A 142,610-nucleotide genomic window follows, 5' to 3' on the forward strand; every position below is an offset into this window, starting at 1 on the left:
GAAAACTCTTCCCTTTTACTTGAAGTCTTATTAAGACCTTTTCCACTGCTGTCACACACCACGGAACAAAGAGCAGCTCAGGACATTCCTGGAACTTACTCAATTTTTATAATTATTTTTACACTCTAATCATCTTCACAGTTTCAATCCACAAAACCTGGATTAAGCCCACTGGCTCATTTTCACAATACAAGCCTGATTATCTTTGGCATTCATGTCTGTGCTCCATTCCCCTGACAGAAAACACCTTCTTCAAAGCTATTTGCAAAATTATGACAGATCCAAATTTCACAATAGGGACGTGTCCCTGTCAATCCCTTATGGCAGAGCTAAGAAGAGCAGGTCTACTTCATTCTCTCTGCCCTTATCATATCCTCAGTCATGAGAGTCATCTCCACTTTCTTTTCCAACACTGCCATGCACTGCACTTCTCCTGGGTTTTATTTTCTCCTAAGTTTCCTATTTTTACATTTCTACTGTTGCTTTCCTCACTAAGCCTCTGCCCACTGTCAGCAGCTCCTGTTAGAGGATGACGAGCTCAAGCAATTTCATCCCTGCTCCTCTCATTGCAACACAGAACTGCAGTGTTTTTGTGCCATCCCAACTTTCCCCTCTCCCAACAGGAAGATGAGCCCCTCTCCATTCCCCATGACCCAACTATGCAGAGGAAATAATCTCCATTAATTAAATATATTATACAGTATGACCACAAAATGACTACTCAGAGCTGATTGAGGAATTTCTTCCTACCAAAACTCTTGCTTTGGTGTAACTAACACTGTACCACACAAGCTAGTTCATGCAGAGACATTACATGAATTGAGCAAATATTCTAGCCACTCCTGAGTAACAATGGATACAAACAGGTCATGGATACTGCTCCAGGTCTTTCTGTCCTTTTAGTAAGTCACCTGAAGCCACTTCCGTGCCCTCTGTTTAAAAAAACCTGTATTATTTCTAATTGCCAAACAAGCATCATTATCACATGTTCATATAAATGCCTTCCTATTTTACCATGGTGCAATGAGTGAGCTGCCCAGGGAGCAGGTGAGGTGCCACTACCACAGGTACTCACCTGTTGTATTTTTCTGCTCTCTCACTGCTGCCCACATGGATTGGCAGCAGTGGGGACCTCTTCCATTCCCTGCAAAGCATTTGAAGGCACAAATCGGTGTCAGCTGCTCTCAGAAATCTGGAGCAGGGTTCATATTGAGCCCCCAAAATATGCTCCAGCCACAGGCAGAGTCGTGCCTGTCTGTAATGGTTGGAGTCTCCAGCTGAAAGCCACCCACGAGTGGCTGCAGCTGCCACTTCTGAAGGTCCACTTCTATCACAGCTGGAATGACCTTGAATTTTGTTAGCACATCACTGATTCAGCTCCTGTCGTATTTTCAGTGTTCTGATGTCTCATACCAAATTTACTCAGCACACTCCACACCAGCAGCTGCCTTCCTGACAGGCCCTGTGTTCTCCTCCACGGGGCACTTGCCCCGACCGCACAACCCCATAGCTCTGAGCTCTGCTCCACTCCCACCACCACGCTGCAGAAGCCTTGAGTACTGCTCTGCTGCAGACTACAGAGCAGCTCACTGTTCTTCGTCCTCAGCCTTCCCTCAGCCCTCTCCTCGCGTCCCCAAAGCCCAGGCCAGGCTGGCACACCATCCCATGGCCACGGCCTGGGCTAGCGCTCCGTGCTAGCCACAAATCTTCCAGGGAAGCTGGGCTGGTGGTGCCCTGGAGGGTGCTGCTACCTCCCTGCTAGAGCTGGAGGCAGAAAAGATCATTTATTCCTCGTGAGGGCAAGCAAGAGGGTCAGCTTCTGAAAGGAAGAGTGAGGCTCAGGGAATTCATCTCACAGACACCGTAAACTGCACTGTGGCTCCGAGTGTGAACAATGGAGGAAGACCTGGTCCCTCTGATTTGACTGGTAAAATGTGATTTATTTACTAGAGATAGCAGTTTTAACATTAATACTCTGAGGGATTTCAACTCACTTTATGTTACTTTATGTATGTTACATCTTATGGATACAAGCAGCTCCTTGGATTAAATTATACTGATCATCATCAGTCTCAGTGAGATGAGTTTCATTGACATGAAACAGGTTAGTGAGAACTTCTTAATTTTTCACTTCTGGCACCACAAACAGCTCTTTGCAAACTAAATTAACCACCAATTCTGAGCCCTATAAAGGGCTTCAAAGCCACCTCACTTTCTGCTATGAAATTCAGAAAGGTCATAGATCTGTTGTATTCAGCCTTTAGAACAAGTGCTACAGGGATAACTGGGTTATTTGTGATGATCAGAATGATCCAATAGCCCCTGCTGGCTTATTTACTGTGAATCTATAAACTCACCCAAGAGTGAGACAGACTGCTCCTAATGGAGATGTCATCAAGCAGATCAAAGAAGTCAGCACTTAAAATGTATAAATGCCAGAATGCACTGGAGCGATGCTGGACTTGTATTGAAAATTTTATTTTTAGTCTTTAATTTATTCATTTAAAGTAGCAATCCTTATGAGCACAATTAGCATGGAAAAGAAAACAAGAGAGCTTTCTATCCCCCTCTAAATTTTATTGGAATTGCCTGCAGATTTGCCACCAGCAGAGACCCTACTTTGTTGGCCCAGCTGTTAAAGAAAATATAGACTGAAGCAGGCATTAAACTTTATGCTGCATAGTCAACTTTAGTAAAATCAATGGGATTAGCTAGACTGTGCAATATTAAAGAGCTTTGTAGGTCAGCGAAGAAATGGGATCAGACATTGCCTTTTCCCTGAAAAAGCACAGTAACTACCAGGGCTTATGTGATATGTGTGGGAATAGGGCAATACAGGCCAAATTCTTATCCCAGCAATAACCCTCTGGAAGCCACAGGGAAGCTGCCAAAACCAAGCAAACATTCAGCTGAAGGGCCAAAAAGCTACCAAGACCCTCTAGAACAGGGGGGCTGTTTGGAGAAAAGATGCACAGACGCAGGTCCCTTTGGGCCAAGGAAAAGTAGGCAGAGCACTATAACAACCTTCTCCAGGCTGCACAGAGTCTGAACTGCCCCAACTCCACTCCAGACCCTTCCCACAGACCCCAAAGCTATGCAAAGAGTTTGGCTAAACAGGACTAAACTGGACTCTGGTCCTGGAGATTTATTTTACTGCATTTTCTCCCTTTCTATTTAGCTTCTCTTCCTATGATTCTACAGAAATACTCAGAGACCGTGTTTCTTTAGTTGTTGCTGTTCCGTTACAAAAATGCTGCATTAAAACTTATTTTCTATTGACAAAAGCCATTGTAGAGAAAGATGGTCAATATTTGCATTCTTTAGGAGAGATACTGCAGGCATTCACTATGTAGAACAGGGACTAAATGCCTAGGAAAAAAAAAAAACAAGCTGCAGGAGGATGCAGATGGTTGATACAGGAAGTCAGTTTAAGGTCACAGCTGAATTTATGGTCACAGCTGAAGTTAAAAAAAGGAGAAAGGAAAACTACAAACTAAAACTAAAATAGACTACACTGTTTCAATAAAGCAAGAGCCCATATTTTTACACTAATATTTCGTTGTAATCTAGATCTTCAGTCAGAAACTATGCTGGACTGGTGGAAATTGTGAAATTGCAACTGAGTCCAGATTTCCATGATGTTTGCTTCCCAGAAATTCATGAGCTTCTGGACTTACTATGATCTATTTTTCATTATGAGCAAATTCCCTTTTTTTTGAAATTCAGTAGTAGGCTGAACACAAAGGTGGTTCTCTGCTACTGGTATTTTACTGTATCTTGCATCTCATCTATCAAGAGAATAGTTTGTACCATTAATGATATGTGATCTCCTAGTGAGCAAAGGTATTTTGTGCTTTTTTTCTAAATATTCAACAAAAAAAATCATATGCAAGGATATGTTTCTGCATTTACACACTTGTTGATCACACAAGGTTCGCAAAAAAATCATACATGCAACTCCACTCAAAAGAACAACCCTAATTTCATCACTTTTTATGTCTAATTATATATTGTCATCACCAAAGTGGAATGAGCTGAAGAAAATCCACAGCAATCTCAGAAGAGCACACTCAGTTCTGAGCATCATAAATACTCGCACACATCCTTCCCTTGCCCTTTCTCTTTTTAAGTTCATGTGTATCAGCAACAAGTCTTATCTGTGGATTTTACAGGCTCTTCTTTGCATTACAAAGTCAGAAGTCCAGGTAGTTTCAATCATTTCTGGTTTTCTTAGGGAAAAAAAAAAAGGCAATTTGTTTACTTTCCAAGCAATTGCATAATGCCATAAACTAAAATGCACAAGCCTTTTTCTCTGAACAAAGAAGGTGCTGGATTGCTTTGCTGCTCTTCAGAACAGTCAATTCTCCACTCAAATGATGGAGAAGAATATTTTGTCTCAGGAATCTGTCACAAGGAACAAGCATGGTTGGTTCTCTGTAACTTCTAGAGTCCCCCCAAAGGTCAGCTGGAATGATCTTCCAATATCCCTAAGCGAGGGCTCTGGTCATTTTTTACACAGCTGAGCTGTAGGACCTGCCTGCTTCTTTCTCTTGATATTACAATTTTCACTGCCTCGGGAGATAGAGAGCTGGAAATAGAGCACTGCAAGTCAGAAATCGTTCCCTGGGCTTTGAATCTGTCTCTTGAGCCTCAGCATGTGCAACTAAAGGAGAACCAGCCTAAAAAAACCTCCAGCTATTAATGAAAACTATTTGAAGCAAACCCTCAAATACTCAGAGGGCCTTAGAAAGAATTGACACCAAGAATTATTCTCAGCAGCTAAGCAGTTCCTCTGATCTCCGTTATAAACTGAAAAAGAGCAGCAGGATTTATATAACAATAGGTAATTAAAAAGTGGAATAGAAGATATTGAATTTTTCACTAATGTTAGTTCTTACAGTGTTGTTTGAATTCTGCAGTCAAATACATGAGTTCTCTGAGCCTGACAGAGATAAAGCACAAATAACTGAATCTAATACTGGCTTCTAAGCCTTTTCCCTGAGCAATAAATGCACTAATTGCAGAAAGCAGGAGCTAGCTTTCCTTTTGTACTCTACATGTTGTCACACACGGATGGAAATAATTAGCATTTATCAGAAGGGTTTTGGCTCAAAAAAGTTCAGTGAAAGTATTTTGGAGACATATCAATAAACATTTCATTGTCTGGTCTATCTATGCCAGTGAGACATTCTCATTGCTCTGGCCCTAAGACTAAAATCTTGGATGTACGTGAATGAGTTCCCATCCAAACCTGCTCTCAGCAGACAGTAGAACAGAGGTGTGTGCGTTGTAGCCCATTCCCAAACCAGCTTCATGAGCCCAGCTGGGTATCTCTGCAGCCTTCTAATTGAAACACCAAGGTCTCAATTCCAGAGATGACACCCCAGTACAGCTCCAGTTGTGGGAGCATAAAAATGGAGTTCAAATCTTCCCATACAGAAGAAAATGAAACGTCAAAACCACAAAAAACTTTTCTGAAACCAGGCTTCTGTTGTGCAGCCAGCCTCTATTGTGACACATTATGAAGCAAATTATCTTTTTACTGAACCAGACGGGAAGAATAAAAAATCTATAAGTAATTTAAAATCTGCCTGCTACGCACAATATCTAAAATGTTTTCCAAATGCATAGTGGCAGAACAGTTCTCCTCAACAGGGGATTTGCTCAGTTGCCCTCCAGATCATCATTGATACTCCTTTAACTATTATTCAGTCTCTAAAAAAGTTCATTAATTTTCTTGCAGAAAGTTTCTTACCAAGGTCCCGAGGAAAAAATAAAAAGGATTTGAAAGTAAGTTACATGAAAGGACATGACATCTCCCAGCCTCAACAAAACTAGAGAACCTATAGGAAAGTTATTATTCCTTCTCTTTTTTCCCCCTTCCTTTCTTTTTTCACATGAGTAAATTCTTAGCGTTAACCTCTGACAGCCTAGGATTGCTATTATGCTAAACATTACCGCCGGAGAAATGAGGAATGGAAGTCTGGTCTGCACTCATGATAAGAAAGGGTTCCCAGGTAAAAGAAGGTTGCAATGGTTTGCAATTGCACCGTCCTTTGGTCACACAGACCCCCAGCTCCTGCCCCACAGAGCAGAGCTCAGGAACATGCACTGAGATTTCTAATTCACTCCGAGGACTCTCTGTAATTACTAAGGCCTCTACACCAGGGAGAAAGGGAAGTATTAACCCTGCTTTAACCCCTTTAATGAAAACCTGTAAAGAAATAAATCTTTGCACTCAGCAGTTCAGACACAGCTGCATCTGTGCAAGTCCGTGCCACGGCCTTTCAAGCAGCCTGAGGACTTCCCTGGGCAGCAGCATCTGCACAGACCCACCAGAGTGCCACAAACACAGCAGCAGCAGCCTGCATCACAGTAAAGATGTGTGTTGGTCCACTAGGACGGGAGTGAGAGACTGGCAAAGTAGAAGTGAACCTCGAGAGTGTGAATGACCTTCTGGACTGAGCTCCCAGAAACCATTTGTCCCAAAAGCACTCCTTAAAATGTTGCAGAAGTGAAGGATAGTAAATCCAAAGCCATTGCACACAGAACTCTTCCTCCTCAGCATGAGGTTTGGTCATCCTCCTGAGACTAATGGTGCTTATGCCTTGGGGCTAACCTGAGCTTCTCCCTGACCCTGTTCCAGCACCAAACAGGAGTAAGAATGGTGTTCTGAAAACCCTGAGAAACATTAGCACGTGAGACTCATAAAAGTGACTCACACAAAGTAGAAACCAGAGCGTTGCAGCACTGCCAACAACTTGTGTCTTCACATGCAAGCTTCCAGACTAAAGCTAAATTCTGCCAGGATCACAAACTATCACATCTATTCCTGTCAGTCATTTCTTTGCTTTCCAGAAGCATCTCTTAGCAGTGAGGACTGAAATGACTGAATCTTTCCACCTTCCTCTTTTTTTTTAGAAAGGGTAGTTTCTTTCTGGTTCCTAAAAATCACAGACTTCAGTTCCATCAAGTCTGACCATCACAGGGATCTCTAGATAAGCTGCTTTGAAATCTGAGTCAAAGGAAAGGCAGGATATGGTGGTGATTTTTTTCCTCAGCCAAAGATACTCAGGCTGACAGGCATCTCACGCTTTCCATTTAGTATTTTTTATTCTGTACGAAAAACATAAAAATCTGTGGGTGTATGTATATTTTTATCGCACCAGCACCACACAAAACAGAAAGCAAGAAGTGGCACACATAGAAATTGCAGTAGGGGAGAGCAGAGACAGATGAAAAAATAGATTTGCAGGACCTAGATACTTTATGGGTGTATGGAATAGGACACCAGAAGTACTACTGACTGTCACTACAAGTGTTGCTGCTTTTAATTAATTAAGAATAACAGGCTAAGCCAGTCTGAAAGCAAAAGAGTGACCGTAGCAATTCATACACTTATGCAACAAGTCTTTTTTCACCATCAGGAAAGGTTCAGTTTGGAAATATGACCATTCAGTATATCCCATTAAAAAAAACCCTGACCAAACTGCCAGAACTCCAAACATGGTCCCTGGATATGCATAAATTCTGTCTCTAGTGAGTACATAGGGACCAGAGTGCTACATGTTCATAGTGGCAATTTATCCCGGATTTGGTGATATCTGTGGCTTACTCAGGCTTGGAGTTACAAGAGCACTATAAAACACCAAGAAATACAGGGCAAGCAGCATGCTCAGATCACATCCAACATGCACAGAGTAAATCCAGTGCACAATAGATGTGTGTGCTTCTTTTCAGGAAATCTTGGACAGAACTCTGGTAGCTGTTTTTATGTATACATGTTTTTATGTATAATATATAATGATTTTCATAATGAACCAGAAGTGTCCCTCTAAACTCAATAATGCTATTTGCTAAAATGGATTCCCCATCAAAGTACTGCAGAGCAATCTGAGTTGCAGAGAGCAATAAATCTCTGCTGTCCTGCACGCAGCGGGGAGGTGCAGCCACACCTCTCGGAGGGAGCACTGTGATACTGGGCGCTGCTCCCCGTGGTGATGTGTCCCCATGAAAAGGGTGGCACTTGCTGTGCATCTTAATGTGCTGCTCTAGATCAGCCTATTCCCAATTCCTTCCCCAAAGCAGTTCACTGAAGCACGACCACAGGCTCCAGCTTGCTTCTCCTCTCAGATATGCTCACCCTCTGCTCTACCTCCTCCACTCTGCCTTCTGTTCTGTTAGGTTTATTTTCATCGCATTTACAGAAGATTCGTGCTGAGCAAGAAAAATGATAGTTCCTTTTCTAAAAATCTTTTGATGTTTCCCAAAATAACGGCATCTACCAGACCTGTGAATCCGACCAAAATACCCTTTCACTAGCATTCAAAGGCAGAGAAGATAAACAGCACTATATATGAAATCAGAGTATGTTCCCCAGTGCAGAAAGTCCTTTCCAACAGATCTTTTCCTTGTATTTTACTGCTCAGATCAACATAGATACACACTGTCCACTTTTTTATCTCCTGGGAAGAGGACCGTTTACTTGAAGCTGCACTCAAATGAATCACATTTCCACTTGTAAAAAATTAAAGCAGCAAATTAACCCTCAGATGAGAGATACATCACAGTGCAGAATATTAGATTAACTTAACTTAAGGCAATCCATCAACTAAGAAAGGAAGAAAGCCTCATCCATTTATTCTAGATAATTTCTTTTGCTGAGAGGAAGATTTTTCATTGGTATCTGACGAGAAAATAGTTTCTTGCTGCCTATCAGTCCTGGGATGTGCCTAGAAGAGAAGGCATAAATGCAGCTCAGCTCCTCCCCAAGGTGGAGGCCCAGCTTCATCCCAGAAAAGCCTGAGACCCGAGCACATTGTCCCTCTCAGCAGCGCTGGCCAGTTTATGCTTCACCAGAGCTGAGCTTATTCCTCACATGCGGAGCTGGGACACCGCTGGCTCCTCTCACTGCCTCTGCCACTGATCCTCTACCAGGTTACTGATGAGATATCTTGTGATTTTTCCAGTTTGGTGTAAACTTTTCCAGTGCAAAAATTGCTCCCTGTGCATTTGTACAGCCCCCAGCACAATCAGCAGCTGATGCTGGTAAGAATCTTGTGCAGCGTTTCTTATAACAGATTTGCAGGATTATGTGCAAACAGAAAGAGCACTTTAGCTTGACAGTGCTGCTATCAATAAATTTGGATTCCCAAACCATCTTATTTTGTCGCAATCTTTGAAACTGATTCTTTTGCATATAAAATCACAGCTCATTTGGCAGAGGATTTCCATACCTGGCTGCTTGTCAGTGCTTTGTGCAGTGTTATGAACCTCTGTTCCCCATTAGTATTCACTGCAGCAAGATGACGAATGACACTGAAGATGTGTTTATCTGATGTGATTTCTTACTTGCCTTTACCCATTTACTATATGCCTCATTTTGTTTCCTTTGTTATCTTCAGTCTTTTACCAAGGAAAACTGTTAATTTTTTTTTCATGATTACCATTTTCTACATATCCATGAGGCTGATCCAGCTTCTTTGAAAAAATTCCTATTGACTTCAGAACACACTGGAGCTGACTGGCCCCTCTGGAGGACAAATGTGTCTGGCCTGCCTAAAGCTGCATGGGTATCTCTGCAGAGATAATCACTGCCCCACCTAGTCCTCTCAGGTTTTTGTCTCTTTTGGGGCTTCACTCTTCACCAGCTCTGCCAATGCAACTCTAACATTTACCCCCCTTGCTTGCATTTCAGAGATATCCCGACCTCTGGCCGTGCTGACAGCATGTGGCAATCCTGCCTAAGCCTCAATCTGCACTCTGACCTCAATAAACAGCCGTACCTTTGACACCCAAAAGCCAACAAGAACCAGCTCATCTTGTCAATCTCTGAAGCAGCAGGAAGGTCTCATCGTTTTGTGACACTCAGCTTAATCCATGACTGATCTTGAACCCTTTTAAGCAGTCAAGCATACGTGCTCTACTTCTCCACCATCCGTAAAAAGCTTTTTTTTTCCCTATGTGACAATGCGAACATAACCCAACACACACAAGAATTTTCCCCATTTCAGGATGTAAGGTAGCAATCATTACCTTAGGACTGTTATTTTCCTATTCGTATGCAACTTTGCAGGACATGTCATTTCAATTGGAAAACACAAATAATGCCAGCAAGAATTCAGCTCATCCTCCCTCTCCATAAGCCGAGCCGAAGGAACTGGCTTTTTAATTATCGAGCAAGAGAGTCAGTAAAACATCTCCACCTCCTTTACAGGATCCTCAGGCTCCAAACTCATTATCAGATTGCTTTTTAAGAGTCAGCAAATTAAACTCCCTCCAGCACTATGATCACCACAGTGATTATAATTCCATGGTGCAGCCAAGTTTTAGGACGCTTCAGACTTGGGGCCACTGTTACAACCACAGACTGCAACACACAGCCCCCACCCAGCAGCACCACACTGGGAAGCTCAATCTGCTTACTGGAACAATCTTTAAATAGTATTAACTGGCAGACAGCATTTCCTCTAGCTCAGGCTGCAGCAACACTAGGGGGTTGTAATGCATCCTGAATAGAACACAGCACATGCTTCATAAGCTGTCCTATAACTAGATCTTATTTATTAGGGATTCAACTCTTCCGCCCCCCAATAAAGTGGGCTTAGAAAGGCAACAGAAAAGAAAGAAAAGAAAAAAAAATTAAAAAACACCAAACAAACAAACAAACAAAAAAACCCCTGTACATTATTTTCAAACTATTGCTTCAAAACCAGCAAATTTTTGATAACGATTTTTTTTTTGAAAAGCCATGCTTTTTTTTGATAACCATTACAAAATAATGATTGAGAATATTTCAGAAAACATTCTACTTGATCAAAAACAGTAAGACAGAGATGGCACCTTCAGGGCTCTAAAGTTTCCTTTACAGAAAGAAAAATTACCCTCTTTTATATTTTAGCCACAGACTTGAAAGATGAGTGTGAAGGGCTTGGACCATTTCTCAAGCCCTTAGCACCTGCCAGGTGAGGTCCAGGTAAGGATAAAATTTGTCTAGACTTTAAAATCAGCTTCCAGGAGCACTCTTAAATCTGGCTGTACGTAGATGCCAATCAGAATCCAGTCTCTCTTGGAACCCTTATTAAATTCAATAATCACTCGTCTGAATGACAGCAGAGGGAAATTCACTAAAAACTGTTTTGAAGATCTGAAAGGCTCTCTCCCAGTGTGACAATCACTATGTTTCCATTTCTGTTAATGGCATCTAAGAACTGGAAACAAAAGTAGTGGTGGAGGATTAAGTAATTACGGAGTATTAGATGTATTTGAAGAGCAGGGTCACAGAAAAAGGCAGGAGGAGGAATGAGTGAGCATGCTGTGGGCTGCTCATCAGCTTGAAAGCTGTAAAATATTCCCCCTTATTCACAGCGTGGTAGCTGTAAAGGACACAGACTCACAGTACAGATCAGCTGTTCTTTATTGTCCCCATTCTGGAGAGCTACAGCTTTTATGGGTAAGTAAAGCTCTTGTTAACTATAGATAGATACAAGCTCTAGTCTGTGATTAATTTTCTCTCATCTAGAAATTGCAGATGTATGTGAAAGAAATGGAAAACTAATTTAGGATCATTTAAATACACAAGTGTAGTTCTATGATAAATGCAACACTATAGGTAGGTGACCTAAAATTCTTGTGTGTTCTATTTCAAACAATACTTAATGCTTAGAGTCACATGAAAATTAAGGCTGGTTGAAAGAAAACTAGCAAATTATGAGAATGGCAGTGAAAAGGGAACTTAAAGCACTGGAAAATGATGAGCTCTTATGAAATTTAGGTATTTGAAAGAGAACCGAAATTCATTCCTCTCTATTGGCAGTACAACATGCATCAAAGCAAATGTGCTCACGTGTGCCTCTGCATACATACTGCACTTTGCCAAGCACTGCTGGGAGGACTGGAGCTGCATTCAGGTGGTCCAGCCTTTGAACATGCTTCTTTATGACCCAACCCTCAGCATAGGATACAAGCCCTTAGCTACGACCTTTCCAGGAGAAAGGAATGCTTTTCATACTGGATTTATATATATATTTTAGCATTGAGACTTTAATTTCCATTATTCTCCAGATCATTCCAAGGTATTGGTTACTGGATCAAAGGGTTCAGCCTTCCGCCTTCATTCACATGATGGCAACTCACGTCACAGCCGGACCTCGTGACATAAGCAGAACTAATCTTAGTAATACTCAGTATGTTTAAGGGTGAAATAATCTCTCTTTAAGAGCAGTATGACACCTGAGTTGCCATTTAGAGTAATTACCTTCCTAGTCAATTAAATGATTATTCAAGTAAAGTTAAACATCTCAGTAGTTTTGGGACACTGATAAAAAAAGCAGGTCAAAATTGAACTTAAAAGCACTTTAAACAGTCAGAGGGATGGGCACAAAACATAAGTGGACTAAACCAGTATTAGACAGGTATTGCTTCTGGCTAAACTCCTATTCATACAGGTCATTTCTGTAGGACTGACTTTCTATTGCAATTCAGGTGGAGACAGCTGAGCTTGGTGCATTGTTTCCTCTACTCCTACATCATTTATGTGTACCTGTCCTACTTTCTGAATGTTCTGCTCAGAAGGTTTATCCTTTTGATATATTTGCCACTCATGGCTCCAAGTTTTTATTCCCACTTTTGTTCCTGTTCTTTCCAGCCTTCTTTTGCTCATGCAGCGCTGTTTCTGCTGCCCAAGTACAAAACTCTGGGTAGGATAATAAGAAATTACAAGCAGAAACCCACACACTCCTCATTACAGGTTTGTCAAACTTATCTTAAAAAACAAAACAAAACAAACCACATTCATTCATGTAAAATCATATAACAATTGAGGCAATTTTTAGATGTAGGCCATGTTACTTTCCTTACAACTAAAAATACTAAAGCCAGCCTGGACAGTATTAAAAACTCCTTGTGTGTGCAGTTTTCAGCATTCCCCAGCACCTTGCCATTTGCTTCAACAGCATTATAAACCCAAAACACATCAATACCACAGGGAAATCCCACAGCCGCTGCTTTTAATTCAAGTTGTTTTTCCTTCTAGATTTTCAAGCATTGTATCAGATGCACTTAAATAAATCAGAGTCAACAAATGTTATTGCTGTCCAGAACCTAATAAAAATTCAGCCACTCTGACTCTGTCGAACCAGAAATAGACTGCACCAAAGTCAATAAAGCCATCCTGACCTGTACAGGCTGCAGGAGGGGAGACAGGCTCCCAAAAGCACTTTTGAGCCAACTCCTCAAAGGCTCTCAGCCTCATTTCTGAGGTGCTTTGTGAAACAAAGCCTTTGCAATTGAGGAAGGAGGAGGCTGTGTCTGAAGGGTCATACCCCGAGTGTTTCCATCTTCTCTGTTTCTTAGGACTTGTTTGTATCGCAGGGTCACCGACAATCTGAAAAAGAAACCAAAAAGATAAAACAATCCCCCTCTTCTTGCTCTGTTGCAATCCAAGTAACTTTTAGTGTCCATTCGCCTAAACCTTTCATTCTTGTGCTTTGGGTTCCCTCCATATGCATTAAAAATATAAATTAAGTAAATAAAATACAGTGCTGCTTAGAAAGAGCTAAGTTATCTTTTCACTATTCTAATATCAAAATCCAGTTTCCAGGGGGAGCTACAATGGAAGTACAATTTAAATTAAATCTACAGGGAAAAGGTACTTCATTCAGGGCCCAGTCCAGGGAAGGACAGTGACAGGATATTGTTATTTATAAACTGGAATGGGGACCTTGCTATGGTCCCTTTGTAGTCAAGAGTACAAAACTATGTCCTGTCCAGTCTAAAAACATTTGGGAATAAAAGCAGCACAGCTTTACTGAAAGATCTGTAGAAACTCCTTCAAAAACACCAGTTGCAGACAGGAAAAAAAAATACTCATTTAAAAGAAATTAGCCTATGTTACAGATTAGAGAATATTTTAAGACTATAAGAAATATCAGAAGTATTTGGAATCAGGGCTGTTCAATGCAAATGTTGAAATATCTAGCATTCCAAAACTATTTTTTCCACATAGTTTTATCATTCCTTAACATATTTGTGCCAAAAAAAGTAGAACAATAGGAAGAAATCTGGTCGCAAAATAATTCAGCCAAGACAAGCTCAGCACAGCAAAAGAATCTCATGACTTGCTCAGAGACAGTCCCTCCCTCCTTTTATTAAATGTTTTTCTGAAAAGCCCCTCCCACACACTTTAATAATTTTGATATTAATAAAATTATTTCGATGATTCCTAACGATTGCAAGCATTTCTTCCCCACAAATAAAAGTGAGAGGAACCTGCCAAGATTTTTGAACCTGATAGTTCTAGGTAACGTCAAAAAAGCTTGCACAGCATTATGTAAGCACAAATTTGTCCAGGAAAAATCTTATTGCAAGCTTCAATGCCCAGACAACACCAACCCACTTGTGCAGCAGAGCTCAAACCTACACACAGCACAGGTAACCAGGTCAACATAATTAAGTTTAAAAAAAAAAAAAAAAAAAAAAAAAAAATTTTATTTAAAACAAGAAATTACCCAGCAAAAAACCAGCGGATTTTCAAAATTGTTAAGACACCTGTATCCACCTGCATACAATTAAACTCTGATCCTTCTCATTCTGCTGGGAACAAGCATAAAAGTAGCACTTTATAGATAGTGATAAAGTGCTGCAGCAGTAAGCAGATTCTGCTGAGCAGCTCGTGCTTGGAGCAGAGCTCTGAATTGCAGGTCACATCTTACAGCAGCGTGTCACTTGCATTAAGCACCAACAGAGCTTATAAGATCTTAGCTTTTAAAATGTGTCAGAGTTGAGAACAATCTTGTCTTACAGTACAAAATCTCTTATACTGCATAAAAATAGCCACACACACCCACTAAGCAAAAAAAAAAAAAAATTCCTGGCACATCCATTATGCAACCAACTTCAATACTGTCTTCAAAGTATGATCTTCACATCTCTCTCATTATAAAATAGGCCAAACACATGTTAGGATCAAAACCATAATACTCAGCACTACAAAATTTCAGACAGTGGCACAAAAAAAAATTTACATTTAATTTAAGTTAACAGAATTTAAGCAAATTCCCACTACAGTCCACTTTATTCTGGAGATCTCTGAGATTAATAAGGTGCCTTCTTGCCTTGGGAAGGCTGACCTGGAACAGAGACTGGACAGAGCTAGAGAATAAAGGAGATATTTATTAAAAGGCCTTTAAGGGTGCACCTTGGGCAGAACAAGAGCCTGACACGGGCTACACCCAAGGGGGACTGAAAATGGTCACAAAATGGACAGCTGGTCACGAGGTCTCACACTTTTATAAGTTTTGGTCCATTTGCATTTGGGGTTTAATTGTCCAATTACAGCTTCAGATTATGAAGTCCCATCCTTCTTGTTTTCTCTCTTTGGTCCACTGGTGTTTGTGCTTTTGGGCCTGAAAACTTGCAACCATTGTCCTTGGTCCTCAGCAGGAAAAGGATTTGTTTTGTCTCCCTACTCTGTGAAGGGAGCTGACTGGCACTTCATGTGAGGCTCAGAACCACAGCCCTGGGCAGCACAGAACCTGAAAAACATGAAAGCTCAAACTTAAGGCATGAGCCTCACTCCAGAGCTGATGCATACCTTTACCTTCAACAGCGCAGGAACAAAATCCTCCTCTTTTCCAGATCTTGAGCGGAGTCAGGTCAGCAGTTAGCAAGAACAAGACTGGTGCCGATGGAGAGCAAGTGGCAGACAAACTAAACTTCTTTGGCATGGTCCCAGAGAAGCAAAAGAGGAATGAATGCCTTTTCCAGGCCGACAATGTATCGTCATACTGTGGTTCTTCAAACAACGTTTGTCACACAGAAGCAGAGCAGGCAGATATACAGGCCCGTGAGCTTACTTGCATAGAAGCAATCATTAGTGAAACACTAGAGGTTCAGGAATTTTAATCTGGACAGTGGGACCTTTGTGCTGTGCCTGTTGAGGTGGAGTCAAGGCACAAAAGGCCCACAATTACAGTGGCTTTGTTGTTTGCCATCTCTCCACGGAGCTCTCCTGCCCCTGGGCTCCCTCCTCGCTGTGCCAGCCGTGCCCAGCATCCATCCACTCTCCCAACACATTGCTTAGCAGGGAGAACCAAGGGCTGGGATCGTGCTCCCAGATCAGGAAAAAGGCTTCTCTCTTTCACAACCTTTCTTTTGCTTGGCTAAAAAACCCCTTGTAGGAGTTGTCAGCCAAAGGAAATTCGTGTTTGCTATTGAGTCTATGTGTTTTTTTTCTCTCCATTGACAGCTCTTCAAGCTAAATTTAGGGAGCCAGGAAGATCAGGCTGAATGCTGTTTGGTTGAGACCATGGCCTACTTCCCATACACACATGATAACCATAAGGAAGGGTCCCCTTAATTCACTTTCTGCTGCAAAACTTAAGATGTATATTAACTGCATGATCAAAGGTATCTTTAGTGACCAACATCACTCAACAAATGCAGAAAACTAGATCTCCAGTGAGCAAGACAGAAATTCCATTCATTTCCACAAATGAAGCCAATTTACCCCCAGCTGCCACAATTTGTCTGATTGCTTATCTGCTCACATGTAGCTTTGCTGCACTGACAATTTACTCCTCTTCCACAACACATGATGAAATCAACACCTCCTGGAACCAGACAACTGTGAAAGAAGTTGAACTTTGATTTAAACCATCAAGCTTCCTGATCCCTTGTTTATATAAAAAAACCCCACACCTGAAAATGTTACCCAAACACCGATTGTGCTGATGGTGCTTTACTCACTGCTTTTAAGCACAGCACATTTGTGGCTGTTCCTGCAAGCATGACTTGCAGCCTTTGGATCTAGAATTCCCTGACCTTGCATAATGAATTGGAGCATCTGGGAGCTCAGGCTCAGCATTAGCCTATGAAGCTGGTTTATGTGCAACAGACCTATTCCCTAAGCACTAAGTCAGTTAAGTTATCAGGCATGTAAAAAGGCAGCTTCTAGTACACAAGTTTACAAAATTTTGATACCTTTACACTAAAGTGAATTTTATCCCTGTTCTCCATCCCTCAGTTAAAGGAGCAAGTTTAACAGAACACAATTAAGCAGCTTTTCATGCACTTCAGCACATCTGTTCCTGCTGACTGCACTTGGCTGGCTTTATTTTGGCTTATCTCACTGACCTGTTTTAGGTTATCATATTTTTCCTCTTATCTGTTTTCAGTCAGGGTTCTGCAGCCATTTTTCATGTTGACTCCATAGGGCATAAGATCAGGCACAAGATCTGCTGCCTACCCACAGCTTTCCTCACACACACTTCTTCCTGTACTCCCTCCTTGGTGGAATTCAATTATCCCAGAATAAAGCCAAAAATTATAAAAATATAGAGTTGCTTTTCCCCTCCCAAACAATCTCCATTTCACAACTAGTTGCCATTTTTTCCCACCATAACAACGTATCAATTTGGGTTACCACAAGAACATCAGTATCTCCTTTTACCAGGGCCTCTTCTGAGCCTACGTTTCTCTACTAGTTTTCTGAAAACTTCTGTCTCCCTCAGTTTCTTTTTCTACTTTTCTCCGAAGTGATTTCGTTACCTCATTTAAAAAAAAAAAAAAAAAAAGCCATTCATGACAGCAACATCAAAGAGAGCATTTGTGGCTGTCCTACCTGATTTGTCACAATTAAGAGAATTTTAGACATGGATTATAGAAAGGTTTTTAATAAATCCTTGTGATTAATAGATAACATTAATCTAAGTACTAGCCAGTCAGGATTAAATTCCTGTCTTCATCAGCCCTTCCACCTGTGGCTCAAGTTCAACAGGGAAAATCTCCTTTAAAACCTGCTGCTTTCTCATGTTCTTTGAACACGAAAACGTTCAAAGGTCCATCCTACAAGATCATAGGCACTGAATACTCTATGGAGCCCAGGATGGGCCAATGCAGTCCAGAAAGGCTGAAAAGGCAATGAGCAAAGGCTGGATTTTGGGGACAACACAGTGGGCTTTCCTCTGTTTTCCAGTTCTAGGCGAGAGGTATTTTTAGAGCACACTTATGTATTTGGCCTTTAACATTGAGAAGAATTACCCCTAGTGTAAACCAGGAAAAAAGAATATTAGGGAAAATATGAGCCTTTTCAGATTCTAAAAGTGGGTGGAAAGAGATATTTCAATTGCCAGATAATGCCAGCACTCCAACCTTCCAGGAAAAACTATATTCATACATTCCTATTCCTTTCCTCCTTGAAGACAGTTGCTGAAGAATGCAGAGGAACAAGAGTTAAAAATTAGCCAGGTCAGGAGTTGTTCATAATTATATCCCTTTCATCCTCAGGATATCAGTTTTAAATTCTCTCCCTGGGTCCTTTTTAATCTCGTGATTTTTCTCCTACGTCTCATCACCCTTGAGTGCAGTGAAAAAGACACAAAATGTATCTTTTAACACGGCTGTAAGTGGCTTTCCATAGAGACATAGATAATAGCTTATCTGATTTACAGGACAATTTTCTTGCCGTGGGTTTGAAAGTCTGAAGAGATGGAGGATCTGTTCCTCCAATACTTTACTTCATGCACCAAGATAAGATAGTTCTATTGGAAAGAATATAAGTCAGCCCAGTCCCAAAACAGCACGGCTTTCTAGAGATGAAATACAATAATTCACCGCTAGAGAAATGTTTAAAAAAAATCTTTCCTTGAATTGAATTGCACCTTTCTCCTCCCTTCCCTGGTAACAAAATCAAAAGCAGCAGCTTTTGCTACCCTTGGTTACAGCAAAATGCTATAATCACGTAGCTGCACCACTCACAGGCAGCAGGAACGTATTTCACCTTACAGGCTTTATTTGCTCTTAACACATACACACTTGCCAGCCCTCCTGGACTTCTCCATCTCCAATTTACACCTTTATGTTTCATATGAAACAAATTTAATATCACATTCCCAGACAAGGAGACCTGGAGCTTTATTTCGACTACTATTCGATCACGCTTCTACTCAGCATACAGGTGCATTTATTACCATCGGTTTATTTAGGACATGCCTCAACAAACCAGGAATTACTTTATCTATTTTAGGCAGGAGCATTAAAAAAATACTGTGAGAAAATGGAGACTTACAGCTACACGATTTTGCAGGCTGCCACACGAACATGAATGCAGGTTAACTTTACTTTTTGCTTTGTTTTTATTACATTGCTAGACACACCCAGCAGTTATTTTGCAGTATTATGAGCTGAAATTTTAGCTTCTTCAGGCTACAGCTTATGCTTTTCAGCTACTCTTGACCTGCAAAACTCTAGGAGTTTCTCAACCCTAATCCTCAGCTGTTACACAGGATATATCAAAATAGAGACTTGTGTTTCCTGTCCTGGTGATACAATGCATTTACAGAAAGCTACAGTCAAGAGAAGGCCAGATGAAAATTTCAACAACAGAAAACAAGAACGAGTTATTTTCTCTCTCAATCCAAAGTTACTTCGTGGCACTTTTCTCTAGTCCATGTTCTGCAAGCTAAATTACAAACAAATTCAACATAAATACTTTAATGAATTTAAAAGCAATTGAACAAAATGAAACTCCCACCAAAGAAAATCCCTGTGGAGTTGATTACTAGGAGTTAAGAAAGCATACCTGGGAAAGGACATTTGGTGTCTTCTTTTACAGATTCTTTAATCATCTATTACCAGAGGCATTAGACAAAGCTAAATAGACCTCTATTGTGAATAACTACCACATCTTTATACTCTGGAAAAACACATCACCTTGTTTTTCTGCTTTGAATAATCACGATGATAATAATCCACGGAAGAACCTTCTAAAGTATATTAAAGTTAAGTGACAGAAGAATAAGTTCAGTGTGTGAAATTACTGAAAGAATTTGTGTAAAACACAAGGCATTTGACTGGATTAAGTTGTTTCAAGCCCTCAAATTGGTTAGCGCAGACCTCACACTGCTCAGGACCCAAACAACAATAAGTAATACCAAGAGTAGCATTTGTATTGAAGGATAGAGCCTATACTTCCTCTAGGGGAAAAAAAAAAAAAAAAGAGAGAGAGAGAGAGAAAATCATTTCTACACGTGTGAGGGGCTATCAAAACGAAAAAAAAAATAATCTGAAGCCATTGCTGTTTTCGAAGGGGCAAAATCAGTAGCTGAAAGAGGGAGATGTGTGGGATTCTCTCACTCCCTGAGGACTTGTAGGTCAAAACTCACACTGAGAATTGACACAGCAGCGCTTCAAGGGATCCAAGGAGCTCACTCCTCACGGCTCTTTCCCCACTGCAGGAGCCAGATGAAATTGCCGCGCTACGGCACGCTTTCTGCACCTCTGTCTCTGCTCTCAGTAGGAGGATCAAAAACCAACTCCCACTCCAAAGTCTGGTCCCTACGCCTCTTAATCAGGATTTCGTGTACAGATTAATGTGTGAATTAATAATCTATGCCTTCAGCTCAGGAAAGAAGCCTTTTGTACCTCAGTCTCAGGCGATTTCTAAACTCGGGCCCTGCAGGCAATGAGTGCCCGCTTCCCTCCCTTCTACGGTGAGCTACTAAAGCTGACGAGCGATATTCTAGCAAAAATGCCGATTCAAGAGAACAAGTGGTACTCCTTTGGAACGTGTTTATTCTGCTCAAAGCCTCCTGAGAGGCCAGGCAGGCACTCCCTGCTGTCTGACCAGCTGGCTGCCCCCTTCCAGCCCCGCAAAGAGCCACTTCTGCACAAAACCTGGAACAAATCCTCCTGGTGCGCCTCTGCTTCCACAGTGTCAACAATCTACTCCAGCACACAGAATGAAACAATGTCAACACCCCGGGATTTTCCACAAAAGAGAAATAAATGCCCTTTTCTGGACAGTTTTAGTCGCAATCTGTGCGTGTTCTACTGCTTTTTCACATAAATGTCTTAACAGTGTCTGCTTCACTGCCCCTGCAGAAGCATGGACTCAAACACAAGGAGTATTGAGGAATCAGTCCCAAACTGGTTAAATTAATCAAGTTTTTATGAATAACAAGCATGATAAAATTCAGAATCCCTGAGAAAAGGGTTCAGTATTTGAACACTTAGAGTTAAATGCTGCTTTTCTGTGAGGCTTTTATAAGTAACTCTTCTGTCAGCTACTGTTCACACTACTTATTTCAAAATACTACAGACTGAAACCAGAGGGGTGTTTTGCAAGGACTTTTGTCTGCCATCATGCACATGGTGTTATTCTGCTCATCTATTCCCTGGAGAAATGACAAAGCATCTGGATTTCTAGCTACCACTGCACCGACCCAAGGAGTGACCAGTATACACCGTCCCCTGTTACTTGTAAAACAACTCCTCCATCTTCAGAAACCCAGCTATCTTTCCATAGCTTTATAGATGCTAATTAGAAATGTATTTACAAACATCACTATTGCTCTAATTAGGGAACACAGTACTAGAAATCAAATGCCAACACCTTTTGGGTCTTGATAAGATGAAAGCAGGGTTCAGTAGATAATTCAGTCTCACAGGCTCCTAATTTATTTCATGTTGCTCAATCAGCAGTTGCAGCCTTCTGCCCACTCCCACCAGACCTTTGTTTAAGATCAAACCTGATTCAGCTTCAGGTTGCTCACATGGTTCGTTTATTTTCTTGGTTTTGTGTAAAAAAAGCTGTATCCTACTGTACTTCATTTACACAAAATGATTTATTCAGCAAATTTTGACAGGACAACTGGACCTGATGAATCCAGCCATTTTTCTAGAGATGGCAGCTTCCTCAAAGCACAAAAGCAAAACTGTTTTTAAATAACTGCTTTTAGTATTTTAAGCGAAATAATTTTTCTTCTCAATAGGCAGTAACAGCTTTTAATTATTTTCTATTTCAACTCCCTTTACTTCATCCCCTTTTCAAAACACTTCAGAACACTTCTGTTCCTCAGAGATAAATTCCTATATGCACTAAATTAATGCAATTTCATTAAAAAAATCATCTCACATTAATTAATGGATACATTAGGGACAGAGAATATAGCGAGTTCACCAAACAAAAATAAGTGATCAGTTATTAATCCTCATCAAATAATTTGAGGCACAACTCATGAGTCAGCATTTTCAGTGTAACCATTTGTAAAGCAGAAATGCTATTTTTCTACAGTTTTGGTAACATCCTACATTATATCCTACTAAACATTAACTATTTCAGACATCACTTTTCCAGCGGTATTTCTTACATTAATTGCAGCCATTTTAAGGCTTTTTGTTTTCAGAAAGTAGATGGAGGAATAGTCACATTGAAAGGACAGAAGATGTTGAACAAATCAATAAAATAAATGGTAACCAACTGTCAGAATTGGGTGCTATACTACAAAGTTTATAAGAGATTAAAAGATGATTCAGGAAATCGTTAACTGTGACACCCAGAATATCACTGAGATCAACAACAGCATGAATAAAGTTGGAAGCAGTAAGAGTGGGATGAGTTTACAAAAAGAGTTGCAAGGAATGTGGGAAATTAAAGTGCAGAAGTCTGATCTCTGCACAGGTAAACTGTAGGATTATAGCGAAGCACAGGGATACTACACACAGACACGATGAAAAAGGATAGTCTGCCTTGTGTGGAGGTAAGTAATGCTCAGCTTGTCTCTAAACATATTTTTAAGGAGCTGGTAAGAAGGTCAATAAAGGAAATACTGTTAATGCATTTCAATTGCTACAAACCTTTCAATAACCTTTATTACAAGTTATCTTGGCATGTGAGACATGAATAAAGTGATCTGATGAAGAGATGAATAAAGGCTGCTTTTACAAAAGGAAGCCAAAGTTATTAGAGGTTACCTTTGCTGGGACCTGTGTAATTCAATATATTCATAAATGACCTAGAAATAGCAGAACAGTAAGGAGGTTCTTTTATTTTTTGGAATACTCAAAATTGGCTGTGGAGAACTGCAGGAAAATTGTATCACCCTCTGTGACCTGGGGAAAAGAGGCACATCAAGCTCGGTGTCTGCAAATGCAAAACAACCTACATGGGGAAAAGATGGCCAAATTATAAATGATGCAGGGGTCTAACTCCCCCTGCCCAGAAGAAATAGTTTTGCTTAACTGCACAAAAGCCATTCTCAAATAAAGATAAAGAATTAACAGAGTACAAAACAAAGCATGACAATCTCTCTCTGAATCCCAGTCCACCTGAGCCTTGAGAACACTTTCAAATTCTAGATCCTCACCAAGAATAAAAGTGAGCTGGAAAAATACTCTGTAAATACTAAGCAAATCGGCAGAGGAATTACAAAGAGGGGCTTTAATAAAAATCCATCTGATTATCACAGACATGGAAGAGCAAATAGTGAAGGATAATTCCTTTCTTACTACAGCAACTCAAAGGCCATCAACTTTGATCTTTTTGGTAAAATATTTTAAAGCAAAGGGAAGTATCTTCCTCTTACAACAGTAAAACTGTGGAACTTAATGTCACTGTGTGATGTGTAGATAAAAATTTTGAATTAACTTATACAGGTAAAAAAAAAAATTGAATAAAAGTTGATCAACATGCATTAGATATATATTGATGTAAATACTAGGTATGTTTCTAAAGGCCAGAGTTGCCAGGAAAAGAGGGAGAAGTATTTTACCTCACCTGTTTCTTGCATTCTTTCAGGGCCTGCTACTGGCCCCTGCCACAGTAGATACTCAGCTGAGCTGCAAGCACTGTCTTTATGATGAACAGGCATTTAGAAATGACAGGCTTGACTTGGGTCCACTCTCCTCCCCACCTCAAACTCTGCCACAGTAATTTTATGTTAATCTCTGGTTCCAGATAGAATTTATCCCTGCATGTTTATGCCTGCACAAGAGCTAGGTGCTGTCTGAGAAGTGACCAAGCCTTTGACCTCATGCTCTTGAAATAAATGAGTATGTTTAAATATTGACCCTTCAGGAAATTATTTTATATTAAGACATTAGCACTGAAAATAACTAGTACAAGAAACACAATGTTTTCCATGCTGGCTCACCAAAGTTTTCTATCCCATTGTGTTTAGAAACCCTGAGTAAGCACCTGGAATACCTCGAGCTTTGTGGAGATGACACAGAAGCTGAAGATCAGATCCTTGAAAGTTTGAATGGGATTCTCCTGGCTATTACTGAAGATAGTTAAGTATCACTCTGGATCACCAATTAACCATTTGCACAATTCAAAAGAACTTACGGCAGGTTTTGTTTATTGTGATAATCTGTATTTCAAGAAAGGATTGCTGCTGGAACCATAGCTGGATGTGTTGCTTTCTCTTCTCTCTGTATAAAACTCACAAAATTACCTGTGACCTGTGATTAAGTTACTGGTCACTAAAATACCAAAAGCTCCAGAGAAATTACAGGTTTAATATTCTATTTACTACTATCTTCTAGGATTAATTTAGGGTGACCCTATCAGGTCAGGCATTTTAAAAGGAGTTCCTAGTCTACTTATACAAAAGTCCCTAAAGCCTTTGCACATTCTCCTAATAGCACATAAACCTGCATTTATTTGAGTCTCCTGGCAGACGGTGATTTACTACCTTCAGAACAGCTGGCCATACTTTTGATGAAAAAAGGCTAAGGGAATTGTCTGTTCTAATTGCTAGTCTAATAAAAGATGCTGTGCCTACCTACAGAATTAATTGCTAGGCCATACCTCAGGAATAGCATCTTAATCCCTGACTTCCCAAGCCTTATGCAGGCATCCTTTTATAGTCAGGGAAAGATGAAACTGTTTTCCTCTTTGCTTTGCCTCCCCTGCTTCAATTCAGCCCAAAGCAGAGTAATCAGCTGGAACCACACTGGCTGCGATTCAAGCAGATGACTGTGCCCACGTGTTCACACTCAGACAGCCTTTAAGAACCTTGCTAAATCAGAAGCTTGGATCCCACAGATACCCACCCAGAACTGCAGGAAACAAAGGAGTGTGTGAGTAAACCAGCTGCAAACCTACTGCAGGTATTGCTAACACTCTTATCATCGCAGAGCAGAGATCCTTCCGCCTGCTCAGAGGGAGTGGGATCTTCCCAACTTTGGCAAAAATCCTGAAGGGCAATCCACCATGCGCAGTGAAAGCAGCCCACGTGCTCTCAGAGATAGCCAAAAATGGTAAGTTGTGCTCAAATATTACTACAAGGCATCTTACAGCACATTAGCTTCACGTTTTCGCTCTTGAATTTTGTTTCACAGCTACCAGCTATTGCTATTGCAGTTGTTTTATTCCTAATTGGCAAAGCCTGGCATTCCCTCTCTCTTATCTATGCAGAGGAAATGAAGAAACCCTGTATTGAAGCAGGTTTGGTTCTAACACTGATACCTTTGCTGGAGAGCACAGACCAAGAAATGCTGCTTCATGCTGGGAGGGCCATTGGCCGTATCTGCTACGATAATCGTAAGTATCCGCTGAAGAGGATCTGCTTTTCCCTGGCTCTAAGGCATTATTTTAAAAGGCATTGTAACCTGTAACTCATAATAACTTCAGGAGAGCTGAGCACACCGTGCACTTCAGTCTCCAGTTAGGTATGCAAGTCACAGAGCTCACAGACACAGGGCTGGATGCACCCCCCAAGCAGTGCCTGAACTCTGGGCTCCTTGACATTCTTGACTCAAGGTGGCACATCTCTGTCAGAACTGCTTTGAAATAACAAGAGGAGCAGAGCCTCACACATATCTTAACCAACTTTGCAGACTTGCCTTGGGTCCAAATCCAAAATGGCTTGGACTTCTTCTGAAGTAATAAGAACATCTATAAAGCAAGGCACTTGTTTAAAATGTGTGCTAGAAAAAAAAAAAAAAAAATATATATATATTTTAAAAAATACTGAGATATTTATCTATGCAAGGAAGAATCTTCTCTGAGGGCACCACTGCTTGCATGCAGGAGACTTTTGTGCTCCAGTTTGCCTGGACACCAACCTGCTTGCTGGTGTCACAAGTTAAACAATTTTCATTTACTTACCCAAAACAGTTCAAGGGTTTTTTATATCTTTAACTCCCAGACTGACCAAAATACTTACAGTATACTGAAAGTAATATGGAAGTTTTCACCCACTATCTCCTTCAGCCTATCTTCTCTAATCCTTCTAGCGTGGATCTGCACAACTTTACTTACCAAGTGGTGTGTTTGCCTCCTTCCCCGTTCTTATGAAATCCAAGCACAGGAAGTACCTGGAATAGACTCCACTAAGCTCCCTGTGAGTGATGTGTCCTCGCCAGGGAATGACACAGTGGTTTAAAAAGCTTTTCCCTACAATTGCCTTCCTGGCTCGTGCAACTGCTGCACACAGCACTGCTGCAGCACATGGCCACCCTGCACATCTGCTTCCCTCCTGGCAGAGCACAGGCACAGCACAGATTTGCCAAGACGACTGTGACATGCTTTAGTAAATCCTATTACTAACACAGCAATAAATACATCAAAGAGAAGAAAAATTAACTTCACCAATTCCCTGTCTGAGTTCTAATTTCCTGTGCTACAATAGCACCAGAGCCTCCTTGTGTCTGCCCTGCACTCTGTCACCCAAGCAGCAGCCCAGCTCCCAGCAAGACGCTGCTGCAAAAGCAGTGCCATCGTGCTGTTAAGCAGCCATCACTGTCCAACTCTGTATCTTAGAGTTATCAGCATCCTCAAAACCATTCCAGATATTCAGCTTTCATTCACTACAAAATAAACTACAAAAAGAAAGTAAACAGCTATCCAGGTTTTCTTTTAGCAAGCACATGTGGATGGAGACAGGGGCTTAACACCTTAAGTCAAAGTCAGACCAGGAGGTTTAGCAAAAATCTGTTCGAAACTTGCATTTCCTCCACTCACGTATTAGCCTGAAGCCACCACACAAAAGCTTTACAAATTCTAACAGTGTGAGAAAGAACCAGACCCCCTTGCTGCTGAGCAGCTCAGTTGGACCCTTGGCACTGAAGTGATCAGTTCCTGATTCCATCACCTTTAACACCTGTGCTTTGCTGACCAGGCAGCCTTCAGGAAGAGCTGGTGAAGGTTGGAGTAATCCCATCACTGGTCCAGATATTAACTGACTATGCAGAGAGTGAACCACTTGTCCACGTTGCTCTATTGGCCTTGTACAATCTGGCAGACCTTGGTAAGTAAGGTCGTCTTTTAAAGTTTTTTAAAGTTTTGACATCTTAGAGCAAAATATCATCTCCACACTGTCACTGCCTTTCCATTCCCACAGGTCTGTGGGCTTTGGTTGTTTTCTCCTTTGTTTTTGAGACAGGGTAGGGGTGGTGTTTGGGCTTTGTTTTCAAAACTACTGATACCTAATCAGGAACTGGCCACAGTATCTGGATTGGAGAAATAACTACTCTTTTATGGAGTACCAGCAATTACTTATACTACATTAAAACAATTAAGTTTTAACAGCCAGCTTTTGACTCCAAGTGAAGAGATGGCATAACTTCATATGATAAACTGACAGTTTCAACTACTTCTATGAGGTCTACAGAAATGACAGAAAAACAATTGAAGAACTTTGGGGGAGATGGGATAGAGTACTGCTGTCTCAGTGCTGTCCAGAATGAGTCTGGAAACAGAAGAGTCCACAAGAACTTTGTTCTTGTAGAAAAAGCCTTCAAAAACACTGTCTAATCACTTCATAGGGAGGTATCTTTAAACATTTAATCAAAATTTTAAAATTGAAAATCCTGACTTTATCACATACACAGATTCAGCCAAGGAAGCTCTAAGCAAGACAAAAGTTGCTGAACAGCTGGTGAAACAACTGAGGAGAGCAGAGAGCCATGAGAGGTTAGAAATTGTCTTTGAGGTCCTGCAAGCACTTGCAGAAAATGGTAAGGCTCCTTTTGGTCTGGGTGGAACAAGGGGAGGCTGGGTATTGTACTGGCTTGAGCTCTGGGTTCCAAGTTTGCCATGGGATCCTGTTAACACAACCAGCAACCTTTTCAGGAGAAATAAGGCCCAAGAACATGCAAGATCCTGGCCCAAACAGCACCTGAACAGGTGAGACAAGAAAGGAGGGAGAGAGTACGATTCCACTGCATTTCAATAGATCCAAAAAACAGCAGATTCAAACTTACTCTCCATGGTGGGTAAGAGGAAAGCAGCAACACAGATCCTTTTTTAAATTTTAAATTAAACTGGGTACAAGTTCAATTCCTGTTTGGGTTGTTTACTTAAGAGTTGGACTTGCTGCTCCCTGTGGATCCCTTGCAGCTCAGAATATTCTGTGAATCTGTGAAGATCCATACTCTAAGCGGCAGTGCAACAAGTGCTGACACTGCTCCACTAAAAATACCTAGATATCTGACACAGATTTTAAAGACATGAAAGCTCATTACTGGAAACACAAGAAAAGTCAAAGAGCAATGCAGAAAGCTTTGCTCATTCTGCCTTAGTGTCATTCTAGCTGCAGAAAGCTGTGACAAACAGCCAAAAACAGTGACTGCACCTGAGAAACAACTGGTTAAAGTTCAAGGATTTAGCTTTCTAGTTTGAAATGCTTCCACAAAGAGCCAAGAAGCTTTTAATGTGCTTTTACTGTGATCTCTACAGATGCTCTCAAAGTGCAGTTGGTGGATGCAGGTGTGCCAGAGGTGCTGTCTGAGATCCTGCTGAGGCTCCACGGCAGTTCACAAGCTGAGGATATGTGCATTGTGAAGGCTGCATCGGATCTCATTGTGTCTCTGCTTCTTGGAGGTAAAAAAGGGAATATTACAGGCCAGGTACATAAAGAATCAACATCCAGAAATCATCATCTCTGTTGATTTCTTTTCATTAACAGGGACCCATGCACAAACTCTATTCATCATTGCAGGAATTCTTCTCAGGCACGGCACTCTTCATTTCTACAGCCCAGTGCTTGTGCCTAACAGCAACTTAGTTTATATTACTGCTGTGCTTTATGGTGGGTAATACAGATTAAAGAATAAAACATCAAGAACTGGCCATGATTAGAAACTTCCGTATTTTTAAGTAACAGATGCTAGTGACACTAAAAATTTGGGGGGCATAATCGTGAAGAAAGGGGTCATCAGGCATGCAAGCTTTTGCCCTTTTCTTTTTCCCAAGCCACACTTTATTAGAGGGGAGAATCTGGAAATACTTAATGGCAAATGTATCTGTTAGAAAAAAAAAAAAATAATAAAACAAAACAAGACAAACAAAAGAACACCCCCCCCACACACACACAAAAAAAAAAAACAAAAAAAAAACACAACACCACCAGAAAAATCCCCAAACAAACAAAAAACCCTGCAGAGTTACTGCTGGTTTAAGTTTTAAATCACTTTTAGGAAGGGAGGGTTACTCAGACACAGGGGAGGGGGGAAGAAATCTCAGGATAAGCCATTTTATATTTCAATTCCTATTATAGAAAGCAATGAGCCCTTATACTCTTCAGAGAGGCAGAGAGATTCTTATGAGCAGACTCCTGGAAAGAGTGCTGCGCTCGATCAATCAGCCCAAGATCCCCACCACACTGCCTGTCCTTTCTCACTGAGAGCCACTGAGCTGGCTTCAAACTCAAGTAACAAAATTGCTCAACTTTCTGCATTAATAGGTGCTTAATTATTAGAAAAGATTCCCTCACATCTCTCTGAATGTTGTTTTTTTTTAAAGCAAGCCACCTTCCACATGTCTCTTCACCACCTCATAACCTTTCCAGACTCCCTTTCTTCCTTGCCTTGTATCTTGTTCTGAATCAGCCATTGTCCATCGTGGCTCTACAAAGGGCACAGAAGTGCCCCCGCTGCCTTTAACTGGCATTTCATCTAACTCAGCTGAATGGTTTGCTTTGTCACTCGCCCCTCTCCCCCCATCTTCCCCACAACAGCATCAGATCTTTCATGTGCAAGTGAATAATCCCTCTCACGCCTCAGTGTGTGCCACTGATGTATGCACAGCTTTTAATCTGAGAGAAAAAATATCCCACGGAAATCTGTTCTCAGCATCAAATGACTTCTAGGCAGTGAAAAGATGACAGACAGCTTTTGCAGCTATGAAAAGTATGAGCCATTAAATTGAATGTTCTGCTCTAGCCAAGAAAAACTCCATAGGAGAGAAAAGCAATTTGGAGTTCTGTGACAATCAAAGCAAGGCAACCACTAATGGGCTCTGCATATTTGCACTTTACTATATGAGAGAAAAAAAAATGCTCTGATATTCTTCAGTTTGAGAGGTAGGGGGAGGAGAGGAATTAAGTTCAATTAAGGTTAGTCTATATGAAGATCAAAATATTTTCCCTGTAGAATTTTATCAGACCAAAAGAGGCGACCTATTTCTATGGAACCTGTTCCTAAAGAGGACTGGGCAATTTTCTTCATATACTGATCTCCAAAGATTCAGACAAGGCAAGAGAACACCTGAAGAATGACAAGCAAAACCATCAGCTTTAGAGAATGTATGCATAAAATGGTATCAAAAGATTTTTGTGCGAGTAGAATTCCAATTTATTTCATAGACTGACAGTTCTCTCAGGAAAATATCCAATTACATTTTACAAGCATTTGACAAATTCTTATCTAACATATGTAAGAATAGAGGGGGAAAACAGGCTACTAAGTGAAACGTTAAGAGATGAAAAGAATCATAGGCACTCGTTCAGAGTAAGACAACACATTCAAAAGACAACAGGAGTGTCTATGACTTTGAGGTGGAAATAACATCCAAACCAGCAAAAGCCCTTTTCACATGTTATACACACAAAAATTAGAAGTTTGTGCACCTCAGTCTGTAAATTCTGTTAGAACCATGAGAAGTACTAAAGCTACTTTTGGCCATGTATTTGCATGAGGTGTGTATAGTTCCATGGACAACCCTTTATTCCAGGTGAGTATGTCTCTCTATTTAGTTTATTCATTTATGTTTTGCCTTTTTTAACAAAGAGCTTTCACAAGATAAGAGCACAGGAATAAGGAGATGTTCACGTGTGTCAGGCGTATACTTTTCCCGAGGTAAAATAAACTGCATAAAGCAAAACAAAAAATTATTTTTCCAAATGGCATCTTCAAACACTTCCTTCAGGAAGGATGCCCCCTGTAGTACAGAGGCTTTCTTTTTGCTCTTTGGCAGAACTTTCTCATTTCCTATCAAGGTGAGCTAAGCAGCTTCTGAAAACAAAGCTGCCACCTGTACAGAGCAATTTCTCAAAGACAGGAGGAGAGATCCAGAAAGGCAAAATACTGCAGAGCATTGCTGGGCAGAGTAGTAGTTTTTCAGAATGTATAAATTTTCTCTTTCACTGGGATTTAATAAACCAGATCTCTCCAGGTCAACTCATATTATCCCAGCTTCATGTGGGTGGAACAAAAATAGCCCCAAATGCTTCCACAAAGAGCCAAGAAGCTTTTAATGTGTTTTTACTGTGATCTCTACAGATGCTCTCTCTCATTTCAGGAAGTGAGTTTTTCAAAAGAGGTAAGAAAAACCTAGCTCTGATTCTTTCAGGGAGTAGTTAATGACAATTTATTTCATAGAAAATAAAGAATAACAGCAGTACAGAAGTAGTAATCAGATTTACCACTGATGAGCAGTATCTCTGGTTTCACAATAGTGTCTTCATTATATCAATAGATTAGTGTCAATTGATCACTATACCAATTGATTAGTGTCTTCACTAATCAATAGAGTAACAAAATTAAAGGAGTTTAAAAACTATCCTGGTGAGAAATTAAAAATGCCCTCTATTCTACTACATGTATAGTGGAAAAACAGCAGCACTGAGGGGGAAAAAAGGGACTGGAGAAGCTATGGTTTTGCATTTGACAGTGGTGGTCCCTTGAAAGCTCTCTTGAGCTAAGCTCCATAGGAATCTGTCTCAGCATTTGTTTACAGGTAGCTGATGCTCACTTCTCTCTAAAGAGCTGAAGGCTGCAAAAAACGATGCAAAAGCTACAGTCTCGATCTTAGCAAGACATGAAAATAGTCAAGGCAAAGACTCCCTGAATTCTGCATTTGCAGAATTGGTTTCTATCATTGCGTTTCTCACCTCTCTCTCCAGATGGCAACTGCCTGCGGATGTTCCAGCTGGGGGTCATCCACCAGCTCCTGGATCTCCTGGAGAAGCGCGTGCGGAGCGGGGACGCGTCCGTTCAACAGGCTGCTCTCAGTGCGCTGCAGAGCCTCGCTGTCCCAGGTACACAGCCAGCACAGCTGCCACTGCAGCTCGGCCCAAGACACCAACACAGCCCCTTGTGCTTGGAGGGGCAACTGACCCTGCCCCCCTCCCCTGCAGGAACAGATATTTGAATAACTCATCGGGACTGCCTCATCTACATAAAGAGCTTCAATGTAATAAACTGTAATCTCATTACAAGCTGCTGAAATACTTTTGTATTAACAGCACACAGCAGCTCAAAACAAAAGGATCGGAACGGGGTTCATAGCCTACAATACAGAGTATGGGGTGGAGACACCCGGCAGGGATGTCAAACTTCCTCTTCTGTAAAGCTAATATTCATTTCTACTACACAGAACCAATAAATCTTAAGTGTTCTTTGAAGCTGCACTTTAAAAAGCTCAACAATTATAGAATATCAATATAGAGCATTATCATTATCTGCTCAAGTCTATTACAAACCATTTTAGATGTTTCCAAGTGTGTGGGCCCTTAAAATGCTATACCTACAATATACTTTTCCTTATCAATTCATAAAAATATCTGTAATATCTGTTAGATATTCTAGCAATACAAATTCTATAACTTTCAACAATATAATCTGCTACCTGAAAAAGAAAAATAAGACACTGAGTGGAAATCCATAACCATGAATTAAATATGGGTCAACACTTGGAAACAGACACAGAAGAACTCTTCAGTTCAAGTATTGATCTTAAAAGAGAACAGATGCTTAGAAAACATTGAAAAAGTCATTCTGTAGTAGTAAAAGGAGTCAGTCTGTGCCACTGAAAAACAAGGACATTAAGAGCAAGTTACTTAATAGGGTGTGCTTCTCAATTTGCCCAATAAAAGGATGAAGGGATATAACAGTTATCTCTCTCATTTCACTGTACAATCTTCCTCACCACTCCCCCAAAAATATATGCAGAAGACAGGAAAATAATTGCTCTGGAGGAAGCAGCTTTTGGTAGTTAAGCAGTATTAAGAGTCCTTCCAGACGAGCTTCTGATTATTACAAGGGATTTCCTGCACCAACCACTGGAGCTAAGATACAGAAATGAGGAGAGGGAAGCACAGAAACAAAGGGATGAACAACAGGGGGATCAGTGAGCTCAAATACAAAAAAGAAAATTCATTTTCAAGAAATATGGCTGAGTAAATCACTTCTGCCCCCCCAGTTCAGTTAAGATGAGCTAGCACAGAACGAGCTTCCTCTTGTGACTGGGCAAGTGAATGGATGATCTGTGACAACCAGAAAAAGGAAAAGAAGCAACAACACTGAGTTTTATGTACTTTGTTCTAGGCAGATCTGAGATCAGAAGAACCAAAACTACCCAAGAGCAGGTCCTATGAAAGTTTTAGCCTGAAAGAGAATTCTAAATAATCAGTTAGTCCTGACTTAATTTCTGAGCTTTCTAACAAGGGGGCTTCTCACTAGAAGCCTAGCACAGCACACAATTCACAACAGTTAGGTCACATCTACATTTTCAGGTGCTTGTGCCATTACTGAGCCTCACATCAAGACCTCTTTTCCATTCTCTAGTTGTCAGCAAGGTTCAGATGCTGGAGGAAGGTGTCGCAGAGCGCATCGAGGCGCTTCTAAGGTCCGAGAGTCCTCCTGTGCAGTTTAAACTCCTCGGAACACTACGGATGTTAGCAGATGGACAAGGTAAGCACCAGCTGAGAGCTCCCCTCCTCCCTCAGCCTGCAGAGCAACGGCTGTGCACGACTAAGGGCTGCCTGTCCTGCTAACCCAATTCCACTCCATCTGGAGAGCTTCCAGCAGAGATCCTTGCCAGAGGCTGCACGCTTTCCAGACCGCCCCAGTCAGCCTCTGAGGTAGTCGAGAAACAAACCACACAGAACGAATCTGCAGCAGTCGGTGAGAGTGGGCAAAGGCATAGAAAGATGTTTTTCACCAGAGATACAGCATGAGCATGATGAAAAGAGACATGTTTTAGTGTCAAATCACAGGACAGCAAATCAATAAAGAGCTAGAGAAAAGGAATAAAGGGATCTGGGGTGGAGCAAGGCAGGAGAAATTAATTTCTACCAGTCTTTCTTTACACATTGCTATATTTATCTTGCTCATGTGGCTCAAATGTTGAATTTATTTTGCATGTTAACATATTGGATTACTTACTTGCGCTTCATTCAGTTTAACACGGGGGGGGGGGGGGGTATGCAAAAGCAACAATAATCTTTCTGTGCACATTGTTGCATTTTGAGAAACATGCACAATGTTAGAATTACATTAAGCTATACTTCAATGTCTTCATTTATCCTTGGCTTACTTAGCTCTCACCAGACCACGACACAAAATCAAGCATTGTGTGGTTTGGTACTGTCTTTCACATTCCAGGCCAGCTGCTCTAGAGCACCAATCAGCAGTGACTCCTTGACATGCAGGAATAACCTAAGTTAAAACCAGAATAACTAGGATCATTTTGTGATGGGAAGTGGTAACTGACATAGGACAATTACAGACATCATTTCATTAGTTACATGGGAAAGGATCAAACCTCACTCTGCAACATTCCATGAGCACTCCATTGCACTACTGCAGAGACCACTTAATATGAGAACTATGTGCATCTTTTATAAAATTAGCTTGCATGATAGAAAATGTAGATCTAGTCCTTATATTAATTTGCACTACTTCCAGTCCAGCTTTCACCTACATTTCCATGGTAGGAAATGAACATTGCAAGATACATAGAAACATAGCACCTTCTTGTTCTGAGGCTTTGAAGAAGTCATTGTAAGGTCATTTCTCCAAAGTTATATCTCAATTGTGACACAGCATTTAACATTTAAAACTGAGACATCACAGTAACATATATCTACATTATCAAACGCTAGATTATCTTATTTTATTTACCAGCTGTAATACAAAGTTGGAATTTGGCACAAGGTACAACTTCCGAATCTGAAGTAGCATAATCATCAAAATGCAAAGTAGAATAAAATCTTTAGGAGACTCAATGTTTATCCATTCCCACCTATGAACAAACAATTCTCCCACTTTTAATTACCTTCTATTCTGTTTACCCATGAGCTAACATTGCCCTTAATTAACTCAGCCAGAAAGTCTTATGAGCACACTTCTACTGAGAAGTCCACACTAAATTAGTTAATTGCCTTATCTAGTATAAATTCATTACTCTGACTATCAGCAGGCAAGCTGAGGCTGACAGACTAGAAGAGGCAGGCTTCTTTCCTAACCACAGAAAACTGCAGGAAGATCTGTCAGCTTCATTACTCTAAGGAGATGTTAACTCCCAGTTCTTCCACCATTTGGCTACAGAGGAGCAAAATAATTGGTGTACTTCAGTAACCAAAGGACTTTCAGCACAACTGAAAATTCAAACTTACGAATTTATAAAATTGAATAAATTGTAAGTTAAAAGGTCTTCCTGTTAAGAATAACTAACTGGGTTTTATCTCAAAGAGCTCTACTGCCTGTCAAACTGTTGCCTTTACAACAAAGCTCTTAAACTGGCTCCATCCTTCAGCCTCTTACTTCAACCTTCTGTACTAAACTGGATTACTGTGATCTCTGCAGATTAACGAGGGACATCTGACTAGAAACAAATCTTGTGTTACAGGAGATAATGTGCAGGTAGCTGTGCAATGCCCAGTAACTTTTATCTCAAAACAAAGGACATCAGCTAGGCCATAAGGTCCCAAATTCTTTTTGACTTGTGGATTTTTCCTTAGCATACTGGACAAATTAAAAAGCAAAAGCAAGTGTGTGTACTTCCCCATCTGCCTCCCCCAAAACAGACAGCTGACTTACAGCTTCTGGAAAATATCCAGAGCAGTCATATGGTTTATTGACACTGACCTGGTACCTGCTCCATCTGATTCTTCCAGAATCTCAAAAGAAATGCAACACACAGAGAATGGGACAAATAAAGGAACAGGAGCTGGGTGATGCCTCTATCAAACCTATCCCTTCTCTCACAGATGTTAACAGAATTGGAGTTCCACTTCCTAGGAAAAGTTATCTAGTGAGGTTTATTCAAATGTCAACCACAGACACTAATATTTCTAGCACGTCTGGAGAGAAGGGTTCCTAAAACACAGGGGAATGCAAATTAAAAGGCCCTTGCAGACTAAGGGGAATTTCTGAAATGCCTTATACTTGGTTTAACACACATTCTTAAAAGTCAGGTCATCCAATTACTGACATGCTGCCATTCTGTACTAAGACTTGGCTGCCCACACTACCACCAGTAATGAATTATCACCAAAACAGCACAGACAGCCCCCAAGAGCCCACGATCACACTTGTGCAGGGCTCAAAGTGCAAGCGCTAAAAGCCAAGTGGGAAAGGGACGGGCCTCCCCAAGTATTGCAACAGACTATTTGTTTTCAAAGACAGAAAGCTGCTTATTTTAAGCCCTACTGTAGCAACCCCTTTAAAAGGATAGGTCTATTGAAGCAGCTTATTTTGTCCTTCCCCTGCATGATTCCTTTGGTAAAGTTTACTTTGATAAATACCTCCAAGTTCTTTTAAAAGCCCAGTGCTTCAATTAGAGTTCTTGAAGACTGCTGAGTGCAGGTTCACGGCCCCAGTCACCTCTGCATTCACATTCCTGTGACAGACAGACTGTCTGACTCTGAATCCTCTCGGTGATGTTTTTCTCCCCAGCTGATGCAGCTGAACTCCTGGGCCAGGACGCCCTGCTGCTCAACAGGCTGGTGCAGTGGTGCAGCGCCAGCGACCCCAGCGGCATCTGCGGAGAGGCAAACCGCCTCCTGGCATCCATCCTGCACCACAACAGATCCCAGGTACAGAGAGCCACTGCCCTGATACACTGCTACTGCACCCTCCTCAAGTATTTCTAAAGCTTGTAGGCAGAGCTAGGGGTCAAACAGCACATACAGCTTCACAATGAACAGCATGAAGGCTCACACTGAAAACCTCTCCGGTCTGCCTCGATACCAGCAAGGGGAAACCTGTCCATTCCATGAGCACAGACACCTCACAGAAACCAGCACCACAGTCACTTACTGTCACTTGTCAACACTGACCCTGCCTGAATAAGGCTTGCCAAATGGTAAGCAGGTGAAGTTTTTCTATGGCAATAAATACGTTTCAAAATTCAAATTAAAACGGTAAAAAAAAAAAAAAAACAAACCCAGAGCTGTCCTAAATGTCAGTCCTCTGGAAGCTCCAAAGAGCCCACTTACCCCTGATGGAAGAATCTGGCATATCTTTACGTACTGGCATTTTGGAACAGGCTTCTGGTTTTTGTAAATTGTGCTATCACACACAGGCATCCCAGCCATGCCTTACTGTGAGGTGGTGACCAACATAGCACATACTCTCTGCACAGGCTTTGAGAAAGCAAAACTAACCCTTGCTAGTTTGATGGCTTGAAATGAAAGAGTGGAAGAAGGACAAATTGAAACAAGACAAAATATATTTTTATCTTACAGATATGCATCTATAGTTAATTCTAAGTATTGATATTCCAGGTATATTAGACCCAAGCAGACACGTATGATCAGTGCCAAAAGCAACGTTAGCTCTAGTCTCTGAATATTGTCAGTTTGCACTGCAGCAAATAATTTCCCTCTATTCAGAAGCTGCAGGGTGCAATCTCATTTCCCTCTTCATTGTACCGTATTCCTGCGTCAGAGTTCCATCTGCTTTACCTTTGCTTTCGCAGGAAGTGGTCAAAGCCGTCCAGGCAGCACAAGGAGTGAAGCATCTGGTTTCCATGACGACAAGTGAACATGCTGCCATGCAGAACGAGGCACTGACAGCCCTGGCAATAGCATCTGCCATCGATTTAGGTATGTTCCTCCTAAAAGCATTTATCTGTGCAAGATCCTCAATGATGAAGAAACATTGGTCGTGCTGTTAATTCTAGGTAACATACACAAAAGCACGCTTCTTCTCTAGATTTAGCTCCTTGGCATGAAAAAAAAGGTTGTCACCATTCAGATCATAAAATCAATAGGCTTTGGGAATGGCCTGACTTTTTTATTATTATTATTTAGGATAGAGTCAAATTATCATGCTGTGTGAACAAGCACTATCTAGTAGCATAATAAGATGCTAGAAACCTACACACACAAAAGAAGAGGGCAAACGAAGGTAGTGGAGATAAAAATATGAAAAAGGCTAAATGAAGGACAAATTATATACTCAAACGGTCACTGAGGACTACAAATAACAGACATCAAGAAAGAATAATGCAGAAGTACAAATATAAAGACATTATAGAAACTGCAAATGAAGCAAGTGAGAAAACTGTAAAGGTCCAAACTACTTTTCCTGAGCTAATATGCAGAGTTAACTACAAATTTTTTTCAGATTTTTCCTGTATAACTTGAAAATAAATCTCAATTTATTACAAAAAAAGAGACACCACAGAAATCTACATACATCAAAAGGTAGATTGAAAAGGAAAATAAACTTGAAATTTGTCATTTCCTATACCACCAAGTAAGACTGAAGAGCCCATTTTACTGCTTGTCTACCATTAAAACTCTCAAACTCATTGGGGCAACTAATGGCAATCAACATTTCTAGCACTGAATACTGCAGGTTTTAGTTTACTATGAGATGAACTATGTAGTCAATAGGAGACTGCTCCTGTCTTCAAGAATAAGGCCAGTAAAGAAATTCTGTACAGAAAAGAACACAGAAATTCATCAGGGCAGAAGACAGATGCTCAAGACATCCCTGTATACCCAGTTTGAAATGAAGCCAGTTCAGAATTTTGTTTTAAACAGCAAGCATATCCACCTTATAATTTCTTTTCAGGTAACAGCTCAGAGTTACTATTTGTTTGCTTATTTTTCAGAAACCCTTGAAGAATCTTTTAAAGAATCACAGCTAGTTCAAAGCTTACACAAACTTCTACAAGATGATAATACAAGTCCTGAGGTGAAATACAATTCAATGGGCCTTTTGTGCAGACTTCTTAATTCAGGTAACTTCATTTTAAGCTGTCTGTGATGGAAGATGAATATTTGTGATGAAGACAAGTGGCTTCTGTTACCACAATATGCTGCCTGCAATGCTCCAGTGAATGAGCAAAGGATATTAAAAGTTCAATCTGTATTGATCACCAAAAATCATAGTCAAGTAGTTTCCTTCTCTTTGAAAAGCTGACTAAAGCATCAGTTGAATACAATAAAAAAGAGAGGAAGGCTTTATTCCAGTGAGTCAGTGGCATAACCAAGCTCCAAAATAGCAAAATTAGTTTTGGAGTAAAGGCATCTTTGTCCAACCTCACCCTGCACAAATGCCTGGCGGTCCCCGAGTATTTTTGTGTCCAAGGGAACAGTCAGTACATACATTTGTTCTGCCTGTGCTGTGAGCAAACCAGAAGCTGAGACAGAGCAGCCATTTTAGCAACGCTGCCTTCACACAGTGACTTTCAGTGAAGCACCTGAAGGGCACGATTTCAGTTTCACTCCACGGCCAGGGAAGACTTAAAATGCTTCAGGCAGGATGGGACTATCCAGGATGTGTAGCACTAAATGCAAAGGAGCACCTTGAAACCAGCAGTCCAAAGACCTCGTGGCAGCTTTTCACATCTTAACACAAAAATTATGTCAATTGAAAACAACAATTGTAATTAGGCTAGGATGGATTACAAATCCTGAGCTGCCTTTCAGATCCTGGAGCCACCCTTTACTGACAATCAAGCTGGATTTTGCAGTGTACTCTCAATTTTATCCCTGTAGCCACACAGACATTGGAATAGGGATAAAAAACTTGCAGCTTTCAGTGCTGCTATGAAGCACTGACATAACAGATATGACCTATAAGACTTTTTTCCAGTGATGTATATACTTAGCATTTTATAGACTAACTGTAAGGCTAAGAGTCTTACTAATATGGAATGGAAGCAAAAATCATACAGGCAGAAAGTGCTAGGAATTGTCCTGCATTAGAATTTCAAAATTTGCTTTTTTTTCCTGTCAATAAGCTCTTGGTAGTCAAGCAGGAGGAAAAACCTTAATCTGTCCAATACTTCCAATGGCTGAAAGGGTATCTATCGAAAAAATATTTTAATTGAAGCAGCTTATTATGAACAGCAAGTACTCCAAACTTTTATCCTACAACAATTGTTGTTTCATCTCCCATTCAGGTGATCTGAGACAAGAAATAGAAGAGGAGAAGATCCAAGACACCCTTGAGCGACTCTGCAGTCACAGCAATGGAAATGTGGTCAAGGAAGCCATCACAACATTACAGGTTTTGAGAGGAGAGACACCCCACTAACCTCCCTTCCCCACGTGCTGCTGAGGCAGACACCAGCTCTGCAACCCTTGCATTTCTCATGCTGCTGCACAACCAACACTGCTGAAGCCCAGGTGCAGCTTTGAAAGCTGTGTATAGAAACCCCTCATTAGCACATCTCTTTGCACCACTGCTGCTCTTCACTGAGCCACTAACACAGGAAAAACTCCTGTCAAGCTAATGGTGTCAAAAAACATGCCAGGAGAAACATCTGGCAACTACCGTTCATTATACATTATTCAGCTGCTTGGTGTTGCAATTTTTCTTGTATCAATGGGACTTTTCAATAATTATAAGTCTTAAGCTTTTATCATGCAACCTGAAACATGAGTTAGATTAAAGCTGTAGCTTAAACAATGCAAAGGGCTGTCACCAATTCAACATCTGCACATTGTGAATCACACTGCAAGCCCAATTGTTAGATAAATGTGTTAAAACCAAAACTATCTTTGCAGAAACTCCTCCTTCAATCTCCAACTTTAAAGCTCATCTCTCAAACTGTACCTGCTCCTGGTCACAAGCTACATTCCTAAATACTTGAGGCTGCACTCTTACCCAATTAGAGTTGTACCTACTGGAATGAGACTCTGCAGAAGCAAAGTTTACAAGAAACAGCAGTCAGTGAACACACCGTGCTTGGACAAGACAGAAAAAAAGCTGGTCACAAATTACAAGTGGGCAGGGGTTAGGATGTGGAAGCAGCCAGCAGTCCATTATCACCCTTAAGAGAACCTGGTTTTAACTTTTAATCATGGGAAAAAAATGTAGTAAAACAAGTGTCTCTGAACATTTCTGTGGAATCCTTTTGTATTTTAAAAGGTCACTAGATGAAAAGGTAACGGATTCTATTCCACAGCCTGTTCTTATGGGAACTTTTTGAAGCAGCTGAAGGTACTTCCAGAGTCATGTTTTCCAGACCTAGGAGATCAAATTCAAAACCATGAAGTGGTAGACTCAAAAGCTTGGGAGCAATTACTTGTTTTTTAGCCAGCAGAACAGCTATTGAGAAAAAAAAATAAACAAGCGTTGATCTTCAGAAACCTATTTTAAAGCAGCCTGTATTTAGAAGTGAACAAGGCCTCACTGTCTCAGTTTGAGAACTACTGGCTTATGTTTGCCAACAACCATGATAACTTTGTTCCTGCAAAAGCTTTGCCACTTGCAAAACCCAGCAGCACTACTTAGCCCACTACCCTCATCACCAAATAGCACTCTCAGGGGTAGTCTTGAGGAAAGGAATTTTACAAAACCACCCCAGAAATGTCACAACAATACACAAACAACTTTTGACCACACAACAGGAGAAAAAAAACACGGCACTTTTAACTTTTTTTGATGTTCAGAGATTTAATAGTTACTCTACACCATTCTGCAGCTCTTAACTTGTTCATGGCTTTCCATTAACAATGCAGAGAAAAGCATCAGTCTTAACTATTATTCAAAAGCCCAAACTGAAAAGAAAAAAATATCAAGAATTAGTTTCAGCAAAACACAAAAACAAGTACCCCTGGACCTTCACCATTTCTGAGTTAGCCATGAAGTGCAGTCTCAGGAGCCAGTTTAAACCTTAGAGAGTGAAATATTAGTGACTGGAAGCAACAAATCTCAGGAATCAAACTCCAGGAGTAGAAAATATTCAATTTTATTTAATCAAATTTAAGGCTTGAGAAAAAATATATTGAAAGTCACTCAGAAAAGCCACCTCAGAAGATGAGACAGGAGCTGCCCTTCCAGTGGTTGAACAATGTCCAAGCTACATGACAATACACTAGCAGTAAGGGGAAGAAAAAGGGAAGGAGGGGATGGGGAGAGAAAATCCAAGGCAATTCTACACATACATCAATGGCCACATCAGGCTCCATGGACTGGGAGCACAAGTCTGTCCACATGGCACTGCACGAGGTCACCAAAGCTAAAGACCTCTCGGGAAGAAACATTCAGGTTTTCACAAGGCAACCCAAACTCCTTTGGTCACTGCACTTTTTTTTCCAGTGCTTGTACTCATCCTCCTCTTCACGTACAGGGAAACTGTGTCCAAATGCAGTTATAGCAATCGAAACAGAGGCAGCTGCACTGTCAAGCAGACTGACAAATACACACGTTGCGTAACGGAAATAAATTGCGCTCGTTTCTCAGAAATAAAAGCGATCACATTCAAGTTTGCTTCTCTCAGTCCAGTTCTTCAAGTCTGACCTCATTTGACATCTTCATGAAAAACCCTGGTTCCACTGTAGTGTTTGTGAAGTCGTTCCAAATGCAACCGCTGAAATCTCAACATCAACAATGTATCAAACCCCTCTGTGAGAGAGGTTTTCCTCTGAGGCTTTAGAGGCAGGCTCACACCCAGCTGCTTTGCGGACAAAGCTTTTTTTTAGACCATAACCTAAATCTTTACCCATGAAGTCACTGCAGGTCCACAGAGAAGGTGCTAAATAAAACTAAATAGAAAGTATTCCCATTACAAGTCTGAAATTACACTAGTCATGTATGGGCGTACTTCAGAACATAGAGGGGCAAAACAACCTAGAGCCCCAGGATTTTAAAAATGACACTGAATAAGCACAGACAAGTTTATCCACCGTGGCAAAAAAAAGAAGAAAATCACTCCATGAATTTAAAGATCCTCAAATAAGTTGAACTTCTCTCAAATTGAGTTCCAGATAACTGAAACACTGATAACAAAGGCTGGTGTCCATAGGGCCAAAGCCGTTTAGAACAAACCATGGAAAGATAATACTTCAGTTAAATTCTGGCTCACATATAAACAGTATTTTAAAAAAAAAACAACAAGTATTCATTTGTCTTTGGGTAACTTGGCAAATTTGCAGACCCTGGAATCCTAACATGTAATGCTGGCTCTTGTCAGCAGCTAATTTCAGTGTGTGAAGTCCACAGCCATCTTTGACACCAGAATAATTTTCACCAAACTACTGCAACTCCTTCCTAGCATTAGGAGCTGGCTGTGTCAAAAACAGGCAAAGGGAAATAGACTCCCTAGCTGGTGTTTTCAATGCAATGTTTTACGACTAAGTTGCTCCAAATAGGAAGCATCCTTCTCCAATTTTACATATATCAGACCATCACACATAACCTTAACCAAGTAAGTTGGTTGATGAGGTGTTGCAAAGTTTCAAGCACCAGAATTTAAAGCAAAGTTTGCTGGCCAAGTTGTAGTACAATCACACATTTCTCACCATGCTCCTCATGGTTCAGATTCAACAAAGGAGTAATACAGACCACAAATTCACGGCTTTACAGAAGAAATGCCTCTTGCTCTCCCCTCAGTGATCTACTACTATTGTTTTCTTGTTGTACACCAGAGTTTAAAAAAGTCACAGTGTACTTCTACCCATTTTACTTTCAGGTTTTCAGATGAGTTAACCGCAGATTCTCCGCTATTCTAAGGAAATCAGCTATCCTGAGACAAGCTTCCTCTTCCTGTTGTGTCTCAATCACCGGCCAGAAAAAGAACTATGAAAGCTGAAGTACACATCAGCACTGTCTGAAGTGACAAGCACAAGCTAGAAGGATGTCTGGACAATCAACCAGACACAAAGATTTTTACTGTTGATCAACTTTTGCCAGTGAAATGTTGGTTGATACATGCATAATAGAAGAAAAAGGACATAAGATATTTAAAAGTTTGGCTTCCAAAGCAAGCCATATACTTTAGAAATACAAGTATTAAATCCTTCAGGCACACTACATATAGTAAAATATTATTATAAAAATAGATACTTTTCTAAAATTTACACTGTGTTAGGCACTGTAAATGAACCCGCTCTCCCTGAAAAACCTGGTGTCACTGGAAGCAGTAAATGATGTTAGCTATACAGCCCACAGTAAAACTGAGAGCTACAGCTACTTCCAAGAACTTTTCAGCCACACACTTTTACCTTAAAGCAAAGGATACAGCACCAAAGTCTTACAGAAGAGACTGGAACTCCTACCGAACCACAGATCCATCTACTACCCCCCCCACAAAGGGAGGACTGGAAGAAGAGATTACTTTTCTCTTGATTAAAATAAAAACCCTGATATGAGAAGCACTAGTTCAGCTTCGTGTAGAAAATGACTAAAGAAATCATTCTGGTTCACTGTATTTCGATTCACACTTGAACCAGGTAGAACTGATTGCTCAATAGCTTTATACAAGGCTTAAAAATTCAACAACTCTAACCTCTTGCTAAATCTGTACTTCCTTATTTAAAAACGTATTTCAGTTAGTATTAACACTGAATTTGTAAGCCTTTCATCAATCCTGGTAGTGGCTGTTAAGACCTGCGAAGATCAATGTAGCAGTTGAGAGAAACTAGAGGAATAACAAAAGCCATCAACAGCTAGCACAGCATGCTTGCTACCTACTGAAACAAGCTGCATTCTGAAGTAATGCAGACAGCACTTTTTAAAGATATTACTGATCATTGAAAGGATTTTAAAGAGGTTTTTCTTCTATAAATAAAGAATATTTACATTTTTCTCAGACAGGAAACAGCATCAGGGCTTAACACCCTTCTTGCCCGAAACAGAGATTTGTAAGACTTAAAGACAGTCAGATGTTTCCCATCCTGGGAACTGGCTTGCATTTTTCAAAACAGCATGGGGTTTGCAAAACCTGCGGTTTTTTTGCACAACAAAATCAATTAAAGATCTAGACTGATTTTTTTCTTTCCAATTTCCAACGATGGTTGCTGGATATGTTGCCAAAAATGACCAGATAAGTCTACGGTAGAGATTAACATGATTGCAACGTTCTGAAGAAATCAGCATGCGACATTTGAAAAGATCACATTTTAAGACAGATGACAGGAGTGAAGACAGAACAATCTTCATAGCAATCCTTCAAGGAAAGGTTTACAGCAGTTTCATGTCTCCCTGCTACAGTCTTTAAAATCTTTTCTGCTGATGTCTTGGAAAATTCCATTTCTTCCTCAGAGATCAATGGTGGTGCACTGAGTTGTCTTGTTAGAAAAAAGGTAGACAGCACGTGCTTTGGTGACTTTTTTTTTGTAACAGCTTCTAACAAAAAGCATGAGCGGAGGGAAAAAAAAAATCCACATAAGGCTTTTAACAACGGGAGTACTCCATGGTCCATGCATTTCTCCTGCCTTGGTGTCCAATCAATAATCTTAGCATTTACTGTCTTGTAACATGCTTCTGCTTTCATATTCAGAAGGCATTACTTGCCTTTACAGCTTCAATATCAGAAATCAATGTCCTGGCTAGGAAAATCCCAAAAATCTAAAAAGATAAAAAAACATACCATTTGTGAGATAAAACACTTGTAATGTACCAGTCCTGCAAGATGTTTGTTGGCAGGTTCAGGTATCATTTCATAGCCAAGATCATCCATCAAAGCACAACTATTACTAAAAAGTCATAAAGGCAACAGAATCCTGCAGGTAATAAAACTCATGAGAAAGATGCTTTCATGTAAAACTTCAGCAGCATTCATAATATCAGCCTTGATGCCTCAGAGTTAGAGGAAATCCATTTAGCCAAGTTTGAGTGTCATAAACACCCATGCTCACCTACTGCTAAAGCTACAAACCAGACACTTGCATTCATTCTGCAACTTTAAATAACAACCCAGTCAGTTTTCAGATCAATTTTTTTTAAACACAGACAGAATGTACAATTACCTGTACCAAAATGAAATTCTTGTGACAGACAAGAGAGTGGTTAGAGCAGTCCCAGATTGTTCAGAGACATTTCAAATTTGGAAATTTAACATTCATGTCAGTTGTCAGGGAAATCTTCTTCACAAATTGAGGATAAATTGGTAATTCAGCAAATTTCCTGCAGCATTCTTAGAAATAATATAAAACTGGGGTGAATTTTTGGAAAGCTAAAAGACTTCATTTAAATGTAGTCAGGTTATATCTAATTCTCAGTCTCACTGTGAAACAGCCTAATGCACAAGAAAGGCCCAACTGGAAAATACAAATAACAAAGTGATTTCACAGAGCCTTGGGACACGAATAAAGAACAACATTGTGAAGTTATTGTCAATCAACACACTGCCAAAAGATTAAACTTTGTGTCTTAACCATCTTCCTAGCAAGAGGCGCTGTCCTTAGCACAGTGTTTCTCAAACCCATGGAAGTACCATCACCAGATGATGATGATAAAAATGTATCAAACCTTAAGCTACAGAGGGCAGTATTACCAGGGCTGGAGAATGGTCTGTTGCAAGCACTCAATACTCAACTGTTTTCAACTACATGGATTTACAAGATAATTATTTCCCATTGAAGTGAAGGAATTTCATAGCACAGAAATGAACGCAGTGCAAACAACTGCCACAAGGAAACAGGATCCACCTTGAAAGCAGCAATCCTTGAGGATTTCAGCCCTCTTTGATGTACCAAGCACTGATGAGGTAACAGAAATCACAGCAACTCTTTCATCTGGTTCTGCTAACATTTGCAACCTGCTCACCTATTTCCCTGCTCTTACATTCCCAACCTTTTTAAGCAGCATGCTATACCCACTTACAGCTGCCTGAGGTAACCTCAGCATGAAGGAAAAGGCAGTATCTTAGTAACTTCAGGGCTGTGATAGATGGCTGGAGCTCAGATCTACTGGAACAGGCAGCAGATCCTCCCTCCTTAATGATATTGAAACACAAGGAATAGTTTATATAATAATCATATATTACATACGACCAAATTAATGGTACAATGTATCCCAATTATCACACATTATTACTACTGCATTGTATTTTTAGAATGACTTTCACTGCTTTGTGCAACAGGCATTTTCACACTAACTCCCCTTTACTATAACTGGTGTTTCTGCCATCCTCTTATCATACCTAAAAATCCACATTCAAAATATTTATTCTACCTCTGTCCATAACTACATTTACCTTCAGCAGGTTTTTATCTGCAAACATGAGGTTTTTTCAAAAAATCATAACAATAACAACTAACCTGGAGCAGTGAGATAGCTATGAAGACACCTGCAACAATGTAGATATTTCGGGGTAACCAAGCTTCAAGAGCATGAATACATCCTTTCACAAAAATCTGATCATCCCATTGACTTTTGCTCTGAAAGTAGAAAGGAAGAATAAGAATATTATTTTTTTTGCTCAAGTTTATTGTAAGTTAAATTACATGATCTAGCTAAGCTAATGTTTTGTCACTTTTGCAGTAAAGTTGCAGTGAAGTTTTAACCACGCTTCAAAAATACCCATCTGAATCAGGGAATGTCAGACATCGATATTTGTATCTTCCTGAAAATCCTGTTATTAGAAACGCTGCAGAATTAGCAGATGGTCAAATTAGCAGACAATAGATCAGCCGAGTTAGACTATTACAACTGGTAATTGTAATGCACATTTGAAATCAAGTCCCGCCCTTTCTGGAATCGCATTTTCCCCTGACCCATTCCCAGCTGTTTTCTCTACCCTCCCACAGCACAAGCTTACTTTGAACAAAGGACAGTGTCTACCTTGCTCTACCTGTAGTATGATCTATCAGCCATCAGATCCTAGAATTTTGAGCTGACACATCTGTCAGCAATCCCACCACTTTTACAATTTTACATAACAGACAGCACCTTACCTTCTTTCTGATATCATAGCCACACTGTGTATTCACAACTTTTTGCTGCAAAGGAAAAGAGACTTTAAATATACAAATCAATTGACTTCTACTCCCTTCTGTTCACAGCAATTTTTTTTTCTCTTTTATATCATAAGAATATCAGAATTGTCAGAGCCAACCATTTTAAAAAGCATTTTTAGCAAAACCAAGCAAAGTCCTAGCAGAATACAAGAAAATTCATGACAAAGGAAAGGTACAAGATGATATCCTGCACCAGAAATCTCAGCTGCTTCTATCACTTGGCATTCAACTTTTTAACATGAAAACTGCATTGCCAGCACACAAGGAAGACATCTGCATTTACAAAATGCATAGTAACTTACACTGAAATATTAATGACAGAACCTCACATTAAACAGATTTAAGCATCCTTTTGCCGCCTTAAATACAGCACCAGAAAATTGTGCAGTAAAACAGTACTGCTCCAAACTAAACTAGAAAGTAATTACTGGGGAATCTGAATATGGAGTATGTCCCTGACAAAGTCTTTCCTTGGCTGATTTCCAATACAATCAGAAGCCCACCAGATATTAAATAAAATTTACTAATGACAGTCTCTCAGCACAAGGATTGCTGGATGGATTTTGAGCTGTAAGTATTCCCACTAATACCATAAAGCACTACATGTTAGCTCCTACCTCCACATTTTGGCATCTGCTGGAAGGCTCACGGAGTTTCATGACGTTTAGAAAAACAAATTAACCAATAAGCACCTAAACCTTGCTAAAACCAAGGACTCAGAAGCTCTGCACTTCATACCTGAGCACTTTACTAATTACTGACAAACAAGCAGCAAATGGAGTTACTCCTGCCTGTCTGGCACAGGGGTGGTGAAACATTAACTCCAACTGGGACACACTGCTTAGAGCTCTCAGCTCCTTACAAGCCAGGAATAAAGGCCAGATATCAAAGGAAATATATACTGGAATATTTTCACATGCTGGAAATAAAAAAAGGCAGCCACCAGTGCTTCAAGATCTAAACCATACTAAAATACCTTGAATTCCTGGTAACAATATGCTTTCAAGCAAACAGGTTGCCACATTTAGACTCCAAAAAAATGCAATAGAAACAACAAAAAAATCTGTCTGCAGAAGAGTAGTTTTTGGTCATTTAGGACACCTCAAAGCTCTTCAACACCTTATTCAGGAAGTACTTCCTGTCATAACTTTACAACCTCAGAGCAAAAACAAAGCTAGGAAACAACTTACAGCAGGATCAGGTATACAACAGGAAAAAGGAACTCCACACTTCTCACGACTTTTGCTTTCACTCTTGCAGTCAAAGTATATGTTAAAGTCCCAGTCTTCTGGACCTTGGGCACCACAGCAATGGTTCTGCAACAGATACATTCATTCCAGACATTTGTTCAGTGGATAAAATACCTCTAAAAATACCTCCAAACAATAAGTGTTTGCTTACAGATCTTCACCATCCCTAAGTCTGTGCAGAAACAATGACAACAGCAGAGTAAAAAAAATGAGTAGACACTAAGAGGGCTCTAAGAAATCAAAGCAATATATCTGGAATACTGCTCCTGGAAACAGGTGTCAAGAAAAATCATAAAAACTACCACTTTAGATGTAATTGTCACATACAATCAGTTCCATTGCAAATTTTTTTTAAGAGAAAGCTTTTTCTTGGGGAGCAAATGAGAGAGGTCAAAGGCAGATGCATGCCTGAGAGAGCTTTCACACTGGACATCCAATGGAGATCCAAGCCTGGATCTCAGGCTATCTTCCTCCTCCTGCTCCTTTCAATACAGAAGGAAGAAAAACACTACATCTGTAACACAATAGTATTGGCTACAAGATATTATAATTTGATAAAAAATTGAAAACTTTTAAATCTTTATTCTCCTAGAAGGCATCGAAAAAGTGACAGGATGTGAACTTACAATTCTCTGTAGCGAATCAATGATATTCTGGAGGTCAATGTCATCTCGGTAGGATTTAATGTTATTCTCAAAGAATTCTTTTACCCTGTCCCTCACCCAGTCTTGGAACAGGAAAGCCATAACTGCTACAGCCAGCTCCAAGAGGAATATAAACACAATTGTTCCACAGAACTGTAAAAAACAAAAGTCTTAAATTAAAAAATATGAATTCATTTGGAATGTATCCCTATACCACCAGGGACAGACACAGAACCGGGTTCAAATTTTGGTTCAGTACAAACACTGAGCACAGGGAGAATACAAGGTAAAGAAACCCCCATGAGGCAGAGTTATCCTTTTCTTTTTGTCACCTCAACTTGACAGTAAAAATAGCATCAGACACTGTCCTCATGCACAGCAGTGAAAACAGCAATGAATGAGAATTTGTAAAACACAGGGCTAAAGAAGTCTCGACAGTAAAATCCTCTTGGATATTTAACAATCCTCTTGGATTGTTTCTAATTTTATAACTACTTTTTTAGACTTTTTTTGTCCAGCTTAGCTGCTTTCAGATCTAAAGCAAAGAAGACACCTCAGAAGAAAAACAACCATTTAAGAAATTTTACATCAGTCACCGAAGTCACAAAGTTTTGCAAACATTTACAAGCAACTTTAAAGTTTTTAAGTGATTTTGCTCCCCTGTACGATATTGTCTCAGTAATTCCTGACTGAGCATGTTCCATAACATCACTATGTTAGATTCTGATGCACCTACTATAACATCACTGCAGAGCAGAATAAATTTAAAAAGGCAAGGAAGAACATGTTCCACAGAGAGGAAAATAGATAAGCTGGAATCAGCCCTGTTTTCAATACCATTACTCAGAGGTTTGTCAAGGCAGAAAGTTTACCATATACTTTGTCACAAACCAAATTCTATCATTCATTATCTGTGTTTGCTCCCAGTTCTTCATCACTTGCAGCTTTCACACATATAATTCCCTCATATAATGATGCTACTTACGAACTTCAGCAGGCAGATGTTTTCTCTCAGTGCTCCCACACAACCAGCAAATCCCAAAGTAAACATCACTATTCCCACCACCAAGACAAGCACCACTGGGTCCAGACCGTGAAGACCAGTCACCTTTGTCAGGTCAGACAATACACCCTGAAAGGAAAAACCAGCACAGAATGTGACCACTGCAAGCATGTTATTCATTCAGCATTCCTTCTGGATGATTTCCACATGATTCCAAATGAACTGGTTACATACCCTTGAACCTGCCAACAGTGACACCAACAAAAAAAAAAAAGTCACGTTGTAAAATGATCAGTGACAATATCAGTTTTCCTCACCCCAGCAGAGGAAGTATGAAAGTTATAGCCAACAATTCTTTTAATAAGTAATTTTCTCAGATGACATCCTCCAAGGTCTATTTGCCAAACAGAATTCCACAAGATGGTGCCAAAAGCTCAATTCTATCACTGAATGTTCATTTAGCTTCAAGGCAAAAGAATTACTGTTCTATATTAACTTGAAATGCATCAATCAGAAGGGCATGCAATCCAATATGATGGTCTAAAAAATAAATTAAGAAAATTTTTCCAATCCTAACGTTTAAGTGGGGGAAAGAGAAAGACATGCTAAGGACAAAGCACCTTACGGATGGCATTTTAAAGACAGAAATAACCTTGTTTTGGTTTTCAAGGGAGCAGATTTTTCCTTTCCTCTTAGTTACAACCCTTCTAGTGCAAAAGAATCTTAATAGTGCTCCTCCAAACTCTTTCAGAAATATAAAAGTATAGTCTAAACACTCCCCTTCCACACCTGATTAAAAAAACCTTACATCAAAAGGAGTTACCTATTCTCTATATTTGCAATTTGCCCAACATAGGAGTAATATTTTATATAGAAGTTATATATTATATATTTTGTTAACTATGCCAACACCACTTATCTTGACAATAATCTTTGCTATGAAGCCTGTCTGCCTAGATTGTTAAATCTATGTGAATGTAATGCTAACACAGTGAAAACCTTCCCTATACTTTCTAGATTAGGTTTTAAAAACTTGTTACACCAGCTACCATTAGAATTCCATCAAATACACATAACAGGATTCTCATGTGATGTGCAAGAACAGGATGGAACATGCAGAAGACAGAAGCGACAAACAATGGAAACTCTCCATGAGAATGATTTCTAAGGACACCCAGGCAGCCCTGCAGCAGTCTGAGTGCTCATCACACAACCATCAAGAATACACAGAATATTTTAATAAGGAAATACTTTCCCTTTTGAAACAAAGAAATAACAAAAATCAACACAGCACAACATCCCATCACCACATGTTCACTATTTTTTTTCCTTTATAAAGTATATTCTCAAGCTAATCATGTTTAGTGTAAGAGAAAAATATCAGAGAGCCTTGCAATAAGCTGCGTAATTCTTACAATAAAATGCGAATTCCCATCTTTCTACCCAGGTACCTGTTCTAGACATAAGTGCTAAGGACAACAGCTTGGAAAATCCCTATCACTTCTTATTCAACTGTTTACTTAACAAAGGTGAAAATCTTCAAAATACAGCATTAGAAGAAAATGTGCCCTTGGAGAAACTCCATCCGCTCTAGACATTGATTAAGAGTAATACAGTGATCCACAGGACTCCATCTTCTTTCCTAGCATGTACCACAACAGATTGTGTCAGAGCTGTTAATTTGGCAACAGCAAGACAATTGTTTTCATCAAAACTGGCTGATAGGATGAAAAGAAAAAAATAATTGCAGTGTAGAACTCAGAATTGCCTCGCAACAGCTGGTGACTAACAGCTGAAACAGGCTATCAGAAAATGGTCCTGGTTTGTTGATAATGTGTTACCAGTCACACATTTTCGTTCTAAAAAAGTGTTACACCTCACAGCTAACAAACTTGATCTACCTGGTTAATTATCAGAGTCCCACCTAATCAAACCTTGGCTCAGACCCCACAAACAAGAACCACATGTCAAGATCAGATGGGCTAATGCAGCATCCTTGTACAATCAACATGCTGTGAAACCAAACACTGTGACCAGGATGCTGAAATGTTCATAACTATTGCTAGCTATCTCCTTCCCAAACTCAAGCTTTTGGTTTTCAGACAATCTCACTTGCTCAAGCAACATTTTTTGGAAGACAATTTCCTCTGATCAAAGCACGTTACAAATAGAAGTTGGCAGGAACTCAGCTTTATTATTCAGCCTCATATCACTGGTTCACAACACTTTCTTCATGTTTACAACATACTCTTTTAAAAAGAAGGTTATGGGATTTTGCCTAAGAAAAGATGTTAAGTCAAAAATTCTGAAGGAAGGAAACAATGGAATTCAGAAAACTCTCAAGCCACCATACCCATTTTGGTAAAGGCACTCCTGCCTGTGCCATCTGCACCTGGTACAAACAGGCTGCCTTTAAAACAGATTTCCTCAGGTACACAGCAGTGCAGCCTGATACCTACAGTCAATGTCAGACATTCTGCAACAAAACTCACACTTCAAGTCTTTCTTTCAGTCACACGGAACAGTGACTTATTTCTCCATGCTCCTGAAGCTCCTCTAAGCAACAGTTTTGATTTGAAAACTGACTTCCCCCTCTACTCTTACTAGCCATCAACTTGCTGGAATGAAGTTAGGCTGACTAGCCTCTAGTTTCCCAGATCTTCGTTTGTGTCCTCCTTGAAACCATTCTAACAACAAAATCTGTTTTCCCGATTAGAGGGCTCAGTGTTATTCACCTTGTTTCTACCAACACTTTACAATAATTCACTCTTCATGAATTCTGCAGTATCTTTGTCTGACAGATACTGACCCCTAAAATTTTATGCAATTTAACTTTTACATGACTATTCCAAATAACTAAAAGCCACTTACAAAATCCTAAGGATAGGCCAATTAGATACACCAGTTAGACAGACTGGATCTTAATCAAATAACAGGAGTCCGGATGGTAGTATTTTTCCATGTAGTATTTTCAACACTTCTCACAAACCAGCAGTCTCATTTCAATGTATTATAAGCCAAAAGCACAAGATTTACATACAGAGAAAAAGACTGCTGAGGAATTATCTGAAGTGTAGTCCTAATGCACGAAGAAAAGAGACAAAAGCAGAGAAATGAAATGGAGCTCATGTACTTTATGTTGTGGTAAGAGACAGGATGTTCACAACTCTTCCACCACCTGTAGTTTATCTTTGGGTTTACCACTGCAGCGCAGTTTCTGCAATGTTTTTCTCTTACTTCCCATCTATTGTCCACCAAGATGTTTATCTGTAAAATACAGGCACTATTGGGCTTAAGAATGGCACTACCTTGAAAGACTGAAACACAGAACAGAATAGCACAGAACTGACATAAAAAATAACTAACAGATTTCATGAGCCATTCAGAAGCTCAAAACCACAGGAAAAGCTTTGAAGATGGCACAGAGAGCAGGAAGAGCTCAAGCAAAGTTAAAAAAGAAAAAGACAGAAAGGGTCTGCCTTTGCCTGTTAGTAACTTCAGTGTACCATAAAGCCAGTTTGGCAAATGGAGATATCAGCCTCCAACCACACGGATGCGATGTGCTTGTCTACAAAACGGAAGAATGAACACTAGAGAACACAAATTCAAGGCAAGTTTAACCTTCCTTAAAGGGTTGGAAAAAATTCTTTTGTAACAACAATATAGGAAGCAAATGCATTTGTGTGTCAAGATAGGCTGCTTACTATATAACCATGACAGCACTAATCTAGTTATGAGAATGTGTGCAAACACACAGGGAGCAGGGAGGAGGAGAATGAATACCTCAGAATTAAAATCACCATAAAACTCATCTCCAAAAAACAGGGGAATCTCAGAACCTCTCTGCATGTGGATAGCTGCTGTGTGTAACCACTTCAATTAAGGGAAAGTGAACATATGATGGTAATTGAAGTCTTACTACGTGGTGGCACAACTGAACAGCAAGGGCACGTGCCCTCCACTCCTGACTGAGATGCAGATCAGTGAATCTAGTCATGAGCACTTTCATTAAACCTTTACAGCCATTCAGTGGGGGGAACCATTCATTTCCATACCTGTATCATTCTGCTCTCTTGTAACAGGAGCACTCCAAGTACACGTGCATATAACTTCCTTCAGCTAAGGAAGTCTCTTAGCTACAAGAAAGCTTTGCTAAAAATAAGAGTTATTCAACTACATCATGTTCCCCAGTCTTGTTCCTCTACATCAAAACACAATAACCTAAGCACTCCATGGGGAATAAAGTGGACAACAGATGGCCAACAGACTGGGAGCATCTTCCTGAAGTATTTCAAAGATGCATGTTTAGATTTACTGGTGCTTTTTTAAATATAAAAACAGCTCATACAACTCACAAATATTTGTTTGTAATAAAAGGAGGTGGGCAGAGAAATATAGATTTTAGAAAACATGCTTTTGAAAGAGAACCTGTTCATAAAGGCTAAATTCTCCCTCTTCTTACAAGTTCATAAAGAAACTCTGAATATCAAGAGTCACAGCTTAACTCCTGATCAAGGACAAGAAGCTAATTCTGACCGAACTTAGTTTAGATTATTTGAACATGTTCCTGAGGTCAGATACTACATTTAACTTCTGCTGCTTCTTGCGGAAGTAGTTTTACTAGAGCAGGAGGGGGCAACCACTGAAATAAGACCAGTCATTTCTATTCTTACCTTTTCACTCCATGCCCACAGACCAGCTGCAAGGAAGGCCACTCCAGCTAGCTAAAATAATAATAATAAAAAAAATTAGATCTACTAATCAACCATGTTCCCGAAAACCTTAGCTAGTAGCATTATTGCTCAAATAAAACAAATATTGCCTATAATTTGAGACAATAGTAATGGGACTTTCCTCCCCATAAGTCAATCTCTTATAAAAATTATTTGAAAATCATTTATTCCACAATATTTATGCATTTTATAAATTACATTTTAAAAAGTATTTTAATTTGATTCTTCATGATTATTCAAGAAACACATAGTGCTTAAACAATCCCACAGAGCACCACACAAGTGGGAGCTTTTCTTGTCCCAATGACTTGCTACAAAATGTCTGCCTGCCCACTAATGAAGACATCAGAATATTTAATGCATTTTGAGGCTATTCCCTATTTAGTTACTTTATAGTACCAATAGTAGGGCTATGACAGTAGCCATGCTTGCTCCTTTTAACTTCTCAGAGTCAAGGCTCTCTACATTAGCCTCTTCTCTGATTAGATACAGTTCATCTTCTGAATCCTTACTTTGTTTAAGCCCATCTGAATCAAGCTAGATTAATGGTCCATTTGCTTACAAATCTAACTTACAACAAACCCTCCACTAACTCATATGTTTGTATAATAAATACTTCTGAATTATGGTCACTCAAAGCAAGAGTTCCTTGTTCTAATATTTTATTCCCTTTCTTCAATGCTCAGGCAACATCAAATTTCAATAATCAAACTAAAATGACCTCTCCATAACCCAATGGCTGCTCTTCCTCACTACTCAAAAAGCATTCAACAACCCTGCTGTCACCTGTAAAGGGCCTTACAGCTCTCTACAAGTACCTGAAAGGAGGTTGTAGTGAGGTGGGTATCAGTCCTTCCTCCCACATAACAAGCAACAGCACAAGAGGAAACAGCCTCAACTTGCACCAGGAGAAGTTTAAGTTGGATATTAGGAAATACTTATTTCCTGAAAAGGTTAACAGATGCTGGAGCAAGTGGCTTAGTCACCATTCCTAGACATATTTCAAGGATGCACAGACAAGGCACTTAGGGACATGGATTACCTGGCAGCTCTGTCAATGGCTGAATTCCACCTTAAGAAATCTTTTCCAGCCTAAATGATTCGATAATCCTGTAGAAATTACTGCAGCACCTCTAGGAAATGCAGGACCTCCCACAAACTAAATAGGTGCCACAGGCAATTTTCTACAGCACAGGCAAGAAGCAAGAACGGAACCCTCCTACAGTCACACAAGAAAACAGATATGGGAGTGTGAAATACTGCTGGGCTCATGGGCTGCTTGCCCTAAGATCACTCAGGGCAAGTGAAGTTGTTCTGGGTTTATTCTGTGGGGCAGAGTGGGAGAAAGCAAAGCCAAAGGAAGCTGCAAGCATCATCCATGTTGGTCTGTAAAAATTAGTCAGATTATGTTAAATACTTCTGTCTAGGCAGGAATTATTATATGCCATATTCTGGGTCTTAAACAAAGATTAAGCAACCAAAACCACCACTGGACAAAGGAGTGCTAAATAAATTCCCAGATGTTGCTTAAATAAGCAACAGCACAATGGGTTCTAAATCACCTAAGAACTCTAAATCACTTTAGAACTCACCTTGGGTTCTAAATCAGCTAAGAACATCTATAATGATCATTTGGATCAAAACATAACTTGAAAAATACTACTAAAAACCACATCAATATAAACAGAATATTGACCCAGATCTTAACCCAATGACCTTCAGACCAAAAAAAGCACAGAAAATAGTCAGTAATCAAACTTGTAGGTCATTAAGTTGCACAGTGCATTTAATTGATGCATCCTTCATCCTTTTCACTCCAAATGCTCCAGGAATGCTGGGAGACAGATGAAGACAGCTGGTATAATTTGCACTAATCAAGGTAAATTACACAGACAGCTGGATCTTTGGAAACTTTTCTACTGAAAATAAGGTTGAAAAAAAATAATTGGGAAGACATATTCCACTCTCTGTATACAAATTAAGGGTACTAGAATACTAATATTGTGCTATTGAATCTGTAAATAGGGTGACCTCTTCAGACTACTCTGCCTTTCATTATAATTACCTTCTTAATTAAATTGTAATGGATTTTTGATTAAGTAGATTTTTCACTAGCATGCATTATTCTCACCTTTGAACATGAACCTTGCTCTCATGTTTTTATAAAGTATTCAGTTTCAAGAAACTATACTATTTTTTGCAAAGCTATTTCCATATGCATCTATGCAATCTACTTACAAGTAAAATAGAGTTTATCAGAAGAAAAATATTTATCCTCACTAAACCAGTGTGGATAAATCTAGAACTGAATTCAGATAAGACAAGCAATTCATGAGTTTCACTAGAAGCAACCAAACCAGATACATTAAGTTTCTTTAGCAAAAATCCAGTACAATGTACTGGAGAAGCAAAGCCATCAGCCACTACATTAACAGGTGCAATTACCAAAACAACCAATTTGCAACAAAATAGCAGCGAAATGAAAAATGAAATGAAATCCTTTTGCTTTAAAGACTATGCGCAGGGTACTTTAAAGTACCTCACTGAAAACCATTGTAAAACACCCCGTGGTTACCAAACCAGCTCAGAAGTCGGTGTGATGGAGCATGCCCAGAGTTCTACAGAGAACTAACCCCAGGAAAATACCCTCTCTAACACACGCACACAAAGGCATCCAAGGGATGGCTACAAGGCACACCAGGGAACAGACCCTGCCTAAACTAAAGGCCAAGTTTTAACCTTCTTCAGCTCACTGAACTAAATGGCTGAGTGAATGGGACAACAGGCAGCTGAGAACAAGCAAGGACAACCAGAAGTGTTCCCAGGGTGAGAGTAGGCTAGTCAACTATTTCAACATTTCAAAGAACAACACTTTGAAATTTGCCTTACAACAATCTGGATGACATGGTGACAAGAACTTCCCAATTCAAACTGGACTTCCCAATTCACTACTGTGCTGGAGAGTCCTTTAAGCCATACACTGCATGAAAAGTGAGATGGAAACATACTCAAAGCAGCTCAATTGTGCCCCTTTGAATAGGAAACCGAAACACTATTTACCAGAATTTGCTTATTTCCTGCTTTAGAACTGATAAACCAACTTTTTTAACATATTGCATCAAACTAGGCTCTGCTCAGAAGTACAATACTGATGCCAACTCAGTGACACTGTACCCAAATTACCACTTTGAAGCATTGCCTGTTTACCCGTTCCCAACTACACTTTGAATTCTTAGGATTCCTGTGACTGTGCTGTCAGAATCACACTACCAACTGAGAGAATGGGCTAATTTGTTTCTCAAATGTAGGCAGCAGCTAAGTGACTCTTCCAAGACAACTCCTGCACACAAACTGACAGTGGGTCAGTCTGTCCCTAGGTCTCATCAGCAGCAATAGGAATTGCATGCAGTTTTTGTATACTCCACAGAGAATACATTTCCCACTTCCTGGATAATCCTATCTTACACTGCAGCTCCACCCATGCTAGAGCAATCAGCAGCCTGCAGCCCTTCCTTCCCATCCTTGTCTCTTCAGAGACTCTTCCTCTCAGGGTCAGGAAACCACCTGGTGGGACATTCTCTCCTCTTCCTGGCACACCATTGCTGTTTCACAAGTTCCTGGAAAACAACACATGTAGCAAAGCCAAGAAAATCTTATGCTAACCTAGGTTTTCTCTTATTTTTCAAAGGGAGGAACTCAGAATTCTTTTCCAGAACTGAAGAGAATTTTTGTCCTCTAGGGCAAAATGACACACATCTCCTATAGGATGAGTGACAAATTCTGGTTTTGTCTCCAATAACCCTTAAGAGTCACACACAACTACAGACCTTTAGAAGATAAATCCAGGTGACAGTAGCTAAAAGCTGTTTTACCCTCTCCTCTCAATTCATGAGAGACACAGTTCATATGCAATCTAAAAGGCTTTGGTAGAGCACACATGCAATCCTTCCCTTCACTGAAACAGCCATGGCCCACCTGAGGTGCAATTCTCAGCCTACCCCCAAAAAATCCTTTCAACTGCAGGCAAAGCAGCAAGCACCAGAGCTTTCACAGAAGAGCTCACTCAATGCAGGATGACTCAGAACAGGAAGGTACCAAAACCAAGCTCTTCACTTGGCATCGATGCAGTCTTTAAAATGCACCATGACAAATGAAGTTATTTGACAAAAAAACAAAAGCTTCCAAGCACAAAAAGGTCCAGCCTTCTTATCTTGCTCTCTGCAGGGCGATCTAATGGTTGTGCCGCCTTATCACCACTCATTAACAAGAGTGTACTCCGACAAGTCCTGTGAGCATGCTTAAAAAGCAAGATGGAAACAAAGTAATCCACATCAAAGTCATACCTAGGCAGAGTCTTCCTATGGCCTCCCTTCCCTCTCTTAAAAGAGAGAAGTGATATTACAAGCTAGCAGTGCACAACTAAAAGCCAATTTCTATTCTCAGGTCACCCACTGAAAAAAAAAAAAAAAAAAAAAGACTTCCAAAAAATAAAGGTTTACACATTTCTAAATGGCATTTCTTGCCATTATTAGTCATATTTGCCCTCTTTCTGTTCAATATTTTGTTTTGTCCCAATCTATGTAAACTGTATTTGAAGCATGACACAAACTGCAGTAACCCCTCAGTGAAAAGTTTAAAAATTCTGGGAATTACTACATCACCACATGCTTTAAGGTTTATACAGTCAACAATATCTTCAGAGCTACAATGGGAAAGTCAACATTTACCTCTAATAAGTATGGCAGAAGAACAAATGTAGCTATTTACATGCACATTACCTGGTTTGTGTATAAACTGTCCTGAGTTGAAAAACAGGAGAGCTCTAATAGCCTATATGGGCAAAAGGCCCTCTGACACCTAGCTAAATCCATCCCTCGTCCACCTCTACAGCAGCCACGCTCACTAACAAATGCTCACAAACAAGTTCCCAGAAACACCAAGGAAAGTAAATCAAAACTAACATTCCCTCCTTAAATGCTGCTTATGAGTTATGGCTACATTTCCCCTTCTGGTTCTGTAGTCCTTCAGTTCTTTTAAGGCACACAGAAAATCTACTACTTCACAAATGATGGATCTGCAGCCATCCCAGCCAGCAGGATTTCACAGCCTCCTGAATCCTTGTGTCAGCTAAATGATTCATGGATTGCCTATAGGGGTGTCTACCTCCAACATTTACATAGCTTGTTCTACAACTAAAGGTGCCAAAAATCTTATCAAGAGAGCTGTAGCTGCACATCATTTACTAGGTCAGCCTGATAACATCAACAGAAGCACCAGACCCTTTTGTTGAGGAAGCTACCAAGACTACAGCTACCTGCTCAGAAAGCTAATTCCTCCAGCCAATAGATCACCTGAAGCACACATGTTGAATTAGGAATTCTCCTCAATGTTTTGGCATCTCTAAAAGTTTTTCTTTAAAGAACAGAAAAATCTTTAGATCTTCACCATTCTTCTCAAGAGAATACAGTTTTAAATAAGTGAAAAAAATGTAATGACTGCAGAGAAGAAAAAAGATACAAAATGGCTTCCTGTGAAAAAACAGGCAAATTCTTGATAGTCTTCTCCTTACAGTGAAGACAAAAAATTTCAGTTTTTAAAAGGTTGTCAGAAACAGTCATAGACCCCACTTCATGAGACACTCACTAGCAAAAAAAGCAGAGATCTAGAAGAATCCTAATACGTTCATGAACAAGAGTTCAATTTCTCACATATCACACGATGAATTGCTGAAGAGCATCCACACAGTTAGGAAGTGATTTCTCTGAAATCCAGAACAGTTTGGTAAGTATCACTTCTCACTGTGCCACACTCCACTAAAGGTACATGGGTACAATACAGAAGAACAGGAACTGCAGAGCTGGTGGCTCGTAAACATAATTTTTTCACCTGTTCAAGGCATCTTCAGTTGCAGCACAGAAAATATCATCCCTAATGAACTCTGGCACTATGCAATATTGTAGCAAATTAACCTTTAATGGAACAAAAGTTTCTACACATCTTTTCTGCCCCAGTATCCATACAAGGATAACTCTCCTGTGGCTTAATGCTATAGAATCATGGTTGAGCATTGCACTGGTAAAAAAAGGGTGGTGACAAAAAGTTCTGTGGTTTTCAGCAACTTTACTGCTAGCACAGGACAAGTGACTGCATCTGCACTTTTCCAGGACTACTCATGCCTTTCCATGACTGCAGAGCCTAGGACTTCAGGTGCAAACTCTTAATATTTGACCTGAAAGTTCCAAAAGGAATTAAGTTTATCTGAATTGCTTCCTCAGCTTCCCCTCACAGACATCTTAACTCTTTCTAGTGCAGCACTATGCACTAACCTTTAAAGGGCCCTCATTTCCAAGGCAGGTGCTTCATTAACCATCATACACATCTAAAACCACTCATCTTTTACTGTGCCTCTTCACACCCACAGTTCTAAAGAAACATTATAGGCAGGTTGGTCCATAGCTAAGTATTTCAAGACTGTATCAGACAATTCAGCTGCCCACAGAGCATCACACGTGCTGCCAGCTGTTGACACATGTCTGAGGAAGCTCTTCTCTTCTGCATAGTGTATTTACAGCTACACCACCCAACAAAGATCAAAGATGATCTGAAAGGAAACATTATAGGAGGATTCTTTTAACAAGGAAGCAACTTGACATGGATAATATGGATACTGAGTCCTCACACTTTCAATAATAATTAATTTCTCATATGGAATAAGCTTTTTCAATTACAAAACACCTGGAGCATACAATCCATCAATGTCCTGCCTTCAGGCAGCTATTTCAGCTTGTTCTCTTGAAGAGAGCAATGAAGTTAATAAAATTTAGCTATGTCTGAACTATTTCAGCCTCTAAATTTTGTACTCACCCAAAAGACAATGTTGTAGCTGAAGAGCAAGTATTTGTACCAACAGCTGACTTCTGCATTAGAATATCGGTAATAGTGCATCTTCTAAAGCACAGCGTCTGCACAGAAGAAAAAGAATGATGGGATTAGGTAAAGATTTCATGAATAAAGGTTTTTTTCCCCAGGTCTCCCTTGCTCTGTTGAGAAAGGGAGTACAGTAATTTGTATCATATGCCAACCAGAGGCATTTTCAAAGTCAGCTCAAACTTCCACTGACCCTACGCTTCTTTTCAATATCTGTTGCTTTTAAATCTTATCTTTAAGCACCCTAGTGTTGTAACAGGGCTGGCACACCCACAAAGGAAACTCACTATACAGTTAGCCTAGGAAGATCTACATCAGCAAGTTAACACTCATCTGCCTTCTCACTCTTTCAAAACCGTTTTACTGCTTGGACTTATCCACAAACCCAGTGGATTGCACACCCAGCAATCCAGCTAGCAGGATATCCGAAGTGGTTACCTGGAAACTCTCAGTGTCTATGGATTGCTAAATACAAAAGGTAGTTGTACCCAGCTCTTCCATACTTGCATGCTCCTTTTCCAGAGGATCTCCTGTAAGAGGTTTTATTCTCAAGAACCAAAGTCCCACCATTTAAAACCCATCTGCTCTGTGGAGTTTGGCTTTCTTCCTTACACACACCCCCCAATCAGATAAGGTTCAACCGCAACGCCCACCTCTGCAGAAACGCCGTGCGTGCGTACGAAAAACAGAACAAGCTGTGAATTCAGAGCAGGAGTGAGCGCTTGCACAGCCCTCACATTCTGGACAGCTGAGTGCTGCCTAAGACAGATGAGCAGCATTTCAATCCTCCACTTCCTTGAGGTAAATGTGAGTGAAAGGTTTGCAAAGGCAAGGAAACAAGAATGCAGAATTTTCAAACACCTCCTGACTAGGAAAATGTACTGTGCCACCCTGGTCATTCACAAACAGCATGTAAAACCAAGCCTACCCAGTCAAGTCTGAAATCCAGACCATGGAATGGACAGTGAACTGCACCACATCCACAGCTATGAGAAGGTAAACTAGGTTTTGTGGTGGCTTTTTTTTTCCCTAGAAAGGAATCTACACCCGAGTACAAAAACCACTCCCACTTATAGCAGAAACAGAAGTTAGCTTTGAGAATCCCATCCAATACAGACTAGAGTGTAAATTAATACTTGAGCTTGGTATATCTAGAATTCAGATGGTGGTTTCCATATCACTTCTAACCAAACACTGGAGTTTTCTTCCTTCACCTTACAAACTCTAATACACACAGTCCATTCATAGCAAAAAACGATTTAACTTTTGCTAAAGCAAAGGAAATTGTACTTTATGGTAGTATAGGCAGTGACTGGAAAGGACCTTCCTACACGTGGACCAGTTGTACCATGTAAAATGAGTTTTGTAATTTAGTTACTGACTTTTGCAACTCCCCCAATGGTACAGAATTTAGGAACCTTTACAACTGTTATGAATCATAGCAAAGAACTCTTGCTTAAGCACCATTCTCCTGCTTATCTAAGTGCACAACTGAGTGAATATAAGAGAAGGAACAAAGTTTGGTTTTCCCAACTTAATTTCAGTTTCTAGCTTCAAACGGCAATTCATGCACACACTGAGGCCTCCATCACTGCTCTACCTCCTCCCTATCAGGAGGAAAATCAGGAACCTGGTAAAAGACAGGAGCAGCAACTGCAAAATGCACATAAAGAGCATTGCTTTTGGTGCCGCTACACTGGCAAAAGAGAATGCAGCAGGTTGCATTTAGCTAGCACATCATTAAATTTCACAAAAATTAGATTCTGCTAGACAAAGAGTCTTAAAATATAACCTGAGGTAAAAAGGTAAGCACATCATTTCAGGACTTGAAGTACAAATATCATTTGAAGACTTACTTTTTGTTAGGTTACCCTCCCTGGCATTGGACTTACATTGAACTGTTCAGCTCCAGTTTCGCTGAAACTATTCACAGGAATAAAAGCATTAAAAATTTCCTTACTGATAAGCACTACTCCCCACCTACCTCACTGTTTTGACCACCAGCTTGCAAGACATTTCTCCACGCTGCAAACAACTGCTAGGATGCCCCAGCCAATACTAATCACAGAACTTCAGCAGAATGAAAAATACCTTTTTCAACATGCACACTTCTAAATGCTCAGAAATGATGGGGGGGTTTATTACCAGTACCAGCAAGAAACTGTTCTGTAACAGCACACAGCCCCTCAGACAGATATTACCTTCCAAAACACATGCCTGTCTTAAGAGCTGATTTGGCTTGCTCTGTGCTTACCTTCATCAGAATTCTGTTGGTGGTTCTTGACAGACCACTGAACACTTTATGGCTGGTATGGGAGTGGCATAATAAATCTGAAGTGCAGGTATGTGATTTTTTTCCCCCCCTAACACTACAAACAAATGAAGCAGTCCACTCAAGACTACACAGCCAGCTTCCCTGTGTTTATACTAAAAGCAGTCATGTTTCCTAACACAGAAGGCATCTGTTACCAGTCTGGAAATCTGCTATGTCAGTAATTCCCTTCGTTCACAGCGCAGGCTGCATAGCTATGGTTAGGCAATGCTAAAAACACTTGGAAGATTGAAGCAGCATGTGGGCAGCACAGACTAATAATCTTCTCCACTGTGTTTTTTCAGACAAAGCAAGTCACACTGTGTCAGCTGACAGTTATCACCCACTCACAGCAACAGGAATTTCTAAAAATTAAATACAGAGCACTGCTGCTTTGGTAGAAAATAATTTTGTCTTGTTGTTTACAGTTTTAGTGAGAGGAGAAAAATGTAGTCATTCATCAAGAGGCTACTGCCATTTCCAAAGCTTTTCAACACCCACAATTTTACCTTCAAAATGCTACAGCAGTTATGACGTGACCTATTAACTAATCTAATGTAGATATGCGGAGAAATCCTCATGGATAAGATGTTAAGTCTAGAACAACTGAAACAAAGTAAGTTTCCAGATCTAGGTCCAAAAAGTCTTTTAATCCTCCAGGGACATTTACTTCACAAGGCAGACCCAAGTCACACTGAAGTTCCAAGCTCAGCCAATACTACCACCATACAGAGTCCTGATCCCCTTCCCTGCTCCTCCTAAAATCCACAACTATTAATCAACCTACTCAGTGGAGCGAACAGCCACACAGCAAACCACTAGCAAACCTTCAGATCAATCTTGTACCTCACACCAATAAGTAAGCAGTTTTAAGGCTTCCCATCTACCTTTCCAAAGCACGTACAAATGCCAGTGTGGGGCAGTCAGGAGGTGGCAGGAGAACAAGGACGGGACAGCAAAAGCAGTGGTAGCTGAGTGTGCCCATGGAAACACAGCACTCCTCTAGTGCCAGCCTGTACCAGCAGCACACCTGGAGCCAGCAAGCTCAAACAGATGAAGCTGGGGGAAAAAAAAAAATGTCATTTGCCAAGCTGCTGGCTTCTCCACCACCGTTCATCCATACAAAGTATCACATCTACATGAAGCCAGTGAAGCAAATGGACAAAGGAGAAGACGCTGAGGAGCAAAAATTTTTACTTGTACTTTGCTCTATGACAACACTCAATTCCATTCCATCAAGACCAAATGTATATCAAAAAGCATCAGTTCATTCAAGACACGGTGTCACTCAAAACAATTGTCAATCTTTGAAGTTGCTCAGTCATTAGGGGGTTTTGTGAAGGTAAAAGGCAGCCTAATCCCTGAGCAGGCAAAATTCAGAGATATTCTTCAGGCCTTCTAAAAATGGAACAACTAAGAGGCACCTATAGACTGCTCTTTCCACATCCAGCATCAGAGAGAAGCTGAACACCAAAGGGGTCCTAATGTTCAGAACAGTACGTGGGTGCCAGCCATTCAAATCTTCACATGAAGGGGCTGAGCTGGTACAGCAAAAAAGCAAAATAAACTGACAGGATTTTGATGCTCTTACAGGCTAATCTGCTCCTGGAAATAGACAGTAGTCCTGCTGATGACTCAGGAACTCCAAGCAAATGTGTCATTTTGCATTTTTGTCTCCAAGGAACTCAGACTAGGGCCTCAAAAAGAACATACAAACTTCTCTTAAGGAATAAAAGTAGTTTATTTAGTTCTGTTGCAGTTCAGATGAGCAGAGAAATATTTGCTTGCCCTTAGAAGAAACCTGAGGATTAATCAATAACAGGGTATTTTTTTAACCTGAAAGGGTAATAATGAAAGACAGATATCATTAATAGTTTATCCCTCTTTCACCAGAAAAATAATGGCAAGTAACAAATCTCGGAACTCAATGTAAAACATGGCCAAAGCCACACAGAATTCCTAAGACATCATCTTTTGACACCCTTATTTTGTACTGTGCTGAAGACACAAATACCTCAAAGAGCATTTCAAGCAGAATTTGCTCCACTGTAAGCACTAAAAAACAATACCTCAAAGAACAAATCCCTGACCAATTGGGAAGGGTTTCATGTTCCAGTGACCAGGATTTATTCTATTACTGGATCACAAACTACAGCTTAGGAAAACTTGTCAGAAACAAACACCAGCGTTTCCAAAACCCAAACAAGAAAGCAGTAACTCAAAACAGCTGCACTCTAGGTCTCTATACCTCACACTCGTTATGCTGCACTTCTGGCCAAGCCACTACTTCTGCATGGATAAGCTGCATCCAGAACACCATGTAAGTGCTCAGAACTCAGAGTAACATTCACAAAGTGGACACTCCACATCTCTGGGAATAAGCTACATGGTCATCAAGACAGTCTTCTGAATTCCCCACTTGACTACCATGACCAATCATTTGGCATAAAGGCTCTACACTGCACAACTGCAATTCAAGGAGCCATTCAAGTTATGATTCATGGAATATTTTCAGCTCCATCTGATTTCTTAAGCTAACAGAACTACACCAAAGACTTGTAAAAGGCAAACAGAATTCAGTACTGCTCCCACAGCAATTCAAAAGCTGTAACAGAGGACAACAGCAGTTCTACCAATTACTTTTCACTGTTTTTCATACAGAAGCTACAAAAGATACAGTTGGCTGGCCTTGCTTCCATGTGAAGTAGTACTTATTCCTACTCAGCAAAAAAAAAAAAAAAAAGCTACTACTCTTATTAAAAAAAAAAGTAAAAAAAAAATCCACAAAACAAAAGAAGTTCCAAAGATGCCATATTTTCATCTATACAAACTGGTCAGAATGCCAGTCAATGACACTGTACAAGAGAAGTCTTGCCAATGTAAATTCAAACTACAAATATTTTTAGTTATTGACACTAAGGAGAGGCACAACTCAATTATCCACAGAATTTTACTACATTTCTGCTAGTTCTGCCCCACTGACCTCAGGTTCATTGAAGAAGTAACTGAACAGATAAGGTAGTTTCTGCTTCAACATACAGATGCGCTTGACAAAGGTACCAACTGAAAGGCAAAGATCTCTTACCTAGTTCAAGGAAAATCTGCTCAAAGTAGCTCTCTGCAAACAAAGCATATACTCCACATTCTGACTTAAAGCAAGACATAGCAGAGGAAACAGAGAAAAGGAAATGTTACACGTAAACTTCATCTAAAAATCAGCAATTTTTCAAGGAGAACACAGTAGAAACGAGACTGATCCTTTTGTAAGATATCCATCACTTTACTAATATTTAAGAAATACAGAGAAGAGCAAGAACACAGGATGGAGGGCCTTCACTGACCTTATCTTCAAAAGCACCAGGGGATAAACCTCTGGAGTTAACGTGCAGCTGGATTACATCAAAGTGAAAACACCACTAGATACTATCACTGCAGTTCAATAGATGCCTCATTAACATCTTTGAAAAATAGTTTGTGTCTATGAAAACTTTCTTTAATAAAGCTATTGACCAGTTTCATCTGAATAGGACCCTGCCTGTGCTGCAATTTATTCACTCTGCACAACAAGCCACAAGTCATGCTTTCCTTTTACTTCACAGCAAGTTCAGGCATTGGGAAACACATAGAAGCCAGTTAGTCATTCTGAGCAGGAATTTATCTACCCCAGGGTGCAAAACATGCCAGAACAAGTAACCAGAATAATCTTAGCTGACCCAAAGTTCTGTTGCTTTCTACTACCTCTCATGAAAGCAGATACACACCCACTCTCTGTAACATCACCAGTTGCAAGGCAAAACTCAGTCTTAATTTAAAAGTACGTAATTTGATTTTTTCCCCCCCTTCTAAGAGAAGGTTTTGGAAGCCTTACAAAGCAAATATCTTATCTGAGGAGCAAGAACTTCCAGTTCGGGGAATATTTTTACTTCTATTTAGTAATCCAACAGTAACAGAACCTATTTCATACACTTTGTCTGCTCCCTCCCATGCCTCCACACAGACCAAAAGGTTTCAAGAACAGAATGGGCCCCTCCACTAGCTATACCACTTCATATCATAAAAAATAAGACAGGAAGCCACCAACTTCCTTTGTTGGAAAATATACTCTTTATTCAGAGAGCATCCTAAATTTTTATACATATTGTGACTTTTCTCCACTTCCAGGAATACCACTTGTTCAGTCTCCATTTGTATTTAAGTCTAAAAAGACTATACCTTCATTTTCTCTTTTCATAAGAAAAAAACCCCAGGAAACTGATTATAGCAAAATACAACAAAGAAGTGATGAGCATATAATTTGCTTTGGGTTTTGTGGTTTGTTTTCTTAAAAATGTCCCTTGCTTTGGATATAATCTGCAGTCTGTCTACATCCACACCCTATTTCTTAGCTTTCACACTGAATATTCTTATATATGAATTTATATATAGAAATATGTATTACATATAATAAAACAGATATTTATTTTAACAGTGTAAATCAGATCAAGGTATTTCTTAGTTTAAAAGAATTAAAAATTCCAGGGTTCAAATCTGAGCTCTAGTAATGAGCACGCTAAGATGTGACTGCAATATCTGGATAATACTAGTTACATTCACCACTTGTTTTGTTTAAACAATGCTGACTCCTCAACATGGAAACAAGATGTGGCATTCAACCCATAAAACCACTTTTTTCCCCCCCGCCTCCCACCCTAATTTCCAGGGCCTATGCTTTCAACACCAGAGGAACACTAATTTTAAATGAGGCACCAGGGAACGCTACTTTTTGGGGAAAGGCATGGAGGGTTTGGGGACAATGCTCTTAAAGCTTTGTTTTGCTGCCTTCCACCTCCAGCAACTGCATTGATAGCACAACCAGGACAGCCTCATTTTACTTGCCAAGGGCCACAATCACCAGCTTACAAACCACAGGAGAAAATGGCTCTTTATGGCCACATAGACAGCTCAACTACCATGTAATTCATCTCTTTACCACCCTTCTGGTAAAGAAACACACTCTGGAAACTTGCAAAAGCCAACAAGAAGATAAACCTCCAAGGCAGCACTGGAAAATCTGAAAGAAGTGATAAAACTGCCTTCATCAATGTCTCACAATCCTAGCCACTGCCAACCCTTCAGCAGAATAAATGCCTCATCCCAAACACACAGGAACAAGTTAATGTTTCAGGAGTTATAGCAAGCAGGTTGGCAGAGCACCCTGCACGCTACCACACCACAGGGAAAAGATTAAAAAGACAAAACCCGATGCTGCTTCAGGACAAGCCCATGCTTGAACAGCTCCAGCCCTTCCCCCAAAAGCCAATGCTCTGGCAGGTCGTGAGAAAGCCTTGACCGTCTCGCCCAAAGTCTCTGTATCCGCCCCTGGGGAAGGAGGAAAAACAGGCTTTCCACCTCTCGAGATGATGCCAAGAACAACACTGTGCCACTTAGAGATCAGGGCAACAAAGGCTGTGAAGGGACGCAGTCAGCGCTCCTTCCAGCACAGGCCTCAGTCTCTGCAACAGCTAATTACAAACACACCAGCAGAATTAGAAGGCGCAGAGCTTAGACACAAATACTCACTAACCTGTGCCTTCAGGAAAGCGAGAAGCATACCTCCTGATGGAAAAAACGTGACAGCACAGGAAACTGCCATCTGAATGGGCGGAGAGCACAGTGTGAGTGGCTACACAAGCAGCACAGCTCAGCTAAAACAACACCACAGCACTGACCTGCATCTTCCCTTCTCACTTGCCCCAGCAGGACAGGCTCTCTCAGTTGAACACTCCTGCAAGAAGTGACACAAGTGCTATGACCACTTTGTCAAAACACCCTCTGCAAGCTCAGCACGGTGGACACTCAGCAAAGAAATCGCCTTGCTGTCTTCCAAGAGTCGTCTCACCAATTGCTTTCCAAGAGTCATCTCACTAATTGCCTTCCATTAGTTTCAAGTCAGACAACTTTTTTGATGAACCCTCCTGCTCCAAAGGCTTGCCATGCAGGCATACTGAAGTACCTTAGTGCTCAGAGCAGGGTAGAAAGCTTTGCTGTTTTTACCCTTTATTAGATACAGTTACACCACTACAGGCATATTTCACCCCCATGAAATCCTTCCATGTGCACCATCTAATATCCAACCGTTGAGGGAAAAGCAATATGCACCAAAAAAATCAGCTCCATCCCCTGGCAGTCAAAAGGCTGCTGTCACATAAAGACCAAAGTCCAACCTCTCAGGTGTCTCCCTTCAGATCCAAGTTACTTGAGCCTATTCCCTTTGTTTTCTATACCAAAAGTTTCTAAATGTCAGTTAACATATTTCAGCACCCATTTTATGCCCAAAGCAAGAATAGAATACCAAGCTGAACAAATGAGTTTTTTTAAAATATTAAAATTCACAGCCTCCAAATACTCTGTTTCATCCTTTAGCTGCAAGTGCAGGAACTCAAACATCTGACTTTATTACTTTCAAGTCCATCAATTATTTAGAGAAAAGTTCCTTTCCAGAGAGATTCAAGTATCAATTATTTAGTCTTTGAGCAGGAAACAAACTGTTAAAAAAGATTTTTGGAAAAGGCTGTTGGGCCACATGAACATATTTGGGGTTGTAAACTGACAACCTGCCTGAACAGAACGGGAATGCCAGAAGAGAACCCCTAAAGCCAAAAGCTCACATGCATACACAAGATCATCAAGTACTTGAGCCACTCGGGTTCAGATTAAGGATCAAGACAGGCCTAAGATTTTCAGCTTTTGCACAGCTTCTAAAGACAATGACACAGAAAGAGCTCTCAGAAGAAACACAGGTAATCATTCAGCCTAGACAAGAGCAGAAATTCTTCCGCCCACACGTATCATACATAAACTGTGCTACAATGAAAACTCCCAAAGAGTTGAAGAAAGGCAGGAAACACTGAAGCAAAACAAGTGCAGATCCCTCCCCAGTGCCAAAGAGGCTGAGGAACACTTTGAACCAGAAAAGAAAATAAACTCATTTTTAAACGCAGTTAAGAGCCCTGGGGTTGGATATAGTTCCTCCTGTGGCCAGAACATTTTATTTTCATTTGTTAAAGGCTTTCTGCACAAGTGATAACAAAATTCACATGTGAATAATCAAGCAGAGTGGTTCTTCTCTCAAAGGGCTTCAATTTCAAGACTTATGTCAGATTGGTCAAAACGTTTAGCAAAAGTCTGGCCATTGAAGGCAGTAGTTTCAACAGCAAACATCACAATCTCTTACACAATTTTTAAGGATCACCACTTTTGCAGCTGATCCTCAACACCTGCACTCTACTATCCTTACCTGTGACATTCCCAAAATAGAAGAATTTGCCCAACAACAATTTTTCAACTGATTGACCATCTGAAAGCAGATTTCATCCACAATAAAGCTGTTTTACAACACAAATGTGACATTCAGCTATAGTTAAGTAGTTAAATTGTGCATTTAAAATTAAGTAATTAGATCTTAGACATTTTAGCCCCTCCCCTTCTTTTTAGATTGCTAAATCAAAATTTAGATTCCTGTGATGGCTTGGTGAGGCTAACCTGGAACAGAGACTGGACAGAGCTAGAGAATAAAGGAGATATTTATTAAAAGGCCTTTAAGGGTACACCTTGGGCAGAACAAGAGCCTGACTAGGGCTACACCCAAGGTGGACTGAAAATGGTCACAAAATGGACAGCTGGTCACGAGGTCTCACATGGTTATAAGTTTTGGTCCATTTGCATATTGGGGTTTAATTGTCCAATTACAGCTTCAGATTATGAAGTCCCATCCTTCTTGTTTTCTCTCTTTGGTCCACTGTTGTTTGTGCTTTTGGGCCTGAAAACTTGCAACCATTGTCCTTGGTCCTCAGCAGGAAAAGGATTTGTTTTGTCTCCCTACTCTGTGAAGGGAGCTGACTGGCACTTCATGTGAGGCTCAGAACCACAGCCCTGGGCAGCACAGAACCTGAAAAACATGAAAGCTCAAACTTAAGGCATCACCTATATTCTTGGGAAGATCCAAACTGTTACTTTTTAAAACCCACACATACCTAACCTTCATAAGCTCTAGTAACAGCCTGCAACCATTCACTGTTTGAGGGTCTAACTTACTTTATCTGAGCTACTGCAGCTTGAAGCAAATGAGAACCACAGTACATTCATGGATTTTGTGACTTGGAGCCCACATAGCTTTAGAAATGCACCACAGGTGGCAAAGTATGAAAGTCTGTTCTACCAAAAAACAGGAAGTTTTGACACACAAAGCCACAGTGCAAAAGCAACATGGCACAGAGAGCTCAAAGTAAAGCGTGTCTGAAATCCACAGATTTTTCCATACCCCACCCAGGCAAAGCTTTTAGTAAAAGCAAAAAAAATAAAGGCAGGATCTGTGGAATACTTTTGACAATCGCTCTGTGAACTCTGCTTCACCTCATATACGCCCCAATGAGAATTCCGAACTAACACAGGGAGATCAAAACAAGAGTTTAATTTATTCACACTTATCAGTGGTCAAACTGTGCCACACCCAATCCACATTGAGAAACTTGATAGACTGTGAGAATCAATTGTAGCAGTTTGTCAGCAGAAAAATTCCTCTTTTTTCCAAACACCCATTTACAGGTAATAGCACTCTAGCAGCCATACACTAAAGCTTCATAAACTAAATAAAAATACCCTCTAAGAAAATCAGAGGTCAGCCTCAAAACAAAGCAATCCAATATTGCTCAGTTTTTCATTTGAAGCCTACAATAAACTCATTCATCATCCAGATATAACCAAATTCATAAGACACCACATCAACAATTTTCTCGCTACACCCAAGAGCAAAAACTTATGCCTTCAACACCAAGGAAAGCATCCCAATTAAACAGCATCTTAAGGCTCAGAGCAAGGGCTTTTCATGGTACTTTCATTAAGTATTACAAGGCCTAACGCTAGTAAAAGGCAGTCCAGAACACACCCCTTGCAGTCCTGTTGGGTATGTTACCTACGTGAAAGCTCTGCAGACACTGCTCCTGGCAGAATACCACACTTTTTCCTTCTTTTCTGCCACCCTCCCACTCCCCACAAGGAGGCAGGAAGGACAGGAAAGAGGCTTTAAACAGGAAACAGTAAGATCAGTTTGTCTACAATGCGCTAAATGTCAGGCAAAGCCTGTGCCCAGAAACAAGTCTTAAGTGAGTTTTCTTCTCATCTGGGGACTGGAGATAAACCTACAACACAAAGAAAGCTGACTGGATCAACATACACTAAAAAAAAATCACACAGAGCACACCCCACCCAAAAAATCAGCTTCCCATGATTGTGATTTAGACTTAGACTCAACCTTCAGCAAAGTCCACCTGGAACAAGATCAACAAACACAAAACAAAATGCCAACTATGTAACTTATTTGCACATTGTTTTTTCAATATAAATGCGCTTCCAAACTTTTGGAAAGCTGTTTCTAAAAATTCCTGTCTCAGTGGCGTTATAGTTTTGAACAAGACGACCTCCTAAGGACAGGCAACACCACTATATTACATCCTCCAAGAACAGAGCTAAAAGGATATAGATAACATCCTAAAAGTACTTTCTTTCAGTGCCCTTAACCAAAGGATAAAGAACACCATTCTACCAACACAAGTGTCCTGAATTCCTCTAAAAAAACCCCAAAACACACAAATCAAATCAAAAGCTGCAAAGTAGTTTCTGCCACAGCTCATTCCTAGCTCATTGGTGCGCCTCATCATACCAATGACTAGACTTGAATTCCCACCTGATCTCTTTATCTCTGCATACAATTCTTCGGTCAAGCAGATAGCGCTGGCACCTCAACCTTCCACAGCAAAGCATTTCAAGTTTCACACATTTATTGTGAGTATACAGTGTCTCAGCACTGATGCCTTACTCCCTGCTGGAGACAGCCAGGAAAGAGATGGATCATCTCACCAGAGAGCACTTATGAACAAAACACACCCTGTGCTTCCATTCTCTAGGAACTGCTTCCCTTCCATTTTATCCAGAGCTCTCTAGGTTACACGGCTCATAGCACTGCAACAAACAAACAAAACCCCAATCAAACTAAAAAGCAGTACTGAAAGAATTTTGTCCTGTCAGTTATTTTAAAAGATCTTTCACACCTCCACCACCACCTCCTTTGGAAGATCCACCAAAGAAAGGAAAAAACACCCAAACAAGAGGCTTCTTTTACAGGATGCGTTAGGTTTCTTCGTGGTTTTTTTTTTTTTTTTTCTTTTTCAGTCAGAACGCCTCAAAATGAAACCGCTAAGTCTACATAGAGCACGGAAAGTAAAGCAGGAGCCAAACCAGAAGTGACCGCGGAGCATCACCTCTGGTACCCCCACGCTCCCCGGCCAGGCCTGTTACGGCAGGAGGCCGAAAGGGGGGCAGAGAGGTCGCTCACTAGTACAGGCAATTAAAGCTAAAATATTGTAAAAATTAAGTTACGGGCCTCAATCCTTACACCCGCTGCGCCCACTGAACAGCCTGGGCTCAGGGCAGGGTCTGGTAGCAGCCGGGGCGAAGGCGGAGAACGGAGCGGGCAAACTCTCGCTGCAGCGCTCCGAAAGGCCTTTTGCTGTTATTTTAATTTTTGTTATTACTATTATTTTTCTCCCTCGTGGCACCTCAACGAGACAAGCTAGCGTGAACTCCCAGAGGAAGCCTCACCGGCCCCTCCGGCTTCCTTCATCGGCCAAGGACAATGGCAGGGGCTCGCCATAGCCCCGCGCTGCCGCGAAACTTGGGCAGCGGAGGGCAGCTCCCGCGGGCGCGCCGGCCGCCAGCCCCCGGGGATGCTGCAGGGAGCAGACTGCCCCGGGGAGACGGGGTAGAAAGGCCGGCGCTTCAAGACGGGGAGAGGAAGGGGCACTCCGTGCGGCGCGACCCGCGGGGCAGGCGGCGGGCGGATGCCCGGGCCGGGGCGGGCAGGGACTCACCGGGGCAGCAGCCTGCTCGCTAAGTTTCGCCGAGCTGGGCGGAGGGCGAGGCGGCGGTCGGCGTCGGCGGGGGTCCCTCGGCTGCCTCGGCTAGTCCATGGACACGGCGGCGCTCCCGGAGCCTCCTCCCCGCGTCCGCTGGGCCGGTGCAGCCAGGCGTGCCCGCCAGGCGTGCCCTTGTGCCGGGCCGCCCCGCCGCTCTCCCGCCGGGCCGAGGCAGCGCGGAAATGAATGTCGCGGCCACGCCCGCTCCGCACGCAGCCGTGCTCCGCACAAAGGGGGCGTGCAGGAAGCGCGGCTCTGCCCCCGGAGCCCGCGGCTCCCGCCCGCTGTGGCCCCTGGCAGGCGCTCCCCCCGAGCACCCCCGGGGCCGGGCGGAGGCTGCGGGCGCCAGCGGCCCCCGCCCCTCACGGTGCCTCCCCCGCAGCCCGGGGGCGCGGCCCCTCGCCGAGGCCCGCGGCTTTGTTATCTCGGACTCGTTCCGTGGTGGGGGAGCTGCGGCCCCCGCCCGACCCTGCGAACGGGGCTCGGCCCTCAGCTACGCCTGGTACCCCGCAGGGCTTCGGAACATGAACCAGCATGTCAGGGACGGCACATGCTGAGCGATAGCGAAGACACGGTCGAGCCTATCTGGAGAGCCAGAAGGCGAAAGAAAGGCATAAAATAAAACGACCCCGAAGAGTATTTTGAGTCTTCAGGCGTCCCAGGGCTCTTACACCTCCCGGGAGAGACGCTGAGAAGAGACGAAGGAGGGGAAGGGAGGGCTGAGCTGATTAAACCCGTGTAGTTAGCGAGTGCTAGCTGCCACCTGAGGCAGCCGCCGCCTGGCAGTGGGAAATGCTCCCCTGCCGTCTCGCTCGGCTCCCAACCTCCACGCTCTCCTTCTGTTCCCTTTCCACGCCTCTTGACACCGGGAGACATTTCTGTCACCTTCATTCCCTTCCTCGTATGTAGAGCAAAACTAATGTCTGCAGTGCCGCGCTAACTCTGAAAGTACATTTGTGTGCAGGAGGGCAAGGCCAAGGGAGGTGGTGCAGCTCTCTTACAGGCTGCCTCATAGCGACTACACTTCACCTGCTCCGGCCCTTGGACACTGAGGAATTCCTTATTCCCCCTGGATCAGCAACAAGCCCGCTCACAAAGGCAGCAGCAATCGCACTGAAGTGAAAGGAACTGTGGAGCAATCAAATGGTGCGAGCTTAGCGCTTCTCTTGTGTGCTAATTCTCGGCCCATCAAAGCTGACAACCAAAAGCGTGCTAGAATCAATAGCGAACGCACAGTCCCCCTCACCCACGGCCTTCTCATGTCTGACAAAGCAGATACACACCACTGTGTCACCCACTCGCCGGCCACATGATCAAGATTCCTTCTCGTTTCCCACATGCACTTATTTAAATAAATGGGGGGTTGGGTGTGGTTTGGGTGTTTGTTTGTTGATTTTTTTTAAGGGGGGGGGGGGGGGAGGGAGTATTTGCCAGCCTTCCCCAAGCTTGCTCAAGACTTCGTAGAAACCAAAACCGAACCGAGTGTTAAAGCTGATGGAAGATGCTGTAAGAACCTGAATTTTAAGCAGAATCTAACAGGGGAAGGTGAGCTCGGAAAGCTCACAGGATTATCAAATAGTAAGAAGAACTAGAAGAGATCCCTTCTCTATCTCAGAAGCACTGAAGTAATCTCAGAGAGCACTGAGTCACCTCTTCAGAAAGTCTAGAGCCAAGGCAGAAAGCTCTAGCATGATGATTCTGTAAGAGACAGTAAAATGGTGCAATAGTAACTGCTAGGATGCAACGGGGAAAATAGGAAAATTCAGGGAAATTCAGCAGCTTTAGGATGTAAGGAAAGTGGAATTAGGAAGGGCATTTGTCAATAAAATAAGGTTTTCTTGCAATTTACCATTTGTAAAGTGGTTAGTGTTAGCAGTTCACAGCATAGTTGAATTGACTGTGTTCACTGCTGGCATGGAGCTGGTTCCAGCAGCCTCTCTGTGCCCATTTATTTGCCTTTGACATTATCTCCACACAGTGCTTCACTGTTGCCAAGAAAACTGGAGTAAAAATCTCATCCATCACAGAAACCATTAACTAAGTGCTAGGGCAAATTGGAACACTTTTAGAAGACAGTCACTTCAGCAGTAAAAGGTATAATAATCCTGCAGGAATGAAAATAGCAAATCTGATTTTTTTTTTTTTTATGTGGACATGTGCAGGCTGATGTTCATGTATGGATTGTCAATGCTGTTTTCCTTTGACTACTGCAAAATGTTTTCTAACATTAATGAAATCATCATAAGGAGTAGCTGGTGGAAAATGGCCTGACCAGAGCTGTTCACCAGAGTATGTGTGCAACATTATCACCAAATACCATTAAAAAAGAAAAAAAAAAAAGAAGTCTATTTATGGAGGGAAGCATCCAGAAATCAGAGTTACAGTTGGAATTGTCATGTGGGTTTGATAATTAGGAGGTTAAGAGAGAGGGGTGTGAAAGGAAATAAAGCCCAACAGAAACTAGTGAGAGATCTTAAGCAACTTCAAAGACAAAGAAATCAGTAGCTGGATCTAAAAGAGAAAGCAGAAATATTTTAGGGAAAGCCTTTATAACACGTTCGAGATCGATCCGAAGAATAATAAATCAGGATGGAACTGGTCAGATACCCAACAAAATCGGAAGGGATGAGGCTGAATCCGTGATTTAAGCTCGTCCTCAGTCCCACAGCGTTTCCCCACCTCCCCCTGCTGTTAGCAGCGGCTGTCGCACCTCTGCTCCGGTCCCCTCCATGGGTCCGGGACAGTCCGGGCGACAAAGGCGGCCGCGCACACCCCGGCAGGAGCGGGAATTAGTGCCACAAAAGCGCGATAGGTTAAACTTTGTGAGTATTGCAGTGAGTCTGTTAATAATTTATTCCCTCCGCTTAGAAATATCTATAGACCACAGACTGTGTCAGTCAATACAGTATATCCTTCCTGCAAGGTCCTTATTCTTAAAAGGAAAACGTCCATACAAAAAGATCGCAGGAATAGATGTCTTTTCCCGACAGCTTTCTTCCAGCCGAATCGGACCCTACAGCGGTCAGTTCCTGGAACCGGTTAACACAGATCTACTACAGAAAACCCCTCGGGCTCACCGCTCACCTGCACTTTGGCTGGGGAGCAGTGACATCCAGCGGCGCGGAGAGAAAGACAAAGTTGCTGCCTTCTTTTTTTTTTTTTTCTTTTTTTTCCCCACAGTGCATCGCCGGCAACGCTTGGGAACATGGCAGGGGTCCCTTGGCATTCCCGTGCACATTCGCGAATGGCACCAAGGACAGGCAATTTGACAGCCGTGGGAACAGCTAACCCGCATGGGGAAACAAAAATACCCTCTGCGCCGGTCTTTCTATTGGCCCTAAAAGGACACTGCAAATAGAAAACACAACTGGTGGTCCCTAAAGTTGAAATAAAACACACTTTCCTATATTACACCTACATTATTGACTTCACAGAATTTTTATTCTGAAAATATTTTTATTAGCCCCGGTTATGTGCTGAAAAAAAGATAAATGGGCTGAGAAACAAGGAAAAGTTGATTGAAGAGAAATTACAACAGCGGAATTTTGTTTCTCAAGCTTTACACTTTGTGCACTTCCCTACTGACCTGATCCATCTTCAACCTTAAAAATGAACATAAATAGAATATGACACTGCATGGGTGCAAAATGCACATCTCAGAATAACAAACAAACTTTTAATGATTAGTTTCCAGTAACCAGCTGAGTGTTGAAGTATGATGTGTTATCTGATGTGCTGAGAAGCGATTTAGAGTTTGGGTACATGTCGTGTTAAAAGAAAAAAAATCAAAGCATTAAATGCATACAAGGAACTGGGCCAGCAGAGGTAGCTGTTAGCACAACAAAATCAACAACTGTAATGTTTTTTTCCAATGGACATTCTAAATTCAGTCTTCAGAATTGGAAATTCACTTAATTTGTTCCTCTACTATTTTGCTCTAATTTTAATTATTTGGGTTAGCCCATTTCCAATGGTAATTATCTGTTCCTAGCTCCTAGGTACCACCTATTTTCTATCCTTTCTATTTTTATTTTGTCAATATGGGGTTCAGAAAGGATTAGTCAACTCCAAATAATCCCAGGGTTAGCTTGAAAGAAATAATCAGGCTCATCTATAACCATTTTTCAGAATTTCAAATGTCATTTTGACCTTCTAGGGCTCCAAATTTTGACTTGATTTCTGAAAGACAGGGTTAGAAAACTCTGAACTGCAGGTAAGCTTATGAAACTTTCAAATCAAGAACTGCACTAACTCTTTATGGGAAATAATGCTGTTTAGAGCAGGAGAAGACCTCGGTCTGATGTGGTTTAAGTACACATCCCTCTGAGGAACCTGCCAGAACAGGGAACTATCAGTTTCCATGAGTACTTCAATAAACTTAAAAAGATTTCATGGGTCTGAAAGTTTTTACACTACAGGAACACTTCAGCATGTTGTAGCATTAGTGATTTATGTCTGATAGCCATTATACTTCCAATGAACATTCCAAATGCTGGACAACACAGCTTCCTGCTCCAGTTTCCTCGCCCTTTGGGTAGGCTGAGAGCAGGGCTGCAGCCCCATGGCATCCTCGCCATCGTCTAAGGCTCCCTGCAGTTCTGTGCAGCCAGCTCTGACAGTGGGTGGAACATCAGTTGCCCGTACACAAAATTGTAAGGAGATACTTTCCAGGTCCAGCACATTCTACACGCACTTCACTTTGTCTTCAATTTCTGGGAATTTATCTGGCTTCCATCCCGTTCTCCAAGGACTGTTTATGCCTTTCACGTTTCGCGTTTATGTGAAATGCACAAACAGCCCTTGGGACAAGGCCTGAAATGCAGGTCTAAGATCAGTACCGCCTTTGCTGGTCTTTGTGCAAGATCTGTTCTCTGCAAATGGCAAAGATTTCTATTTCCCATGAGAAAGAAAACTCAGAACTCTACAGAAGCCACGATCCAGAATGCTCCTGCTGTAAGATCTTTGTTATTCATAGCATCTTGCAACCTTAGGAAATCATAGCTCACACCCATTGCTTTTAGCACCTCTTGTGTTTCCTACCACTTGCACTCCCAAGTATCCATATGCCAACTGCAGACAAGTGGGCACTTACACAATGCCTTGAACTTTTTAGGGGCTTTGTGTCAGCCCACGATGCCAATACTGCCTTTCAGCGGTAAAACCCAGGAAAAGAATCCCTCAGGCACAATTCTTTATTTCATGGTTCTCTGCAGCTGTCCCTGGCTCCGAGGAGAACCTTTATGGAGGAAGTCCACAGAGTCAATTTGCTGCTGTACTCCCCAAAACCTGTTCCTTCCTCTATCCCTCAAAATAGTGAAACAAAATTTTCAGCTGATAGTAGCATGCATGAGCCCAATTTCTATTTCGTTTCCAAATGAAACATATGAATCACTCAAAATCCTCACTGCTAGTAGTGTCTTTGGGAACTGTGAAGAACAGACTCTAAATAGCATATAAATACTTTTTGTTAAAATAATTTTTAATAAGAATTTCCTCCATAAGAATATATTTAATTTTTTTTTAAGACTCTTAAATACAAAAGAGAGCCCTTGAGCCATAATCATCTTCCTTGCAGGGAACCACATGGACTTAGAAGATCTAGAGCCAGTAGTGAACTAACAAGAAATTCACTGTGCAGACAAAGTGGCATGTCTTGAATGCAAAAATCTCAGAGTTAGACTGACAAGGCGTAGTCTTCTAGAAACACGGATGTATTTACATGTTAATGAAAAAGCAAAAACCAAAGGCATTTCATTTACATAAAGTTTTATTATCTTTTTCCCTCAGCTGGTGCTCCATTTCTACAGCCTTAGCAGAGTTTTGTTTTCCTAGGTAGACAGATTTTCAACCGACTGTCTCTGACTGAAAACATCGAGGCTAGGTCAGACTTTAGACCCAGCCCTTCATTAATGCAGTCAGATACAAAGGACAAGTCGAAACCCTGACCACCCGGAGCAAAGGAACCAAAAACTGTCCAAGAGGGTTTTCATCAATTTCTATGTTTGACTAGAGAACCTTTCCTGTGCACTGATCCCTAAATAGTCAAGCAATTACACCACACATTCAAGACATGGATACATTCTACATTTCAAGCTCTAATCAGAAACATGTGCAACTGTTTTTCCACTTATGAAGCTTGTGGTTTTATCTTCTCAGCAGCTTCAAGAACAGATGGAAGGCTGACTTTGTCTCCGAATTCTTTCTCACGATGCTCCAGTAAAACACCCTAGTCAAAGACACAAGAGAGAAATTCAGACACATCTCCCTACAAGAGATCCACTGCCCAACTGAACAATTCCAGGAAACAAACTTCTGATCTTATACGAGAGGTAAAAGCCTCCTAGACGGCCTGCAGTACCTGTTTTCCTGCCCCAATCACATATACACCTCCCAGCGTGAATCCTTCTCCTTCCAGATTTCCACTATATCCACCTCTCCAAGCACGGAAGAAATTTTGCCAGACTCCCAAACGGAAAAAGCCTGACAACATCATTTTTCGTCTGCGTGGACCATAAAAGCCTTTCTGCAGGGGAACAGAAAATACGTCAGCAAACAAAGGGAAAGGATTTTCCACGCATTTTAAGCTCATTCACAAGTATTTAAGCCCCATGTACACCTACATCCCTATTGCTGGCAACAGCGGTGCTTTGTGATTAACGTATTTTTGGTCGGTTGGTTGTTGGGGTTTTTTTAAAATTCAGCCCAATTCTTTCACACAGGCAGAGGGGAAAGAGAAAGTAAAAGGATTGTATAGTAGATTTTGAGTATTGCATATTCTTTTTTCTTCAGAACCCAAATGATTTTTCAACGTGTCTCCTGGCTTAGGGAGAAAGCAGGGCGGTGGTTCTGTAGGACATGAGATTGGCAATCCAGCACGTGCCAGTGTACCAGGACAAGCCATATCACTGCAATCTGGCCTGCACATCAGAAATTAATTATATATGTCACCTTCAAACCCTGATTTACACATCATAAACATCAGCAAGTCACACAGCCAGTGAAAGAATGGAATAAATATTAACAGGCCATACCTGTTAAAGGGGAGGAATAATCTTGCAACAGCATATTATCAGTGTATAGCTACACTGCAGTTTGTAAGCTCAGCAGGATGTATAAATATAGAAAAACAAAGCCAATTAACTTCTTAAACTACAGTGCTACGAAATCCTTTTTTCATTCAGACTACATTCTACTTATTTATACAAGCTCCTCGAAGAGGGCATTCATAGATTTGTTTCTAAATAAAAGGAGAACACCAACTTCACTATACCTTTTCATCCAGAAAGATTTCTCCTTTGAAATAATGCTGAAAATCCTCCACTTCAGTCCCTATCTTCTCTTTCACAACAGCATAGAGAGGGACACCCAGCTTGGACAGCTGGGGTTTCAGAGAGGAGAGCTCAGAAGCCTCCTAAGCAAAGGGAAAAAACCCAAACATTTCAGTCAATAAAGGGAGGCTGGAAAGCTTCACCTTGAATTTCAAGACCATCAGAAACACACAAATTCTAGCTTGAGGCACAAACCAGAAACAGACCTGTGACATTTAAGCTAGTTGTATTCTTAGGCAGCTCTTCATCAGATTTACTACGATTTTCTTTGTTAAACATGGAGGAAGCAGATTCTTCTGAGCATTTACTGGGTAAAACATACTTTTAACCTAAAGCTGTTGATGTATCTTGCCTATAATAGGGCTTCAATTATCTTTTGAAGTATTTGAGAATGGTAAAAATATAATGCCTGCACATCACTTAACTTTTTCAGAATTTTCAATCCTTTTATCCAAATTGACATCCATCATTACCAGTCCTTCTGTAAAGTATTTTAAGGGCTCTGCACAGGAGCAGGCTATATAAGTTTAAAGTAAGTAATGAAGATACACTCTCCTTCCTAAATCCCCCACTAAAAAAAAAACGAAACAGGGAATTTCTTCATAGACTTTCCGTATCCCAGAAGGAAAACAGCTTTTTCTGGTGTGTAAGAGTGTAAGGTATCACCACCCAACTGCTGGGTTTTTTGTTCTCCTAAAGGAATCACAGTCCCCACAGTTTGTACAAAGATCCCTGAGGTTTTGAACAGATCAGAGTGTGCACTGAAAATATCTTTCCTATCTCCCATGGAGAAAGGTCATTTTTACTGGACAGAATTCCCACAAAAAAAACTCAACTTCACACTTTAAAAACACGGACATATTTTACATGATCACTCTCAGTCACCTAACTGAAATGCCTTAACTGAAAGGCTGGCAGGACATTTAGAATTCACTGAGTACCAAGGAGCAAACAGATAGGGATGAACAGACAGGAAAATTTGAACCTTTCTGTAATACTACTACTAGTAAAAAGTCACTCTTGGATTCCTGACTGTGTGAAAGTTACAGAGGCAGGCATGTAAGTGCATTCTCCTCCCACCTATGCTACACCTGTTCAGAGAGCAAAGCACTTTAACCTTCCATGAATTCTACACATATTTAAGCAGTTACTACTGATGGGAGCAGATGCCTTAATGAAGAGGTTACAGTATTAATTACTCCATGTAGTGAGTAACAACATAATAACTATTTTTCCCCATAGCTATGAGAAACATAATGTCCAAGGCACAAGCTATGGCTGTTCCCAGGCACTCGGTACATTCAAATTGTCTTTCAAGAGCTCCACCCAAGGAGCCTGATGTCAGCTTAAGGATCAAAATTTGTTTTCCAACTGAGCTTGTTATGGAACAGAAACTCCTTATCCTCAGAGTCTGTAGCTTCCTGCCTCACATTTAGCACCCAGAACAGAGGTACTCCCTCTATGCATGCCTCTTTTTTTGCAGAGGAGCTTTGTCTGATGGCTTTCTGCCAATCCAGACTTGGGCTGTATTTGACCAGAGACTACCTGGCTCACAGAGACTTATTTTGGACTATAAATAGCTCATAGTTTAAATAGCTCATAAGACTCATTACCGACTGAATCTTGTGCAAATCTCCCTTTCTAATTACCATGGGCTAGGTCCCTGGCAGATGTAAAAATCATGTAACCATCACCTTCAGAAGGACAAAGCTCAGGACCTGGACCATACAAAGCAGCTGGAAAGGAAACTAAGTATGCTGGCAGCTGGTGACCAGCCTGAACCGTGAAACAAAACCTTTCAGGTATTTTAGATGTATTTGATGACTGTCCTATTCATCCCCTCCCTTTATTTACAGACTATCTATGCAAGCAGACCTCAACTCTTCTTAATTAATCCCCAAGCCCAGCAAGTACCTCTCTGCACAAAAATCATCCAGGTCTTCGTACAGCCATGATCACTGCACCATTCTCCTTCCATAGTTCACCTGCTTTGAACGTCCTTTGTTCTGTTAGTACAGGAGAAACAACACCAACAATAACATCAGCCATTCTTCTTTATAACAATTAATACTTTATGGACCAACACAAAGCACTGCAGAGAATTCCACATTCAAATACACTTCTAACAGGAAAAAATACCAAACCTGTATGTATAAGAGGAGATTACTGCATTATTGATTTTTAGAAGTGTGTCTTGTTTCATCCAGAAATAACAGTTTTGGTTGCTTCTCCTTCACCACAAGTATTGGATATCAAGGACACTCAATTACATGTCATAACTAGGAAAGACTAAGAAAACTTCTTCCAACCCTGGCCTTAGAAAGGTTCTTATAAAAGTACAATTCTTGAAGAATGTTGTTTGAAATAGCCAGAATCTTACCTTGTCCCAAAGTTTTCAGCTCTATCTCCTCTAAAAACTCCAATGTAGCCTTTTCTGGCTTGGACAAAAATAAGTCAGTGTTAGCAAGGACGATCCCTGTCACAGCTGCACCAATGGCTCCAAGGCCAACAGACCACATGCTCATGGTGAAGGACCCCAAGTCAAGCAGGAAGGACATTTCTGGAAAGAGAAAGAAAAAACATCTCTGACACTGGAGATCAATGATGCCAGAGGAGGAGGAATTGGATTAAAACAACTAAAAGCTCATGCAGGTATTTTTGGTTTAATGGAGATGATCTGTATATTTATTAATGTACTGAAATGGGGTTTAAAAGATAGAGATAACATTCCAGTTCTGTGCCTGACCCACATCAAAACTAGATATTAACAAGATGTTCTTATCCATCCCTGCCACCAGACAAAAACATTAATAATTAATGCTCAGATACAATGCAGAGAAAGATGATCAAAGTGTATGTGTGTAATAAGGAGCCTATAACAATATGACCTGTACATTAGCCAGTAACTTAAATTATTACAGTAAGACAGCAGTTTCTTTCAAAAAAAGAGAAGCATTTGTAGATTAAATATTTTACACACACTAATCTATATTAAACAGCGAACTTTAGAAATATACTATACAAAACTTGGGGGAAAAAAAATCTTAACCTTCTATATCTGGTTCATCGTAACTGGTGACCTTTTACATTCCTTACAGTTCCCCACTGAGAACCAAAGCAGGCACAAAGCCAAACTTAGAGCTCATGCCTGGAGACAGAAAAATGTAGACTTGCAACCATTTTATTACCCAGTGATCCAACATTACAAATATGCCCGGGACAGCACCCTCTTCCTCTCTGCTAACTCACTGCCACTCTTGCTGAGGCAGAAAGGACAGCAGGAACAAACAGCCTAAACTCACACCCACCAGCTGGAACTGATAGCATTGCAATGGGAACCATTTCATACAAATATTCCAGTGTTAAAGTACAAACCCTGCCTGTGGTTACTGGTGGCTCGAGTTAGGAGGCAATTTTGTTTAATCACCTTCCATCCACAATCCCCCCAGAGCCCAATCCTGACCCTTGCAAGTGTTTCACAAGCCTGGAAAGGGCTTTCAGTTTGGCAGTATCAGTTCATGAGGATGCTGGAAATCACAAAGGCCCTGCCTCACGGACAAAGTTCAAGATCCAGCTCTGAGTAATAACTGGCACAAGAGTCACTGGAGTTTTGGCAGTATAAGAAGTCACTGTACACTTACATCACAAGGGCTGTATATCTGACTCACAACTGTAGCATTACATATTACAGAGAATCTTTTTTTTTCCCCACAAACCCCTATTTCCTGATAGAATATTTTGGTAAAGATTGCTGTCTGGATATCCTTTTGTATGGGTGAGGTTCCCATCTCAATAAATGCAAGAAAATATTACTCTTTTGAACTATGACTGGCAATAACCCAGACGTACACATCATCTTTATCCCCACAGCTAGCTGTTGCCAGAATTCAGAAACAATTAGGAGTAGCTCCTCACTTTTGTGCCCACAATTTTCTGTGAGAAAACCTCTTTCTATCCTTAAACCCAGCTCCAGAATACTACTGATAAACAAATGCAACATTGGGAAACAAAACAAAACAAAGATCACATTGTTCTTTTAACAGCATACTTGGTTTCAAGGGAGGCAGTATCATGGTATCTAAAGACGTGAGTAATCCATGATCCTGAGCAAGAAACAAGGCCAGTTTACACAAACATCATGCAGATAAGAGAACAGATCCTACTCTATTTCACCACTTATTCTTAACCAAGGCAAAACTTCCTTGACCGTATCTGCTTTCTTAACATACTTCTTTCAAACATGAAGTCACGTTGCAATGACATTTTTTTGTATCTGCCTCTGACACCTATCAGAGTCCATCCCGATCCCAGCCTTTGGAATGATGCAAATGTAACTCCAAACGTACGTGATGCAGCAATAGCCTTGTGTTAAGACTTAAAATCTCTATGGCATACCCAAAAGGCTAAAGCCCTGTTCCCTCCCAGAGTTTGATTGCCCAACTATTTGGATTTCAGTCCCATCAAGTAAAGAAGTGGTTCGGGGCTTTTTTTAACTTATAGTGACGGGCAGTGGAGGGAGACCCAAGTCTTAATCCCTCGCGCACATCATCCATGTACAAATAATGTTACAAAATTTGTGGCAAGTGATTAATGAGCAGTTCTCACATAGCTTTTCATTTTTATTAGCATGAAAGTCTAAAAGTCACCTTCCAATCTGTAGTTATTTATCCAGGAGCTCAGTAAGTGTAGTTAACACATCTCATCAGTTTAGTTAGAGTCTTTGGTCTCCACACAGTGACAAAAAACCCCAACCTTATTCAAATATGGAAATTTTTTACTATTTATATAAATAGGAAAATGGAAAATGCAGCTCTGCAGACTGGCACTTAAATTCCTCCCCTGCTAAGCAAACACCATAATGAGCCACTTTGAGAAATATGCATGGGAAGCAGCAGGCAGGATTATTAAAACATTTGCTAACGAGGCAGGCTGAGCCCTGTCATTGAACCCCAAGTGGCGAGACCGACTGGAAAACAGCTGAGCATTTGCAACCAGCAGCTTCATTTCTGGTTAGCTGCTGTTTATTAAAGAAATCTGGAGCTCGAAAGGACTTCACAACCCTTCCCCCCACCACCTTACACCACCAACACAACCGCCTTGTCACCGAGTTTTCAAGCACCGAGCAGCAGTAAGGAGACACAGGAAAGCATCCCACGAGGCATAACCCACGCGAAGGGACGGGAGAACATCCCGCAAGCCTTTTCCAGGTGCAGCACTCACCGGAACCCATGCGGGCTGCGGAGCGCCGGCCCCAGCCGCGTCCCGCCGGCAGCACGGGAGCGCAGCGGGGCCGGGCCGGGGAGGAGCCGGGGAGGAGCCGGGGGGCAGCCGGGGGGCAGCCGGGGGGCAGCCGGGGGGCAGCCGGGGAGGCAGCCGGGGAGGCAGCCGGGGAGGCAGCCGGGGAGGCAGCCGGGGAGGCAGCCGGGGAGGCAGCCGGGGAGGCAGCCGGGGAGGCAGCCGGGGAGGAGCCGGGGAGGAGCCGGGGGGCAGCCGGGGAGGAGCCGGGGGGGAGCCGGGGGGGAGCCGGGGGGCAGCCGGGGGGGCAGCCGGGGAGGCAGCCGGGGAGGCAGCCGGGGGGCAGCCGGCCCCGCTCCGCCAACCCTGCCTCCCCACAGCCGCGGTAACACCGCCCAGTCCGGGGAAAGACGCGTTTAAAGGGATCGGCAGCCTCCAGCCTTGGGGCTTTGTCTTTTTTTTTAAACCGAACACACGGTTAGCCTTTTTATGGGGTGGGCAGGTGCAGGGAACGGGAGTTACGGAAAGCTTTTCTGAAGCTGGGAACACAGCACAAAACTTTTAGATCTGCGTGCTAAGCCGTGCTCTTCTGTAGAACTGGGCATTTCTACAAGTAACGTTTTCCCTGTGTTTCAGCCTATTCTACATCTAACCCCTTCACACATGCACACCGTATGCCAAAACAATGCAAAAAACCCTGGAAAAAATTAAAAAATCATCACATTGCACAATATTAGGGTAAAAAAAAAAATTAGTATAGAGGCTGTACTAGAGAACTAACCCAGTGTTTCTGTGGTCAGTTACCTGCCTTAGTGGCAACTTCCCTTTGCTAAAAAGCATCCTTTTCTCTGGGACTGTCAGATCTTCAGTCTCTCAATTCTGTTAAAATTTCCCGAAAAGAATGAACACTCCTCTTCGAACAGGCCAAAGAAAAAATTAAAATATCTTTTCTGGTGTATGTTTTTGTGGTGACCACAAGAGATCTACATAATAACAGTGAGTTATTTTATGGCCTGTCCGTACTCAGTTAACTAGAATTTAAACAAGCTTAATCTAAATCCTGTTTTAAGGACCAGTGGATGGTCTTCACTTTTGTCAAGAGCAGTTAAGACGCTGTTTTCTAGATGTCTCATTTCCCTCCCACCCACAACCAAAGAAAGAATTGTCATTGAGAGGAGAGCTGTCTTTAAACATTTATTTTAACAGTGTAAACAGGACCCATTGCAGCTGTGTCCAAAACAGAAACCAAAAAAATAGAAGAAAGCCGCTTTTCAAGATGCCAGTAAGACTCAGAGTAGCAAAAAGATTTCCTTGCATACTTTTCCTAAAAAGAAAAATGTCTTGCACTGGCAAATACGCTCTAGCCTAATGCGGCTTTGACCATTGTTTGTTCTTCCTTCCACTCCAGCTTCCCCAAGACATTCCATATCAAGCCTAAAAATGTTTCAGAGCTTTGTCAGAACTTGCGTATCCCAAACAAGTTGAGCTGATTTTTTAATGAGACATTCTCCCCCCGCCCCCCCCCCAAAAAAAGTCATGATTACAAATACCTTTGTAAGCTAACTCCTATAAAGAAAATTAACAGTTCACAATAATCTGGTATCATGCTCATCAAGATTTCATGAGTGTTTAAATACCATTAAGGATTACAAAATACAGCATCCTGACAGACCTTCAAACTTAGCCCTGCTTAAAGCAGGGATCTGACTGGAGAAACCCAGGAGGACTCTTCCAACTGAAATTGACCTGTAAACACCAAAATCAATGCACAGAGAAGCCTCCTCGCATTTCTTATGGCATAAATGTAATTTTCACAACACAAGGGATTATTTTCCTTTCTTTTCACCATTGTAGAGACCTATCAAACCACACATTGTGTCAAGAATAACAATAATCTTTTTAGGTTTCTTCCCAATCTGTGCATGGGTCACTACCTAATTCTGTGATCTTGGCTGTGTAGCTGTGGAAAAAGTTGCTGTGTCAAGCAAACAAATCATACTCCTTCCTTTGAAAGGAAGTTAGTTGTTACCCCCATTCTCAGACTGTTTTAAAGAAACCGAACATCTCAACAAGCCTTTTCTTTTGAGCAAGGGAGAGCAAAGAGCTCTGGCACACCACTTTGGAAATCTTCCAGCTCTCTTGGTATATTGAGAGGGAACAGGCAGCTAGGCATTGTGTATGGAAAAATTCAGATGTCTGATCAGTCAGTGAATGCATGCCATGGAGATGTGAGACATTTCATGGAGCACAGAACTGCAAAAAGTACCTATCTGAAAAGAATATAGGATGAACTCACTGCTTGGTCTGCTGGTGATGCAGAGCAGGAAAGGTGCACCCTGTGCCAGACTGCAGAGGTGGCGGAGGAAAGGGAATAGCAACAGACCCACTGATAACACAAGTCAGCATTTACTGAAAGCACAGCAGGTGCTAGGCAGCAAATGATCCTCCTGTTCCCACCCAGCAGATCAAGAGTTCTAAGTCCTGCAGATTTAAGCTTATGTTAAGATTTTCCCACCTTTTTGGGTTCTTAGGCCTTGCTTATATTTTAACTTTCTCATTTCTTACATTATACAATTCATAACAACAAAATTGTTACTAAAAGCAAAGACGCAAGAAAATCGAGACGTTTCAACTCCACCCCATAGGGCAGAGGGGCTCTATGCTTAAACGAGGCTGTAACACATCGCCATACACCCACCCAATGCAGAATAATTTCCCCACAACCTCGTTTCTCCTTTCATCGCCTGCTATGAACCAGGACTGATGGGAACAGTACCCCTATGGTTATAAAAGGCTGCGAGAGCCCCAAGCTGGTCCTTCGAGCAGCTCAAAGGCGGATTTCCTGAGCTCAGCGATTGCACCCTGCACTCAACCAGCACATCACGAATGAAACGAGAAACGAAGCGCGGACCTTCACGGATCCTGCTGTGCCGACTTACACACAGGACAAGTTTCCCTAGCAAGTAGGAATCTCTCAAAGACCACGAGGGCAGGTATAAGCAGGATTTCAAACCTCGGCAGCTCGGGATGTGCAGCAGAGACAGCGAGAGCCGGCAGAGTTGCCCGGCCGCCCCTCGGTGCTCAGCAGCCGGCCATCCCCATCGCCTGCGCGCTGCGACTGCGACCCGGGACCGGCGGGGAGGGAGACAGCACCGCCGTGGGGGACAGCCCACGGCGGGGACAGCCCACGGCGGGGACAGCCCACGGCGGGGACAGCCCACGGCGGGGACAGCCCACGGCGGGGACAGCCCGGCCCGGGCGCTCAACGCGGTCCCGTGGCCCTCCCACCCCCGGCCGGCCGCTCTGCGGCCCCGCACTCACAGCGCCGCTGGCCCGCCCACCCCCGACGCGCCGCACGCACAATCGGCCCCGCACTCACACCGCTGCCCCGCACCGTGGCCTCGCACCCGCACCGCTGCCCCGCACCGCTGCCCCGCACCCCGCACTCACACCGCTGCCCCGCACCGTGGCCTCGCACCCGCACCGCTGCCCCGCACCGTGGCCCCGCACCCCGCACTCACACCGCTGCCCCGCACCCCGCACTCACACCGCTGCCCCGCACCCCGCACTCACACCGCTGCCCCGCACCCCGCACTCACACCGCTGCCCCGCACCGTGGCCCCGCACCCCGCACTCACACCGCGGCCCCGCACCGTGGCCCCGCACCCCGCACTCACACCGCTGCCCCGCACCCCGCACTCACACCGCTGCCCCGCACCCCCGCACTCACACCGCTGCCCCGCACCCCGCACTCACACCGCTGCCCCGCACCGTGGCCCCGCACCCCGCACTCACACCGCGGCCCCGCACCGTGGCCCCGCACCCCCGCACTCACACCGCTGCCCCGCACCCCGCACTCACACCGCTGCCCCGCACCCCGCACTCACACCGCTGCCCCGCACCGTGGCCCCGCACCCCCGCACTCACACCGCGGCCCCGCACCGTGGCCCCGCACCCCGCACTCACACCGCTGCCCCGCACCCCGCACTCACACCGCTGCCCCGCACCCCGCACTCACACCGCTGCCCCGCACCGCTGCCCCGCACCCCGCACTCACACCGCGGCCCCGCACCGTGGCCCCGCACCCCGCACTCACACCGCGGCCCCGCACCCCGCACTCACACCGCGGCCCCGCACCCCGCACTCACACCGCGGCCCCGCACCCCGCACTCAACACCGCTGCCCCGCACTCAACACCGCTGCCCCGCACTCAACACCGCTGCCCCGCACCCACACCGCTACCCCGCACCCCGCACTCACACCGCTGCCCCGCACCCCGCACTCAACACCGCTGCCCCGCACTCAACACCGCTGCCCCGCACCCACACCGCTACCCCGCACCCCGCACTCACACCGCTGCCCCGCACCCCGCACTCACACCGCTGCCCCGCACTCAACACCGCTGCCCCGCACCCACACCGCTACCCCGCACCCCGCACTCACACCGCTGCCCCGCACCCCGCACTCACACCGCTCACCCACACCGCTGCCCCGCACCCCGCACTCACACCGCTCACCCACACCGCTGCCCCGCACCCGCACTCGCCCCGCACTCACGGCGCCGCCGCTCCCGGCCCGCCGCCGCCGCTCCCGGGCCCGCCCCCGGCGCCCTCCGCGCACGCACCGCTGCCGGCCGCGCTCGGTGCCCTCCGGCCCGGCGGCTCTGCGCCGGTGCGGCCGGCGGGATTAGCCCCGCCGTTAGCGGCTGGAACGGATGAACGCCTCTTGCTTCCTCTCGGAACCCATAATCTCCTCTCGGGGGCTACTGCAGCTTCTGACTAAGCAAAGAAAGAAACACGTTATGGGATACAGTGCTTAAATACGCAAGGCAAGAAAAGCACCCAACCCATAAGGACCTGAGTCCAAGAATGTAGTGATCTTACCATTCAACTAATCTGATTAATGGGGCACTTAAAATGCTTGCATATATATTGCATTCAAGAATATACTTGCTCAGATAAGCCAGCCAATAACATGTCACAACATCTTTAACAAACGGGCTCTTCAGATGCTTGTGGTCATTAGGCACTCCTCCAACCACAAACCCAGAGGACTCGTCTTCACTACCTTGGGACTGTTTCCTGAGGTCTCCTGTTAACCTGGCAACTAAAATCCAAAAAAAACAAAACAAAACAAAACAAAAAAAAAAAAACACCAGGGGAAAAGAAAAAAGAAAAGAAAAGAAAAAAAAAAGTAGTAGCAATGACAGAACAGTCTGGTCTGTAACACAGCAGTAGCTCAGGAGAAAGAACATAACCCTTTTGATGGTACTAGCGTGTCTATGTTCCACCAACCGCTGTTCTTCACCACGTTCCAAACTTAACTAGATAAAACAGCCTTTTCTTATCACTCTGCTCCCACAGCAGAGCACAGCAGCAGCCGTGTGTGCCGGGAAGCCACATGGAACAGCAAGTTCTGCAAGACAGAGCCTATCACACCGTGTTGCATTGTACATGTCATGTACAATGGTATGGCACGGGCTCGGGCAGTGGCAAGGAAAAGATTTTGGATCTTTTTGCCCCAGATTGTGGTAGTTATGCTTTTATCTACACACATTCTTTCAGAAATCAAATGGGTTATGAAAAGCAGTAAAGTCTTAGCAGAAAAAAGAAAAAAAAAAAAAAAACCCACACCACAAAAAACAAACCTAAGCAAACCTCATGGCAAAACCATCATTACCAGACTGCCTGAAAAAGATTGCAAATTTGGAAGGATTCAGAATTTGTGGCTGTATTTTTCCTGGGAAATACATGAAAAAAATATCCCTGCTTTTTCTCCTTAATCAGTGTGCATCAGTTCCCTGTCAACACCAAACATAATATGCTGAAGTGACTTTGTCATTTTTTAAAAATTCACTCAGCATTAGGACATACGTATCTGCCATGCTGACACAGCAATCTTTAGAAAAACATTATGAGCAAAAAAAAAATATTGGCAAATTTTGTCACTCATCACTGCATAATTAAGACCCTAATTTCTGCAGACAGTCAAGATTCCTTTCTTCTGAATTTTACCATGGTTGTGGACTGAGCTGACAGCACTTGGCAATGGCAGAAGGGCAGCTCCATTATTTTGGTTCCATGGTAAGCACGCAAAATGAACATTTTTCTTAATGATAGTTCTGCACATTACGCCTTTTAACAACCTGGCAGCTGGCCTATCACAATTTTAAAGTAGCCAATATTGTTGAGGAGGAAAAAAAAACCCACTTATCACAAAATTAAAATATCTATTTATTCTTTGCCCTGGGGAGGAGTCTACCACAAGGTAACAATTATCAGTTAACAACTATTATAATCTGAGATTAACAATTAATCTCAAAAGTGACTCTGATTTCATTTGTCCCTATTGTAAAAAATGTTGCAAAAAATGCAGCAAAATCTGAGCCCACACATCTGGGTTCCATCCAGGAATACCCTCCCACCTAACAGAGCAGCAAAATCCTCTGAATGCATGCATACATCTAATAGACACAGAAACCAAAGAAATACTCTGTCATGAAAATACTGGAATTTAACCTTCCCTACCCACACCTCCAGAAAAGCTTGCTTTCCTTGAAAAGCTACTGTGTTGCATTAAGTGGAGTTGCAGCAACAACTCTGTCATTATTAGAATATCTTTGCCTTCATTGCTCCAGAATAGTAGTGAAATTTTGGCAGGAAATTGGGAATTTGACTTGTTTGTTTTTCTGGTTTTCCTGCTTGATAAAATCATATTAAGATTGATCTATTATAGTTGAGCTTTTCCATGCACCTATTCACGTTATTCATATATTTTTCCTCTTAAAAAAAAGAGATTAACAAAGCACTTCACTTCACAAAGCAACAGACACTGATACTTAGTCTCCAAGTTCCCAGGTTCTGAACAGTGTTGTTAACACATTCAGCCCCTCTCTTCCTGCCTTCATAATTCAGTTTTATAGCAGTGAATGAGGAGAATCAGTCTGTAAACTGCTTGTTCATCAGTTAATTAAATTTCCCTGGCATGCCTGTAAGTCAGAATGCACTGTATTAGTAGCTATGCTAAAACATGATCTAGTATTACGAAACTTTCGATTCATGTACAGAATGACAAAGCTGTGCGTTATTTTAGGAGTTTTTTCTTTTTCTTGTTGGATCATGCTTCTGTAGATCAGCCTTAGACCAAGCACATTGTTAGACAAATGGCTTATACAAAGGAAACTGTCTTCTCTATGAGGAAGCAGGAGATTTCTAGGGCAACAAGACAGTGGTGGGATCTAGGCCCTAGGTCTGTAAAAGGACTTCCAGACTTTTGATACCAAGCCAATAAGATTAGATGCAGATAATTAAAAAAAAAATAAAAATTAAAAAGTACAGCTTGAACTTTTCACCTCCATGCTACTGAAAGCAAAGCCACACAGATGCAGACGGACACAGATCTCCACCAGGCCAGGCAGAAGCAGTCTCTTGTTTGGAGGCTGTACAGTGACATTTACCCGTGTAGGGGTGTTCTCAGCCTCATCCTGATTCTCAGGAAATAAACATGTCAGTCAGCCTAGACACAGAACCTCAGATTTATCTTAGCTAAGATCAGGGTGCAGTAGTCACAGAAGAAACAAAAGCAAACACAGATCTTTCGAAATTAGTTCATTCACATAAGCGGTTCACTGTGGGACACCAAGTAGAGATTGGTGCAATACCCTCCATCTGGACAAGAACAGGAAGAAATAATTAGTAAGTCTTTTCAGTGGGTATATATTCTTACAACAAATCTCTTTTGCAATAAGCCTAACAAACAGTGAATCACAGAACTTGGAAAGTGCAGATGAGGTCATTAGTCCTCCCACTGTCCTTCAGTCTTTAAATATCCCTGTGTCAGGTGTTTTGTTTATTAAGTGTAAGCAAAATAGAGTATGTGGCCTATAGTTTGTCTGTCCCTTGTTTACTACAGTACTGCAAATAAAGTTACTCTGATATTTTTAGTATTCTCGTATTAGGTAGGACACTGAAGACCAGTAAAAAAAAAAGTTATTTTTAATGACTATTCAAGCCACTAGAATAGTGATCAAGCCTCAGGCTCTACAAGCAAAACCAGGCTTTTGAACATCCCAAAAAGATAGCACTGAAAACGCAGCAACTGCACTTCCGTAAAATCAGGACATCAGAGGATAACCTGCAGTGATCCTGGTTAATCACCTCCAACTACTGTGTAGTTCCCATTAAAATCCAGGTGCTCAACATGTTTCTAGGCTATTTCTCTTACAAGTCGTTGTGGTAAAACTGGCATGTTTAATTTTTTACTTTCTTATGGACTTCAAGAGTAGCTACACATCTGAGTATGAACAAGATTCCTTGTGTTATTAATACAACTTAAGTGCCCTACATTGTCTTTAAGACAAGTTACTGTACTCAGTCAAATAATGTACCTCACCAAGGTACTTGTACTTAGCTAGAAAATCTGATGTAAATATTTTTCATGTAAGCATTGGAGGTGATCAATTTCTAAGGTTTTAAAAAAAATCTGTTGATTTAGCTGTTACTCTGAAGTATTTGTCCAAGCTATAAAGCAGAAAACTGGGCTTTCTCTAACAAAATTGACCTTCTCCAGTAGATGACCTGCTCTTAATATTTAAAATTTGGGAGAAAAGTTCCACAAACTCTTTTGCTAAAGAACACCCATGTGCTAAAATGAAAATAATTATGGTATTAGAAGTGTTGATGCTGATGTGGGTCATTTTGACAGAACTTGGCTGGGAATTAAATACCCATCCCAGCAAGCCTCAGTTCCTGGTGGCAAGGCTGTAATGAGTAGTTAGGCACAGTAAACTTCTAATCTAGCAGAGCTACAGCCACATTCTCTAACCACAGCCCTAGAGTTGAGCTCTTAATCCTCTTATTACATTGAGCTATTTGTCTGTGTAACTTTCTTCTACTAGAGCAAAACACAAATGTGTTACTATGAAACTGAATTTCAACACTGCATTTCTGTATTTTGTGATACGATTTGTTTTCTTGGCCTTGATATATCAACCTAGGAAGGGCTACAAACTATGTATTTCATATTTTCAATGTGTGGTTTCTGTTTAATTCTTTGTGAACTTTCTTTTTGAGAGGTTATGCTCATCTCTCATGGGCATAGGAACAACTTTCATGTTATCTACCACTTTTACATAATTTGATCACAACAGCTCGAAAGAAAAGCAGTATAACAAAGCATCCAATGCACAATCATAGAGTATCTGAAATGACCAACTCTAAATAATGACTTAACCTGATAAGAGTGAACATCATGGAGAAATGCAACAGAAAATACATTCTACTTACTTAGCAAGGTACACTTCAAGTCCACAGCACCCCTTCTGCAAGTCCTATTTCCAAAAACATATGGGTTTATGTGCCTTTAATGGGCATGTGGAAGACTTCCAGCAGAATTCATAACCCTTCCTTGTAACTGGTTTAGTCACCAACATAGAACTAAAAGTTTGCAAAGATATTGTTTAGATTTTTCCTGAATGTTTGGTTTGTTAGATAAAGCCTGTCAAATTGTAATTGGCTTGAGGAATGTTGATAAGATTTTTTTGTCCAATTAAAAAAACCCAACAAAATGTATCATCTTGTTAGCAATGTAAGCGTACTTTCTTTCAAGCATTTTTCCCCACACCCATTTTGTTCACATCCACTATAATTTTTTTCCACTGTATAAGCTGTCAAACAAACTTACGTGTAGCACACATTTAAAATGATTGCGTAGGGGGTAAAACCCAAGAGCTTTTTGGTTATTTAATATTGCCAAATTAATAACAAGCCTAATTTTACTGCATTTTGTATCCTGTTCTTGATTTAACTAAATTTGTATTTGAGCAAGAAGTGGGTGACAGTGGGACAGCCTGATGTGTGGTATGAACTAGTGTGCTGATTATGTTGAGAACTTTCAAGGTTGCCATTTGCTGTGCTGCGCTACAAAGCCAGCATTTTAACAGGGATTGTTCACTTGTATCTTGCAGGTTAAGCTTGGAATGCAGGATTTTGGAAGGGAAAGGCGTTTGCCTAGGTAAAGGGCAGTGGTAAGGCTAATTTCAAGCCACAACTATCCAGGAAATGATCCATGTCATTGCCCATTTCTGTAGTTTTACTATTATGATCCAAGAACAATTTACACCAAAAAAAAAAGTCAGCACCCTGAGCTATTGTTCCAATAACAGACAACCTGCAGAGGCTCTGGTTAGCTGAAATTGAAAACACTCTAGAGAAGAACAGTTATTGAAAACCTGATTAATTTACAGCTTCTCATGTGTAGTAAGAGACAGACTACAGACCCAAAAGGTTTATGGCATATGAATGAAAGTCACTTCAGCTGGGAGAGGACAGGTGGAAAAAAAATGACTAAAGACCTACCAAGCCAGATGATCAATGCCCTAGATGCTAAATAAGGAGACCAGTGAAATTCAAAGAATTCTGAATTGTAGCCATTTGACTTGCATGGAAACCATTAGAGTTGAGTTCTTGCTGAACCAGGGGAAGCCCAAGGTAAAAGCATTACAGATGACTCAGAGGAGCTGGCTCTGACCTGAGTCAATTTCTAAATGACAGATGCCAAAGACAACCCTATCATCAAAAAAAATGCCTTAGGTTGAGCTTTGGATGAAATACAGAATAAACAGGAAAAAGTATGTTTCCACTTTAATTAAGATGGTATTCAGGCTTACCTTAATTAGTTAATTTTTAGTAATTTCCTTTAACTATTGCTATTAGACCATTCAGCTTATTAAGAACCACAGAACACCACAGATATAAATGACTGCCTAACAGCTTCAAGCAGTTCATTAGGTACCTACAATCAAGCTTTTCTCCCACAGGAAGAAGGCATTTGTAGCTACCCTTCCATTAATCCAGGGCTCTCTTTCTCTCTCAGAACAGTATCAAATTACATATTAAAATTCACTGAGAGCTTACCCTTCCTAGGTCAGCATCTCCTCTACATGCATCAGAGGGACTGTTACACAAAGAAGCCAAACATAGCTTTTCTCAGAAATGCTGATTTTATTAAATATTAGTAAAGCTCTGTGGCATCTTTATGCTATTACTAAAGAAATCAGTGTCTTGAATCACAAAACACATGGCTATTATTGTGACATCCTAATCACTGTGTCCTTAATACTACTAGGCAGGTCACCTCTTAGGGAAAGTGGTAATGTCCCTGTGAACGTATTTTTGGTCTTATCTGATCATTTGCCTTAACCACCCTGTGATTCTTTTATACTACACCCTGCAATTATTTTCTGGTATTCTCTACCTGCATTTCTATTCCCAAATTTCATAATACATTAAATAATTACTTCATGTCACTGTATAAATAGAGCACCTGACCAAAATTAATGACCCATGGGACACTTTTTGTTACCCCAAGTAAACGTGGATTGTTTGAAATTTTAGTAACTATAAAAACAAATACATGCAGCTTACAAAATCACCAGTTTCTTAAAGAAGACCTAAGTAGTTACACTTCAAAATTCAGAGCTACTGAAAGCTTCTAGAGACCATCTTCCCATTGGTCAGAAAATTCATGAACATAAACAGGGCTTCATAACCAGAAAGGTGAGACAAAAACTCCTTAAAAAACACAAAAACAAGCTGAGCGGATAAAGAAGAAAAATAAAGAACAACCAAAGTCTAGTACTTCATTTTTAAAAAGGCTTTTAATATAAACCTGAATACAAAAATAACCAAAACACCCTACAGTCATCACAAACAAATCCTCAAGGTTTTCTCCTATCAGTTCCCTGAAAGTTTGGCAAGCGCCTGTTTTCTCTGTTCTGCAGTCATATACTCACAGGCTTCCAAAATATTTACTATAATTAAAGTCTGTTGAACTGTTTTTGCTTTTACCCATATTCTTCCATTCATTCCTATTACCAGCTCAAATGGGTACAATTGTGACAACTCTTGAATTATTTCACATTTGGGAGCCAAGAGCCTGTGAACAAGACCAAAAAAAAGTTAGAGGAAGAAATGCTCACACTTACAGACATCACATTATTATTGACCAGTAACTCCAGCAGTTCTGCTATTATGGGAGTGTGTAAAAGAAACACTGAAAGATGATTAAGTTGCATATACATGCAAAATAAAATAGCAATACAGTATCAGATGTATGATATAAAATACATGCACCCAAAAAATAAAACCATTGTAAATCTAGGTTTTTTCCTCACTAGATTCAGAAACAATCCCTGACAAGTTTAAAGTGAATTAATACATTTACAACAAGTCTATGATCTAATAAATTCTAGAAGAACATTGTTTGATAAAATGACATTTTTGAAGGGCTATTTATGAATTTGACACACTAGAGACATCTTTCAGAACAGGACTTCCCTTCTACTTCAGGAAACAGTATTAACAGCAATAAAAAGACTACTTCATATTTATTAGATGACAGCATACTAAATAATGTAATACATCCAGGATTAAATCAAGCTCGAACAAGTATTCACAAAAACGAAAAGCATATCAGGATTTACCAGTTTACTTGTAATATGCTGTTATTTTTAACTTGTATACAGACAAAATTTGAAAAACAATGGCTGTAAAATTCTGTATCAGTTTGCACTGACTTCTGATAGGACATATAAATCAGACAATTGCAGGTATGAAAAAGCTGCTCTGCACTGCCAGATTGCTTATCCAAAGAATGACAAAAACAAACAAAAAAAATTCCACCCCAGAAGCAACAACAAAGTTTGACTATTGTTTATCCATGTAAACTGGTATTCTTTGACAGTCACAAAAAAAAAATCTTGTACTTACATCAGTATAAGCAACTCTGAAGTTCACAATACATTTAAAAGCTTATGAAACAGTTCCTGGATTAATGTGTCAGTGCTAGTATTAAACTAAAATCCTACATTTTTTAATCTATATCTTTATTTCAATGTTATTTATTTTTCTTTGGAAGTCAGAAAATAATGTGTACTGATGTGCTAATATCCCTTTAATCAGCTGTCAGCCAAACATACACCCTCCACTAGCCCATGAAACAAAAAAAGGACAATAAGCATTGCTAAGTTTTAAACTCCGTGGTAATATGCACATACCTGAAACACTACCCTGAATGTCTGACTTCCCCAGGTCACAACTTTTATTTTCCACACTGCCTTGGCAACCACATCACTTTTTGAACAGGTCATGCAACACCATACAAAAGAGCTTCTAAGCCTCTTAAGAGGAAAAAAACTTTCCTTCTAGATCAATCCATACTCTATTCAGTAAATCTGATTTAAATGCACTCTCCACAAGAATTACAGACACTGATTAACCAAACTGCCAACACTGCTCCAAAGTCATCAAAACAGCAGTGGGAATCTTACACGTGACAATGACTACTTACATTTTTTTAGTACTTACTTTCTTATTAGACCTAAGGAAACTTTAAAGAGGAAGCCATCTTGTCCAATTATTCCCATTCCACTTGATTTTCCACTGCTGTCTATACAGACCATCTCTGGCTCCATGTCTTTATTTGCTACAACGAACTGACCATAAATAAGATCTCCCACCTATACAAAACAGCATCAAAGAACAAGAGAATAACCTCTTATAATCATTTAGCATGACAACAATTAAAAAATAGCATTCCAGCCTATTTTGTTTTCCTTTACAGTTCCTTTTACATTCTGGTAATGGCTTTTCACTAAAGAACAGAAACTGTGGCATGCATGCACAACACAACTATTTATAATAGTGCTGTTGAAAAGCCCCACTCAGGATTTTCCACCAGCGTCACGTTTTAAAACCTTAACATCGGAGTGCCCTTTGGGATGCACCTTACTCGTGAATCGCATCTGCTCCTGGCAGCACTATAAGCAAACAAAAACATGCGAGTGAAGCACCCAGCCACCTGAGAGAGAGCAAACCACGCTAGTTAGTCCTAGGAAAACCCAGAAAGGCCGCGGCCTAACGGTGCAAAACCCTGCGAGGAGAACCAAGGCGAAACCATTACAGCTAGACCTGCATAACTCCTCTGACGGGGGCTTATGAGAACACTTGCCCTAAGAAAAGCTACTGAAACGCAAGAGAAGCGCCTCCTAACGATGCTAACCAAGGCACCCACCTGCACGTTCGGCCTGTTCCTCTTCGTGGCGCCTTCGAAGGCCAGGTAGGACAGGGACGCCGGCTCGCTGCCGCCCACGTCCAGCCTGAACACGTCCCCCGCTTTGGCCGTCACGATCCCTATGACGTGATCGCCCTTCACCGGCACGTACTGCAGCGGGGGAGGGAGACAGAGGGTCAGGGGAGCGCGGGCCAGACGGGAGCTAGCACACCTACCCGTGTACACACGGACACCCGGGCCCGGCCGCGCCCGTACCCGCTTCTGCTGCGAGTCCACCCAGTAGGCGCCGCCGCCCCCGGGCCGGTGCCGCAGCAGCCCGCACGTGGTGACCAGCAGCCCGGCCCCGCTGCGCCGCAGCCCCGGCCCGCACAGCAGCCGCCCCTGCGGCGCCGCGCCCGCGCTCAGCCGCAGCCGCTCGCCCTCCGCGTCCTCGTCGTAGTGCGCGGGGAGCAGCAGCAGGTCCCCGGGCAGCACCACCTGCCCCACGAGGGCCTCGGCCGCCGTGCCGCGCTCCGCCGCCATGACCGCGCCGGCGCAGGGCCCCTCCGGCCGGGGCGGGCGGCTGCGCTCTGCGGCCTGCGCCGAGCGTTCGCGGGGCGCCAGCGACACCCCCCGGCCGGCTCCTCCCCGAGCTCCGGGAGCCGGCTCCTCACCGCTCCATCCCCGGGCTCCCGGAGCCCGCTCCTCACCGCTCCATCCCCGGGCTCCCGGAGCCCGCTCCTCACCGCTCCATCCCCGGGCTCCCGGAGCCGGCTCCTCACCGCTCCATCCCCGGGCTCCCGGAGCCGGCTCCTACCCGGTCACGGCACCTCCGCCAGCTGCCTTTCCTTCAGGGAAGCAGCCCGCCTTCCACTTCTGCCAGGGAGCGGCTAAGATAACGTTAGTGCACGTAGGCGTCGGAATTAATCAACGCACGGAGTTAGTTCTTCCAGCTGCAGTTGTTCGCAGGGGTTTTTAATACCCCATTAGAAGTTGATAGTAAAGCAGACAGCTGGTCAAATTTGAGGTGGACGTCAGCCGATGAATTTGGCAGGGACCAGAAAAGATGGCATCAGTTGTGAAGGGAAGCTGCTCAGAGAGAGAGAGCATTAAAACAGTTGGAAAGCATCACAGTGGGTCTTCTGGTCCATCCTCCCTGCTCAGCTAGGGTCGTCCTAGAGCGCGTTGCACAGAACTGCATCCAGACAGCTTTCAGTTAGATGGAGAGATTCCACAACCTTCCTGGGCAATCTGTTCCAGTGTGTGGTCACCTGCACAGAGTAAAGAACTACCTCCTGCTTCGACAGAACTTCCTATGCATCAGTTTCTGACCATTGTCTGGTGTCCTAGAGGTTGGCACCACTGAGCAGACCTTGGCACCTCCCCTCTAGGTATTTATACATCAATGAGGGCCCCTATCAATCACCTCAATGCTCAGGCTCAGCCCTCTCAGCTTTTCCTTGTAAGAGGTGCCCCAGTCCCTTAATCATCTTCATGCCCTCTGCTGGACCTGCTCCAGGATCTTCATGCCCCTCTCTCACTGGGGAGCCCAGAACTGACACAGCACCCCAGGCAGAGCCTCACCAGAGCTGAGCAGAGGAGCAGGATCACTCCCCTCGACCTGCTGGCAATGCTCTTCCTAATGCACCCCAGGATACCCTTGGTTTTCTTGGCCACAAGGGCACTGCTGGCTCATGGAAATCTTGTCCACCAGGACCCCCAGGTCCTTCTCCACAGAGCAGTTCTGCAGCATCTGAGCCTCCAGCTTCTCCCGGTGCTCGGGGTTATTTCTCCCCAGGTGCAGGACCCTACATTTACCATTGCTTAACTTCACATTCTTCTCTGCCCATCCCTCCGGCCTGTCGAGGTCTCTCGCAAGGGCCACATGATCCTCCGGGGTCTGGGCCCCTGTTCCCGGTTCCGTGCCATCGGTGACCTTTCCGAGCAGCCCCCCCGCCGCTCCGTCAGCGCCTGCGGCGGCGCCGGGGCGCGCTGCGCTGGCGGCGCTGTTGCGGAGCAGCCCCGCGCGTCCGGGGCCGGGCGGTAGGAGCGGGCCGGGCCGGGCCGGGGAGCTGCTGCTGGGGAGGAGCCGGAGCAGGGCTGCTCTCCGAGGGAAGCTCTGCAGCGCCAGAAGCAGGGCAGCGATAGCCCCGGGTGCCAGTGACTATCGTGGAGCCTGGGGCGAGGCGGGGTAACGGGCCAGGCTCTCCCAGGATTCCGAGAACAAGGCGTAGGCGATGAGGAGCGGGCCCACCCCGCCCGGAGCCTAGGGAAAGGGGGGAGGCCCAGCTGTGCTTAAATGGAGCCCTGGCAAGAGGGCGTGGGTGGCGGCTCCGGGTTAAGAGGGTGGGCAGCATTACGGTCCCCCAGAGCCGCTGTGAGCGCGGAGGAGGGGCCAGGTGCTCGGCCCGGCGCTCGGGGCGCTGCCCTGCTGCCCTGCTGCCCCGCCGCCCCGCCGCCCCGCCCGGCCGTGGCTGCCCCACACGGATTCAGCCCCCTTGACACCAAAGGAAGGCTCGAGTTTGCTTAAACCGGGCTAGTAAAATGTGTGCACAGAGATGTGTGCCTTTCGTAACTGTTAGAGTGCTTCAGGCCCTCTCCTTGCACCTATGTCTTAAAGATAGCTTTGACTGATCAAATTATAAATCATCCCTTGATTGTCCTCAGAACTACTTACCTGTTCTCCGAGTATCTGTGTAGAAGTTTTCTATTGTCTTCTTGTGCTTTTCAGGTTTGGTTTTGGATGGGGGGGGGGGAGGGGGCGTTGGGGTTTTTTTGCTTGTTTGTTAGGCTTTTGTGTGTGGGGGGGGCGAGGTTGTTTTTTTGTTTGTTTGTTATCATTCAGACCTAGAATTATCAGCATGTTTCCAAGTAGTTCATGAATTATACATGTCCAAAGAGTAAGGTGGGATTTGAGCATTTTTTTTTTCCTGCTGTGATTGATATAACTGACTTGTCACTGGAGCTTTTAAGAACTAAACCATTATTAAATAACTTACCTGTATAAATTGCAAGCTTAGTACAAAGTAATGTCGTAGTCAGTGTTTGGTGCCTGAAGCAAGAGTTCTTAAGCCCTCTAACTTAATTCTGACACTGATATTTAATATCTGTCTGCTTATTGTCAGTAGATTTGGATGGAGTCTCAATATCTGAAACAATGCCTGGGAAGTTGCCTGAAGAAGGGACTGGCAGAAGTTGTAGAGCATCGGCCAGCAGATCCAATAGAGTATCTTGCACATTGGATTTACAATTACAGAAGAAATTTAGATGAAGAAAAAAAGGTGGATCCAACTTAGGCACAACAAGATTGCTACAATATAGTTGATGTTATTTAATATATTTTTATGTTTCACTGATTCTGTGTTACCTCCGAAATAGAGAATGCTGGAGAGAGCTGAGCTGGAACAAGAACGGGAGGCAGCTCTAGCAGAACTTGAAAGGCTAAAAATCCAGGAAGAAAAGCAGCAGAAACTTGAAGAACAACATCAGGTTATTAGTACTTAATAATAGATAATCCACAGCAGCATATGGTGCTGTGGCATCTTGGAGCTCTTTGTATACTAATAACTGTAATAGAACTTATGCTCACAATTAATAAACACTTCCTGTTCGATATTTCCAGTTGTAAGTACGAAAGGTTGCTGATAGACCTGATTAATGTTAATGACATTGCTTGTCAAATTTTTCTATAAATTTGATTCTATATTAATTCATCCATCTGTGCTAGGTACTACCCAAATTATCAAAGAGCTTAATCTAAAGGACAGGAGGTAACTAATACAGACTGATAAAAAGCATGTGTAATGAGACAGTATCTGAGGTGTGTACACTAACTTCAGTTAATTTTTTTTCTTGTGGTAGTAAAGCTTTTTATCCATAAGAGTCTCAAACCTTTGAAAATGTTAAACCAGATGATACTGAAAGGACTTCGTTGTTAACATAACATAGTAGTTGTGCTTTTTGCTTACTTTCTATTTATTATTTCAATAATAAATACATTTTAAACAATGTGGTGAAAAAGATAAATGTGGAGGGGGGTTTCTTTCCAATTTGTCCTTTCTTAAACTGATTGCAGGCTCAGCTGGAGGAAGAACATGCAGAGTTGGAAGCAGAGAATGAAGAAGCTGAAATGCAGTTGCAGCAGGAGGATCAAGAGGTTTAAGCCAATGCTTAGTTGGTGGTTTGAAAATACCATTTATCAGCCATTTTTTCCAGACACAGGCATCAATTACAAAACACAAAGCAGAAGCCCATGGGTGTTGAATGAACACATAATTAAAGAAACAGGAGTGTAGATAGGGGGAAATGTCTAACATGTGGCTTCTGCATTTTGGGTTTTATACTTGAATTTTAACCAGAAGAAAACATAAATTTATTACAAAAATCCAGCATAAAGTCAGCTTAGCTGATGCTTCCACATTCCTTGATGGTATTTATTAGAAAGTTTTATAAAATAATCATGTCTAATTTAAGTATCAAGACAGTAGTGTTTTACGGGGTGTTAGCACAAAATCCGTTTACTGCATCTGGAAAAAGAGCTGTGGTTTGGAATTGCAATGCCTCTGGATTATGATATCTTAGTGGAGTGGGGAAATTTCTATTAACAGAAGAGTGTATACAGATATCCGTGTTTATGGTTTTTTTAATGCTGCTTCAGTAACAACATACATGCATATTTGGACTGCTTATCTCCCAAAAGCTTTTAAAACTCTGTGGAGCGCAGAGTACTTTAGAAATACCTAAGTTTTTAGAAAACTCTGTTAAAATACTGACAAAACGTAACTGTAGGAAGATGAGAGTTTGAAAGTGACAAAAAAAATGAATGTGTAAAAATTTAAAATTGCTGTTAATAAAAAAAAGAATAAAAAAGGTTAAGCATTCAAAGACCACATTCCCATATCACTAAATTTGTATAGTACTTATCTGAAGTATTCTCTTTATATTAATACATAATGTCATTTTGACACACCTGGAATGTGATTTCATGACTGAAACTGAAAGCTGGTTTTCATTACCACAGGAAAATGAAAAATCAATAGCTGAAGTTACAGATAGACCTGGAACACCTACTTCACCCAAAGCTGAGGAGCCAGATGAGAGTGAACCAGTAAGTGTTTAGAAAGAGATTATAAATCATTGATTCTTACAGCTTTGCTTTTCTGTGCTGACCTATCAAAAGGTTAAAACTGTTTAAGGGATGGTATTTTGTCCACAACCTCCAGACTGCCCATAGCTGCATTCTGGTAGGAGCTAAGCCATTGTAGAAGACTCTGTGGTGTTAGCTGACTAAATTCTGAAGATTTAAAGCACCCTTTTGTATTCAGATATGTTACACACTAAAGGATGAATATGCTTAAAGAGGAGGCAGCCTTTCTGTGCTGTGTGAAGAGTTATGTACAATGTATACTAAATCACTTCATTTCTGGTATCAGTAGTGTAATTCTGGCTCTGAATTTCTGTTGTTATAATAATATACTTTATATGTAAGGGGTTTTTTAATAGCAGCTTGTTTTAGAAGTTTTCTCTCAATAGATTTAGGAAAATACTTATGACTGTTCTTAGAGTCAGCTTTTCACAGGTGTTTATTCCACTGAGGTAAATCAGATATGTATGCAAGATCTCATATAGCCCAAATTTTTAGAATTTTCTGATAATTACGTATTTTAAAATATTCTTGAGGCTTTGGGCATATTTTATGGGTTCTTTAATAAGAAAATTGCAAAACTAGAAGTGAAAATGAGTTGTAAGTAGTACCTGCTGCTTCCTACGTGTATCAAGTTTTCATACCTAGAGGCTTTAGATTACATTTGGCTTTTGGGGATGTTATTTCAGGTTTTACTGTGAGATGTTTGCTACAAATCAAGAACAGATTGATAAAATAAGAGATATAGGCTTGTACTATTAATTCTGCCCTCAGAATCACAATGCTTCATCCAAATTTGATGGATTTTATAATAGAAATCTGGTGATGGCATTCATTGTACTGAATGGAAGAATACATGATTAGACTGATAGGTACCAACTTGTCTATCATGGGCAGGTTTTTTTTCCTATTTTCCTTTTTACAAAGGAATTCAGTGGATGCTGGTAAGTGATAGAATTTTTTTGTTGTTCTTTTTCAGAGTCAAACAAGTCTCCCATCAATAACAGAAGAAGAAAGTTAGAGCTGACATGAAAGCAGTAAATATGTTTTCTACTCATTACTTGCTGATCCTGAAGTGTAATATCTTGATTTATGTATTTTATAAATAGAATTGATTTACATACCTGTTTTTCCAGTGTCTGTTTTTTAAGGTGTTCGTATAAAGTCTGTTAATTCTGACACTGATTCTTCCTTTTTGTTCTTAAACCATTGTCGCTAGCATGGCTGACTTGCAGGAAGAAAACTGCAGCTGAAGTGAAAGCAGCAAATATATTTTCTACTTATTGCATATCAAAGTAGCCATAATAAATACAAATATAATGTGTCAATATGATTTGAAGATAGATGCTACAATATGAGAGGTTGAATCAATATTAAAATAGTAAAATATTTTTGAAAATGATTTTCCAAGAATTTGAATGGTTTCTGATAGAAAAAGGGAATGCTCTACAGATTAAAAGATGGTGAGAGTATTCTGGATGTCAAATTTGGTGCAAAAATCCAATCAGATTTCCCAAATGTATTTGAAAGAGGCAAATTTAACTCTGAGTCAGTATGCACAAGAAGATCTTGTCTTCTGGAAGTCATGAGGTGGACTTTGTAACACAAGGTGTTTGCTCTAGGCTTTATTATTAGATAAATATATTTATTATTAGATTTATTATTAGAATCTTTTTATGGGTATTGTGGGCTACTAGGTAAGCTGCAATTGTCTGTATATTAGTTTTGATTAGTCAAGTTAAGACTTTTCTGCATTTTTCTTGAATTCTTAAATCAAGAAATTAAATCTGTGTTCTCTACTAAATACCGTTATTATTTCTCAAAACTTCACTTCTAAAAATTTAGAAGAATATTTAGCTTGATTCATGATTATCTAGAAAAAAAAATTCTATAATCCTAAAAGATGCATTTTTACAAGAACAGATGTTTGTAATCACTGGTATCTTGGTATAGGTTGTCAAGAATGTTCTGTGTCTCTTCACTGTAAATGGAAAAGACATCAGCATTAAGAAATCCTGTGCTTCTTCAATAAAATGTGCCTTTGAATCTGTCTTCTACTACAGGTTAGATGGCTATGGCCAATATTGTGTAATGGAAATACCTTTCGTTACATAATCAGTGCGTAGTTAATGCATTTACTGCATCCTTCAGTCTTGGGATGAAAGATTTTTCTGATAATTTCACTTCAGTTTTTTAATAGTATTGCTGAGTCTAAGGGGTTTGCTGTCCTTGGCAAACTTAAAAATACCTATACACTCAACAGACAAGGGTCAATCACATAGTAAATGTCTTCCTGCTCTGAACATTTTGATCACATAGAGCAGACTAAAAATAATCTTAGTAAATTTTAAAAACATGAGCACTTGATTTTTCATATAGTAATATATTATTTTTCCCCTTAAAGATAAAGTACCTTTATTAAAAAAACCCTGTGCCCATTTTATTGCTACACTGCTTTTTGGATGCTGTTAATAACCACACCTTATATGAGCATCCTTAAAGTCAAAAGAGCAAAATGTCACTTACCAGGCATAAATACTTAGAAATGGTTGTGTAACTTTTGGAGTCATGATAAATTGAACTACTTTTGTGTCTAAGTGGTCAGGCTTTACTATCTACGTTAATTCTGATTGGTTTGCAATTTCTATGATAGTCAAAAGCTTTCCTGTGGCATGAATACACCCATGTGGTTAGTGTTCTAGTGAACAGATTTTGGCACAGCTTACAATTATATTTGTTATTACATGTTACGTTTGTTATTAGTGTTAATATTTAGATTAGCACTTCAAAAACTGGTAACTCATGTCCATTTACACTTAATGTCCAGTCATGTTGACCATGAAAATGTAAATCATCATTTAGTCTTCAAAAGGCTGTAAACTATCATACAGCCTGCAAAATGTAGGACACTATTTTAAAACATGCTAGAAATTAATGCTAATTACATGTTGCTTTCATTTTCTTATTGGTCCATACTGTTTGTATCTTTGTTTGATTTTGTTATATGTGTGTCCACTAGAGTGCATCCTAAATAAACACACTGGGAGCTCTGTCAATTATAGCCCATGAAAACTACAACTTCTGTTTGTCATTTTGTTTCAGCATATTTTTAACTATGAGTTTTTCTTTGTGATGCTGCAGTCCATTCCTCACTTTATTTCAAGGTAGGAAGTTTTGGATAGAAACCTTTATCAGAAACTTACTCAGCAAGGGTCAAAATAAAGTGGTAGATTCCAATTTACCTGCTTATTGTTAGGAACAGAAAACATTTGTTGTTAAAATGTCATTTATAGGAATTCCCATTTTTTTCAGGATCTGATGTGCACAGACCCTGGTGCATTATTCCCCTTCTACAGCTTTATAGGAATTCTTATCTTGGATGTGGGACAAGAAGTAAACAGTTCTTGGCTCAGTGCTTTCTTGAGGTGCAAACCTGCCTGTAGCTTACTTGAAAATGTAATTCACAACAAAGATGACTTCTCCTTGGGTGTCTAAACCTGGAGGGAAGTTAAGGCAGCTTAAAATAATTTTTGCCTTCTCTTTCTTTCACTTTCTTTGGAGCAAGCTAGAGCCTTTAAGAGGACAGATGACTATTTTAGTTACTGCTCATGTCGTGATTTCAGAAATGTTAACACAATTTAACCTCTGCATAAAATGTAAAATTGTATGTTGGAAAGAAAAAAAGAAATTACAAAATGTAACTTCATCTGCAGTTTACACTCCCTTTGAATACATTTTTATGGAATGAAGAAGATAGATTTCCTAGACAGATGATGAAAACTTTCACTGAAAATGAGGTGCTAAATACTGACAGAAGATTTATGAAATTGTCATTTTTAGTTTCTTCAGAGTAAGAACAGCCTTGTTTAGAATGTGACCAGGCCGTGTCCAGATCCTTCAGAGAACTTGCTGATAGTAACATGCCCATTCACAGCTGTTCTCATTCCAGCAATACTGAAGCACAAGGATGAAAACAGATCTGAAGCCCAGAATAGGACAAAATGATTCAGATTAACTATCAGTCTGCTCACCGAGGTGAAAACAGCTCTGCAGTGTGAGAACTTTCTCTTGCATGGAGAAATACGTGTTGCAGCAGGCACATTTTAAACTTATCTTTTAATACAATAGGTTTTATTATGTTTGCAGTCCCCTTTATGATGAATGGTTTTCCTTCATAGTCTAAAGGAACTAACTTATCTTTCTGTAACCAAAAGTTTTATACAGTAATTTGCTAGTGGTAATGGGAGCCAGATGAATTAGTCTGGATTAAATGTTAAATTGAATTTGTCTGAACTTTGTTAATACAGCTTATTCATATTTGAAGTCAGCTATTAGTTGTGTTACCTCTTTGAAGATTTGCCTGTACTTAGACTAGAAAAAGAGCAGTGTTGTCTATTGACTACAGCTAGAAAAGAGAGTCTAAGCCTGTTATTTGCTGATAAGAACTGAGGTACTTTTAAAAATATCTTACCAGTACACTTGTTTGCTTTTTTGGTTTTGTTTTGTTTTTGGGATGTTGCCATTTTGGGGGTTTTGTTTGGTTGGTTTTTTTTTTGTGTGTGTGTGTGTGTGTTGTTGTTGGTGGTTGTTGTTTTTTTTTTGTTTGTTTGTTTTGTTGTTGTTGTTTTTTTTTTCTGGTGGTGTTTTATTACTTTTGTTTGTTTTCTGGCACTGCCATTACAGACTTCATGCAGTCACGTTTCAAACATTTGTGTTTGTTATAATTCATGCTATGGGAGAAGTTACACTACTACAAGCATTTGTACTGGTATTGGTCTAATCGTATTGGAAGAAAGGCCAGGTAGAGGAAGGTGCCCTTTTTTTGAGGTGTCGGAGATTTTTAAGAAGTTAAGCAGAAGACTCATTCCTAGAGTTTGAGAGTTCTCAGATGTATATGCAACTTCAATCCCATGGATCTTCTCTATTAACTTGTACATCATAGAAACATTATCATTAACCAAAATCAGTGTTTAACTTTTTTATTTTAAAGAAATTAGAAGATACTACATCATGAAAAATTATATTCATTAAAGCCTGACTGAAGATACTGAGCACTCCCATTTCTTTCTTTAGCTATAGGTCATCCAAAATCAATGCCCAAAAATTCAAACCATTTTATTTTTAATACTGGGCATGTTTGTTTTATCACCTTAAAGTAAATGCACATTCATATTGTCAAGTAATGTAATGAGCAGAGAAGGTTGCCATTTGGTTCTTGTTGATTAATCTTTTTTGAGTCATCTATTTCAAAGGCTGTATTGATATTTCTGTACTGCTACAGGAATATATGCTTCACAAAAAATTCCAATTTTCTGCTATTACTTTCATTCATCACAATTTAAAATTTTGATGTACTTTAAATGCTGATGTGAAGCTTGGATTTGATTTAGAAAAAAAAAAAATTATATTTAGCCATATCACACGAAAGCTATTGGAATAATCCTAGCTTCTCTAAGGGCATTTAGAAGGTTTAGGAATTTTTTAATTCCCAAGGGAATTCTGCCATTTTCTCCATATAGTCATTCATGGATCTCCATAGAAGTTGATATCATAAAAATTTTGGGTTTTTCTTCCAAAAATCTTGGGAAAGTACTTGTGAAAAATGTGACTTTAGTTTGATGTATGAACCAACTGGTGTTTGAGTTCAGCAAATTATTTTATTCAGCAGTTCTCTATAATTTAGATGTTGTCTAGCAGATGCCAGATAAAGAAATTGGCTTTTCCTGCTGGAGGAGGAGGATGTATGTTTGAACTTGATCAGTATTTTAGTTAGTCTGTTTTGCTTAATGAACTGAGTCATATTTTCAGCTTCATTATAGAACTGATTGTTTTTGTTTTGTTTCAAAAAAAATTGAGGCAAACTTTTTTGGTGCACCAAAGATGTATTCCAAGGATCTCAGTCTTGTTCTTACTGAAGTTGCTGCAAAAGTTGTGGTTGAAATCATAAGGGGATTGAGCTCTCCACTAACATGCAGTTCTACCTTTGAGAAGCCATCTCCTAGTTATTGAACTTCTAATGTACTTCATATTAAAACTGGAGAGAATTGTTTGTTTGCCTCAAACTGTCTGCAAGGCACAGAAATAAAAAGAGCTTAATTGTGGGGAGGTTTGGAGAGAGGAAACATTCAGATAATCATTCCCATTTCAGCAGAGGGGCACTGCAGCTCCCTTTTGCTCTGTTTCAAGTCACATTCCTGGGAGTGTGTTAGGCTTCTCCAATCATTCTGCTTAATTTCTACTCCACCTCTTGGATGTACTTTCTTGCAGAAATGACTGGCTGCACACAGACACACCTGTATTTGGTTCATTATCTTAAGCAATTGCGGTTTTGCCACTGATGTGTTTAGTAGATAAGTTTAAAAAATCCTATTTATTTAGCTGATAATTGTAACCCTAGAAACAGGATCTGTTTGTTTCATTGTAAGCCAGGCTGCACTGAAAAGTTACCCTTAGGTGCTGACAGCTGAAAATTTCTAGGGCTGGGACTATGGTGCAGTTCTGAGACAGCTGTTCTTCAACTTTTTTTTTTTTTTTTTGTGGGCATATGTATCTAAGTGGAGCCTATAGCAAAAAAGCACCAGTATTTTGTTTCTCACTTGAACTTGGGTTAAGTGTTATTGTATTTGCTTGTATTTTAAAACTATCGTGTCAGATTTATTGGTAAGAAGTAGGAACCCTACCAAAACTACCACTGATGATACACTAAAGCACTATACTGAAACACTAACTACTCTCTTATCTCAAAAGTTTGTGTTTATAGGCACCTACCTCTTAGTATGTTTAGGATAAATGGTTTTGCCACTGCTCACATGTAGATTGCTGTTAACTGTAGCATGTTTTCCCCTTACCCTCCTTACGTGACTTTTCTAGGTTTGGGGTGGGTTGTGTTCTTTTTTTGTTCGTTTGTTTGTGGTTTTTGGTGTGGTGGTGTGTTTTTTTTTTTGTTTGTTTGTTTTTTTTTTTTTTTTTTTTTTTTTCATAGTTACAGTGTGTGAATCTGTCTATGAATTTGTCCAAGGTTTGCATGGCACAAAAAAATCAGGAAATGCAGCCAGACCTATATATTCCTATTTCTATACATTTGGCCTGTCTCTTGACAGAGTAAAGTCAGGCTTCTTTATTTTGGTGCAGTTTATTCAAAAGTCTCTCTGGCAGCTACAACTCTCTCATTATTCTCTGACTACAAGAAAGTCACCACTTTTGTGTGTGGTAAGCTCATGCAGCTGGCAGCAATACACCTATATTCTTTTCCATACTTCTTTAAATCAAAGGACCATCTAACTTGTAGAAAAAGATCCATTGACTTCTCTCAATTTTGCTTTGTTTGGTAGCATAAGTAAATCCCTAGTTTTAGGTAAAATAATTTTTTATTGCTTACAGTATTTCATTGTTATAAATGCCATAAAAATTAAGCCTACAGCTTTCAATAGGTTCACATATTTGTGAACTCCAAATCTGGAAATGAATTTCATATTTTAGTTTCTAAGGAGATCAGGTCTGTGTTTACTGAATTTGCTGGCAGAAATCCCACTTGAGTCCTAGTAAAACACTCATGCCAACTGCGTGGGAATATCTGTATGTGTCTTAAAAATAATTACACATTGAAATAACCTTGCTGACCTTGCCTCTAAAGACTTACAGAATCCCAGTGACATGTTTTATGGTACTGCAGAGGTGGAGATGGAACAGACTAGAACTGATTACCCAAAACCTCTGACTGTTATTCGTGGGATTCTAAGCCATTGGTAGCAATTGGGAAGAATTTAACAGTAAGGTGCAGTATAAACTTGCCATTAGTTTTCTCATTAGCCAAGATTTCTAAGACACAGAAAAGAGGATACCTGAGAGGAGTTGGCTTATGCTAGGTGCCAATTTCAATACCAATTTTCAAAAGCAGAAAATGAGATGCTTCACTTCACTGGCTAAACCTTCCAATATGTGTGAGTCAATTTTTTTTTTCAGCTCAGAGTCAATAGGAGTAGTTGATAGGTTTTGATTGTGGCAGGTCTGCTCTGATCTCTTTTCTGGTTGACTTATCAAACAGTTGAGAGGCCACCGGTGTTTAATTACAAGCAACACAGATTGTGGACATAAAAAAGAAGCGGCAGCAGTAAACCTGTAAGCTGTCAACCTCCTGTCAAGAGACAGGAAAGAATCCTCTGCATAGAAATAGAATCAGTCATTGGTATGAATGTAGGAAATTTAGATGCTTCTTAAATTGATTAGTGGGAAAAAAACCTGGAAGAGGAAGAAGAATCAAGGGGTAAGAAAATATTGGAGGAGAAAAAGGATAGAGGTATACCCTAAGAGCAACTCTTCCACATGTTTAGCTATGAGATGTTAGCTTTGGGGAGCCTATATACCTGTGTAGGGTAGGGTTAAACATGGTGAAGGGAATAGGTTTGTCCTTCTTTTTCCTTGCCTAGTATAACTGCAGGCTTCAGTTTCCACTCAAAGGACTAAAACTGACTTCTTTGAGATGATCTAGCGTTGCTGGCTTATTTTCTAGAGTACTGAGATTTGTGCATAATGTGAATACTCTCTATTGCAAAAATGAAAAACTTAAACCTTAAGAATAAAATGTTGAAGTTTGTCTTAATTCACATTGCAAACACTGATCATATTCAGGAGGTTTTTTGCAGGCTCTTTGTGTTCATTTGAATAACTTTTCATGTTTTAGTCCAACAGGTAAGATGTAACATTCCAGGTACGGATATTTCTCATTGCTAAAAGTGTTCTTGTCGCTAAGGGTCAAAGTAAGATTGTAACACACTACAAGTCTTGAACATTTTAGTTTGTTACAGAGTTACTTGGAAGAAAATAAAAAGAGGAAGAGTATCATAATGAAACTTTGAGAAGGCAGCTATGTCTATAAGCCTAAAGATCTTTTGGTGAGATCCATTTTCCATTCCATATTCTATCTGTTAATAGGAATTTTAAATATTGATTTGTTGTGATTGCTGTAGGAATGTTTGTATACTACTGTTTATATACTTGTGTTAATTGATCCTACATACTCTTCATCCATTATTTAATATCCCCTGTTTAGACACATATCTAAGAGTATTTTGGCTGTGTTTTAGTTCAGACCTGCTTATCTGAAACAGCTAAATGACCAACTGTAGTGAAATCTTTCAGACATAGATGAAATATGATAATCTTTGCTGTTTGCTGATACATTTGCCCAGGAAAAGTATGTGAAATTGCTACTTAAGTGGCAACCTTCTCAGTATGGATCAACTGTAGCCACAAGGTCAGGTTGGAGGACTTCTGAGAGATGTCACCACTCAGTTGATTTAGTTAAGAGTTTCCTGCAGACCTCACAGCACCAGTAATGCATTTGAGCTCTGTAGTAGTGACAGTGGGAGAATTTCTGAAAAGGTTGTGGATAACCACGGATAGGAATCATGGCTAAAATGGATGCTGGATGTGTGCAGTATCTTTTTCTCCCGTTAGCTCTACAAGCCTAATTCTTGAGCTCACAGGATTGTGTAGTTATTTTCAGTCACACAAAATGCATGTAAAATTATGCTATGCATTATTTACTAGATTAGTACTGAGTGTTTGAGTAAATGTTTGCCTGTATATCAAGCAGCTCAAGTATGTAAATATTTCCATTGCAAGCCTAGAAGAGGTACATCTGCAAATATTGCTTGTTGTTTCACATACACTACACATATAGGGAAGACTTGTAAAGGGTTGTGGTCCAGAGAAGTAACTACAGTTTTATACCAGATGAAGGAGAAGTATCTTCTGGCATTATATCTCGAAAAAGTCAAATGTGTCTGAATTTAACCTAATGTTCCTTGTCAGGAAGCCAGAATTAACGAATTCCACAACTGTTCTTGCAGAGAGGTTTCTGAAACCTGACTTCATGTACTAAAGTCAATATTTGTTTCAAAGTCCAAAGACCACCTGTACTGTAAACATCTATGAAACACTGCAGCCAAAACTCTTGGGTAATAGCTGTTTAAATGCATCAAGCTCTTTCCTAAGATACCGAGGAAATCCTAATGGTTTACGTATATGCACTAATAATGTCACGAGACACGGGAAAGCAGAAGATCATACAGAGCCCAAGCTGCTGGAAGCCAGCTGCAGTTCTCTAGCCAAACTGAGATACAGATCTATGTCTGTAATGGGGTTTAGTCTGGGCAGGTGATCAGACCCGTCATTCACAGCAAAGAGCCCTAACTACTCCCAGAGAAAGGAACTGTGGCTGCATGTGGATCTCATGTGTGGTCACACCCCATGCAATTGAAATGAAGGGTTGTGCTTTGTCACATGTCAGATGACAATCTTGCCCTAGCCAAACAATTGACCATAGCAGCTGGAAAAGACATCCAGTAAAATATATAGATGGCTTTTTGTAAGGTTACAGGGAGATAATATCTAATTGAAGACCTTTCCATACCTGTTTAAGGCACAATTTTAACAATAAATGGGTTAATTTACTAAATTACTAATACTAAATTACTAAATTTACTGTAGTGACTTATGAGTGAAATGCTAAATCTGCCTGTTGTACACGGCTACATTTGCAAACTGAAACTTTTAATTGTGTGAGGTGAATATGGAATAGGGGCTCTATTCTTTCCCTTCTACCCTCTCATCATTTGTGAAGGATACAAAGAACATGAGATTCTATTGTAATAGGCCTTCGCATAAGCATGTAACATAAACAAATGCTTGTGCATTGCTCTACAGAGCTTATAACTTAAACAGGAAAACTGCCAAAGACTGAAGACAGAACTCATTATATACCAGTGTGGTTTAATGCTGTTTAAATGAAGCAATAGTAACTAATCAGTAAATGGAAAACTTTAAACTTTAACTGATCTAGCTGTTTTTGCACCATTTCTGGTACAGCAAGGCTTATTTATGATGAATAATTAGAAAAAAAGGACTTTTTAATTTATCATTATCTCAGGGTTGAGACATGAGCTGCTAGTTCCTTTATTAGGTGAATAAATAGAAAATTAATTTGTATTCATTTCAGCTTAGTTTTATAGAAATAATGTTCCCAGTGAAACTAGCACCAAGATATATTTTAATGAAAGTCCATTTTAGCCCCAGTGTAGCTTTAATTCTTTCCTAAGAAGCTAAAAGTTACCACTTCATGTATAAGGCCTGCCACATATTACTTTATAACATGACCATAAGCAACCTGTTCAGGTTGGTCCTGCTTTGAGCAGAAGGTTGGAATAGAGACTGTCCAGCTTCAAACATTGTGATTCAGTGAGGTATTGGAATAGAGAATTTGAGGTGAAACAGATGCAAAAAGGACAAGCACAGGGGGAGAGAACAAAAATTAATTATTTTCTCTGATATTAGTAAAGGAAGAACCTGGAAAAGCTTCATAGGAAATGGCAGGGTTGGCAGATGGGAGATGCAGCAGAGGATTTTTCTGAAGCTGAAGTTACTGTGGAGTGAGTTACACAGAATGCACACCAAGAAGTTGCTCTGACTGGAACTGGTATTTACTCAAAAAGTCATAAAAGCCCTCCAGAATGAAAGAGCTGAATTGCTCATGGTCATGTGCAGGACGTCCCATAGTCCAGTCTGGAGAAGGTGAAAGGTGAGATGAAAGAATAAATGCTGGGTGATAAACACCCATCTCAGGGCACACACTGCTTTCTTTCCTTCTACAATCATTACCTTTTTTTTTTTTTTTCTGCTCTGCAGTATTTATTTTACCCCGAATGTTTATGGGCCAGTGAAATCCACACCTGCACATTTGAGAGGCCTTGAGCCATGCTCATTTTCAGATAATACTAGATGGAGGCGAGAGTTTTGAAGCAGGTGGGAAGCCAGTTTTGAATTCCCCATGTTCAAACTCTGTTGCTTTAATCAGGTTTGTCATTCTTCATGCAAAGGAAATAAACCCATCTTAACAAATCTTCCTTAGGTTAACTCTAAAAACAAACCGGAACAGCTACCTCCCCCTAACCAAAATGTACAGGCTAAGTCAAGGTTTTTCACCAACAAACCAAAAGGCACTCAAGGATATTCCCTTGAGGCTTGGATAATTTACTGCTCATTTCTAATAGGAAAAAAATGTGGATTGTATTAACTCCTTGAAAACATATTTGTACCACACAAACTACTATTAGTAAACAGCAAAAATGGAACTAGTATTAGTTTTTGTAAACACCTGAAAAATTGTTTCCACAGGCATTAATTAGGAGAAAATTCCTTGCATGAAGTGAGAATAAAATAGCCAAATAAGAATTTTAAACTATTAGCCTGTTAAGCAGTGAACTTGGTAAAATCATAACTGAAGATAAAGGTAAGAGAACAAAACAGAAACATTTAGGAAAACACTTTCCTACATGTTATTTGTATCCATGAAGTATTCCTGTATATTGCTACACTTAAGCATGTTTTGGTTTTTTAATGCAGTGGAATTGTAATTTTAAGTTACTGTAGTAAAAGTGTGTAATCTCTACATATCAAGTCATTATCCTTTAAAAGCTGTGATAAGAGAGAGACACGCTCTTCTTAACAGCTTAAGAAATGGTCTTCCCATAACTGATTCCAGTAATGCAGAAGTTCTTCCAAGTTCTTGATACAATCCTCACTCAAAACAAGTCACCAAAAAGTTACCATGGTGGTGGAACTGAATGAGTGAAGGAGCCTGTACTGCTTGCTGGGAAAACTTGATTCTTCTGCAGCCAAAGTGAGGATCTCTAAGTCTAGGAGATACCTGCTTTCTTCTTTCCCCTTATGATGTCCTAGTGTTTTTTCTGTAATTTATTGGCTCAAACTTGTTTACTCACTTTTACAGATATCATTTGCCCATTTAGGCTCCATTTTCAGTGGTTTATAACCTGAATGGGATATCAGTAGTGACAAGAAGGGAGATGGAAATGCACAAGTACAAGGAGAGAGAAAAAAAAAAAAAAAAAAGGAAATGTGTTTTAACTAAATGGATATAAGCAAGACAGAATGAGGGAAGGGGAGAAAGGCAAAGAAATGTAGAAAAGGAGAAAATGAACAAGTAAAACAATCTGATGAGAATGAGAGGTCTAGGGTCAAGGCAGTTTATCAGTCTAGAGAATCAGCACCATCAATAGCAATAATTCATAAAAGGTGTTGTCAGTTAAATCTTGTTCACTGATTTCCAGGGCTTTCTCAAGGCTGCAGTAAATCTTTGCCTTCTCATTGGTCTTTGATATATGAACTAAAGAGGGGTGGTCTTGCAGAACTGCTGTGAGTAAAAGCAGCAAAACTATAGGATAGTGCCAAATATGAAGACTCTTCCAGTCAATAGAAAGATTCGTCTTGTTGTTCCAATTGAAACTGGTTTCAGTTGACATTATAGACAATACAGAGAAATACAGAGAGGCTGTGTTGTTTCTACATCAGGTCTTTTTCCTGTCTTTAGCCTCATTTTAAAGCACGGGAGTCATACTGATTCGGAAGATTTTATCAAAAGGTATCTTTTGAGTAGAGTCGTAGAATATGGTCAAAAGATGATACAATGATGGACAATACATGAATTATAAAGAGATTTACAGGAAAACTTTATTAGGGCTCAGTCCAGGTGAGTATGGCGATAAAGTTAGCAGAAAATTTGGAATCCTGTTACATTGAGTGATGAGTCCTTATTTAATAAAATGGAATAAGGAAAAATGCTGATATCAATCATTCTCTTAGTATTTTTTTTTTTTCCATAGACAGAAGTGCTATGCCAAAAAGACATGATGGTAAAGCAGTATCTTGCCTTTTTACAAATATTTAAAAAGTCAATTGTCTGGGAAGAGAAGCCAAATTAAACATTACATAACCCTACAATGCTTCAGCACTGGTCTCAGATGTCCTGGAAGAGAACATGCTGCGGTGCTTCATGACCATAAAGCATGTGTATCACTCTTGATAGTAAAAGCACAGCTGGAAGTTCCAGTTGGAGGTTAATGGGAAATGCAGCTGGGCAACATTTCTGGAGTAGCAGTACCAGAGAGGCTTTTTAATGAAGGGTGACCCTCCACAGGTCACAAGGACCAATGCATTTAACTAGACAGAAGCAAGTCCAAAAAGAACTGTGAAAGCAAAGTAAACGATGGTCCTGCAAACTCATTCCACGTGTTTGTCAAATACTTGTGCTCTTCAGCATTTTGAGAGCTTGTGGTTTTTTATTTTTATATCTGATAAGATTACATGAGGGGCCTGCATTCTCCTGAAGTGTTCCTTAAAACCATGAATGCTGATTCCCAAACTACCATTTCTCTCGTTAAGTGGCATTGAAAACCAAGATTAGGCAAAACCAGAAGCCAGAGAGAGTGGAACTCACAGGTTGATGATAAGCAGTCTTGTCTGATTTGGTAAATAATCAGCCTTTTGTTGGACAATTGTTTGTAGAATCAGAAAGAAAACTCCTAATACATACAAAAAGTGGTTTTTGTTTCATCCATTCCCCTTGTGTCTTTTGGTACCTCCATAAGGGAAAAGAAAACATTTGCATTTAAGAATGAATGCTTATCACTGGTGTTGTTTTACTTTAAAAGTTAATATAATTTTTGAATGTTACAGATTAACTAGGTTTAATATGGTTAGTTACTCTTTGGTTTTTTTTTTTTGTTTTTTTTTTTTTACAAATTCTGTTTTTCTGGGTGGTGTTAATGTGTAGTTTATTCATGCTGGGATACTATCTTCATGTCAGTGGAGTGAACACAGTTTACTCCAGAGAAATCTATGCCTCATAATGTGTATCTGATGTGTGAATTTGTGGAATTTTTTAAGTGTAACCAGTGCTCATCATTCCTCGAGATGAATTCTGTACAGTAGAAAACCAAGAAAGAGTACTTGAAATGAATGATTCCATGTTGATGATAATTAGAGAGGGGCCAATGCTGCAGCAGATTACTGGTGAACATTCACAGGCATTGGTTATTGTTTTCAGGAATGTAGGCAGAAAGTGAAAATTCTAATTAATTCTTACATAAATATGTAGCATTGCAGAAACTTGAATCCAAGGAACTGTCTTGGGGATTTTTTAATAATAACAACAGCAACAGCTAAGGGTATGAAGTAAACTAAGTTTTTTAAATGAAGAGTGATAAAGATTTTGTTGTTGTTGTTGTTGACCAGTGCTTTAGTCAGAGATTTAGACTATAATGGTTTATGTAAAGGAAATAAGGAAAATTGCACCTATTTATGATGGTGCAGTAGTGCTGGGCATTTTGTGGATATGTCCCCTGGGTATGTTTTCTTTTTTTATATACACTCACTTAAAGACACGAGTACCCACTAAATGCCCTCTGCCTTAATACCTGACATACCATCAGCATATTCCAGACATGAGCCATTCGGACTAGAAGAATTCTTTGCAGCAGAACTGATCACTGAGTTCTGAGATGTGGCAGTTGTTGTATTTCTAAGGGTTATGGAATATAATATGGCAATATGATACAAAAATATAATTAAAACAGAACTGAATTAAGAGAAGAAAGGACAGGGGAAAAGCAAAGGCTGAAGGGCAATCTCTGTGTAGCAGACTGTGAAGCAGCCGTGGTGCTAGATCTTATCAGATGTTTTGTCTCAAACATGCACAAAAAATGAATGAAAATGAAAAAAAAAATTCACAAGGGAATTCTCATTTTCTAGAGATGAAAAAGCAAAAGGAAAATATGGTTATATGATGCAGAGCAAACTTCTAGTCTTTCGTTAGTAAAGACATGCATTTACACATTTTGTATCTATCCCTGCAAAACCACAACACAGAGTTGGAAGTACACCACAGATCCCAGAATCAGGGGAGAGCCAAAGAGAAAAGCAGCTGACCTGAACTGTCACTAGCGCTCCTGCATTACTTCGTGCTCAGTGGAGCTGCTAAGATAACCACTCTTGCACAGGTTGAATCCAGAGTGTTTCCAAGAACTGAGTTAATTAGTGAAGTATCCTAAAGGTAACTAACTCCCCTGCCAAGAAATGGGCTCTTCCATTTTCCTCACATGATTATCTGGGCACTTACACTTTTCCATATATAGGAGCAGCTCAGGGACTGACAGATCAGGCTAGGTAGGGATACAGACTTCAGGCACATGCAGGCTCCTTGCATGCAGGCACGGATGCAGGCGCATGCTGCTTTCACACACTGAAACTGAAGTCAGGCAAGGAGGTAATAAGTGAAGACAGCAATAGTCCTGCTGATAAAGAGCCTCCAACAGAAGGCACTAAAGGTAGAGCTCTTCCACCACCGTTTATAATAATCCATCAGGAAAAGCATCACAGCCATGAATGGGCCAGTGGATGGTTTATGTGATTACACGCTTGATGATGAAGGAGCTTTCATGTTCACATCGGAGTCCGTGGGAGAAGGACATCCAGGTAAGAAGCCAGCTCTGCTAGAAGCCTAAAAAGTATAATATTTTCATTGGAGGTGTTTTAAAAGCCTAAAGAAGAATTCACCTGGTGTTAATCTTCCTAGAGAAGTTATTTATAACAGGGTGCTTTTTCTACTTTATTTCTACTGGACTCTGTCCATACACACTGTAGAACTGCTATAACTAGAGTGCTTCCAACAGGAGTTTAAGTGCTTTTACAGGGTGTGTGTTCAGCTGAGGAAGGCAGTGAGGTTTATGGTTGCTACTCCTTCCTTTTCATCTAAATTTCTTTCAGTATTCCTGTGGAGACACTACTGTATCTCTGACAGGCTCGAGTTTCACATATGGATAAGAATGCATAGCTTACTTCTCAAGTTCCATATCATTATGGGCCATGTGAAACTGTCCTGCACATATGGAGTGCTCTAACACTGTCATCCATGACAGGAATATCCCTGAGTAGCCTATCCTAGAGCCTTTTTTTAGTGGTCCCAGCAGCTGTACATGGCAAAGTCACCAACTTGCCCCCCGCCTCCCACCCCTTTCCATCATCTGATGCAATATATGGAATTGCTTAAGCAAATAGTGGACAGTTATTTGCTAAACTTTATGTATGGTCAGCAGAGATTGGTTCAATTTTATTGAAAACAAATATTCATCCACCATAAACATACACCTTATGTCAACAGCAACTGTTCCCTCCAGTGAGGCCCGGGGCCAATGGGCTATTTGATGTCCTGGAAAGTGTATTTGTTTTAGAAGCCGATTTGGTGGCCTGTACTTTTTGCTGTAATAAGGCTTTTCAGGTCTATATACAAGTTATGTGAGTAAATCATAAATGGGTGGAATGATTTCATAGCAGAGGACAAAAAGGTCAGTGATGAGAACTTTATAGTTTGATACTCTTCTGTATTAACTTATTACTGCAGATCAAATCTGTGGCTGATGCAATTGAGTACATCTCCATCAATGTGAAGGCAACTACATCAGGTTAAACCAGTTGGGGTTCTTTCTGATGTAACACAGCCAGAAAATGACAGCCACGTTTTTTCTTTGGAACATATGTCCCATGTCAAATTTATATATAATTACACATCCAGTGTCTGTAGTGCTATGTAGTTTCATGGGAAAAAATAACATAATACAGTGTGGTAATTTTACATGGATGATGTTATTTCGAAAGACAACTGGTCATAATTTATGCTACTCTAATCATTTTTTAATCATCTTGGGGCAATAATAGGGAAGTTCGCAGATTTAGCTTTGTCCCTTGGTTTCTTTCCTTTACCAGTCCTCTCTTTACCTTGTTTCTTGTTTTAGAATCTGGCCAATTTTTTTAGTTCTTATTCACATTCCCTCCTTTATTTCCAAACCCTCTATTGACCCTCAGTAGCTTTCTTTTGAGCCCCATGAATGTTATTTTTCTCCTGTGCTGAAACACCTGGCAGACCCTTGAGAAACACAGTTACCACTTAGATACCTGGGCACCTTCTCTTGCCCAGCAGAGCTGGCTGGGTCTCGGGGTACTGTGAGATACAAAGTACCCACCTGGGAGGTCTATTTTAATGTGACTGCAAAACTGAACTTTACCTGCTGTGATGCTTACGCTTTCTTAAACAGCCTAGATCCTCCCACAGGGTACTGCAAACCCCAATGTCTATGGCAAAGGGAAGATAGAGATTTTCCAGATCAGAGGAGGACAGGCTGGCAGTAAGTAACTCTGGGTTGTCCTCCAAATTCTTCCTCCTGAGCATCAGCATTGGATCTTAATCATCTCAGTGATACCTCTGGCTGCTGACAGCAAATTTGTCACCCCTACATCCCAGCCAAGCCCCCCTTTTCCCCTCTGTGGTTTTGCACAAGAGATATAGACATGCCGTTAGGATTTTATCACCCAGGAAAATCTTGGCTATTTCTTAACATGAGGCCCAGTGCCTGAGGCTGTAGTTGGGCTTCTGGTGTTATCTGTAGCAATATCATTTTATTGTGAGTTTTGATTTCCTCTGTTTATACAAAATGGGTAATTTGCGTGTTCTTGATTATTTCTCTTCCGTATGTGATAGTATAATTTTGCTAGAGGACATTATGTGAAGTAAAGATCCTGAACCAGATCTTTGTCTGGTGGAAATTTGGATTGTTCTGATTATATTAGCTGACTATTGAATGCTTTAATGGAGACCTTCTTAATGCACAAAGCAGGAGAAATGACATGCTTATTTATTTGAGTGTACAGAGAACTGCCTTGTGTCTGTGCAATGTCTAGAGCTGGGTGTCACTCAGAAGTCCAGATTCCATAGAAGCAAGTAATAGCTGTCAATAATTAACCTACAGTATTACCTGTGCTCCCCAAAGACATTATAGAAGACTGTTTATGCAATCTTCTCACTCCAAGTTCTTCAAAATCCCTTGGACATAACATTTGGGAATTCCTTTCAGGTCTGTAATCATTTAGTGGTGTAAATTCCAAACTCTCTGAAAACTTACACAGGACTTCTTCCTTTCAATACAGTAATAAAAGCACACAGACTGAAGCATGAAAAAGAGAACTTTTTGGTTTTTTGGTAGCTGTACTTTGTCACTGCTCCATTTTCCTTAGTCCAGTAGTGTCTGTCATGCTGCACAGGTTTCGTGGCAGTTTGAAAAGCATCGTGTGTTTCTGTGCCCCACAATGTCTTACAGATGTCAAACCACCAAGGAGTAATTCCTTCCTTTATCTGGTGTGGCTTCAGGTGGAATTGCCTGCAAACTGACTGCCATTCAGTTCTCCAGAAAGTATCATGCAATCTCTTTAAAAATATGAGACCAAACATCTTCTAAAAGCACCCTGCACTTTTCAACCATATTAAAAGCATGTGTTTATCTCGTAGATATTCACAGGGAAAAAAAAAAAAAAAATCATGTAGGAAAAAAACCCCAGAAAAGGCAGATGTGTCCAGCATGTCTTATATCTAAGATTATATATACTTAATGATATGCATGCTACTTCAGTAAACTGTGACCTGAACAAGGAGAACAGATGTACAAGACATTTGAACACTGCTAACATTGCAGTACCACTGCAGTTATCAACTTGCACTCCTCGAGGGTTCTTTTAAATAGGAAAAATGTACAACACAATGCAGGTATTTGAAGTCTTTTTAGTGAAAGTCTTCTGTTGGAAAGCTGATTTTTTGATGAAATGCTTATGATAAGTATCTGCATTTTTTCCCTGTTTTTTTTGTTTGTTTGTTTGTTTTGGGTTTTTTTACCAGAAAACTGAGAATTGCTCAGTTTGCTATATTTTGAATATAAAAATTCACATTCTACTTCAAATTTTTTTTTTCTGCTGATAAAAATAACATGTCATTAAAAATACTGAATTTAATGTTGATGATTACATGTTTTGAAGAAAACCAATCTAGCCATTTCAAGTGTTCAATGTTTAATATATTTACTACACCAGAAGTAAATCAGTCAAAGCCAGAAGTGTGGCTGTACCTCTTTGTTGTGCTTTGTGGAGCTTTTTTGAATACAATTTTCAGGTTTTACTGCTATTCATAGTTTTTTTCCTTTGTGTGGTGAGTCTGTGAAACTGAATTCCTATGAAGGTTGTGAGAATTTTCATTAGGCTCTTACATACTCCAGATTCATGTTACAAAATTATGTCTAACTATTTGGAAAACTGTGAGGTTCCTTCTAATTGTCAGAGATCACCTTTGTTGTTGAACACCTCCTTTAATTCCTAGTTAGAACTGGGATTTTGAGTAGGGTTTATCATCAGCCTCCCTAGACTCATTTTATGGTTAGCAAGAACTGTTTCATGGCATCTCTGCCATAAGGCTGATGATTTGATATCACAAAGAGAGTCATGGCTGTCTGGTACTTTCCTGCTCAGTCATTTTTGTAATATTAATTCTATTGGATAAGTAATTAATGATATGAAGGTATGCATGAACTGAATTCTATTAAACGTTTTTATTATTTTTTTAAGATTATAGTGTCTCACCAGAGGTGTTCCATTATGCTTTCCCTGCTTCTAAAAAAAGAAGAAAAAATAAAAAGAAAAAAAAAATGGACAAACTTAACCTCTCACACTTAGCAGATAATAAGGGAAATGGGCCAGTTGAGATGAGAAATTTAAATAGCATAATGAAGGGTACACAAAGCCTGATAAGCATTGCTAAAATTAGAGTGCCTGGTTTTATTTTACACCAGAGACCTTTACTAATAGACATGCCTTTAATTTAATGCATTAATCAGCCAATCATCCAGCTGGATTTCTCTTTTCCATCTTGATAGACATATCTGTATCTGGATTTGGATCTAGTTGCACTAGAACTGCTGGTTGTTGCACCAAAAATCAGATATAAACATGTATCATCAAACTGATTTGCCTCAGACTATTTTAATGTAAAGGGATGCTTCAAGTATAGAAGATGAAATTATTCTAATCTATTATTTTAATTTATTAGGGTCTCACATAGATGTTAAAGATCAGAAGGGATCTCCATCTTCATACATAAATAATAATATTTCATGCAAGAATTCTTCAAACAAGCTAGTAAATGGCAGCTGAATTTCATTCATACCTTTTAAAAAGATATCCAGTTTTCATGTAGACATTTGAAGCATAAGGAATTATGCATGCCTGTAGATGAATGGTTTCCATGGCTCTCACTCTTTCCAGATTTTCCATTTTGCATCTTTATCTGTCTCTTTTTGACTTTCTTTTATCAGGTGTAGTTGCATTATTTCCCATCAGAAAAAACCCCCCTTTTCTCTCAGCGCAGTATTTTTAGGTTCTTAGGGACCAGGATCTGAATGCTTATAGAGATTTCCTCTGGTAGCCTGACCTTCATTCAGCCTTTCAGAACTAGACTGGGTTTGATTGATTTCATCCTGTAAGATAGACTTTTCTGATTTAGGGCACTCTTCTCATTCTGTCCTCAACCTTCCCACAGCTTCTTAACACCCTTCTCGAGTGTTTTGGCAAGAATGCAAATACTATCCCTATGTGTGCCATACAGGGAACTTAGACGTGTGGGACAGTGGCATCTCATGCAGATGAGACATGCCTCATGTGGAGCAAGGAGAGCAATAAAGGTTGTTCATTGAAACTCTGGGAGGTGAAAAAAAGACTACAAAGCAGCCCCAGTCACTAGAGTTTGCTGCTGGGTATTGGACCTGCCCTAAGAAAGCCATCCTAACCTCAGTTGCTCTGTTGTCTCACCCAGGTAATAAAAAAATTACATATTGTTGTCAACATGTCTTGGTTTTATGCTTGAAAATGTGGATATATTTCCTTATAAAAATGAAAACTTCGAAGAGAGCAAGCAAAGATACATTTTAATCGCCCCTGCCACCTTTGTACTGAGGTTTCCTAAGCAAGGTTCAGTTGGACATCTAATTAAAATTGCAAGACTGGTGTCTGATTCCTGTTTGGTAATAATTGTCCCAAATTTAGTAATCCATGTACGGTTCTTGCAAGGCTGAAAGTTACAACGCAGTCTACATTTGCTAATTGTCTTTTGTATTCATTCTTTTTCTGTTGAACTGGTGAGATGGGAGTGAATATGGGATATAAGCGTCAGAATCACACAAGTTCTCTGGTCCTTGATTTGCCCCTCTTAGCTAAATGAAAATAAGTGAGAATTTATTTTGACTTAAGTGTATTAAAAGCCTCTAATCACAGACTATTACAAAACATTGCTTTCCAACAGGTTGCGTTGCACACAGCAAGGCAGGAGATTAATTTATCTTGCCACACAGTTTGTTATGTCAAAATCTAAAAGCAATACCAAACCTTTTTTTTAAAGTACAATAAAATTAAATTATATAAGAAAATAAACCATTTTCATGCAGAAGGCACTGCCATGGGTGCTGCCCTTTTGTGTCCATTAGATTAGCTAGATTATTTGATTAAGATTCAAGATGTGTTTTAAAGATTAGAAAAGAAAGAGAGAAAAAGATAAAATATTATGATGACAAACTTGAGCTGAAACCTTTGTATCTGGCATGCAACTAAAGTTTACCTCAGGCAAACTTCAGCTAGTAACCCCTTCCTTGCTTCTGTGTGTGTATTCCCTGCGCTGCCTTAGGGGGATTGCAGGGATTATTAGGAGGTGACATTGCCAGATGGTAGGATGCAGTGACAAAAAGCAACCCCAAGCCCAGCCCTCCACTGAGCTGTGCATTATCTCTATTAATCTAAACACTTTTTCAGGCTTTATCACCAGTGTTGGTCAGGTACATTGAAACTTTCTCTTGGGGCCGTGGAAGTTGGTGGTGGAACATCACAGTTCTGTTAGAATGCCACTGGTTTGCAGAGCTGGTGGTGCTAGAGAAGGAGAAAGCTGCGAGTAAAACCTCTTAATCTCTCAGGTTTCACATCTAAGTGCAGAAAACTACAGATGAAGTCCTAGTTAGTTAGTTTACACCAGTAGGTAAATTCTCCACTGTGTCTACTGAGTTTGCTGGAAGGATGTTTAATGTCTTTGTATTTAGTTACTTTAAATGTACTAGGCAATAAAAGGATTCCTTTCTGAAATACCTACTGAAAGTGATGCAAACAGTCCATGTTTTGTATTGAGTGCTGTCGTTTTGAATCACAGCTTTGATGTCTTGCAGATAAAATCTGTGATCAAATCAGTGATGCTGTACTAGACGCCCATCTCAAACAGGACCCGAATGCCAAGGTTGCCTGTGGTAAGTTGTTTGCTGCTTTGCTTTATGTCATCACACAGTCACATTCTTTTTTTTAGGGTGTTTGCAAATACCTAGCTCATTTCACTCTCAAAAAATGACACAAGAATTTCAGTTTTCAAGAGGAGAGATGAGAAGAACAGTAAAAGTTTCTGTAAAGACTGAAGCCCAAGCAGGCTATAGAAGAGTAGAGCCATTGATTTTGTGTGTGGGCTGAATTGTCCTGGAAGAAACAGGTTTGCATATCACCGAATCATGCTCAGTGTTTTGACTTTCCCATTTGTAAATTGGACATATTAATATTTTCCTTGCTTTTAGACAGATGGTGAATACGGAAAGAATTTTTTATAGTTGGATTTATAATGCTAAAAATATGGATAGAAAGGATTTACACTGAATACATCCAGTAGATCTCTCAAGATCAGCATCATCACAAACATAGCTCTTTGTCTGAGTGGATGGCTTATTCTGCTATTGTAATCCTGTTTTCATCTCTCTTTTCAGAGACAGTGTGTAAGACAGGAATGGTGTTGCTCTGTGGGGAGATCACTTCTCGTGCTATTGTGGATTATCAGCGAGTTGTCCGAGATGCAATTAGACATATTGGCTATGATGATTCAGCTAAAGGTTGGTGGAAAAACTCATGAAATCGTGGAAGAGCAAGCAATAGGCATCTGCAAAACAGGTCTGTCACCAGTTCCATACAGGGGCTTTAGCAAGCCTGATACAAACTGAATGTGCTGTGTGAAAACTGCTTACAGGGTGCTACATGATACACTGTCTGGCTTTCCCCCAGTAAGTAAAAACCTTTTATTAGTTAAAACTGAATTAGGAGTAGGCAGACTATACTTTGAACTGTGGTATTTGGCCACAACAGTTAACTGCAGCTTGAACCATAGAACCTACCACTCTTCCAAACTTGCAAGAACTTGACTCCTGGTTTTCATTTGGCAAGCTGATTGTTGCACCTTGGTGCAAAAGAGAGAGAAAAAACCTGGCTCGTTTCGTTGTACCTTTGTCTTTTTGTACTGCAGTAGCATTTACAGCTCCCGGGTGTAGAGGTGGTTGTCACTGCAGGGTGCTTTGTTAGCTCTGAATATCTCCTTTTACACGGAGCAGTGTGTGGTCCAGACCTAGGTTGTGAGATGTGCAAATGATAAAAAAGACAAAATGCTCTGTTCACCAGGCACGTTTCACTTTCTGATTTGCATGTATCTGTTTAAAGAGTAGAAATATTCCAAGTATTCTGTTACAGTGAAGTGTGTCTTTTAAGAGCTTTTCTTTACAAGTTGTTTACTGCAGTCCTTTGCAGTCAAATTAGCAGGAGCTTGTGGTGGGAGAATATTACAGCAGCTCAGCTGCAGGCTGCCTCCACCATCACAACAGCAGTGCAGCAGAAAACACAAGCAAATGTAGGAGGTCATAAATCTCCTTTTTATCCGAACTGCCAATGATGAGGGGAGATTCAGTGACGCAGTAAAAAACAACTTCTAGATGTAAAAAAAAAAAAAAAAAAAACAAAAAACAACCCTAAAACAAACAATTATGTACAGAAATATAATTTTCTTCTCTACATAGCCTACTGAAAAGAGGGTGAAGTGCATTCAAGTGGATCATATGCATATGGACGTGTGTATATGTTGTACTGGCTGAACATGAGTTTGGTCAGCAGCTGTCAGTAGTTACAGTTCTAGGAAAGGTTGGATTTGGAGAGAAGCAAGTTACTATTAATATACCTAGGAACAGGTGGGAAATTTTTGCCACAATCTTCTGTAAGTCTTTCAATTTCTTTTTAAAACCTTACTTTTGGTCTTGGAAAGTCATGTAAATTCCCATTTCCAGATTTGTTGTGAGACGTGAATCTGGTGTTTTTCTGTTTGTGGTTCATGCAAAGTCACACAAGAGATTTAAGTATGGAAACTGCTTTGCATGTATTACAAATAATGTGGCAGAGAGCAGAGTCTTCAGTTGCTGAAAAACTCAGCTTCTGGGAATTCATGTAGAGGATTTCGTTAGTATTCATTTGGGAGAGGCTCATAATCTACTTTTTTGACTACTTTTCTGCAGCTGCCAATTCATAATCTGAATTGGCTTGGCACAGGGAGTCAGTGCAAGAAAAAATAACCAGTAACAAGCAAGAAAGGCAACCCTATATATCCCACCCCATCCGAAAAAAAGGTTTCAAGTGTGGCATTGACAAAAATTTTACTAAAAAATAGCAGTTTGCCTTTGAGTTCTGAAAGTGGTATCCTTCAAAATGAAAATTTTGTCCTCTGGTTCCATGTTACTTTCCTTAATTACGACAGAAAAAAACTAATTCACTGCTATTCTTTTTTTCCAAATAGGCTTTGACTACAAGACTTGTAATGTTTTAGTGGCACTGGAACAGCAGTCACCTGATATTGCCCAAGGTGTTCATCTACACAGGAATGAAGAGGATGTTGGTGCTGGAGATCAGGTAGGCATAGCATCACATCTAGAACACCAAAGCTGTTTTAATGGAAAAAGCTTTCTCCATCTTAATGCCCTACTTTTTATGTCAAAACCCATGTCAAAGTATTTCCACGCTTCTCTTTACCCCAGAATAAACCCCATAATTTTATTAAAACAGTTGTGGGTTCCTTGAGGGCAGACTTTTGTCTGCAGTTGTTTTAGCACTCCAGGCAAATCAGGAGAGCTCTGGCAGTTTGTAGTAGCTGAGGAGGTTCCCTTTTGAACTCAGCAAAGGTTTTTTGCTTATGTATTTCATGTTTTTGTTGTGTAGCTTTAGGTTCATCAGACCATTCATCTTGCAGCCAGACTTGCCGTGTAACACGGAGTAAACAAAGGATCTTTGCACATTCAAAGAGCCGTTGAGATTTTGTGCAGCAAAAAATTAGGTGATGTTTCACCTGCCCTCGGCATTAGTACAATAAATACCAGAGCACTTTTAATTCTCACCTATTCCCAGAGGCAGCTCCTGTAATAGGTGTTCCATGTAATTAAGGCTATCCAAACTGCATTTGTCTGAGCTAAAGAACACATGTAGGCCTTAATAGTGTGTTCCCAAGAGAAAGATACTGACATAAACACTGCATAATGTGACTGATGCCATATGAGTTAATTTAACATTTACTAGTTATCGTTGGAAGTAATACCTCACTTATTCCAGTGCTGTTGAGAACTCTAAGTGCAAGTATCAGAGGCCAGGAGCCAAGCTAATATTGTTAAAAGAATCCCTTTAGGACTAAATTAAAATGCTTTTCTGCTGTCATGGGGACATAATACTACGTAAGATGAAAAGAGATTTTACTTTCTTTGACACTTTGATGGCCTCACTTTCCATTTGATCAAAGTGCCTTCCTGTCTTTTTTTCCTTTTTTTCTCCCCACAACATACACTGGATGAGGAGGAAGAAAATGCTGTTAACTCTGTTTAGAAAATGATAATCTGATGCAGGGAACGTGAGAGAATTCTAAAAGTAATATATAACAGTATAAATATATAACAGTAGAAGCTGTGACTCTAAGCATGTGGCATTGAAGAATCTGAGGCAGGTGCCTTAAACTCTTGAAGGGTATGTCCTTCATGGAGTGCTCACATCCCATCCCACTGAAATTTCAGATGTGAGCTGCAGTAAGTGTGCGTCTGTATTCATACATAAAAGCCTCTGAAACATTTCCAGGCTACTGAAAACATCTTTTCCATGACAGAATAGCCCTGAAATGTTTTCTCCAGCAGATTTGGTTTTTTTTGGGTTTTTTTCTGTGAAAGAACCTATTCATTATTTTCACAGAATTGTCTTCATTTTTGTCCAGGTTTTTAGCTGAATATGTAAGCCTTCAGGCTAGTGAAAAAATTCTAGGAACATGGTCTGCTTCTCATTACTCTGTAACATGCTGGAGCCTGATCTGAGTTTTGGCTTCTTGCACTCTGATGTAAAACAGTAGAAAGTAAACCTGAGGATGCTGCTGACTCTCTGCTTCAGATGATATCTCATTGCCTTCGGTTGTGGTGCCTTTAACTGATTGAAGTACGTTCTCTCCTCCTGTAGGGTTTGATGTTTGGTTATGCAACAGATGAGACAGAAGAATGTATGCCTCTAACAATTATTCTTGCTCATAAACTGAACGCCAGGTTAGCAGAGCTGAGGCGTAGTGGAGAACTCCCTTGGCTGAGGCCCGACTCTAAGACACAGGTAAATACTGCAAGGGATTGCCCAGAAAGCTGGAAACCAACACCTCTTCTTTCCAGAAATACTGAAGATTTTTCAGCAGCAGTTGATGTGTCAACTGTGTGATTTCAGCATATCAGGATAACCTACAAGTAGCAGATAAAGCTTTGCCACTGCTTGTGACATTGTCTCCTTGACTGTTGGGAAATGGTTAACTCAGTCTCAGAGAACTTCACCACCTGCCAGGGAAAGGACATTACACCCTCCAGAACTAAAGTGGCTTACTTGTTGGAAAAGTGACATCCAAAGGCTTTATTTGCATTTAGGGCTTCAGGCTGACATTTTCAAGACACGCTAAGAACATAAATTTCTGAGACGTGAGAGTTTTGAAGGAAATCCCACCTGAAAGACATATTTTGGATGATTTCATAGGGAATGAAGTTGTCCTTATTGAGTTGGGTAGTTTGTTTGTTTGTTTTGGTTTGTTTTTGCATTTTTGTTTGTTTGCTTTAGCATAGCAAAAATGCAGTGAGGAAATAGGCTTCATTTCTCACACCCTGGCATCACTGTGAGCAGTGATCACTCTAATGTGAGCAGTGATCACTCTAATGTCAGCACTGACATTTTGCTACAGTTTTGCCTTTGGAATAGCATGTGTGACGTTTGATGAATACTGCAGACACATTTATAGCAGCGTTGTTGTTTTTCCCCGCTGTCCCTCAGGTGACGGTTCAGTACATCCAGAAGAACGGCGCGGTGATCCCCGTGCGTGTTCACACCATTGTGATCTCTGTGCAGCACGATGAGACCATTTCTCTGGAGAACATGCGCAGGACCCTGAAGGAACGTGTGATCCAAGTCGTTGTCCCTCCAAAATACTTGGATGACAAAACTGTTTATCACCTTCAGCCTAGCGGACGTTTTGTTATTGGAGGGCCTCAGGTTTGTGTTGCATTATTTTGGTGGTCTTTTGCGTTTGCCTTTCACTGTATGTGTGTCTTCAATGCTCAGATTTTGGCATCTCTGTCCCAGTGGACAGAATTTTCTTGCAGCTGGATGTGGGAGAAGATCCCAGGGTTTCACATTTCCTATGCCAAAGTAACCTTTGAGGGCCTGGTGATGCTGTACATGTGCTGTCACCAGGCAGGCAGGTCTGCATCCAATCTTCCATTTCATGTAGCGTCTACTCTACAGCTCAATCCTGGGCTTCCTCACACCCTCTGGGGACCAGCACTGGGTGAGACCTGCAGTCCTTTCTCATGGGAAGCACTTCCTACAGAGAGATGGACAAGAGAAGCTTTACATCTTCTAGAGTGAACCTGGTTTTCAGATGTGCATGGCTCTCACTGTTCTGCCAGACACCAGTAAGGGCTGAAGGTGCTCATCTGTCCTGAAAATCAGCCCAAATAAGGCTTCTTTTGGTGAGAAAATAAATGTTCCTTTTACTTTTAGGCAATGCAGGAGCTGAGCTTTATAATTTGATCTTGCACTCACAGAGGTCAGGCAGAACTTCCACTCTCTGTAGAATCAGCATTTCTGAGATTTAGTTCTTGAAAACTAATTTACCATTACGGAACATTTTAGTCTTCAGATGCCTTCAGAGCTATCACAACAAAACTTCAAAGCTCCTTCCTGAAATTAGGTTCAATTTTACAACAAATCCAAGTAGACAGTGTTTTCCCTTTGTTTTATGAATTCATTCACTTACTGGAATTTTCTTCTTTCTAAGGTGCTCTGTCTTTTTTACATTAGTGCCATGTAACAGGTAGGAAGATGTTGAGATTTATCATTATAATTATTGATTCTACAAAAATTGTATTTTCCTGCAGTTGAATGGGTTGTATCACTGTAATTTTGTGTATCATTGACATCCTAGACTGTGCACAAAAGGAGAGTCAAACTTCAGCTGTAACCTAGAGTGAATGAACCAAGGCAGCAATCATAGCTACATACAGAAAGAAGGCTACACATAGGAAAACTTTTATGTGTGCAGTGAACTGCGCCCATTAAAAATGTAAATCTTTCAGATGTGTACTGAACTGCATCCATTTAAAAAAGCACTATGGTTACAAGTGATAAGCCAGCCAGGAATACCCTTGCTACTCTCATGCTGGAGTTCTGTCGCATATGTTTGCACATACAAACCAAGGCAAGTCACAGTGCCCGTTTACAGCTTTTTAAACTGGGCTAAGTTTGCTCAGTATGGGTCAATCTGCCTCGGTGTCCATGACCTTACAACTGCTATCATCACTTGTGCAATTTACAATGGCATTGCGGCAACCAGAAAATAACTATTTCTCCTCTTGACCTTAACAGCTTTAGCTTTCTGCTTATTTTTCAGAGGAGTGTTACTCAGTTTTATTTCTAACAAAGCTAGCTACAGGAGGCTGGCTTACATCCAGCTCAATTCATCAAAGAAAGATACATGTATTTCACTTGGGATTTTCATCTTATGTTTTTGAGTGTGGTGGCACCTTGAATTCTGGCTATGGCAAAATGAGTAGGTTTGCTGCTGTCATCATTTTCCTACCCGCAATAGCGGCTGGTGTGATGAGGACAGACATTGCAGCTCATCACAACGACGACTTCCACACACTTTACAAGTACATTTGTACTTGTTCAGCACCTTTTTTTTCACCTTTCACATGTCCATTTATTCTTCCTCTCACTCACTTCTGAAGCCAGGTCATGGTGGCACACAAGGTGTTCTCACTGCAGCTGTCTGCACCATCAAAAATTAAGGTTTGAGACAGCAAAAAAGCAAAGGACAGGATCCTTTAATACATGCCCAGCTATCTAAAATCCAGATTTATGTCTCAGTCCTTTCTTAGCAGAATGGAACAAACAGTGCCAAAGATTTACTTACGTGTTATGCAGTCTTTAAAAAGAAAAACTTTGACTCCTCACTTGTGTTTGCCATGCAAACATTCCAGCAGTTGAATTTTAGTGACATGATGTTCTGAGGCAAAGAATTTCAAATCTGCCTGCCCAGGTGGCAGTGGAATTTAAAATTTGAACATGCTTTCTTTCACACCAGAAATCTTAAGGATTTAGTAAGTTGCAGGGTTCAGGCAATTAGTGCAGTTGCTGATCAGCTAACCCAGATCAAATGAAAATACGAAGTACTTTGTGAGGAACAGTCAGGACAGCTGACTGCTGTAGGCAAGCAGAATATTATCTCTACTTCCTTATTTAATATTTTAGAATATTAATCTATAAGTGTCTGTTCTTAGAAAGAGGTAATCCTTTCTCAATTACTTATAACTGCCTAGTACTCCATACCTATTGTGTACAATTCAAATTTGACTATAATTATTTTGGGGTTTGAAGTGCAGTTTTTAGTACATATATGACAGATTCTGATACTGCACTGGAAGTGCTGGTTACCAATGTCCATGTAAATATCTGTAAGGTACCACTGGCATACCTCTGACTGTAAATAAAAACAATCTTCTATTTAATATTCACAATATTTGTGGTTTTGACTAAAAGATACAAAAGCTGGATTGTTTTGTTTTGTTTTGTTTTGTTTTTCATATTTTAAACAGTGTGAAATCTCTCAATAGTTCCTTTATGGCACATAGCATTTTAGCAATATTCCGTAATAGGTTTGGATACTTAGTAGGTCATTTCTAAACCAAAGTTTCCACATTTACAATTAAAACAGGCAGTGCATGCTGTAGCTATCTGGGTGCGACCTGTTTACTTGATTAACCAAACAAATTGGTGAATGGCTTGTCTTGAGGATCTGTCTTTAAAGGACAATTACAGCCGCTATTGTACCTTGATGAGATGAGACCATTCCTTCAGCTTCCCCACAGCAATGCCTGTGAACTCACACATTGCTGGAGTGTTCTGAAGGAACGCATAGCTTTGTTTGAGACTGAATGGATGTGTAATGGACAACTTCTGTCCCTGGTTCAGGGTGATGCTGGTGTCACCGGGAGGAAGATCATCGTGGACACCTACGGCGGCTGGGGCGCGCACGGCGGCGGGGCCTTCTCTGGCAAAGACTACACCAAGGTGGACAGGTCGGCCGCCTACGCAGCGCGCTGGGTGGCCAAGTCTCTGGTGAAAGCTGGGCTCTGTCGCCGTGTTCTGGTTCAGGTATGGTTTGATGAGGACGTTGCTTTTCTCAAGACAATTTTCCCTTTTTAGATTTGTTTTTGAATGCTCTTCGTATGAGCCACTGTAGTAGGAGTGGTCTTGGTGATGGTTTTCTGAAGAAAGGAAGACTTGATGTGCTTGGTTCAAGCCCACATTGATGTCACTAATAGCCTGTTGGCTTCTTGAAACTGGAACTTTTCATTAGCTTTTTGGCTATTTCTCTGGGTATTTGTTGAGCCCTCAATATTCTGACGCTCACTGTCATTGAAATGACTGGAGATGACTGGATAGTGGGGGAGAAAGTAGTCCAGAGGCCTCAGCATTTTCTGAGATTTCTTTTTTCTACAAAACAGATGGTGCAAATATAAGAAGTAAAGAAGAGGCTTTAGTTTTTATAAAATGATTGATGAATTTATGCTTTCTTCTGCTGCCCACCGTTGGCCTGAGGTGCTGTGTTTATTGGCTAAGGTGCTTTTTTCCCACAGGTTTCTTATGCTATTGGAGTCGCTCATCCACTGTCTATTTCACTGTTCACTTACGGAACTTCCCAAAAAACAGAGAAAGAGCTCCTGGACATTGTGCACAAAAACTTTGATCTTCGGCCTGGAGTCATTGTCAGGTAAAGAAACACACAGAAAGGAAAATATCCCAGTAGTCACATCCAAGAAATGATTTCTTGCAAAATCTTAGCTGTTACTGAAGGTTTGGCCTTCTATAGCATATGGAAGTCAAATAAAAACTTCTGCATTCCAAGAGCTTTAAGTCACTTTGCTCTGATAAAAGGTATCTTTTGGTTTACCAAAGGAATTTAAAGTTATTTCATCTTTTCCATTGCAATTAATAATTCTTAATAATGCCTTTTACCATAGCCCTAATTAAAGATATTTAAGTAGTGTTGTCACTTTAATTGTCTCCATTGAAGATGTTCATTGGTATGCTCGCATCCCCAGAATATGCCTGCTTGTCTAAGGGGGTGGGATGGATATCAACACCAGGATTTTAATAGCAGTTATCATGAAGTATCTTAATACGAAAAATTTTTCCTTCTTTTCATTATACACACAGGGATCTGGATCTAAAAAAGCCCATTTACCAAAAGACTGCATGTTATGGTCACTTTGGAAGACAGGAATTCTCATGGGAAGTACCTAAAAAACTCGTCTTTTGACATTAGTGACACGTCACCTTTAAAAAACAGAAAGGAAGACCACTAATGATGAGGATGCTTCTGAAAATCAAATTTGACCGCTTTATATTCGACATAAGGAATTTTAGATTTTAAATGGAAAGAAAGGAAAGGTTATTTTCTTGGAAATTGATTTTTTTAACCTTCAGTGTCTTTCATTATCTAAGATATAATGGACAGAGTCTGTTTTTTTTAATCAGCATAAGACAACAAAATACAGTTTACTTTTAACTGCTGCTCTGTTGGTTCTTTGGATAAAGACAAAGTGTGACTCAGGTACTCAAACCAAAAAAAGCTGAACCTCAAACCTTTGATGGGCAAAGGTGAAGATGACTTTCCCAACTGACTAAAGATCAGCAGATCTGTTGCTTCTAATTAGACAATGGGAAATTCTGGGGTCCAATTTCCTTACTGGAGCTAGCAATGCATACAGCTGGGGGCTGCTTTGATGGGAGAAGGCTGAATATCACCTAACAGTATCTTGGCCTCTTTTATAAAAGTTGTTAACATATATATAGTATTTAAATCACCTTCAGTGCTTATGTGCTGTTACTGTTGTGTTTCAATTGCCTGCGTTTTTGAAACATAAGTGCTCTCCTATGAAACAACAATCATAGAATAAAAAGCTTTTTCCTATCATGTATGTAACAGTGTATCTTTTTCTATGTTTTTTTAATGCTGCTGTAAAATGGTCCATCTCAACTCAGCTGTTTCTACTCTTGTAGGAATTTAGTTTACCAACATAACTGAATTTGATTAGATTTTGAAATGGTTATGTGATTTTCCCTGTTAATACGTGTATGATCACTCTTTAGTCCTTGTGATTAACGGAAATTCAGTGAAAAAGTATTTGATTTTTATTTGTAACTCTTCGGTTTGTGCTATACTGTATTTTTTTTCATCATTTTTGCTCCCAAGCATCAGGTTTATCGCTTTCTATGTTGGATATAAGTTGGGAATAAAATGCAGCTGAGAGAAATAACTTCCAAACTTCATCAAATGCACATAGCATGAGGTTACATTTGGACCAGCGTCCCTCCGGAGAGCCAGCCCTGGCTCGGGGTGGGTGCCCAGCTGTGGAGCGGGGCTGTGCCCGCCCTCGGCTGCCAGGGCTGGTGTGGTGGCTGCCAGGACGGTCCCGGTGGCTGCCAGGGCGGTCCCGGTGTCCCGTTGTTCCTGCAGGAGCCAGCGCCCGCCTCTCCTCCGCGCAGATCAGGGTCGCTGCTGCAGGTGTGTGGGACATGGCCAAGACTGAGGACGAGGACGTTGTACCATGTGCTGTACTGTCCTCCACAGTGCCAAACTACTCTTTGCAGACGCCTGCGAGTTGGGCACGGGTCTGTTTGAACTGGGAGGGTGTGAGACCACGCTTATCTCCTGTGATCAGTTTTGTTTGTGGGTAGGTAGCAACTTAATCCTCCAATGCAAGGGTTGCCTGGGTATGGCCCCCGAGAGGGAGTTAATGCTTCTAGCCAGCATTCTGATAAATCTGCACTGGAGAAGTGCTGCCACCCCGTGTTTATCTCCTAAATAAATGTCTTCATACGGTGCCTCCCAAATAGATGTGGTGGTGGAAAGTGCCTGTGATGAACATTAAAGGAAAAGCTGCCATTTATTCCTTTCGAGTATGTCATAAACACAGTTTCTATCTAGTCAAGCCAGAGGTCTCTCCACTTTTATTAATTATGCTAATGTGTTCTGTGTGAGTTGAGATAAACAGGTTTATGTGTAGCTTCTGATCTCCCAAGGACTTACCACATTAATCAGTGGGCCTTTTTGGGCACCCACCTGGGTACATCTTGGCAGGAGGATATCTTAAAGACCACCTGCATCTTAAGAATGAGTTGGCAAAGATTTCCCAGGGACTGTTTTCCTAGCTGCATATTGCTTATCTTCTGAGGAATATGGATGGATATGTGTGTGTCAGCCTCAGAAATGTAAGCTGTTTGGAGCCAGGTCCTGTTGGTCTGCCTAGAAACATAGACCTTGACCTTTGTTATTAAAGACTTGTTTTGCTAATGATCTTTTACCTGTCAGTAATGTATACAAAGGCATTTTGTTAATAATGAGGTCACCATCTGCACTGCAGAGAACTGTTACAGTCCTACACATACCTGTTTCTCAAGATATCCCTGAGATAGTACAAGAAGACATTTCTTTGTCAATGCCCTGAGTGCCTTCCTTTTGGCTTAACTTCTTCAGGAACCCCAGGTCATAATGTAGTGCACTACAACCAGCAGAAGCAAGTAAATGAAAAATTAATAAAAAGAAATTAATAAAAAATAAATTAAAATTTAATTAAGAATTGATTACAAAATAAACAAATGTGTTTCATAACATAACACGTAAGCAAAAAGTCTGTCTCAACAAAAAGAAACACCTGCAGACAAACGGAACAATTCTGCTCAGGTGGTGTCAATAACAACCATTAAAGGTTTGTTGGAGAGGAGGGAGGGGTGGGTGTGTGCCCAGCTGGCTGGCAGGCAGGTGAGGCTGGCCCGAGGCTTGGCAGAGTGGGGAGACTGATGTGTGACAGGCTCTCAGGTGAAAGGCTGTGACTCTGAACCCTGCATTACACACACGGGTCAGGCACACCCCTAGGACAATTGGATTGATCTGCTAGTGAATGTGTAGGGTGGAGAAGGTTGAACTT

General features: G+C 40.9%; 7 protein-coding genes across 24 annotated transcripts; 4 read left to right on the top strand and 3 right to left on the bottom strand.

Annotated features, from left to right (window-relative positions):
- Positions 1-12,579: 12,579 nt before the first annotated feature.
- Positions 12,580-75,868, bottom strand: TSPAN14 (tetraspanin 14). Of its 4 annotated transcripts, XM_040071236.2 has the most exons (10): positions 75,706-75,866; positions 62,428-62,525; positions 55,504-55,554; positions 50,813-50,959; positions 49,810-49,980; positions 49,124-49,249; positions 47,871-47,915; positions 47,235-47,354; positions 45,487-45,540; positions 12,586-13,384 (listed from the first exon to the last, which is right to left on the bottom strand). In XM_040071236.2, the coding sequence occupies exons 2-10, from the start codon at positions 62,506-62,508 to the stop codon at positions 13,085-13,087; spliced, it is 1,095 nt and encodes a 364-aa protein (XP_039927170.1). In that variant the 5' UTR covers positions 62,509-62,525; positions 75,706-75,866; the 3' UTR covers positions 12,586-13,084. The 4 variants fall into 4 exon arrangements, with proteins under 4 accessions (XP_058277535.1, XP_039927171.1, XP_039927170.1 ...); XM_058421552.1 differs by lacking the exon at positions 55,504-55,554 and having other exon boundaries at positions 12,580-13,384; positions 75,706-75,868; XM_040071237.2 differs by lacking the exon at positions 45,487-45,540 and having other exon boundaries at positions 12,585-13,384.
- LOC120755775 (rap1 GTPase-GDP dissociation stimulator 1-like) lies at positions 24,838-41,687 on the top strand. Its single transcript, XM_040071235.2, has 11 exons — positions 24,838-25,041; positions 25,199-25,324; positions 26,904-27,032; positions 27,616-27,741; positions 28,463-28,606; positions 31,908-32,042; positions 33,571-33,696; positions 36,685-36,824; positions 37,709-37,835; positions 38,852-38,980; positions 40,148-41,687. The coding sequence occupies exons 2-11, from the start codon at positions 25,204-25,206 to the stop codon at positions 40,279-40,281; spliced, it is 1,311 nt and encodes a 436-aa protein (XP_039927169.1). The 5' UTR covers positions 24,838-25,041; positions 25,199-25,203; the 3' UTR covers positions 40,282-41,687.
- A 5,631-nt stretch (positions 75,869-81,499) lies between the features above and the next one.
- Positions 81,500-93,222, bottom strand: PRXL2A (peroxiredoxin like 2A). 8 transcript variants are annotated; one of them, XM_040071735.1, is made up of 6 exons: positions 93,197-93,222; positions 85,459-85,638; positions 84,993-85,084; positions 83,021-83,161; positions 82,109-82,273; positions 81,500-81,976 (listed from the first exon to the last, which is right to left on the bottom strand). In XM_040071735.1, the coding sequence occupies exons 2-6, from the start codon at positions 85,634-85,636 to the stop codon at positions 81,878-81,880; spliced, it is 675 nt and encodes a 224-aa protein (XP_039927669.1). In that variant the 5' UTR covers positions 85,637-85,638; positions 93,197-93,222; the 3' UTR covers positions 81,500-81,877. The 8 variants fall into 8 exon arrangements, with proteins under 8 accessions (XP_039927669.1, XP_039927665.1, XP_058277594.1 ...); XM_040071731.1 differs by lacking the exon at positions 93,197-93,222 and adding an exon at positions 92,871-92,916; XM_058421611.1 differs by lacking the exon at positions 93,197-93,222 and adding an exon at positions 92,792-92,804.
- LOC120755796 (uncharacterized) lies at positions 91,341-93,095 on the top strand. Its single transcript, XM_040071264.1, has one exon. It carries the CDS (start codon positions 91,341-91,343, stop codon positions 93,093-93,095), a length of 1,755 nt encoding a protein of 584 aa, XP_039927198.1.
- Positions 93,223-99,950: 6,728 nt separating the features above from the next.
- On the bottom strand, positions 99,951-102,905 carry EXOSC3 (exosome component 3). Its single transcript, XM_040071601.1, has 4 exons — positions 102,639-102,905; positions 102,384-102,533; positions 101,678-101,829; positions 99,951-100,247 (listed from the first exon to the last, which is right to left on the bottom strand). Exons 1-4 carry the CDS (start codon positions 102,903-102,905, stop codon positions 100,046-100,048), a joined length of 771 nt encoding a protein of 256 aa, XP_039927535.1. The 3' UTR covers positions 99,951-100,045.
- Positions 102,906-104,400: 1,495 nt separating this feature from the next.
- Positions 104,401-110,581, top strand: DYDC1 (DPY30 domain containing 1). Of its 8 annotated transcripts, XM_040071605.2 has the most exons (7): positions 104,758-104,787; positions 104,820-104,908; positions 105,491-105,643; positions 105,741-105,851; positions 106,438-106,518; positions 107,383-107,469; positions 108,485-110,563. In XM_040071605.2, exons 3-7 carry the CDS (start codon positions 105,497-105,499, stop codon positions 108,524-108,526), a joined length of 468 nt encoding a protein of 155 aa, XP_039927539.1. In that variant the 5' UTR covers positions 104,758-104,787; positions 104,820-104,908; positions 105,491-105,496; the 3' UTR covers positions 108,527-110,563. The 8 variants fall into 8 exon arrangements, with proteins under 8 accessions (XP_039927542.1, XP_039927537.1, XP_039927538.1 ...); XM_040071608.1 differs by lacking the exons at positions 104,758-104,787; positions 104,820-104,908 and adding an exon at positions 104,401-104,516 and having other exon boundaries at positions 108,485-110,581; XM_040071603.2 differs by lacking the exons at positions 104,758-104,787; positions 104,820-104,908 and adding an exon at positions 104,406-104,553 and having other exon boundaries at positions 108,485-110,581.
- A 12,937-nt stretch (positions 110,582-123,518) lies between these two features.
- Positions 123,519-140,925, top strand: MAT1A (methionine adenosyltransferase 1A). Its single transcript, XM_040071224.2, has 9 exons — positions 123,519-123,834; positions 130,437-130,514; positions 131,016-131,138; positions 132,857-132,969; positions 134,545-134,688; positions 135,388-135,606; positions 138,589-138,771; positions 139,257-139,390; positions 139,837-140,925. The coding sequence occupies exons 1-9, from the start codon at positions 123,741-123,743 to the stop codon at positions 139,937-139,939; spliced, it is 1,191 nt and encodes a 396-aa protein (XP_039927158.1). The 5' UTR covers positions 123,519-123,740; the 3' UTR covers positions 139,940-140,925.
- The last annotated feature ends 1,685 nt before the right edge of the window (positions 140,926-142,610 follow it).

The sequence above is a fragment of the Hirundo rustica genome, chromosome 8, assembly GCF_015227805.2.
Source record: "Hirundo rustica isolate bHirRus1 chromosome 8, bHirRus1.pri.v3, whole genome shotgun sequence".
Taxonomy (NCBI): domain Eukaryota; kingdom Metazoa; phylum Chordata; class Aves; order Passeriformes; family Hirundinidae; genus Hirundo; species Hirundo rustica.

Bases quoted from the DNA above. Each gene is read 5' to 3' on its own strand.
- MAT1A (XM_040071224.2), top strand. From the start codon at position 123,741: ATGAATGGGCCAGTGGATGGTTTATGTGATTACACGCTTGATGATGAA. The intron at 132,970-134,544 runs GTAGGCATAGCA...CTCCTCCTGTAG, and splicing joins ATGTTGGTGCTGGAGATCAG to GGTTTGATGTTTGGTTATGC. The intron at 135,607-138,588 runs GTTTGTGTTGCA...TCCCTGGTTCAG, and splicing joins TTGTTATTGGAGGGCCTCAG to GGTGATGCTGGTGTCACCGG.
- LOC120755796 (XM_040071264.1), top strand. From the start codon at position 91,341: ATGTGCAGCAGAGACAGCGAGAGCCGGCAGAGTTGCCCGGCCGCCCCT.
- EXOSC3 (XM_040071601.1), bottom strand. From the start codon at position 102,905: ATGGCGGCGGAGCGCGGCACGGCGGCCGAGGCCCTCGTGGGGCAGGTG. The intron at 102,534-102,638 runs GTACGGGCGCGG...CCCCCGCTGCAG, and splicing joins TGGACTCGCAGCAGAAGCGG to TACGTGCCGGTGAAGGGCGA. The intron at 101,830-102,383 runs GTGGGTGCCTTG...TGTTTTGTATAG, and splicing joins GGAACAGGCCGAACGTGCAG to GTGGGAGATCTTATTTATGG.
- TSPAN14 (XM_040071236.2), bottom strand. From the start codon at position 62,508: ATGCACTATTACCGATATTCTAATGCAGAAGTCAGCTGTTGGTACAAA. The intron at 55,555-62,427 runs GTGAGTACAAAA...TTATTATTTTAG, and splicing joins GCTACAACATTGTCTTTTGG to CTAGCTGGAGTGGCCTTCCT. The intron at 45,541-47,234 runs GTTAGTTGTTAT...TTATCTTTTTAG, and splicing joins TAGCTATCTCACTGCTCCAG to ATTTTTGGGATTTTCCTAGC.
- DYDC1 (XM_040071608.1), top strand. From the start codon at position 105,497: ATGGAGTCTCAATATCTGAAACAATGCCTGGGAAGTTGCCTGAAGAAG. The intron at 106,519-107,382 runs GTTTAAGCCAAT...TCATTACCACAG, and splicing joins TGCAGCAGGAGGATCAAGAG to GAAAATGAAAAATCAATAGC. The intron at 107,470-108,484 runs GTAAGTGTTTAG...GTTCTTTTTCAG, and splicing joins AGCCAGATGAGAGTGAACCA to AGTCAAACAAGTCTCCCATC.
- LOC120755775 (XM_040071235.2), top strand. From the start codon at position 25,204: ATGAAGAAACCCTGTATTGAAGCAGGTTTGGTTCTAACACTGATACCT. The intron at 25,325-26,903 runs GTAAGTATCCGC...TTTGCTGACCAG, and splicing joins CCGTATCTGCTACGATAATC to GCAGCCTTCAGGAAGAGCTG. The intron at 27,742-28,462 runs GTAAGGCTCCTT...TGATCTCTACAG, and splicing joins GCAAGCACTTGCAGAAAATG to ATGCTCTCAAAGTGCAGTTG.